The following is a 132,041-nucleotide window of genomic DNA, read 5'->3' as shown; positions in this document are numbered from 1 at the left end:
GGAACTTTTCTATTTTTTGATAAAATGCTTTGAAACTCATAATGCAAGGATACATTAGTAGTATAGACAAGATGGCATGGTCAAAATAGCAAGATCTCACGCGCATGCACGTGCGCTTCGCTCTGATTGGCTGAAACTAAAGTCTCAATATCTTTCTTGTTTCTTGTCATAATCTTTTGAAATTTTGAACATGGTCCTACATTATGAAGATCTACAGCATGATATATTAAAATTTTAATAAAAGCATGCGCATGCGCACGTGCTGTAATCTGATTGGCTAAAACTTTAAATGGCTATATTTCCTTTGTTTTTTGACGAAATGCTTTGAAATTTAAAACATCGTCATGCATTACAATATCTTAAAATATGATATAGAAAATATTCATGAAATCACGCGCATGCACGTGTGCTGCAATCTGATTGGCTGAAACTTCAAATGGCTATAACTCTCTTGTTTTTCAACCAAACAGGATGAGATTTAGAACTTGGATAAATATAAGGGACTCCTACAAGAAGGTGTAGTCATTATGCACGTGCGTGCACGTGAAATGAGTAAAATAAAAAATACACTCGAATGAGTGCATTTTTTAATACTTTTGGATTAAATGCTTTGATATTATTAAAATTTAAGATAGTGTAGACAAGATAATATCGTTACGCACATGAACACGCGTGCAATGCCTATTTTTTAAATATATTTTGTATTTTTCTTGGAAGACCGTGATTAAGTCTAAATTCCATAAAGTATTTCTTATTTAATAGAGATAACAGGGAATATGGCACCAAAAGGGAGTTGGGGAGCGTTTGGGGAACATCTGTAACGGTCCCCGTTACAATTAGCACTAGTTATATCAGGAGTAGAGCAAAATGGGTCGAAGAAGGCGAAAAACCAACACACTATTTTTGTGCATTAGAATCCAGAAATTTTACTAGTAAGATTATACCTAGATTGGAGGATAATAGTGGTAATATTATTTATGATCAATCAGAAATTTTAAAAGAAGCAAAATTATTTTATGAACAACTATATAGAACTAGTACAGTAAACCCAAATACTGATCTATTCAATGAATTAAATAATGAAGAAATACCAAAGCTTTCTAGTAAGGAAACAGAATCTATAGAAGGTGAAATTACTTTGGAAGAAGCCTCAGAAACACTCTACAAAATGAAATCTAATAAATCTCCAGGTTCTGATGGTTTTTCTGCTGAATTTTTAAAGATGTTTTGGAAATATATTGGTCCCTTTGTAGTTAGATCTATAAATTACAGTTATAGAAGTGGAAGTCTCTCTATTACACAAAGACATGGCATTATTACACTTTTACCAAAAGGTGATAAGCCAAGACAATACTTAAAGAATTGGAGACCAATCACTTTGTTAAATACTATCTATAAAATTGCATCGGGTACTATAGCAAATAGAGTAAAAAGATACCTTGACAAAATTATTAACAAAGATCAAACAGGTTTCATCTCTAATAGATATATAGGTGAAAATACAAGGTTAATATATGATATAATGCATTATACGGAAGAAGAAAATATACCTGGGTTATTATTACTTATTGATTTTGAAAAAGCCTTTGATACTTTGTCCTGGAATTTTATTCAAGGAGCACTTAAATTTTTTAACTTTGGTCCCTCAATTAGGAATTGGGTGTCACTTTTTAATACGGACATTACATCTGCAATAAATCAAGGTGGTAATCTTTCTGAAAGAATTAACATCCAGCGGGGTTGCAGACAAGGGGACCCATTATCCCCTTATATATTCATTATATGTGCAGAAATACTAGCAATTCAAATTAGATTAAACAAAAATATTAAAGGAATAACTGTGAACAATACTGAAAAAAAGATTTCTCAATTAGCTGATGACACTTCTCTTATTCTTGATGGTAGTAAAGAATCCCTTGCGGAAACATTAAAAACATTAAAGAGTTTTTCAGAAATGTCTGGCTTACATATTAATTATGCCAAAACTCATATAGTATGGATAGGCTCCAAAAAGTATAGCAATGAAATATTACTGCCAAATTACAATCTTAACTGGGGAACTACTAGATTTACCCTTCTAGGAATACATTTTGATGTGGAATTGGATAAGTTACTATATTTAAATTATGATCCCAAGCTAGTACAGATTAAATCAATACTTAGACAATGGGAGAAAAGGTACCTAACTCCAATTGGGAAAATAACAGTCATTAAGACATTAGTTTTACCTCTATTAAATCACATTTTAATGTCAATACCAAATCCCACTGAATCATACTGCAAAGAATTAGACAAAATATTCTTCTCATTTCTATGGAATAATTCAATTCATAGGGTTAAAAAAGAAGTTATTATTAAAAATTATGAAGATGGGGGATTGAAAATGTTAAACCTAAAGTCTTTTATATCATCTATGAAATTATTTTGGATAAGACAGCTCATTTTTACAAATAGGGGTATGGAACATCTCATTCCAAATTTCAACTTAGACAAATTTATAAATTGTGGAATTGACTATGTCACAATCTATCTGAAGACTTTGAAAAATAAATTTTGGATAGATGTTTTCAAATCCTGGATAATACTACAAAATCATGAGATAGTATCTGAGGTTGCTGGTGACTCACCTCTGTTTTACAACCCAATGATTCGTATTGGGGGGAAACCCTTTTATAATAAACAAATGTTTAACAACAACATTAGAAGAGTTAATGATATTATCAATGAAGATGGTTCTTTTCTAAGTTTTGAATCTTTTTGTAATACCTATCCCATGATTAAGATGAATTTTTTAGAATATAGTAGTATTATTCATGCTATAAAATCTTGGATAAAAAATTCTGGCCTTGACATACCTATTAAAAAGCTAGAAAACCCATTAATTATGAGAATTATCTACAAGGTGATGAAATGTCACAAATCCAAATGTTTTTATGAAATTCTTAACCATAACTCCTCTATGTCAACAGGTAAAACAAAGTGGAGTGAGATGTTACAGATTGACAATAAAGAATGGAAAAAATTCCACAAAATACCCTTCAGAGTGACAAAAGACTGTAAACTCCAATGGTTTCAATATAGAATTATAAACAGAATTCTAGCAACAAATTCATTTTTATTCAAAATTAACAAAAATGACTCTAAATACTGCAACTTTTGCTTCTCAGAAGAAGAAACAATAGAACACCTTTTATGGGAATGTGATTATACACAATCTTTTCTAGAAGAATTTGTAATTTTTCTTGAAGATAAGACTGGTCTAGTCATTAATATTACAAAAAAATCTTTTATTTTAGGTTACATTGAGAATAATACTGATATTCAAAATACTATTGCCCTTTGGCTGAAATATTATGTTTACACATCAAGATGTCAGTGTTTTCAATAAGATTTTCAATAGAAGGAAAAATTGATGGAATAGCAGGAAACTGGTTTCGGCGAGGGGTCTGGGGGCCGCCTTAGGCCCCCAGCGGGTCCAGGGCAGAGCCCTGGTAGGGGGCCCAGGGGGGCGAAGCCCCCCGGCCGAAAACGAAATTCAGCATTTTTGACTCACTTTTCTAACCTCTCAGGCCATTTAAAAAGTACTATTTTTTCACATTCATGTCACTATCAATTAGAAAATTTTACCTAGAAAAAGTCAATTAGAAAACATTTTTTGCCTTATCACAGATTTGTTTGACAGATTTTTGACAGACTAATTTTTTTTTAAATTACGTGTCTATAAAAACATGAAATTATAGTATAGACAATTGTATGGGTAAAATATTACACTGAAAATTCTACATATTTAATCTCTTTCACATACATTGGTCAGGACTTTAATTCATATTTTAAAAAAATATTTAGTTAAAAATTTAAGATTTTTTGAACACTTGGTAATGTACAGTAACCCATAAAAAATTGAAATTTCCTGCAATCTTAGATTTTTAATAAAATAATCTTGAAGCTGATTTTTTTTTGGACATTTTGTACAGATTGTCAGAAAAAAAATTACGATAATGGAATTTGATACAAAATTCTAGTACATTAAAACCCCCCCAAATGTGAAAACGATACTGTCTCTGTATTAATTTCAAGAGATCCTACACGAATAAATGAGATTAAAATTTTGCATTTTCAGTTTGAGGAAATTTTCTTTAAGTATTTCTAGGTCTGAGTCACGTCTTAGCTTAACATTTGATATTTTCATTTTGAGGAAATTCTGTAAGAATTCATACATTTATTAGTAAGGTCTTAAAATTATATTGGCCAAGATTATTTGCTGTCGTTTACGAGGAACCCCTCACTTAATATTGAGGCTGTTGCACAATCAATTTTACATCGAAAATTATAAAACACAAATCTTTTCGGAAGGGACCATGCTGTATGTCTCTTAATGCACATGTATATCATCTCAAGCGCATGTGTTACAACAGCAGCACGTTTCTCCACGACTTCGCTCAAAATTCGTTGTCCGCGACGCCATTAGATGACACTATCGATCTAATCAAACTTCCTTGAAAAAAGAGCGCACTCAAGGGAAGCTACTCTAGATCATGGAAATAGTTGCGAAAAAATCTATCGATTTCACGTATCGGCCCCGGCAAAATCCTAATGACGGAAATTTCACAGCCGGCAAAATTTCTCGTACAGGCGGTTAATTTTGCCGGTTGCCGGCTCTTATTGAAAACACTGACATCTGATGTACTAAGAAATCTTTGAATTTATGTGCTGCAATATCACAAATGAAGTTTTATTATGAAATACACAAATTTATATCTTATAGAAATAGTGGAAAAGAAAAATTTGATGCCCAGTGGATCAGATGGAACCAACTTTTCTATTAAACTCTCTCTTTCACTACTATCTCTCTCTCTCTCCTCTCTTTCTTTTGCTCTCCTCTATTCCTCTTTCTACCTATCTCTATTTAAAAAAAAAAAACATCATGTATTAATTCAATGTTTTATATTGTAAAAAGAGATGTGAATAAAAAAAAAAAAAAAAAAAAAAATTGTCATTCGAATATTCGTTTTTAAGTATACAAGCATTATAAAGAGAGAAAACCTGGCAAGTTTTATTAGAAATTGAATCAAATTTGTACAAAATAAAAAAAAAACACTCCTCTTGGATTACCTTAAAGGTGTGAAGAATGTATCTATTAGAGTAATTTATTTATTTGTTCACTTGATTAGTGGTATAATAGTTTCCAGTACTAACAATCAGCCTGTATTGTTGTAAGGACCCAGTTTTACAGTAAACACACGTATTTCTTGTTTATGTAAATATCATTAAAAATCCTTATCAGGATATTATAATTAGCAAGAGATAATTGCTTTTAATATTTCGCTGTTAGATAATTGTTCTGTTTGGTATAAATTTGTAGAAGTTATCAGTGTAGACTTTAGAAAGACGATCAATATAATCTGGAACGTATTTAAGAATCTTTTGAATTTTCAAATATCAATCATTACATTTTGAATGTATACTACTCAATAATTTTAAAAACATACATATAAAATTGTAGTGCATTTTCAAAACTCTACACAAGTTTTTAATCTAAAATAATGGCATAAAACCTATACTGCTTGATAGGAGAGTGAAGATATATATTTAATAATGCAAGATGTATTTATTTTATCGAATATTCGAATATATTCGAATACTCCTATCGAATATTCGAATATTAATTATTGACAATTTTGACATCCCTAATTTTTGGGTAAGGAAATAACCCCCCAACGGAGATTAATTGTAATTTTCCTGATGTCCGTGTAGCCCAAGATGAATTGCATTGTTGAACTATACTGTATTTAATAGTGCTTGAGGGAGGGGGGGGGTTAACTCCCAAAACTCCCGAGTCAAATAGAATATTAATATCATCATCTGATAATGGATCTGCCTTTTATGGCCTGTTTCCCTTCCCTTTTTGTTTGCCTTTCAAACCTGTTTTGTTGCAGCGAAAGTATTTTCAGGCGATTGTACATGTATAATGCTTGTTTTGTGGCGGTGTCGTCGGAGAGCTCTGTCGATGCTAGAAATCAGACTTCTCAATGAAGTTGGCTCAAACTCCTCTTCCCCCCTTTCCGAACGCTGAATAAGAAATTTACCACATAGACATCTAATTCTGTAGGAGGAATTCTGAAGAATTCACGCTTTTCATTTTCGAAAGAAGGAAAGTCTTAAACAGTTTAACAAATTGATATCATAGAGTGTTTTTCTCAGCGTATTTTTGCTTTCTTTATCTTGGATAAATTTTTCAATCACTTCATTGTCTTAGTGAACAAACTTTGTAACGTTTTCGGGAGCATTTGCCAAATTTTCTTTCGAAATTTACTCCTTGTTTTCCATTACCTCCGACTTAAATAACCTGCTTAAAACTTCTAACTGCTCACTTTCTGAAAGTTCCGTAACCGGCACAGTGATTGATTTTGCGTTTTGATCACCTTCAAAATGTTCATTAAAATCTTTTTCTTCATTGCTACCATTTTCAAGGTCATGAACTTCCGTGAAATCTTTGCAATTAACGAAAAAAATCGCCGTATTTCTTTTCTTCCGTCATTTAACCAAATTAGGCACCAAAGACTTTAGAAAGACTTTCATGCAGAAGATTATTACGTCATTATTTTACATCTCAATAATGAACGTGATTTACAAGGGTTGTTTGAAAAGTTCGTCGACGATGTCAATCTTGATTATACTAGTTTCAAAAATTTTAAAATAAGCACAATAAAATATTTAAAAAAATATATGTTTTGTTGATGTGTGAAGATTAACTTCATTCGATTTAACAGAAAACAATTTTATTTCATTTTAAAATTAACATGTTTTGTACCCGCGGAACACACTTAACGACAATGTAACGTCAAAACATAGCGTCAAGAATTTCTAAAAATTACTATCCCTCTACATTTCACACAGTGTAATCCAATATATACCCACTCATTAAAAACCCTTTTCTATCACTTGACATTTATTTTTTACGTCACTGTTCTCTCGGAAAAATATAACTCTATTAAAGTTAATTGTTGGATAATTGAATTCCAGTTTAATTGATATAAAAATGTTCAATATTTTGATACTAGTTAACCCTCACATTTGTTCTCGTTGCATAATTTCCTTTATAAATGTTTTAATTTCTTTCATTACCTAACTCTGCTTTCACAGTATAAGGAACTCAAATACCGTCTGTACCATTTATAAACACATTAACGACTTACTTGTGACACATTTCTTTATTCTTTAACATTTTTAGAGTTTATTTAGGATTTTTCCCCAGTATAACACAAAATTGCATCGACATCTGCTGCTCTCTGACGTTCAAAAACGTCATCATTTTTGTCGCTGTCAATGAGGACTACCTATCTTCTCAAACTAATTTCTTTTCAACGAAGAAAAATTTTAAGCCATAATTTGGAATGTGAATCAATGTAATTGTTCTTAATTTAAAAGTGTAGGATTTATTTTCGTTTTTGTTCCATTTCAAAGAGAAAAGGACTACAGACATACATGTATTATGTTTATTTAGTGTCTTGTTTCTGAATTACTAAATTTTGACCTGCCCCGTGGTCCGATTTCTGCAGTTTTTATTTCTGAATAGTTTTAAAATAAATCACAAATCATTTAAATTTATTGTTAAAATATTTCTACCAAATTTGGATAGCAAATGACGTTAAACAAGAGGCCCATGGGCCACATCGCTCACCTGAGCACATGGGCTAGTTCAAAAACAAAAATCAGCTTAATATTGAAAAGCTTACTTGTTGGGGGTTGGGGGGGGGGGTTGGTGGTGAATTTTCTATTACTTGATAATGTCACTATATCAATAAAGCATACATGTATAATTTTGCCATACTTGTAAAGATTTTTAAAGATTTTTCCAACAATTACATATTACTCGATCGTCCATTGTAACCCCTCGCTAACATCCCCTTGGACTTTATTTGAATAAATTTAAATCTTCACTACTTGTAGAAGCTTACATGTCAATATGACTAAACAAAACTTTCTCTGTTCTAGAGAAGATTTTTCCTAAATATTCTTATGCAAAATTTTGAACCCTTATTGTGGCCATACCCTAACCCCTGGGGTCATGATTTAAACAAATTTAAATCTACATTACCTGTGGATGCTTCCACATGAGTTTCATCTTTTCTGGCCCAATGGTTCTGGAGAAGACGGTTTTTGAATATTTTTCCTATAAATTCCTTTGTAAAACTTTGATCAGCTGTTGCGGCCACGCCCTACCCCCAGGGTTCATGATTTTAATAAACTTGAGTCTACACTATCTGAGGATGCTTCCACATGAGTTTCATCTTTCCTGGCCCAATGGTTCTGGAGAAGAAGGGTTTTAAATATTTTTCCTATAAATTCCTATGTAAAACTTTGATCAGCTGTTGCGGCCACGCCCTACCTCCAGGGTTCATGATTTGAAAAAACTTGAGTCTATACTACCTGAGGATGCTTCCACATGAGTTTCATTTTTCCTAGCCCAATGGTTCTGGAGAGGTTTTTAAAATATTTTTCCTATATATTCCTATGCGAAACTTTGATCAGCTATTGTGGCCCCGCCCTACCCCCGGGGATGTAATTTGAACAAACTTAAATCTATCCTATCTCAGGATGCTTCCACATGAGTTTCATCTTTCCTGGCCCAGTGGTTCTTCAGCAGAAGATTTTTTAAAGATGCCATAAATTTTTCATTAATTCATAATTATCTTCCCTTGAAAGAGGGCTTGACCCTTCATTTGAACAAACCTGAATTCCCTTCACACTTTGTAGCAAGTTCGGTTAAAATTGGCCCAGTGGTCCTTGAGAAGAAAATGGAAATGTGAAAAGTTTATGACAACGACTACAACAAAGACAACGACAGACAACGGACAAATTTTGATCAGAAAGCTCACTTGAGCCTTCTGCTCAGGTGAGCTAATAAAAAAGATATTATGAGAGTCCACGAACTTTTCGAACAACCCTCGTATAATGCATAATTATTATGTTTTCATTTTTTTAACGTGTGTTTTTTTAGTCTGGCCCCCTTCCACAATTCCGTTCGCGCACTCTCTACATTGATGTGGGAAGGGGACCAGACTAGTTGTTTTTTTTTAAATTTACTTATTCCTAATTGAACGCAACAAATAGTGATTTCTTAAAATTAGATTATCGAAATAATCTCATGGGCTATATCATCCACATGTATGAGATAAATACCATTTTATGTTTTAAACACCCCCTAAAAAGGTAAAAAAACAAAACAAAAAAAAAACAACATTATAATGCAGGAATTCAATGTTTTTGGAAATTCCTTCAGTTTGTATGAACATATGTTATGTAATAAATATATATACAATTGGATTCATTGAATAAAATCTTAATCCCACTTTCTCTTTTATTGGTTAAAAAAAAATTAGGAAAGTGAATGTTCTATGGCATATCAAACGTTGTAATATTCGGTCTTTTCCATTTGCATTATATAAATTTTCATTTTTATTGTATAATATTATCTATTTGTATTCTATGATTTTCCATTTGCATTGTAAATTTTTTCATTTGTATTGTATAATGTTTACTTGCATAGTATAATTTCAATTTGTTTATAAGTATGTTTTATTTGCATTGTATAATTTTTATTTTCTAAAATTTGCCATTTCAGTTGTGTAATTTTTCAATTTTAATGTATAATTTTTATTTGTATTCTATTAATTTCTATTTGTATTGAATAATCTTTCATTTGAATTGTATAATTTTTCATTTGCATTCTATATTTTTCCATTTCCTTTGTATAATTTCTTATTTGTATAAAAATTTTCTTATTTTTCATTTGTATTTGTATCCGAAGATTTATTTATTTATTTCGTTACGAAGGATTTCATTGGTCAAGATTTAGCCTGTATCGTTTTGATAAATGAGCGAGATGATCCGAAACGGACAGACGCGCAGACAAACAGGAAGTTGACATCGGATTTGAGCGAAAATGTATCCCACCATATGGCATGCCTCAGAGAAGATTGTGTTTAAATTTCAAGCATCTACGATGAGTAGTTGCTGAGAAAACTGCGACGAAAATTTGTTATGTATGAAACGGACAGACGCAAAGACAAACAGGAAGTTGACATTGGATTTGAGCGAAAAGGTATCCCACCATATGGCATGCCTCAGAGAAGATTGTGTTAAAATTTCAAGCATCTACGTTGAGTAGTTGCTGAGAAAACTGCGACGAAAATTTGTTATGTATGAAACTAACAGACGCACAGACAAACAGGAAGTTGACATCTGATTTGAGCGAAAATGTATCCCACCATATGGCATGCATCAGAGAAAACTGCGACGAAAATTTTTTACGGACGGACACACGGACACCCAGACACACGGACAGACAGACAGACACACAAGGGTAAAACAGTATACCCCCCTCTCCTTCGGAGCGGGGATATAATTAAATTATACATTGCGAATGGAAAATACCGGTAATTCAAAATATAGACTGCAAATGAAAAATAATACAATACAAATGGAAAATTATACAAAACAAATGGAAATTGATAGAAATCAAATAAAAATCATGCAATACAAATGAAAAATTATACAATATAAATGGAAAATTATAGAATACGAATAAAAATCATAAAATACGAATGGAAAATTTTACAATGCAAATGTAATATTATAGAATACAAAAATGCAGATGTAAAATTATAGAATACAAAAAAAATTATGCAATACAAGTGTAAAATTAAACAATTCAAATGGACAAGGTCAAAAAATTGCAACGTTTGATATGCCATAATATTCAAAACAATTCATTTAATTTCATATTTGAAAACGTGAACTTACCTGCAACTTGTTGATTTAAATCTAAAAATAAAAAGTTCGCATAAAAAAATCAAGTCTACAGTGAAAAAAAAAGGCAATAAACATGCATATATTACCCACGGAACTGTTTTGTTCATATGCAAATTGTAGATTAACAGGCTTGTTGAAGTTGTTCTACAATACCTTGATGAATTATGAAATATTTTCTTTAATACATTAAAAGTTTAATTACTGTAAACGTATTGCATTTGGAGGTGTACTCTTTTTAGCGTTTTTGGCGGAAAGAAATTTTCGCTAATTTAAGTACAACGTTAATAAAAACATTAAGAAATGCGCTAAATTAAATCTACGCTAACTTATAAAAAAATTAATTTCGCCAAATATTCATCTTCCGACGATGCCAAATATTGTACACGCTAAATATAATACATTTACAGTATTTAGATTACTTTGGATAGTTGTAGTCTGTAGGTCGATTGTTTCCTTTGCCTCTTCTAAATCATTTTCCGTTTCTGCAAGAAATAACCAAAAAAAAAAAGCTTAATTGATTAATAAGATATATATATTATTGCCATGCAGCATGTTTAAAACGGGGGGAGGGGGTTATCAAAAACATTGTTTGGGTTCTAAAAATAAACGTGAGTGCTACTGCAATGTATAAATAGTACATTTGAAAAAAAAATCATCATGTGTTCCTATGCTGTTTATCGTTTATACATAAATAGAATAACACAAATTAATTCTAGTATTTATTTTACATACATTTCGATCTTTAACTTGTTGAAGTCTCCAGCGATATACAAAGCACTATAAAAATCCCTTTTACCTGCACCAGTTGAACCGACAAAGTTTCCCAATGCTCAATTTTTAACATGACATTTATATAACATTATAAAAGAAGTACCGATTAAATCTTTCTGGATTCGTTCCTTCTCCTCCAGACACTTTTTCAGTTTCTCCTCACAATCCGAGCAATCAGCTGCATTACAATTTCTTCGGAGATTTTGAACTTGGCCAGCTAAAACTGCATTAGAAGCTGAAAGTCCTGAAAGTATTCAGAGGCATTAAAAGTCCTTGTTTTTTGAAACACATGATTTCGTTGGCAGAAAAAAGTATAAACTCTTAAAGATTTGCCCGGACTGGGGAACATGCATTGTGGCAACGCACTTTGAAAAAATTGCGCACTTTGAAAAAATTTTTCAAAGTGTGTTAAAATTGGGACAAAATCATCGCACTTTGAAAAAAAATTTCAAAGTGCGTTAAATTTTGGACACACTCAACGCGCTTTGAAAAAAATTTTTCAAAGTGCGTTAAGAGTGTACATCAACATTTTTTACTAAGGGGAAATTTAACGCACTTTGAAAAAATATGTATAAAACAAAAATTCTAGACTAAGATTTTAGTAATTGAGAGAATTAATTTGTAATAATTATATCTTTCGAAAAACTTTTTAGCTCACCTGAGCCGAAGGCTTTTCCAAGGGGAGATAATTATGAATCAATGAAAAATTAATAGCATTTTTCAAAAATCTTCTTCTCAAGAATCACTGGGCCAGGAAAGATTAAACTCATGTGGAATCATCCTCAGGTAGTGTAGATTCAAGTTTGTTCAAATCATGACCCGTGGGGGTAGGATGGGGCCAATATGGCTGATCAAAGTTTTACATAGGAATATATATAGGAAAAATCTTTAAAAATCTTCTTCTCAAGAACCACTGGGCTAGGAAAGATGAAACTCATATGGAATCATCCTCAGGTAGTGTAGATTCAAGTTTGTTCAAATCACGACCCCCGGGGGTAGGGTGGGACCAAAATGGCTGATCAAAGTTTTACATAGGAATATATTGTAAAAATCTTTAAAAATCTTCTTCTCAAGAACCACTGGGCCAGGAAAGATGAAACTCATGTTGAACCACCTTCAGGTAGTGTAGATTCAAATTTGTTCAAATCATGACCCCTGGGGCTAGGGTGGGGCCAATATGGCCGATCAAAGTTTTACATAGGAATATATAGGGAAAATCTTTAAAAATCTTCTTCTCAAGAACCACTGGGCCAGGAAAGATGAAACTCATGTTGAATCACCTTCAGGTAGTGTAGATTCAAATTTGTTCAAATCATGACCCCTGGGGCTAGGGTTGGGCCAATATGGCCGATAAAAGTTTTACATTGGAATATATAGGGAAAATCTTTAAAAATCTTCTTTTCAAGAACCATTGAGACAGGAAAGATGAAACTCATGTGAAATTATCCTCAGGTAGTGTTGATTCAAGTTTGTCCAAATCATGAACCGGGGCTAGGCTGGGGCCAAAATGGCCGACCAAATTTTTACATAGTAATATATTGGGAAACCTTTTAAAATCTTCTTTTCAAGTACTTCAAAGCCATGATTAGTAATATTTATATGGAATCATCCTCAAGTAGTGTAGATTCCAGTTCATTCAAATCATGATCCCCTGGGGGGTTACAATTCAAGCCCCCCCCCCCCCCCAACCTTAGTAAACTTTCAGTTCTGATCTGATATGTGCTTTTTCCTATCCGATGTGCTCAGGTGAGCGCTGTGGCCCCTGGGCCTCTTGTTAATTTACAAATTGAACATGGACGACCCCCCCCTAAAGGTTAGCCCAAATTTTCAATGTCTACTAAGCCCCCCTCCCGGTACCGATGCCTATGCTTCACCCAAATATATGTAACTCTGACGTTAACTCTCAATAAATAAATGCATGCAAACTGGAAAAAATGAAGTACAATAAAACATTTATGAGAGAAAGAATTTTCAAAGTATGGAAAAATCAAAATCGCTCATTTTCACATCCTGAAGTGACCTTTACACCGAAAAGTTATCTAACAGGTTCAATTATTTATCATACCTAAGATTTGCGAGAATATCGACCATACCATTTTTTTTAAGTGCGTTAAGATGGTCGATATTAATGCACTTTAAAAAGAAATTTTATTTTTTCAAAGTGCGTTGATTTGGTCCCAAATTTAACGCACTTTGAAAAAAAAATTCAAAGTGCGTAATTTTACAAAGTGCGTTGTAACAATGCATGATATTGTTAATTTTTGGAAGGAATTTTCCCTGAAAATATCAGTTACGGTATCGTGGTTCCACAAATCCCTCAAAGTCAGATATAATCATATAACATACACACAGTGTATCCCTTTCTCCTTCACGAAGAATATTTACACTCAAAATATGCTTTTTGGCAAGATTTTAAAAAATTTATCAATAGCTTTTTGGGAAAAATGAATATACAAAAAGAACTTAAAACAGACAGAGTGATGCCTGCAGAACAAGTTTTGATCTTGAATCAGCATACTTGAGCCTTTTAGTTGAAATAAAAAGTTTAAAGAACTTTTTTTTGAGAGGGAAACATGCATAAATATTTTGTCTGAAGACGTACAATGTGAGATAAGTTGGACTTACCTGCAAGAGTAATAAGTCCTAATCCTAAAGATCCAGCTACTAGTCCAGTGCCAGCATCAGACTGTGGGGGCTGGCCGTAACAGACACCTAACAGCAGAACAAGGCACAGGAACACAAATCTTCCTGGTGCCATCATCTAAATAACATTGTGAACCTTGAACTGAACATTTCTCCTTTGTGAACTTTGACCTGAACATTTATCTTTTGTGAACTTTGATCTGAATAATGATCTTTGTTGATTTAAAGCTTTTAAATAATTCTTTTCTCATGTCTTCTAAAAATCGTTTTAGATAATATTCGATAAACCTGATTTAAACAAGTTATTTCTCATTGGCCGCCATATTGGAGGTCGATCTGGGGTTTTTTCCTCTTTATTTTACCAAATTTAAGGGGCAATATCCCTCTGCTCCAAATTTCACGATTTTTTTTAAAATTCCAAACATTGATTTTCGTCAACAACTATAGCATTAAATTCAAATGGAAAATAGTTTGAAGTATGAAGCCTTGCTTACTTTTTCAGAAATGAAGAATATGTCAAATCATGATGTGAAGAAAATTTGATATGGTTAAAAGAAAGATCAGTTATTTTTTATTTCATAATAAAATTAAAAATATGAGGTATATATAGAAATAATATTTACTCTCATACCTATCTAATGCTCATAAGAAAACATACTGAAGCGTTACATTTTAAATCAGAATATCAAATTGTTTTCTGTGCTTGTAAAATAATACGCATCAATCAACAAGAGTTATCTTTCCATTATCGCCCTTGAAAATATGTTTAGTGAAACAAAATATTAATTAAATGTTTATATTTACATCCACTGAGTATTTTCTCCTTTATTTCTTAAGAAAACCCATTGCGTTCATCACTGCATGAACTACATTAGGCATGTCGCTTGTACAGATTTCTTGATCAGTGGCTGATCCATCAATGAAACGTATAAAGACGTTCGCATCATTAATACAATAATTAATCATTTTTATTCTACTTTAAATGATTATTTAAACAGATATAAATATAAACAATAAAATGTCTTTCTTTGTTTGTTATTACTGGAATTAACGGTCGCAGCTATTGCAGAAAAAAATTACATAACACGCTTACGCGGGTTATATATTTTTTCTGCAACAGCTGCTTCCGTTAATTCCAGTAATAACAAACAAAGAAAGCATTTTATTGTTTAAATAAACAATTCTGCATCTGAAATTTCTGTAACAATTAAATGACTTATAAGTTAAGGGATAGAAATTTCTCAAATTACACCATTTAAAGGATCTGAGTGTAAATGATTTAGGTAAACTATTATAAATAATTAATAAAAATATTGGCAACAGAAACTAGAAATTCACATCGGAACGTTATATCTGACTTGATTGAGTTGACTATAAATTGGTCCTTGTGAATAAAAACTATGAAATCTGACATGACTATTATATGAATTTCATGGGAAATTATGGGAAATTGTCTTCAGAAAGTTATCTCTCTTAGCAGAGGGATATTGTCCCTTAAGAGGGCGTAGCATTAATATTAAGGGGGTCTATATAAAATAAAAACTATAAAGTAAGGGAAGCTTAAAAATGTATATCCTCGGATAAAAAACAAACTTTCTACCCTAGAATGGCTAGTATAAAATTTTAAAAGTTAGGTGAATAATGAAGGAATAATGGCATTTAGACCTGCAATTTGGCGGCCAACAGGAAATAATTCTTGCTAAGTTCAGGCCTATCGAAAACTGCCGTTGGACGAATAGAAGAGACAGACAAAGAGACAGATCACGAAAGTCTTTGCGACCAATGCCCGATCTCAGCTGCAAAATAATTATTCAGAAGATTGATTGTATATTATCATTTAACGTTCCTCTCGAGAATTTTTCACTCATATGGAGACGCCACCACTTGCCGGTGGAGAGCTGCTTTTGTCCACAACTCGGAACTCAAAGCCATTGAGCAGGGAGGGATCTTTTTCGTGCCAGCACCTACTCCGACACGGAACTTCGGTTTATACGGTCTCATCCGAAGGACCGGTCTTGCTGAGTAAGCTCCAACCTAAAATCTTGCCCCCGGAAAACTGACTCTAGAGTAGGATTTCCCCTCGGAAAACTGGCTGTAGAGCAAGATTTCACCTACGGAAATCCCACACCAGAGTCAATTTTCCGGGGGAAAATTCTACTCTCTGTAGTAGCTACAGAGTACAACTTCCCCAAAAGCCAATTAACCCCCCCCCCCTTCAATAAAATATAATTGTTTTGAAGGGGAGTGATGCAGTGCATTATTACAAGTATCCCTTCTTTGAAATGGGCAACAGATGTATTGAACATACGTACGCTGCATAGGCGTCGGAAGCGGGGGGGGGGGGGGGGGGGGGCTTAGCCTCCCCCACTTTTTCCCCAAGATGGACTTAGTATAGACATTGAACATTGCTGCGTAGGTTTAGCCCCCCCCCCCCCTTCCCCCACTTTCCACAGACACGTTGCAGTATAGGTTTAAAATTGGGAAAGTGGTGCTGTTTGGAAAAAAATCGGTACTGAAGTTCATCCCCCCCCCCCCAACTAAATAGGACTATCGTGTTTTGACAATGGACATTCTTTTTTTTTTTTTGCTTGTCAGATTTTTTTGGGAGGTCTAAGAAAAAATTCTTACTCTTAGCCCCCCCCCCCCCCCCCTTTAATATGCTTCCGACGCCAGGGTGCTAAGAATGGAAATTAAAATCTCATTTTTCCCAGCAACTGTCGAACCAGTATTTTATCAAATAAATCGATGAAACCAGGGGGACTATAGGTCTACTCTTCGTCCGTTCGTCCGTCTGTCTAGCTGTCCCGCTGTCTGTCCCAAATGGTTTTTCGCACTTTTTTCTGAACGACTGAAGATATTGAGCTGATTTTTGGTATGGGGTGTATCTTGATGAGTTAAGACCTTTTCAATTTTTGAGGATTTTCCGCAATGTTTTTTTTTTTCTAAACGAAGGGAGATATTGAGTTAATTTTTGCTAAAACATCAAATCTGAGGGTATTTATATGTGCATTTCTTAAAAAAACTAATATAACCTCGAATGTATTAAGTAGACGCCATGACACCCACCTTTTTACAAACTTCGAAATAAATGTGGGAAACCACTTATCTCTGGAGTATGGAGTTTAACTTTATTGAATGTAAATATATTACCTAAAATAAACAATAGAAGAACTTTTAAATCCGTCTATCACATATTTATATAAACATGAAACGTATAAATTTTTAACATCCGGTAATGTTAATACGTTTGAGGCAATCGCAACTTCTCGGGCCTTTCCGACTAGCGGAAAAACGACCTCGAATGTATATGGAGGCCGCCATGACAACTCCCCCTTTTCACGATCTTTGAAATAAATGCATGGGGACCTTTTATCTGTGGAATATGGAGTTTAACTTTATTCAATGTAATGATATTACCTAAAATATAATATACAGAGGACTTCTAACTCCGTGTATCCTATATTTGAATAAACAGAAAATGTATAAATTTTTAACATCCTGTGATCTTAATCCATTCGAGGTTGTTTTTCCGACCTCTGACGGAAAGACCCGAGATGATGCGATTGACGTTTGAGGTTGATTTTCCGACCTTCGACGGAAAGACTCGAGATGATGCGATTGCAGTTCACGTTTGAATAATTTTTACACTTAGACGAATTGCGCAACAACGTCAAATACGGATATCTTGACTATACAAAATCAGCCCCAATTCAATTCTGTGCACGAGGTCATATATAAGTAATAAATAAACTTCAATTCCCTTTGAAATGGGTCTGTACATCATCAAATCTTCCGAGACGCATTCGGCCTTCACAAGATTTGACCAACCCACTTCAATTCCCATTTCAACTTTTCATTTATTTCTTAAAGGAAATGCGTTGTAGAGTAGATGAACATATTTTTGTTTCTTTAACGTCATTTGCAAATGAAGAAAAGTAAACGGTACAGAATGATTATTCTTGGTCTTTTTTCTGTTTTGTAATAATTTCGCATGTAATCCTGGTAGCTAAGGAATTCTATGGAACGCCAAATTAACATAAATTCAAATATTAATACCTATCTTTAAAGAAATGTACCTATCTTCAAATGAATTGTACCTATCTTTAAATCAATTGTACCTACATATGTATCTTCAAATGAATTAGAGATAGATACAATTCAATTATACCTATCTTTAATTCAATTGAAGATAGGTACAATTGATTTGAAGATGGGTACAAATACAATGAAATAAAGATAGGTACAATTGAACTGAACCTATCTTTAATTACTAAGATATTGGAAATAATAAATACTTCCTTTATCATACGTCATTTCCGGTACGTCACAGCCGCAGCGTCACTTTTGGGGTATTCAGGTATATCACACGTTTTTCGCTCACTTATTGATATACGTGTGTATTTTAATTCATAAATATATTATGCTTTTTGCACATTTTGAATTTATCTTTATTTCTCCTTTCATCCTCGTTGTCGTCGTTCTGTAGGTTCTGTGCGTTTCCCTCCATTTTCAATATTGTCTCCATTGTAGCGTTCATTATTTTCAACAAAACAAAAAGAACTGAGGTATAATTGAATTGTACCTTTATCTTCAAATCCTTTGTGGATATGTCTTAATTGTACCTATCTTCAAATCAATTGTACCTATCTTTAAATCAATTATACCTATCTTCAAATGAATTAGAGATACAGGTATAATTAATTGGAACTTATCTTTAATTGAATTGAAGATAGGTATAATTCATTCGTACCTATGTCTAATTATTTAGAGATAGGTATAATTATTTACACCTATCTTCAATTTAATTGTACCTATCTTTAATTCAGTTGTACCTATCTTTAATTCAGTTGTACCTATCTTCAATTCATTTGAAGATAGGTACAATTATTTGAAGATAGATGCAATTATTTGAAGATAGGTGTAATTATTTGAAGATAGGTACAAATATTTGAATAAATGTTAATTTGGCGTTCCATAGAATTCTGGGAATGTTGCACAGGAAAATATGCCCGATGTATGTACAGATTTCATTCCTAATTTCCTCTGTTCTTACATGTTAGTCTATAGTGTTCGCTGCGCTCACTAAAATTATGCTGGATTAAAAAGACGACACGCTGCACAATAAGAACTTCTAATTCTGTGTTTTTTTAAAAAAATGATTTTAAGCACTTAGAATGACCATTGAATAAATCACTTAGAATGACCATTGAATAAATCATATAGTAAATTGCAATCTCTCAATCTGTAATCAATAAAGCATTTTTATCGTTTTATGAGGCCAAGATAAATAAATTAAATTCAATTAATTTTGCATGAACATACATGCACATTTTCCAATTTAAGTACTGAGTAAGTAAGGGTGACTTATTTTCTACTATGTGCCTTCGCAAAATACTCTGTTGAAAATAAAATAGTTAATATGTACACATTCATATAGCCCCGTGGGGATCGGGTGTTGCTAAAACGCGGAACGGAAAACGGAACGGAAAGCGGAACGGAACGGAAAACGGAATATATTATTTTGGATTAAATCATTGAATAACACACAATTTATCATAAACGATATATTTTGTACATATTCAATCCCCCACTATTAAATACAAGTTGATTTTGTCATGCTCAGTCTTTTTTTTTTTTTTTTTTACGAAAATCGCATATAGATTTACATATATTGCACATATAGCAGTCACGTAGAATCGAATTTGAAAAGGGGGGGGGGATAAACGAATTTGAAAAGTATTTGACAAGCAAAAACACAAAAAGAAACAATTGTTTGATTCGGGAGGGGGGATAAGTTCCAATTCCAACATCTTTCAGTACTATTTTTTTTACACTAACTTACTACGTTAATTACATTCACAAAAAGTGTGAGGATGTCAACTTGAACAAACATTTCCGTAGTAAAAAGGTTATGACTGGGTTGATCAAATATTTGATATCTAAATGAACCATGAAAGAGAAATAAAATGTAAAAAAAATTATTAAGATAATACGTTTATGGGCAAACCTTTGCGGCAAGCTCGAACACCTCTAATACACACTGGTTGTTTGCTCACCTGAGCTGAAAGCTCAAGTGAGCTTTTCTGATCACATTTTGTCTGTCGTCTGTCTGTCTGTCTGTCTGTCAGTCTGTAAACTTTTCAGATTTTCGCCTTCTTCTCAAGAACCGCTGGGCCAATTTCAACCAAACTTACCACAAAGCATCCTTGGGTGAAGGGGATTCAAGTTTGTTCAAATGAAGGGCCATGCCCTCATTTAAGGGGAGATAATTGGGAATTAATGAAAATTTGGTGGTATGTTTTAAAAATCTTCTTCTCAAGAACCACTGTGCCAGGAAAGATGAAACTTATGTGGAAACATCCTCAGGTAGTATAGATTCAAGTTTGTTCAAATCATGACCCCCGGGGGTAGGGCGGGGCCAAAATGGCCGACCACAGTTTTACATAGAAATATATAGGAAAATTCTTTAAAAAATCTTCTTCTAATAGCAAAGGCATTAATGGTCATATTTATATGAAAGCATCCTCAGGTAGTGTAGATTCAAGTTTGTTCAAATCATGACTCCTGGGGGTAGGGCGAGGCCAAAATGGCCGACCAAAGTTTTACATAGAAATATATAGGAAAATTCTTTAAAAATCTTCTTCTCAAAAATAGCAACGCCATAATTGATCATATTTATATGGAAGCATCCTCAGGTAGTGTAGATTCAAATTTGTTCAAATCATGACCCCCGGGGGTAGGGCAGGGCCACAATGGCATACCACAGCTTTACATAGAAATATATAGGAAAATTCTTGAAAAATCTTCTTCTCAAGAATAGCAAAGCCATGATTGATCATATTTATATGGAAGCATCCTCAGGTAGTGTAGATTCACGTTTGTTCAATCATGACCCCCTGGGGTAGGGCGGGGCCAAAATGGCCGACCACAGTTTCACATAAAAATATACAGGAAAATTCTTTAAAAATCTTCTTCTCAAGAATAGCAAAGCCATAACTGATCATATTTATATGGAAGCATCCTCAGGTAGTGTAGATTCAAGTTTGTTCAAATCATGACCCCCGGGGGTAGGGCGGGGCCACAATGGCAGACCACAATTTTACATAGAAATATGTAGGAAGATTCTTTTAAAAATCATCTTCTCAAGAATAGCAAAGTCATGATTGGTCATGGGACTATTTTTGGATTTAAACTTTTCAATAATAAACCAATTGCTACATTTTCCTAGCCACAGTGCTCAGGTGAGCGAGGTGGCCCATGGGCCTCTTGTTAAAATTTTATTCAAAATAGAGACATTTTCTATATATTTAAATTCTGGAAAGACAAAGTTGGAAAACTTTCATGTGGTAGATATAATGCAGAATCTTTGCATTCAATGAAGTTAAATTTTGTTTTCGGTACATGTGTGTATTTGGGGGGGGGGGGTGTATATGAATGACCCCGTAAAAATGAGTTTGTTTTCCCGCTCATCGGAAAGGTCTGAGAAGTTGTAATAGGTATACCCCCCTTTTTGTGTCAAAAATATACATAAGGTTTAATAAATCAATTTTTAATGTGATTGTGGGCCCCTACACAGACCCGAAACTGCCACTCCCCCTTTCATGATTCGCGAATTCGACACTGTGTGCATAATCTGAATATCATAAATAGTTATTTTTGTCTTTACAGACATTGACATTGGAAACAAATTGAAAGAAAGGGGGGTCAGTAAAAATTTTCCAACATGCAACAAATTTGAGAAGCCAAAAAAAGGAGGGATATGTCCTTTGCCCATACACGAAAATCCTATTTCGTGTGTGTGTGGGGGGGGGGTCGAATTTCTTTCAGTACCATTTTTTTCCACGGAAGTTGTGTATGACTCATGAATATATAATAGTTTACAATAATTTTTATCAGAAATGATTCTTACAACAAGAATATTGCTCTTTTATCTGATTTATATAGAATCTATGTTATTTGTTTGACCCAAATTTTCCGTTTTCCGTTCCGTTCCGCTTTCCGTTCCGTTTTCCGTTCCGCGTTTTAGCAACACCCGTGGGGATCCGGGTTAGAATAGGTCCTCAGTACCCCCTTGCTTGTCGTAAAAGGCGACTAAATGGGGCGGTCCTTCGGATGAGACCGTATAAACCGAGGCCCCGTGTCACAGCAGGTGTGGCACGATAAAGATCCCTCCCTGCTCAAAGGCCCTAAGTGCCGAGCATAGGCCTAAATTTGCAGCCCTTCACCGGCAATGGTGACGTCTCCATATCAGAGAAATATTCTGGAGAGGGACGTTAAACAGTATACAATCAATCAATCAATCACATTCATATAACTTCATTTCAAATGCCCCTCCATTTCCCGTCATTTTTTTTTCATTTGATGATTTTGTGTCATATTTGGACGTGTTGATAGACAAATATAACTATAGGATCAGAGATAATGGGGTAAACTGTCCATCTCTCATATAAACCAGACAGAGCCTTTAAAGTTCTCCATCTTGCCTTGAGTGCTTTTCCAGTTTGCTAAGTTGAGGTAAAGTAATTGCGTACTCTTTATCAACCAGTTTTAATGAATGGAAGTTAAGCTATTATGATTATCAACAAGTGTTTAACCGCGGGATATAACAGTGTATAATACCTATATACATGAGCAGGTTAGTGAAGAAAAACCACGAGCGAAGCATGTCGCCAATTTCTACTGGCCCTGGAAAACATCCTATAACGTACAACTTGGTAATTTATGCAAGCACTTGGATTTTAACCACGATCGGATAAGCCCTAAGGTTAAGATACCTGTACGAAGCCACTGCTGCGCCTACATGCATTGTATGAACATATACATGTAAATTTGGAGATATTCATTAAGAACCATTGGACTAAGAATCGAATAAAATCAGATCATTTTTTTCAGCATGTTTTCCGAAGTGGAGGAATGGAGGAACAACCAAAATAGTTTGGCAAGATAAAAAAAAAAATGTAAAAGGTGAAATCCCCCCCCCCAAAAAAAATCTGATCTGTTAAGTTGATAAAAAGAATAAATATTTTAATCAATAAATAGATAATAATAAATATGCTGACTATCCTATTTCATGGGTTGGGTTGGGCCTTTCTTTTACTTATACATTTCGGTAACATTTATTCTTAAAAGACCTGCAATTTTCCATTTAGCGATCTTACAGCGACAAGACTATATATGTAGTAAGAAAAAAGATGAAGCCCTGTCCTCCAAGCATTTTTAATACGGGTCTGAAAATCGGAAGGCTCTCTTGCAATATACTCAATTTCCTCGAATTTATTCAATAGAAAGTTGGCAAATCAATTACATATGTGTACATGTAGGTAGTCACTTGATGCTGAAGAGCGATATAAAGTAATTCTTATATTCACTAATTATAATTCATTGTTAAAATCTACAGTACCCATATTATAAAGCATCAAGACAAGAAGGATCATATGCGCTTGGGATGATAGGATGACGACATTATATTTCCAGTCCCCCCGATTCCAAATTGATACATTCATCTTTTCCACCCACGGAAAGAAAATGTATAAATAGATAACTTTTGAAATTAAAAAAAAAAAACAACAAAATTATTTTTTTTAAATTTCCATTTCTGCCATTGGGCCTGCACAGTACTGCCAGAAAAATACATATAAATTAAAATAAATAAATGGGGAAAAATTGAAAAAAGAGAACATATAAAGGGATTATATAGATTTTGATTCTTTGGCATTTAAAAAAAAAAATCTTTTTTTGTAGAAGTTTGGACTTTTTTTTCAATGACGTAATCATGAAGCGATATTTAATAAATCGCCCATCCCTCAAAAAACAAATAATCATAGAAGAAAAAAAAAGAAATGATAAAAATAAACTAATCCAGTGATTCAAAATAAATGGTGTACTTACATTTTGTATTGCTTTACGCGAACTGCTTCGCCTGCCTGTTCTATAGAACGAAGATGAAGTCGTAGTTTTTTATACAACAATTTTATTACATCACCGGAAGTTGTAGAACCCTGTTTTTAGTACAAGAAAAACCGAGAGCTATATCTATCAACATAAGCTATATGCTATATACATGTATATGTTGTTCTATTTGATACATTCCGTATATCAAAGATTTCACTCGGGTTGCAGTAAACATTTCTCGAATTCTGGTATTTTCGGATATATTTCATGCTCGTTTTTGAACGATCTTTTAAAGAGGGAAAGGAGATGGGCGAACTTAGCGTGCAGAGAGCCCATAGTTTTAGATGTATAATAGTCATATTCAAACTGTGAATTTAGTTAGTATTTATAGTAAAGTTTTCAATATTGACTTTTCTGCAATCATGAAACAATTCTTTCCAGACGATTTTTTTTCGCTAAACATTTATTCTTTTATTTTAAAAAATGTGGTATTCATTGGGGTCGAACGCTAGCAATAAAAATCCTGAGTAGTATTTTCTTTTGAGACTAGCACTTAAACCAATACGCTACACACATTATGATGAATAGTGGCATGTGAAACGTGTTTGTGATATGACCGTTCACTTAGTGGAAGCATTTCTTGAAAAGATACGAAAGTTATGTCATAAAACTATATTTGTAAGGTATAATGGGTCTTTGTTCCATAATTTGGGTAACCAAAAAATAAATATTTTAATGGTAACTCTGAGGATTTACTTTAAAGAAATGGAGCGAAGACCCACACATATCGAAAAATAGTGTCATAGTGTGAGAAAGTAAGTCTTTTTGCCCTCTTTTGTGTGTGCATAATATTTCATGGCCAAATAACTTCATTCTTCATGAGATTTTTGCAAGGTGTAGAGATTTTACATAAAGTATATTTAATGTAAGATGAAATATATATTATATAAAGGCTTTTCGTTCTTTATGTTCACCCATCTCCAAATTTCATTGCTTTGTAATTGTGCATTCATTATCATAATTATATTCACATTCAAATACAAGGTAAAAAATATTGGATTCAACAGTGCATACATGAACCTTATTAGAAGCTCATACCCTTAACGTGTAAAAAAAAACATACCCAGAATCATCGAGACGACATCTGTTTGTTGTGATAAATTAGTCATCATGATAAGTATATTTATACACGTTCTTGTACATATGCATTTACGCACTAAATACTTTTCTCATTTTCAAAAATGCTTTTAATATCTTTCATTGCGCCTTCCTGTTCTTTAAAAACTTTTTAATGGAAAAAAGAATCAAAAGACAAAAACCAATTAACCATTAGTAATTACTGCATGCTTAATGAATTTTAACTGAAAAAAAATATTTATTTAAAGCTGAACACTACTCGAAAAAGGCATAGTCCGCCATATTTCCTGTTCATTTACACTGTCCCCTACAACCCCTACACAGGAGCAGATTTGTTAAGAGTTAAATGTATTCTTTGTAGAGGTCAGACGAGTGAAGACGTACATCTTACACTGCCATGATACTCGGTCGCAATGAAATCATCAAATTTTTCGCATTTTTCCAAAACAGGACACAAGTATCAAGAAAAATACAGGTCAAGGAATAAATGCAAAAACTCCAAGACCACGAAAGGAATACTACATGTCGGCCACGAGCTTCGAGTGTGCAATCGGATGTAATGAAATCGAAGGGTTTATGTACCCGTCTGACAGTGCCTATTTATGAGAAGTGTTCAGCTTTAACTTTGGAAACAGTTTAAAGCTAAACACGATTCGTAAAAGGAATGTGTCCGCCATTTTTGTTCCGATTCTCGCTATATCTGCAGTCCCCTATAAAGGCCCGGACTTAGTCACTTTTCAGTGTAATCAGTCGATGCCGGTGTAGACGGACGTATATGCTATACAGCGGTAGCGAACAATATAAATAACGTAATACTTCGTCTATTGCAGGAAAGTAAGATACCAAACAAACTTACAATTTTAGTTGTACTGGTCAGTGCAGTATTCAAGCATAGAGATAAACGTCACTGCATTAAAATGTAAACCAAGGTAATGCAAAATAGCCAGCACGAACACGCATCGCCATTCTACACCGATACCCGTGACAATAAAGCAGTCAGGTGTAACGAATCTGAAGAGTATACCCTGTTGTTGAAGTACCGTAAATAATGATATCAAAAATGGCGTATGTCTATTTACGAGTCGTGTTCAGCTTTAAGGAGCAATGGATAACGATGGTGTCAAGACTACACCCGCAACACCCCGGGCCTTTCACAGAAAAAAAGGCCCGAGATGTTCCGGATGGTCACGACTATGCATAACATTTCAAACCCTTCGTCCGTTGGTAAGCAGGTATATTACATTTCTTTCGAACAATAGTAACCATATACATGTTTATTTCCTTTTCTACAGTGTATTTGATTTCTCTGTGATAACACTTTGAAAGTTAGTGGAGTTGATTTCTTGATAATTCCAATTTATGCATCACGGGCTTTTCCCAGTTTTACATAGATTATCCCAAGTTTCAAACTATCGTTGATGCCCTGACATACGCTACTAACTCGACAATGATTCCTTAAATAATCTTTTCAGTTCCTTATTGCTCAGAAGTATGCAAAACTCATAATGTAACACGACAAATTTTATCAGACCAAATATTAAAAGCCAGAGGATCAAATGATAGTTACATGTAGATATGAACCGGGTCACTTTTGTCTGGCAAAAATGGCATATCAGAAATTTATCAGTAAAACAGGCGTATTCGCGCACTAATACAAAAACAGAACATCGATGCAACGATTCCGCTGAACTTTGTTACTGTAAACAGTTTAATTTATATTCAATAAAATGTGTGCAAAACATGTATTCTAGTACGATTTTCAGTTTACCTTGGACTTTCAGTAGGCCGTGACTTTCTCGACACTACGTAATTAACGTCTCTCAAATGGCGAATAGATTCTCATTGGTTAAGAAATTAATAACATCAGCAACTTTAAATTGTTGGTGACAGCGATGAAACGACATAAGCCCCACCTCTCTGCCGTACGAAACGTTATCATTGGATTATTCATACAATTGTTGACATTCGTCGAAATGTATATTTCAACTGTGAACAAGTAGAATATTGATGAAAAGCATCAAATCGGCCGCAAACAAAATTTAGCATTTCAAAAAGTACTTTCACAATTTTAAAAAGTATTCATGCGAGGAAATAAAAAGATATTCAAAGCTGAAATAGTGATCAATTTTATTTCAGGCTGTGGGGCTTCAAAGCAAACTAAGTAAATAATTTTCAAAATTAAATATAATTTAAATTTTAATGCCCATAAAATGGATTCATCGATGTAATAAATTTAAAGTCAGTGATAAATGTTATTATAGGGATCATTGACATAGGCTTCTCAAAAAGAACCACGTGCTGATACCCTGGATCTTTGTCATGTGATAATGCCCATTGTTTATGCAGAGTAGCTATGCAGTGCAAAACGTAGATAAGATATTATTGTATCATTCGCAGATGTAGCATATTCAAAACAAGTTTTACTAGTTGAACATCTTTTTAATGTTTATATTCACCATGCACTTTTACCACGTCATTTATTATCCGGAAAATAATGACGATTTCCTTTCGTATCTTACACAGTCCCAGGCTGGGGAGTACCTATTGTAAACTCTTATTTAACTACAAGTAACAGCTTTTCAAAAAGCTTGCCTGACTAATGTCATCAATATCCATAGAACCTATAAGCTTGATAAGTTATAAACGTTTACATTGGGGGGGGGGGGGAGGGGGGTAAATTAGTTCACTAGAGTAAATTATGAAGCTGTTGCACAAAACATCATATATTAATTTTAAGGTGTATGCTATTCATCAGAGCAATAGAAAAAGAACAAAATTTATATAAATATGTATATTGCTTGTATCTCAGATAAAAAATGGAATGTACATATGTCCCCGCTGTGTATTCGAACCCCGACGTAAAGATGAACACCTCACTCCGCGAGTCTAAAATGGTTTTAGAGGATGAAGTAAATAAGGGAAACAAACTAATGTAATTGATTTATGCTGGAAAGTCGTGGCTATGTAAAGATTACGTAAATTAGATTCAACTGCATATAGCATAGGCTTTGAGGAAGACATCTGAAATTATGATTACTACAAGAAATTGGGAATCATAACGGTTATGACTGACATGCAGAATATGTTTAATAGGTTCTTGGGTATGCCAGAGCATCAAAGATTGTTAGAAACGAGAGATATATAAAGCCCGTTATGCATAAATGACCCAACAAACTTGACGGTGATATATGAATGGCGATAGGCGCGGATACAGGAAGTTTTTCCCAGGGATTAGGGGTCTCACTTCACAATATCACCGATATGGTTTTTTTTTCCAAAGCTCGATCAAGATTCCGACAAAAAAGAACAGACTTAATATAATACATACAGTTTTCATTTCCATTCAATAGAATAGTCCAGGAAAAGGGCGCAAAAACTTACACGTGACATTTTGGCGCAAAATGATTGCATCACCCCTCATCGAGAAAACAAATGGACTAATCCAGTAGTATAAAAATGCAGAAAAAAGGTCAAACGGACATGTCCGTATAGGAACTCGTTTGGAATAAATAGCTGCATGCACAAAACTAAAGGAAGTAAATACATCAATATATTGTATCAGTAATATTGGTTATTTTTCTGCTAACTGTTGTTGTTGAAACGCAGGTAACAAAATCCGATGATAATCAGCATGCACAAAATTTTGCTGGCTAACTGTGACCTCTTAGCTTCGCACCTAGGAAATATTGATCCTTAGTAGTGCCTGACGCCGTGACGTCAGGCAATAAATACCACAAATAAGGGGTGTTAAGAAAGTTCGTTCCGGAATAAAATATTTTCAAAAAATTCAAAGTAGTTCGTAACTAAAGAGATGAATTTTCAAGTCTGACAAAATCACAAGAGTGTGCTTCAGATTTATAGCAAATCATTTCTAGCTGGAAATTATAGGATTTTTCTTCCATGTGAAAAAAATATATAACATCTTTAAAGCACCCGAATGATAAAATGCCGGTCATTTTGAGTGAGAATAAAGGATTATTTACTTTTGTTACTTCATAGCTTATCTTACATTAGACAAGCTGATGAGTGTAGGTATAAGTACAATATATCACTTTTGAAAAGAATAGGTTTGTCATTTTGAAATATTTTACAGATTTTATAATTTTTGCATAGTATTTGAAAGGATTTTTGACATGTGTGCTCAATAGTATATGTCACAAATATGCATCATCCGTATTTTTTCTGAACAGACATCATCTGTTTTAATACCTGCCCTCCCCTTATTGATTCAATAAAAGACCGTTAAAACCTTATCAGGAGCAAGAATGGACTCTGTAAACATGAAATATCACAAACTGTAAATATCTTCTCATCGTATTTCTTTTTGAAAATATAAGAAAAATGTGGAACGAACTTTCTTAACACCCTTTAGATCGGCCGCTGCATGAAAGTATCGTCGATATACCACGCCTTACTGATAGACCAAGGTTAACTGAGAATTGTACTAAGTTTTCACATTCTACTTAAACTATTGACCTTCGCAAGAAACTAGTATAACACTCTATTCATATACAAATTACTTTTTGTAAACGTTTTTGTTCAATTACACACATTGTCTTGGTCTTCATAAAGGTATCGAGAAAAGAGATACATGTAGAGGTTGCCTTATATGTACATCAATTTGAGTGCGTGTGGCTGGGCCGGGGTAGGAGTAGGGGTTTTATTTTACCTTTTTGTTCATTCTTGTGTAATCCTTTAATTTGCCAGTGCTAGACAATACCACTACAGAAAAGAGGTGACAACCAACAATAAAAAAAAAAATTCTCAAGCACCCCTCCCCCCCCCCAAAAGCCCTTAACTCATTTCCTAAAGGTGAAATACCTATCTCAAGGGGGGTGGTGGTAATGTTGACTTTAAAAAAAACTCCCTAATTTTCGTAACAATTTCACATAGATCCGCGTTTCCGATGAGGGGTCTACATTTTCTAGAAAGGTCCAAGGTCACTTTTACTTGATTTAGTATATTCATGTACTGTAATTTAATAATATTTGTCTGTGTTGAAAGGAGAGGGGGGTGCTCTTTACTTTTTTAGGACAAATTTATTGACGAAGATCAACATGACATAATTTATGCGTTTTTTAAATTCATTAATAAAAACGTAGTTTTAATGTGATCATTTAACCTCGTTTACATGTTTGCAGATAATTTTAATGATTCGTTATCTTTATCTGCAAGGAATTTTTTTCTTTTAATATTGTACTTTTCCAATCAACTTTCAATTATTCAAATGAATATTTTTACGTTTAAGGAAGCTCTAAACACCAACAGAAATTGTTTTTTCGACTCTGAGAAAAATATATCATAGTTTGCACAGGAAAAATGTTCAAAGACAATGGACTATTTCTGAGCAGAAATCACTGATGTTTACTTACATTGGGAAAATTAATGAAAATAATTAATTAAATTTCTTACTCTTGGTCTTATATAATGCTAAAAATATTATAATCTATTATAAATTATGTAATTAACGGTAAATAACAATTTCTTTAATCTTACATCTAAGGGCAGATCACTCTAATTGTATAAAACTACCCAATTAATAGAGCTCTTTAGTGTGCAGTGTTTAGAGCGTCCTTAATGTTAATATACCCTGATATCATGATTCAGTACTTGCAGTGCTTTGATTAATTTAAATCGACCGAATTTAAATTTAAACCACTCTACCTGAATAGCTATTTATAATATTATGTTGACATCCTCATGTCTGGGTCTTACCACGTTTTAGTGTCCGTTTGTGAATCTCATTTTGTTGTCGTTCTGTGGAAAACTTTCAGTTTGGACTTGTAAATAACTATGAAGAGTGATGGATAATTTTCATTGATACAGGAAAAAAGTCATGGCGGATTGCAAATCAATAACCGGATATTCTCGGTGTTTTCGTTGTTGTAATGCCACAGCCATGATATACTTAACGGCGACCTTGTCAACACTTGTCTTGTTAAATATAATCACTGCTTCCTCTCATCTCAATAAAATATGGACATTGAGCAAAGCCTTGAATGACGCTGTTTCAAAACTCAATATGAACTCGAGTGTAATGGTGAACAAGAGCTCTGAAGAAAATTCGAATATTAAAAGTTCGATTTCTTTAACAAGAGAAGCATTTACACCTGATCGACCTCTTACAACCAAAAGAGTTAAAATTACAGAAAAGAAAGAAAACACAGCCAAAGTAAAACCGACATCTAACGAAAGGCCTCTAAACTGTACTTCTTGTTTTCCACATAATTATTCCTATATACTGGACAATGAAAACATTTGTAAACCTACGGAGAGAAGCCAGGTAGTGGATATAATTGTGTTAATATGTACAATACACTCAAATACCGAAAGAAGAAAAGCTTTGAGAGAAACCTGGCTTTCCCAGACCAAGCAAAATGAAGGCAACATACGATACGTCTTTCTTTTAGGGATGACCTCCAATAAAAAGCTTCAGGTGGACCTTGAAACGGAGAGTGCAACCCACAGAGATATTATCCAGGAAGATTTCATCGACCATTATAATAACTTAACGTTAAAAACTATTATGGGCTTTAAATGGGCTAGCATCAAATGCAAAAACGCTAAATTTGTCATGAAAACAGACGACGATATGTTTGTGAGTTTACCAGCGTTAAAAACGGCTGTCAAGAAGTATGGCAGTGTTCTCCAGACGTCCATTGGGGGTCAATGTCGACTGAATGAAGGTCCCATTCGCCATAAAGGATTTAAGTGGTACGTTCCGAAGGAAATGTACCCTCAGTCCAAATATCCGGGATTCTGTTCCGGTACTGGATATATCACTAGTATGAATGTTGTGCAGAAGGTTTACGAGGTTTCTCGAAATGTACCCTTTTTTTACTTAGAAGATGTTTATGTAGGTCTTTGTATACACCGACTTGGTATGAAGACTACGCGAATCCCAGGTTTTAACGCTGTGCGTATTCCATTTGGATGCAATTACAAAAATTCCATTGTAATCACCTCTCATCAACTTGATCCTAATGCTCTTCGAGGAGTGTGGAATTTAAAGTGCAATGATACTATTTTTTAATCATGTTGTATATTAATCATATATATATTTTTAATTTTATATATATATATATATATATATATATATATATATATATATATATATATATATATATATATATATATATATTTTATAAACTGAATTTTGTGAACATTCAATCATATTTATAAACATGTTTTTGATATCTATACATGTTAACAAATTGTCTCGATACTCAAAGTACATGTATACTGCATAATTGGACCTCAGGAATTCTCTCGAAAATCATTTTCAAGGACGAGAAAAAGGTTTAATTTAGTTAATTAAAAAAAGGACAAAAATTCGAATACTCTTGCTCAAGTTTGTTTATACAACAAAAATGCCTATACACTCTTTATTTGAAAATTTCCCTGTATCGATTGTATGGCAACACTTTTCAATAAAACGATTGATGTTTTCATTTGTATCATGGCCTCCATCATAGAAATCGCACAAAGCCTGAAGAGACAGTAAACTGATACATTAAATATACATCCTCGATTCCACTGCTTAGCGAGGCGGAAACTCGGGATGACAAAGTTCCATGCCTGATCAATGACTTGATATTCATAGAGAAATAAGAAACTCCCCACCTGTCCCTCGCCTTAAAGCGGTTTTACAGATTCAAATATTAATATTTTTAAAATAATACAAATACTAGAAAAAAACATTCCATAAACATAATACTCAGTATAAAAATAGAGTATATTCACAATTTAGTATCAGTATTCAATAATACATGGATTTATTAACTCGGATATTGTGTTGGTGACAGTATATATATACTTGTAGTCGTGGAGGTTCGTACTTGTGACAGTATACAGTATGGGACACGGATACTTCCTGTCTGAAGAGAGATCTATTACATGGTCACCATGGGACATCTAATCAAGTTTAAGGTTTCCTCTGTCTTGGCTCAGTCCTACAAACCCACAGAAATTAATCTTGTGTTAACATGCCCTTTACGAAAAGTTGAATACACTCCGAAAGAAAAGACAGCTTTGTTTGTTCCCCCTCATGAATATTGTATTCCGTTTAATTTTTAATTTAAGCCTTTTATTTGGTAATTGTGTATGTTTGTAACTGAAACTTGTAATCAGATTTAATTAAGATATCTTGGTTGAGGTATATGTTGTAAATGGATATGTATACATACGGATACAAAGGGAAAGACGCATTTACAGAGAGCCGTAGCAATTAATTTAAATTGATTTTTAATTTTAAAATGTGATTGCTATCTTTTCAACATTATAAGGGGAAAACTTATATGCAATGTTACTTTAAAATAAATATACATGTAGAAGGGATTTCCTATAATTTCTATCAAAAAAAAATTCTACATTTCATTTTTTCCAAATAATGAAATAGCAGGAAAAATGAAACATAATGTTTACACCCCTTTAAACGAAAAAAATAAATAATATCAAGTTCAACTAAACCAGGAATATGTACATATTACAATTCAACAGATTCGGGACAATTTAATAAGCCTTTTTGTTCCCATTCCTCTATTTTCTAGCTACATATATTTACATCGCAGAAAGCATAGATATATTTCATTATTTAGAAGAGAAATCGAGCTCTTTCATCTCATAAACAAATCCCTGTCATAATTCAGTACACTACTTGTATCTCCAGAGAACAGAGCATTTCCAAAGATAAGCGGCGAGGTCAATGTTACGTGTACCTGTACTCCTTTAAAAATACAATGTACATGTATATCAAAATTAACTTACACATGCATTGTTACAAAGCGCTTTGAAAAATTACGCAAGTTTCTTTTTTTTTCAAAGCGCGCGCGTTGATTTTGTCCCAATTTAAACCATTTATGGGGAAAAAAAAACGAAATATGTATTTTTACAGTGCATTTCCACAATGGAATTTCGTTAACACTTTGTCATTTTACTATAGACGTTTTCCACGGGGTCATATTTCCGCGGAAATCATATTTCTGCTTTATCCGTGGTTAAACAATTACACGAATTTCCTAGACTCTCATTTTATCCCAAGAAGTACATGTATATGAATTAATGGGATAAAGTCCGCGAAAATATGACCACGTACATAGCATAAATTAGTACCACGCGGAAAATGTACTTCTACGATATTTTATCTTGTTTTTTCTTCAACGGGAGACAGATTCTCTGAATTAGTTTTTTTAAATGCTAGTAAAGCATGCGCATTATCTCTTCTCAATGGAGGACCTTGAGAGAGACCGATTGAATTGAGATAATTCTGATTCAGCATTGTAAGCACCTCTCCTATAAAACAGCTTCGTAATTGTTGGTGTGGCTAAGACTTGATGTATACACTGGCCTTTTTTATATTTTAACTCACTCTTTCAGAGACATATATTTGCCTGACTTTGACGAGACTTATATAAGTTATATTGTAAAGTTTACTTCACACATGTACATTCAATTTTGATGAAGATAGTCGTAAAGTCAGTTGTCTATAATGGCATCAGTTTTGTTTTTCTTCAAGATTTTATTCTAATTCTGATAATTACACGATTCTACTTGAATATAAACAATCTTGTAAATGTATACCAAAATTTATTACAAACAACTTGTTGACTATAATAATAATAATAATAATAATAATAATGCATGAATAGTTCTTTCAACAATGCAATACATACTACATATACATATATAAGTAAACATATTTTCTTAAAAATATTTTCATCACATTATTCAAACATCATTAAACGGATTTATGCTTCGCTTTTTAAATATTTGTAAGATTTAACAGTTGTAAACGACCGTATATATATTACTGAATTTAGATTCTTGCCTTAAAATGGCAAAATAACTGGAGGCATATCATTAGTATGTAATGTTGACCTGTTCAACCATTTACACAAGCTCTGTATCGGGTAACATAAAAAAAAACATGTCAAAAATTACAAACGTGTACATATATGTAGTTTTCACGCCTGTATTGAACAATATAATTTCTGAGTTATAATGATAAATCAAAAAACCCAAAATACTATGAAAAGGCAAAAATAACAAACAAAATGCCGAATTCGGAATTGACTAAAAGGTACATCATCATGGAAATCAATACATGAGAGAGAGAGAGAGAGATAGAGAGAGAGAGTTTTCTAGCTCAGGCACAGTTTACATTGTATGTCATAATATAAATGTAATTACATTTTGAGGGAAAATCATAAATATACAGACCTACTATGATAGAGAAAGCAAACTAAATAAAAGGAAAGTTGAATAATATTGTCACGATTCAGACCTCCCAGAAATACGTCTAAATAAGTGACAGTTGTCTTTCCTTATGTCAACAAAATCTACCCACGGGGCAGGACAGTCGACTGCATTTACAGCTTAGAACAAAAGAATTTCTTTCGCTCAACTGACACCGTAAAATTTTCCTTCCCCACTGACGAAAAGAATTTATATTGGGTTGGAAAATCTTTTCCATTTATGGTCCTTATGACTTCAACAAGCATTTTGTTCCGTGGTATTTAAGCTGCAGTTGGAACTTTTTAAGATCTCTTTGCTGAAGTCAGTCAGATGCTTGTGGATTCGGCAAAACGAATGTCTCTCTTTTGGGTCTGTTTTCCAGCAGCTCAGCATTATGTGATAGACTGTGTCGGGACATTCCTCAGATCGCTGTAACAGTATACCCTCGTCCAAGAAGCGAACAACCTTGTCAAAATGAAAATTATCGAATTAAATTAAACATTTATGATATTTACATGTATATAGGGGTATTTAGTTTGCACCATGGAAGTTTGGGTCGATGATGGTACAATGACGCTATGACCAGATTATGATGGTACATGTACATGTACAATGACGCAATGACCGGATGATATGCTGGCGATGACGATGGTCGACATTATCATCAACACAATGCCACCGAGCCATCCTGTAATCGAGCAAACGATCGCATCACATTGCCCCGACATGATGGTGACATCGCATTATAACACGTAACTATCGTACCACCGTGTTATCGTACAATCATATCATCCGCTAATAAACAGTATAATATCCGATACACTGATGTTTGTAAATTTTCCTTCGAGTGTCGAGATCACTAAGCCTTATTAGTGGGATGTCTAAAATTAAGACTTTCCTCAAGTGTTTTTCCTTTCTCTGCAAACTAGATTTCTTTTCCACTTAAGATTTGGATCTACATGTAATTACATTTTTAATATGTGAGCAAATTAGCCCAACCCTTAAGCGAAAGCATAAGACATGGATTTTAAATCAATGTTTATAGAAATGAGAGATTAGCAGTTGTGATGGATGACAGAGAGACATGTAATTATGAAAGAAAATACTTTAAAAATCGTCAACGATGTTTTCTTCAAGAAGCGAAAAATGGGGTACAATTACACTCATTGCATAATGATACGGTCGTAAATAAAATTTCGATTCCTTTGTGAAAGTGTTATTAAATATAGCTTAAAAAACATTAAAGTCTTGACAGTCTAGTTAGTATTCCCCGAGAACAATGTACCGCCCACCTGCGTTCTATCTGCACCATACAGTATGAAAATTTTTAATATCAATGTTAGACTTAAACAAGTAAAATTTTTCCATGGACAATCTCGCAATCTTGCAGTTTAAAAACCCCAAATATCTGTACTCACAACTTTTCTTTAATTTTGACAATGGTGTCATTTTGTCCTTACCTTGGTTCTATTTGGTACATGTAAGGTATGTAATATCATTCCAATAACAGCGTGTCACTTTGTTTAACCCCTTACATGGCATATACGCATTTCTACGCATCTGACTTGAAAAACGAGAGTAGTGTGAAAAAACATTCATAACTTCGTTAATACTGCAAATATCAGAATAAATCTTACATTGTTGAAAAGAGAAGATAATTGCAATGAAATAATATACAAAAAAATTTTTTTATTAGTTGTACCAGTTTTTTGCTAGCTTGAGTTCAACTTTCCCCCAATTTGATCGATTTGCCATTATCGAAAATCAATGCAGGGGTAACACGTTCTATGTAAAAATGCTAAATTCTGTTGATTACCTTCCAACCCCACTCCATCCCCCCAAAATATTTACAATTGGTTTGTAAAAAATGTACAACATGCTCATAATTTTCAACACAGCAATAAAATATTTTTTAATATATTTAACTAAGCAAAAAAAAAAAATTGAATGAAACTCATTCTTGAATAAATGGAAATTCCAGCATGATTATGGTGTATTTCGTTGCAATTGCAACTGAAATGATATTTTTATAATCATTTTCAGAAACTACAGAATACCTGCTTTCAGAATATATATACATTGGTATATACAAAAATTACATGAAATACTCAAAAAATGCATTGAAATCTTAATATCAATTTGTCTAGAAATGCTTAAAATCTTTGCCATGGAAGGGGTTAATGGAGCTGTCTCAGTTTTACAAATTGATCACAATATTTCTAATGACTGGATGTTTGATTTCAATGACAAGAATACTACTTTGCAATATGAACATTGAACAGAGAAACTAACAATAGCTTAGATTGACCACGTGTTGTTTCCTTATTACAAATGTCGCACCTACCCACCCACCCCCACCCCTCCCCAATAAAGTTGTTTTAACTTTGTTTCATTCCCTACCAACTTGTTTCTCGGTTGTTAGAGGGAAACTTTAATAAGATATCTTAAAGACTTCAGAGTGAGCAAAGAGAGATAACTTGTTTATGAAAAAGGAGAAGATGGCGAAAAGTCAATTCTTTTAAGAAATTGACAGGTATTACCTCTTTATTCGTTCGTACCTACCTCTTCATTTGAGTGCCCATAGTACGGTTGTCGACCATAGCTGTAAATCTCCCACAGAACCACGCCGTAAGCCCAGATATCCGACTCGTTCGTAAAGCAGCCGTATTTAACACTCTCCGGCGACATCCAACGCACGGGAAGCATTCTGGAACCCCCAATCTTATAAAAAATAAAATGAAAGTTAGTCCAGCTTTCCCTTAGATATTTTATTACAAATACAGAGTTACAACGCAATTTGTAATATTTGCAGTTGAAATTTACCAAGTCTGACTTTTTGAGATTCGAATGCATTAATTTTACTAAAGAAAATGTCAAAAAAAAAACCCAGAAAATGTAGCTTCAATTTTTTAAAGTACGCCAGTGTGTGATAATGGAAACAAAAAATATTTCAAATTAGAATCCGTCCTAAAGAAGTCAAATTTATGATCTAAATAAAAGCCATTGAGCACCTTGTAGTAGTCGTGAGTGTACACATCCCTCGCCATTCCGAAGTCCGATATCTTGACTGTAAGATCGTCTCCTACCAGACAATTCCTTGTTGCCAAATCTCTGTGCACAAAATGCTGTGACGTCAGATACTTCATCCCATTGGCTATTTGCAACGCCACATCAATGAGGTCAGCCTAAAAGTAAAGGAAAAAACTGATTCATCTAGGATACAGACATGGAAACCATATACATGTACATATACAATGTATTAAAATAATACTTTTACATAAGCTTTAAAATTCATACAATTTTGTATTGCGGTTTTGTTAACTTGCAGTTTTTGGTAACCTGAAATAAGAGTTTTTTATACGTAGGTCAAACTCCAAGGTTAAGGGCTTCCATGGATCTTGTCTTGTCAAGATAAATATGCAAAATATAAAAGTCCTAGCACGAACTATTCAAAAGTTATGGTTGAAATTGTGTAATTTTATTTGCAAATGCGGATTTACCTTCAAGGTAAAATTTTGTACCAAAGGAAAGTCTTGTAACATGGAATACACATGTGAAAAATAAAAGCCATAGTTCCAACCGATCAAAAGTTATGGACAGGTTTTTGAGGACAAAAAGATAGACAGATAGACAGACGGACGAACAGGGCAAGAACTTTAGTACAATTCTCATTTAAGCTTGGACTTTCAGTAAGGCGTGACATTCTCGGCGCTGTACGTAATTAGCTTCTGTCAAATGCCGAATAGATTCTCACTGGTTAAGAAATTGATAACATTAGGAACTTTAAATTGTTGTTGACAACGATGAGACGACTCTGTGCCGTGCGAGAACTTGTAATTGGCTATTTGCTACACTCGACCGAATTTCTATCCTATGTATATTTCAACAGTGAAGGAAAGCTGTGTAAATTTCAGAAGCTAATTATGTAACGTCGAGAATGCCACGCCTTACTGAAAGTCCAAGCTTAACTGAGAATTGTACTAAAACCCGAATCTTCGATTACGGGGTCATAAAAATGCAACTAATCTACAATGCCTTTAGTGACAAATTGCACAACTGAGGTCGCTCCATCAAGCCAAAACTATAGCATGTTACCTTAGTGCAAGACAAATTGATTGAACTAGATTTTTTTTATGAAAATGCAACACACATTGTTTGTTTCACTTCCCTACGAAATTTTTTAACTCATATTAATATGCTACCACTTGGTGGTGGAGGGCTGTAAATTTAGACATATGCACAGCACTTCCGCCGTAGGATGAAAAACAACCCCTGTAGAATATTGACCGGGGATCATTTTTCTACCGTACGGTCCGCAAATACATAAAGGTTAAATCACACAACCTTATGCTATGAAATGTTGATTTCTAAAAGCTTTAACGCTTTAATAACAAAATTAAAAGGTCTCACTAAAATTTACATGAATAAAACAACCTGGCGCAGTGGTTATAGCGTCTGTTCTAGAGTCGCGAAATAAGGAGCTGATTCTTACATACGTCGCGGGTTCGAATCCACTGCAGACGTGGAGACCCCGGTTTTGGGGATGAGACCGTATAAATCGAGGTCCCATGTCGCGGTAGGTTTTGGCACGACAAAGATCTCTGATTGCTCAATATCCCTCAATGCCAACTATAGGTATAAATTAGCACCCCCCTCCCAACAGACAAGTTTAGGCGTCTTGATGTGTGTGAAAAATGCTCAAGAGGGAGTTAAACAATTAACAACAAATCAAAATATGTATAGCTTCAATATCTGCAATCCTCTTTGATTTTAACCTAGATTAATAATAAAAAAATATCAAAATGAAGTTTTTTTCTTCAAAATTATTAAATAATTGTTAATAAAACCCTCGTATAAATACGAATAAAAATATCTAGCTATCGGGATTAGTCTTTTGTCGTCCGACGTCTTTCGTGGATCGGTCACAAATATTTCAGCTTCTGTTGAACCTAGAAATGATTAACCATTTTCAGACTAGAGCATCAATGAATGTTAATTGCATGGCCCCTGTTCCCCCGGTACATAAGCCATTAAAGTAGTGCAATTTCAAATAAAACCCTTTTTCCCCTCTGCAGTTATACTCTCCTAATATATCTATTCCCCATACATCCTCCTTTCTGTCTGATCTACTTCAAACCTCTCTCGCACCTCTTACACCCAAACTACATCCCCCGTCTGCTCTCACCCTCTTACTCTCCCACGTCTACTTCCACTCTCTTTCTCCCCCACGTCTACTCCTACCCTATTAATCTCTGCTCCCAGCCTCTTCTTCCCCCAACTCTACTCCCAACCTCTTATTCTCCCACTATACTCTCCTTCTTCCGTTCTCATGGCCACTCTCCCCTTTTATCACCCACTCCAATCTCCAGCTTTCCTCCTCTCCTCTCTCTTTTTCTCTCTCTCTCTCTTTTTTTTTTTTGTTTGCTTAACTTATTTACTTAATGTCCTTATGAAAAAAAAAATATATAAATGCCTAAAACGTTAAGGTTTCATAGTGTTTACAATAAAAAAAATAATGTGAAAATACTCATTCTAAAACAAAGAGAAAATTCTTATTTATTTTAAAAGAAATTATAAAATATTCATTCTTGATCTCTTTACTTTAAACCGGGTTTAGCAAAATCTTTTAATAAGAAGAAAAATGAATTTAATTAAAAATTTTAAGGGCGATAACTTCACACAACTTCATTTAAATGAAGATATTTTTTAATTATTGAAAAGGGGTTTGTCATTCCCTAACTCTTTTCCTTGTATGCAGTGAGTTTACTTAAATTCTATATACATTTTTGAAAATTTGTTCAGACACTAAATCTTACATTGTTATACGCATTTTTACGCATTATCCGATGTGTCATATTTTCTCATCGCATATTAATGTTCGTTTGGGGCTTTATTCAAATGCGTATTGTTAATATTAATAAACCAACATTACTTTTATTTGTCTACTGCATGTAACCATAGACTTAACGCTTTTTAATTAATTGTATTAAATGATTTACCGCTGGGCCATCAGTGTAATTGAGTAAATGTTCACCTTATTATAGGTCCTATCAAATGTCCATATCGAGTAAGCATATTCCTTATCATCTTTTTCCTTTTTTTTCAAGTACACATGAATCTTAACCAAAAACATTTTAATGACTTACCCTTCTTCTAAAAGAATAACATCTAATTTTGGGGAAGAAAATATTAACATTGTTTTGAAATATTGGTTTGTCGTTGGCCAAGGCTAAAGCAAGACATAAAAAATGAATTTTCTGCTAGATCACTGTCTGTTAGAAGTGGTATTTTAATTAATGCTTTTGAACACATCAGATCATGGAAAGGATGGGCATTGAATGGGTATCTCAAAAACGACGACAAGACCAGGATTTATGACTGAGATCAGACAACTGCGTGTAACGGCATCTGTAAATACCAAACCTTGGGGCAATAACATCTACTTCTTTACAAAACATCCTGTTTTAAAAGTCAAAACACCCAGTCCTACAAAATAGACAAGTAGGTAAAGTCCTTTTATGGGCATAACGTGAAGAAATATGTGATTATTAACTTTCAGAGTATTAACTTATGTGTTAATTGAAAAGCAGATAGATCTATATTGCTGAAGGGATTGTCACCATTCATAAAGGTTTTTAATAGAAGAATAGGGACATCACGCCTACAATATTTGATATTTTTCATATGTTAACGTTCAATTCCGATTAAGGCTTTCTCTCTACACTGACGCAAGGAATCGAACAAACTGCAGGACGTGGAGACCGGTGAAAGTCTCATTAAATTTCATTCAGTGGAATATGGAGTTGCGGATAAGAACTGGTTACCCCGAAGAATAACAGACGGACGGACGGACATCCCCTTTTCAAGTGGGGGGGTATAATGATTTTGACTACTGTACCTGTGAAATCAGGCCATTCCAATTTTATCTTAATGTAGCATGCACATATCTTTCAAAAACCTACTTACCTATATATTCACAAACCAACCAAGCCAAGTATTAAATCACGGAACACCCTTTTTGTTTCGAAAAATGTCGTTATTCAAAGGATGTAGTTTCACAATTCTATTTTTCTTTTAGTGAAGTCTATTTCTAGGAAAAATTATGATACTTCAAAAAACTTAATATATGCTATAAGTGGCCTATTTTAGACAAATAAAAAATAAAAAGATATTAACAAAATTCAAACGTTCAAAACTCCCGATTTTGGTTGATTTTTTGTTTCAGAAACCATGGCACGCACGGATGCTTAACATAAAAAACCTTGGAATACAGTAAAACTTCATACAAGTATTTTCATGGAATGAAATTTTCGAGGCTTCGAAAATTTAACACCCATGAAAGTAAGTGATTTCACAATAACTTCATCGACTACGTGTATAAAACTTTTCCAAAGCGATTTCGTCAGCCCTCTCTCATTTGACCCACTGTTAGATTGGTAACATACCCACTGTAAGAATTTGTAACATACCTTCTTGAGTTTGAAATCATTCTCACTCTTTCGCATCACTGGATCATTTCTGCGGAGGAGTTCAGCCAAATCTCCGTGAACCATGTACTCAAATATCATATAGGGCGTATCACCAATATCTACAAAATGAAAAAAAAATTACATAGATCTAAAATTCTTACCAAGGGAAAAAAGCTGATTTCATACTTAGAATTTTTCAATAACTTTTAAAATTTTTAATTTGACAATCTAGACAGGTTTTCAAATGCATGCATATATAAGTAACAATGTTGCATTTCTGTGCACCATGCACCACTATTAAAATCGATCGCGAGTTCTTGTTCTTTTGAACTCCACTTTTCTTTAGCGGCACAATTCTGATGAAGTATTTTTGTTGCTGCTAGAATTGTGACGTGTTAAACGAAGATAGCTTTTATTCTCAGTCTTACGGGTTACACGTTTGTCTAAAAGCTTAAGACATGCATTTGATGGTGTTGATATAAATTTCTTAGAAATTTAGACAGGCTGATTAGAGGTAGCCAATTTTATCAACCTTTTTCTCTTTAAGAACAAATTTTATAGTTTCTTTCTTACCTTTGGTAATAACACCTAGCAGACTCAAAATATTGTCGTGGTTAAAGTTGCTCATTATTTCAACTTCTCTTTCAAAATCTTCCTTGACTTCGTTTGACACGCCTTCCTTCAAAATTTTTACTGCAACGTCCTTTGCGCTTGGACAGTCTTGGGTGTAATATAGGCCTGGGAAGTAAATAAGAATTACATATTCGTTTTAATGTAATATTGTTGTACAATTTTTTCAACTTTCTTACTTATAAACTGTGTTTTTAAAATAATACATTTAATTTTTGCAAGTTCTATTCAATAACTGGCAAGTATATGGGCCAAGGAACACGTGATCTAATGGCCGTACATGTATGAAGCTATTTATTATTAGTTTTCTTTATTGGTTATTTCATTGATAAGGCTTTTGACTGTTCAGTTCGTTGCATGCCAAGAGGTAGGCAACACATTTGGTATCTGAATATTACACAGCAATTTGAATGTACAAATAATGTTGTTTCTTTTTTTTTTATATTAAATAACTCTACCCGAAAAATCTCACCCTTATAAACATGTCCAAAAGCTCCCTCTCCCACTGTTTCTATTATCTTCACCCTTTCAAATGGAATCTCTTTTATTGAAACCTTCTTTTCGTCTGACTTCTCTTGTGACGTCATAAAATATGTCGGATTCTTATTCACAAAGTTCATTCTATCTAACAACTGAATGTCCTCGTTATTGCGAATAATAACATCTTTTCTCTTTTTCCTCTTTTGACAAAACTGTCTCTTTCTCGCAAAAATGAAAGCAAGAACCATTAACAGGGTGATTATGAATGATACGGGAATGAATATTTGAAGAAGAGTTTGTGTTTCCGGGACTTCCGGTTTCGCTGATAAAACAGGATTCAGAGTCTGAAAAAACCAAAACGAAAGATTCAAACTAAATTTCTATTCTCATAAAAATTATGAAAATAAACACTAGTCTTTATTCAACCATATAAACAATAATAAGAGATGTGTATTCAAACATTTTGAGGGTTTCATAGACATGAAACATAGTGCGATTAAAAAGGCAATATTTATCCATAAAAAATAAATTAAAAATGAAGTTCTGTTCTTTTTGCTTTAGTTATCACATTAACTTATCTCCCATCCTAAATCAACACCTAGTAGAAAACAAGACAGGAATTTCCTTTTAAACTTATGATTAAGAATTAAGCACTCAAACGCAAAAATAAAATTATACAGAGGCTAATTTTTCCCAAAGGATATCTAAGGTAAAGGAAATCCATTCTATAGCGCCGAACTGGGAAAACATTCAAGTGAACTTCTTTTATGCTAGCCTATCATTGTGTTTTGCCATCTTAATTTGACAAAAAATGGATTAAAACTATATACCAACTTTGTTATAATTGCTTGTGGCATTGTTGTCAATGGATATCAGAAATGTCTCCTTGGCATCTTCATGAGAACTGTATGCTGCACAGAAAAGAATGGAATGATAGTTACATGTTAACTTAAAAGCTATTCTCCAGGAATAATTCAAATTGCAAAAGTAGGGAGTCACAATTATTCAGCCTAATTTTCACATGATTCGTTATGAGTGAATGCTCTTGCTTTTTCTGTTTTATAAGATTAAATAATTTGATTGTTGTACTGGAGCCTAAGAATGTTTTATTCAATACGTGAAAAAAAATTGTTCATATTGAAAGAAGAAAAGTATTCATTTATAAACCATATTGGGGTAAGTATTTCGTTTTCAAAGTATTTACAGAACTGTTAATTTTTTATTCCCGATTTTCCATTCAGGCTATACATAAAGTCATATACTTATTGAATTAACTTTTATAAAATCACCATATTATGACAAATATTGCAATTTAATACATTCTGCGAGTCCAGGAGAAAAAAAGCACCCATTTTAAATAAAAATAACACTTTTTAGTAATATCTAAAAATTTACATCACAGACCCCCCATTTTGATTAAAAATTTCTTTTCTGAATATATAAGATAACTTTAAATTTTAAATTCATTAACTTCAACATTTTTATCTATATTTATAAATCAATGGAACCAAAGAGACCTGAATTTATTTTGAAAAGACATATAAAAAATATGACAAAAAGTTTAAAATTAGTTTGTATATTCAATTATTTGACTTTTCCGCACTCAGAAAATATCATTTTTCTGTTGAACAAGTTAGAGAATTATTTTGAAATTTCATACTTTTAGGAAAACTTCGAAGAATTGATTTGAGCTGAAGATTAAGACACAATCTTAGTGCAGAAAGATTACATACATTACATGTGCATGTTCTCTAGTGCCAAATAGAAGCATTTTTTTTTGTGTTGATTTTTAATTGAGCAATATGTCTAAATACTAGAAATATACTTGGCAAAAAATTCTTAAGAATTTTAGAAGCAGGATCAAACCTCCTTAAAAAGTTAAAATATCAAATTAAAAAGAAATACACGTACATAGGCTTTTACATCTTCCGTCTCGATCAGTCTCCTCCAAATTATGTATGCAGTAACAAGTCGTAAATCCCCGGCTCCCATTGTCTATACATTCTATCTCGCTCTGCGTGTTGTTCAAACAGTCTTCTTTCGTATCACATTTCCTAAAGTTACCTGAAACAGATTTCATAGATGAATAAATGCTTGTGATTTTAAGAAATTTTAAGGAAATTACACAAGTTTTCTAAGGCTTACTGTTCGTTTTCTTATTCATCATATTCTCCCAAGTTTGGTTGTTGCAAGTTGCGCATTTTATATTATGATTTAACGTTAATATAAGCGTTATATCTATGTCAAAACACGTGCGTAAGAGTGGGAGAGGAGTGATTTGCATTGGACTGAATTTTTCATGAAATTAACACATTCAAATCAAATAATAAACAACGGAAATCTATTTAAGAAGATCTACATGTACAGTCTACAGCGCCACCTTATTGATAGGTAATGATATATCACTAAAGAACGATGCCTTACCGTTCATATAGACCCATAGCGCCAAATAGTAGGATTTTAAAAACTTGAAATGACCAAAATGATTCCTTATTTTATTGTCACATTGGTCTAACCGCTGGATGAAAGAATGTTTACTAGAACGGTAGGATTTCATTTGTCATACCGGCGTACGCCGAATGCGCCGCTTGACCTTTCGTAACCCGGCTTGTTACTTCATTTGACTGGGGTAGGTTCGCCGGCGTACGCCGAATGCGCCGGTCTGAAATGACCGACGAGGAAATCGCCGGTCTTAGAAATATGGCGGGAAGAAAAAACAACTGTGAAAATGCAGATACTTTTTACCAAATCGACATGTTCTTTATTTGTTTGCATATTTTGAGCAAATCTCTATTCAAAAATTTAAAATATGTTTTTATTCTCTAGAAAATAAAATTTTTCATGAGGTCCATGTTTTGTTTTGTTTTAAATTTGAATTTCGAATTATTCTACTAAGACATAATGTAAAAAGTGATAAAACTTAATTGAAAATTTGCACAGGCAAAAAAGAGAATAATGATAATGAATAATTGATTATCATTTATATTATAATCAGCGTAATTATTCATTTTTTAAAAATGTTTTCGCCGGTTTACTTCATTTGCCACTTAGCCGTTTTACGCCGGCCATATGACCGGCGCAATACGGCGTATGCCGATCAGTGACAAATGAAATTGGCCCATTGTCAAATTTTTTACTTCAAACTGAATTTTGGCACTAAAGAAGTTTAAAGAAAGACTTTTATACTATTTAAGTTTTCAGAAATATTCCTGTTTTCTTTGATTTCGAAAGTCATTAAAACACATCGGATGCTGTGTGCAGATTAGCGTCAGCAAGAATCAAAACATCGATATCAATCATCGTTCAAAGCTTCTTGAATGTAGAATTCAGAGTAAAGTTCTTATAATTGAAAGTTATGAAACTTTAAATAGCAAATTTTTTCTGTGGAGAATTCTTTTGCAAAAATAACATAACAATTTAATATGCCACCCATGGGCCACATCATTCACCTGAGCACTGTGGCTGGGGAAAAAATAAAACATCAGTTTAATACTAAAAGAGTTTAAATTCATGCAAAAGTGGTCCCGAACTACTCCTAAAAGGAGGTAGAATGGTAGATGGGTTACGATTAGAACTTTTTTCCTTACAAGTTTGAACTTTCATTGCGGCCCCCTCCTAACCAAAGGAGTCATGATTTAAACAAATCTGACACAGCGCTATATGAGGATGCTTCCATATAGGTATGACCGATCATAGCTTTGCTGTTCTTAAAAAATCCTAATTAATGAATTCCCATGTACATGTATAACTTTGATCATTAATTGTGCCCAACCCTATCCCTAGGGTGTCATTATTTGAACTAATTTAAATCTACAATACCCCATGATACTTCCGAACAATTAATAGCCAATCATGGCTTTGTTGTTCTTGAGAATTTAAATTTTTTTTACCTATATATATTTATGTAAAACTGATCTTCCATTGTGGACCCACCCTTCATCTGGGGGTCATGATAATTTGGAAAAATAAGTCAATCTGTACACTAACAAGCAAGAATGTTTCCGTATAAATATGACCAATCATGGCTTTGCTGTTCTTGAGAAGGGTTTTAAAAATTTTCCCTACATATTCCTAAGTAAAACTGTGATCGTTCAAGGGGCATGATTTGAATAAATTTGAATCTAAACTTCCCGAGGATGCTTCGAGATAAATATGACAGATCATGGCTTTGCTGTTCTTGAGAAGATTTTTGAACTTTAAAATATATCTTTCCTATGTAAAACTTTGAAAACTTTTAAAATTGTGGCCCCATCCAATCCCAGGGGGTCATGATTTAAAAAAAAATGCAAAAAATCTAGTATCTACACTACATCTCCCCAAGGATGCTTCCATATAAATATGATCAATCATGAATTTGCTGTTATTCAGAAGATTTCCCCCATACACTCCTGTATAGAACTTTGATCGTCCATTATGGCCCTACCTTATTCGCGGGGGTTATGATTTGAACAAATCTAAATCTACACTACATCTGTGCCCGAGGATGCTTCTACATAATTATCATCAATCATGGCTTTGTCGTTCTTAGAAGATTTTACTTGTATATTCCTAGTATGTAAAACTTTGATCGTCCATTGTGGTCCCCCGCTACTCCTGGGGTAATTATGATTTGAAAAATAAAATAGAATCTACACTACCTAGGGATATTTCTTAATGAGTTTCATCTTTATTGGCCCAGTGGTTCTTGAGAAGAAGAGTTTTTAAAAGGTGCCATTAATTTTTTCACTTATTCGTAATTATCTCCTTTTGGAAGAGGGCGTGGTCCTTCAATTGAAGAAACTTAAATCCCCTTTTCCTAAGGATACTCTGTGCCAGGTGGTTCTGAAGAAGTCGAAAATGTCAAAAGTTTACAGACAGAAAAGCTCACACTTAGGGTGAGCTAAAAAGCGTGATATTCCTGAGGTTCTAATGCAAGCAATAACAATCCTGAGTATCAATTTTCCATGTTAACCACTACTTATGGCTCATAAAAAAATAATGACGTAGAATCATTTTTGTGAAACGATCCTGGTTAAATGGAAAGATACAAGTGAAGTGTCATAAAAATGTCATAAAAATCAAGGTATGATCTTTGTTCCATGTCTTTGTTAGTCGAGATGTAATTTGAGAGCGATCTTTCAAAGAAAATAATTAATAGAAATCCCTCTATTATCGAAAAACTGTGTTTTGTATGAAAAATTGACAATTTTTGCCCTCTGTACATGTACAATGTAAGCTATTCCACAGATGAACTATATTTCCGTATTTGGGAAACTCTTACGATTTTGTGGAGATTTTACAATAAGTTTTCGTTATCGTTAAATGAAATATCAAAAAATTTTGTTTTTTCATTTTCTCAACTGTTGCATAACAGACATTTTGCTCTTTTATTCATCCATCTTTGACAAAATTTTGAAAAAAAAATGACTTCATTGTTCTGGCTGAAGTGAGCCAGTGAAAAGGATGGTAAAAAACGAATACACGATCTGTTATTAAATACGTATATGAAAAACAAAGATGTTTGTGCTCTAATATAATATCTTCCTGTTTATGAAATAAATGTTGACTAATATTAAATAACAAATGACCACAACGCTCACCTGAGCGGACCCTCTCTTCCTGACAAATTAATGTAATTGACCTTGATTGTTTACATCTTGTAAGCTAAATAATATCTCTGTTGATTATCACTATAAGAATCTGGGATGAATTGTTTGTTCACATAATGTATTTAATTAAAATTTCCTGTGTTCTTCAATAACAGGAAAAGGACTTTCAAAGAACTAGAATGAAGTTCCTTTGTACCTTTACCTACTATGCAGTTGCATTTGTTAAAAATAATAGCTTCTAAAGGAAATGAAAACATTTTTTTTTAATTTTCATTGAAAAAAGATAATCACACATTTACCTCTTGATCGTAGTAAACTGAACATATTTATTATGTTTACCGTTATATTTATAGATAAATTAGATATTTTAATTTTCAAAGTATTTTAAAACAATCTGAATTATTATCAACATCTTTTAAATATTAAAACAATTGCATTTCAAAATTGTAGCTCTAAGATTATTAGACCTCAGATTTCTAAATATAATGTCATTTTTCATCTAAGAGTTTTAAACAATTTAGGTAACAGTGTCAGAAGTAAAAACTAAAGATCTGAGATTCTCACTATGGCAACGAAATAAAATATCGATATTTTCATAAGATTTTCTAGGATTTTTTTTAACCAAGAGAGTAAACTTATCCTGACCTATGTTGGAATTTCATAATTATATCGCCTTTTACTCATTCAAAAAAAAGTTAATTGAGAGGCTTTCTTGGTTGTGAAGAAATACAGTAACTGTTTTGAATAATAATGTATTAAACACCCATTCACCAACAATCCAAACTGGTCATTACTATATAAAGAGATCAAAAAGAGGGAGGTACGGTTATGATAAAATCTTATTTCATGGACATGTATTTTTTTTTAAGATTCAAGTCATAATTCGAGGTAAAAAGTGAACAAAGTTGTCATGTTTAATTTAGTACATGTTTGATATCATCGACAAAGTATCACTTATTTGATATCACCAACAATGTTTTGCATGTTTGATATCACCAACAATGTTTGATATCACCAATAATGTTGTGCATGTTTGATGCATAAAAAATGTAGTACTTATTTGATATTACCAACAATGTAGTACATGTTTGATATCACCAACAATGTAGTACATGTTTGATATCACCAACAATGTAGTACAGGTTTGATATCAGTACATGTTTGATATCGAACAATGTAATACAGGTTTAATATCTGTACAAATTGATATCATGCCACCCACTTCATACGAATAACTGCGGAAAGGATTAAAAAATTGTTAAACTCTTCAAATTAACAAATTTCTTCAAAATATAAGAACCAGGCTGTGGGTACATTTTCAAGCTACCGTTGCTGAAAATTAAATTAACTTTTAGAGGATAAAAATTTTAATCTAGCTTTCCACTATATGTAAATATTACAATGTATTTTATACATGTATCATTTTTGGTATAATATCGTTAATATGCATTCAGTTCGTTAAAAAAATTAGTAATTCAAAATCTGTACAAGATAGATTAGTTTGGAAGTATTAGCTGCCACATCTCTCTTAAGAGCCATCCTTTAAAATTCATGCTTTACGGTTTAATTACCGGTAAAACTGACAGATGTGATTGATTTCTCTGCCGTGCTTTTTTTCTGTCGAGAACATGCAAGCATTATGGGTAATCAGCTGTGAGTTTTGATGATCATTAAGTAATGAACGTACAAATGTACGGCTATAAGCAATCATACCCAAAGAATGATTTTATTTTGATTAGGACAATTTGGCGGAATTTATTTCAGTGTATCTGTGTTCTATCTGATTTTACGTTACATGCATCATACATTACATTGATATATAATCCGTACACAGCAATCTGCATCCTGTAGGGAATTTCATTAGATGCATTTTAAAGGGATCATAAAATTTTGACGTTTTTAATTTCCCACACAAAAAACAAAAACACCCACATTTTACTGTTACACTAAATAAATGGACAATGGAGACTTGAGTTCATACCTATAACCTACGTTTTCTATTAAAACATGCAAATTTCAGTGATATAACCTTTAGCCAAATACATTTATAGAGCATTGATCTAAGATACAATTTTAATTCAAAGTATTGTCTAAAAGAATTGACATTTTATCAACATTTTTTAAATATTAAAACAATTTTGCTCTTTTCATACAGACCTTGTATTAAGTATTTTTGCTGTTGCTTACATCAAACAAGAATGATCCAAACACTTGCAGTATTGTAGTAAAAATATAGTAAGCAAGTCTGCATTGTGTATCTCAAGACGGCGTAAAAGTACAGTGTATACACTAGCATGTGTCCTGACGTCAACTTAATTCTTAATATCCCAAGAGAAAAACAAACTTTAACTTATTATTTCTCATTTTTTTCTTTCCATGATATATCAACTAACTTTTGAATCTTTTTTACATTGACAGAATGCCATGGACAATTCAAAAAAGTTATGCTGAGTAGTTACTGCGAAAATGATATTTGTTTTAACAAGAGGCCCATGGGCCACATCGCTCACCTGAGCACCTTTGGTCTATGTTGTGGCCCCGCCCTACCCCCCCAGTTCATAACAAACTTAATTTACACTTTTAGGATGCTTCAAAAAAATTAATCATGAGCTTGGCTATTCTTGGAAGAAGATTTTTAAAGAATTTTCCTATATATTTCTATGTAAAACTTTGTTTTGAATAATAATGTTGATTAAAACACCCAAAATGCTTCCAATAAATATGATCAATTATGGCTTGGCTGTTCATTACTATATAAAGAGAATTTAATTTCCTATATATTTCTAGGTAAACCTTTGGTAGGGTTATGATAAAATCTTATTTCATGGACAAACTTAATTTTTTACCTAAGGATGCTTCACATTAATATGATCAATTATGGCTTTTACTATCCTTGAGAAGAAAATTTTTAAAGAATTTTCCTATAATTTTCTATGTAAAACTTTGTCATGTTTAATGATTAGTACATGTTTGATATCACTACCTGAGGATGCTTCCATATAAATATGATCAATTATGGCTGATATCATTCATGAGAAGAAGATTTTTAAAGAATTTTGATATATATTTCTATGTAACACTTTGGTCGGCCATTGTCTGATATCACCAATAATGTTGTGCATGTTTGAACAGACTAAATCTAAACCTAGGATGCTTCCATATAAATATCATCAATTATTGTTAGGCTTTTCTTGACATTTTTAAAGAATTTTCCTATATATTTCACCAAAACTTGTATTTTGGCCCCGCCCTACCCCCGGGGGTCAGGTTTGAATCTACACTATACATGCTTCCATGTGATATCAATCATGGCTAGGCTTTTCTTGAGAAGATTTTTATAGAATTTTCCTATATATTTCTATGTAACATTGATATTGCATGCCCTACCCCCTTCATGATTTGAACAAACTTGAATCTACACAACCTGAGGATGCTATATAAATATGATCAATTATGGCTTAGCTATTCTTGAGAAGAAGATTTTTAAAGAATTTTCCTATATATTTCTATGTAACACTTTGGTCGGCCATTGTGGCCCCGCCCTAACCCCGGGGGTCATGATTGCATCAAACTTGAATCTACACTACCTGAAAATTTTCCCCAATTTCACTTTCCTGGCACAGTGGTAAAAATTTTTAATCTAGCTTACCACCAAATTTAAATAATTCCAATTATTTTATACATGTAGGGCATTTTTTGTACAAACTTGATCCCCTTCAAAGGATGCGTTGTGGCAAGTTTGGTTAAAAAAATTAGTAAAATGTCAAAATTTACAACAGACAGGACAGACAGATGGACAGACAGACAGACGGACGCCGGACAAAATGTGATCAGAAAATGCAATATCGTATATTTCTATGGAAATGGTTGGCCTTTTAAAATTTACAATGTAGAGCTAGTGATGATAATTTCTCTTCATTTTCATTAAGAATTTCCCAACCATTCTCGAGAAATTCGCGAATTTTTTTTAAGACTAGCAATAACAAAATGCCCGCGCTCCTTTCAAACCATGCATTCTTGTGCGCAGTCACGGTCTACTTATTTAAAGAATAATTCCTTTGCAATCATTAAAAGCTCAAATATTGTTCAGAAGAATCATGGTTCCATATTGAAATAGATTAATACATTTCAGATCGTTGTTTTAGGGAATGGATATACTAGTGTTCAAAAGTTACCATGGAAACAATGTTTATACTTCATGAAAATGTGAATAAATGTTAAAATGGTAAATAAAGTATGTACTTCTATTTTAGGTATACATGTAGTAGTACATTTATAAACTATTTTAATTTATAAGTTCCCTGTTTTCTTTAGACTGACCAGCGGTATAATATCTTCATCATTCCCATACGATTCTTGTTAGACGAAGTAACAAAACCATATTGATTGAGGTATAGGCAACATTCAGGGTATTGTTTTTCGTTTTCCTCCTTATTCCGTTCTATCCATATCCGTTCATATAAAAACGTATATAATTTGAGCTTGAACGTAAGAAAAGAAAACTGAGGGTTTTGCAAACTTCATGTCAAAAAAACTTTGTGTTGCTTTCTCAACCTTGTATTTTGAAATTTAAAAAAAAAGAAGAAAAAAAACTATGCATCAATAATTTATCATTATAAATAGAATATCCTATATATTCTAAAAATCCTTTAAAATCATTTAATATGCAAATTTATAATTAATTGTAATATTTAAAAATACAAAACAAGAGGCCCACGGGCCTTATAGGTCACCAGAGTATCATGTAACAACTTTCCAGCGATTGTATTTGGTTCGTGTTTTAATCCAAAAGCCATGAAATTCACAAATTTTGAAAGAGGCACCACTGCTTATCAAAGGGCAGATTTCAAAGCATTAATTTATTTTTAGTCAAAGTACCCCCGTGGTACCCCTGACCCAGCGGCCCTGAAATTATCTATTTTGAAAGAGGCCCCTTTCTTCATTTTAAGGCCAGCCTTTTTTTTTCATGTTTAGGTTTAGTTATGAACATGAGAATAAAAAAAGTCCCGAAGGAGAAGGAAATAAATTTTTTTTTTGATAAATCAATTATTAACATTTGTACATTCTTTTTTATGCTATCCTAATAGGCTCCTTACCACTGGACACATAATGCTTACAAATAGGAAAGTAGCTAGAACATTTAATTGCTTATTTCATCATCTGCCAGTTTGGGCCAGTTATATAACTTTTGTGATGTTGATCAAAATATATTTTTACAAAATCAATTCTTTAAAAGTCTTTCAATATATCTTCATTTTTTTAATATGTGTTTGGTGAATATGTAGACATTGTTCTAAAATTTACTTGATGCCTAAAATTATAATTCCTATCATAAAACACTAAAACAGACAGGGAGTATTGCGGAGACTGGAGTAGGGTGAACATTTTTCAATTAAGTGTAAAATAATTTTTCTGGCTGATACAAAGGATACTACATGCCTGTATATATTTGTATATTCTTGCCTCTTCATAGTTGAAATGAATTTTTTTTTATTTCTTCAGGTTATTCAATGTTTATTTCTTCCTCAAATGGACTTAACTTCTCCCATAGTTTTATTCATTACATCTGATGCATAAGCAACTCTTTTCTGAAGAATGATGCTTAGACTGTAAGCTATAACAGAGACCTAAACAATGTCGCTGGCAATATGCAATAGCTACCACGGGCAGTTTAAAACCTGGGGGGAGGAAAATAATTTACAGACAGTTACTTTGGAACGAATACATAATTATCTCACCAGCTTGTCATTGTGCAACAAAGTCGTCAGCATTTTATTTGTCCTTTGAACGGGTGAAACGTTTTGAATGACACTCTTATCGATGAATGTTACACTAAACCAAGCTATCTTCTCAGATCTAGCTTTATTTACTCGCCGTTTCATCGTAAAACCGGAAGTGCAAGTTCGTAAATTTGAAATCTCGATCCCGACTCAAATTTGACATCGGAAAGAATTTTTTTAAAATTTTTTTTCTGAAAATTCAAAACCTTGAGCGGAGGGTTTGTAAAACTGAAAATAAAATAAATCCTGGCCTTAAATAGGTAATTATATCATTTGCATATTAACCAGGAGCAAAGGATAAGATGTTCAAAGAATTCATGCATTTCACTATATAATCATTAGAGCCCCACCCTAAAACAAGAACCCCTGACCCTGGGGCCATAAAATTCACAATTTTGGTAGAGGCACTCTTGCTCATCATAACTATGTACTTAGTTAGTTTATTTAATAACCAGGAGCAGAGAAGAAGATTTTCAAAGAATTCATGTATTTTCACTATATAATCAATAGAGCCCCGCCCCAACACCAGAACCCCTGACCCTGGGGCCATAAAATTCACAATTTTGGTAGAGGCACTCTTGCTCATCATAACTATGTACTTAGTTAGTTTATTTAATACCCAGAAGCAGAGAAGAAGATTTTCAAAGAAATATTGCATAATCACTACCTACTTATTTAGCCCCGCCCTAGCACTAGAACCCCTGAACCCAGGGCCATGAATTTCACAATTTTGGTAGAGGACTCATTGCTGATTACAATCATGCAAACAGTTTGACTGCTTGATTTCCAGGAGTAAAGAAGAAGATTTTTAAAGATTGCATTAGTTTTAGTAATTTTGGCCCCACCTCTCAGGCCCCAGGGCCTCACAAGTTTTGTTTTTCTTTACCCATAAATGCTTTGTGTCAAATTTGGTCGAAATTGGTTGCAGAGAAGAAGCTGAAAATGTTCAAATGTTTAAACGACGCACAACGCACGATACGCAAATTTATAATTAATTGGTCACCTGAGTTTAAAAAGGTGACCTAAAAAATGGAAAATAACGACCAATATTCAAACTCATAGTCCATTTAAACAATACAAATCGGACGCAAACACGAACCTCCATAAAACATTAGAGATGTTATCAGGTGCCGTGGAGGAGTAAGCATCCTCTGACGACTAGTCACACCCGCCGTGTGTTCATTGCAATGATCGGGTAATCGGAAAATACTGTAGTGAAATTCCTTTGATGGAGATAATATTTATATAATCAGGGTTTAAAATAGTCTTAGCAATCAAAAGTTATCTCCTATGTCCAGTCAATGTTTCAAACATTCAGAAGATCAAGATCTGACTCAGCAGATCTTGGGAAAATACATAAGCGGGCTCATTCAAGTCGCGGTGTTCAGTTGTGGAGAAGCCGTCAAGAGAAGAGGACGTCTCATTGGTAAGGTATTTGTGCTTTTCTCGTTTGCGGTGTCTCAAAGTACTGCAGACGGACCATTTGACGGGTTAATAAAGAGTAAATAAATATTATGAACGGGTCTTGGAAACCCGGTGGTTAAAACTACAGGGTCTGGGAGCTATAGTGCTCAAACAGAAGTGTCAGACCAGGGGCTTAGAGATAACAAACTAAGGAAAATTATAATTATATAGAAGATCAGTTTAAATCATTGTATTGTTGATTATTTTTGATTGTGTTTGTTCTTATATTTAATCAAATCAGCTAAATACGTCAAGTAACGTAAAGGAAAATTCTTTATCTATACTTCATCCGTGGTCGAACCCACAAAACACATTACAATACATAGAATATTCAATGTGTAAATAATAGCCCCACAATGAAAAAGTCAGTCAGCATTTGACCTAATGATAGTTTGGTATTTGCTGATAAAGTCATTGTATCTCGCAGAGAATTAGCCAAAATAAGGAACTTCTAACGAGACTGTTGATATTCATGTTTCATCAACTTGCTGGCAAATAGCTTGCCTTATATTACAACTTTTAACGATGAATCGTTTATTTTATCTATATCAAGAAATCAATTATATTTCAATATTATGAAAGGAAAAATGAAATCATTTAGCTATGGTAATGATTCATAAATATCAGCTTTTTCATAGTTTTGTGACGAATAAAGTATGAGTTATGATCGATCTACTAAAATATATAGTTTATTACGAAGACAATTTTTATTTACCTTTTTTCAAAATAAAAGCTATCATCATTTTGAACATATTATATTTTGTTTCGCTTTCTTTAATTATTACAAGTAGAGTTAATTTTGATAACTGATACACTCGACCCGCTTCCATAGCTATCTATTTTCATAAACCATTTTGGACTCCCCCCCCCCCACCCCCCCGAAATATCGGACCTATATCCATCAAAGTAGACTGTAAATAAAATAGACATCAGAATTTAAAAAAAGAACTATATCAAAACCCAACCTTCATTTAAAACAATTTTTCCCATTTTTATAAATAAAAATACATGTAATATATTTTTTTTAAATATAGTACTATTACCACTCCGTACTACCTTGGATCATCGGTTGGTTGTTGACATTCACATTCCTTTGTCGAAATTCCTCTTAAATTCCCCTTAAAAACATTAGATTTAAGGAAATTTAACTTTGACATTAACTTGTTAATATACTTCTTTAGAACATAAAATTCAAAACTGCCAATAAAATTGAGGTAATTTACAGCAACGAAAGTAAACATGGGGTGTCACTTTCAATCCAGAAAAATCTATGGTAGAAGACACAGCTATGATAAAAAATGGAGAAGGGTTGAAAATAGCTTGGTCGGCACAAGGTTATACCGATGCTTAAATAAAGCCATTAAACTGATTAAAGTGCAGTTTATCTGCATGTTTTCTTCTGTTTTAACTGGCCGCATTTATCTATGCTACGAACACTCTGAACTCAAGGAAAAGGAGAGGAAAGACTATTCCCATTACAAACAATTCTAAAATCACAGAGTATCAGAGAGACAAAGGACTAGATAATAAATAGAACGAGATAGGAAGATTCTTAATATATGTTTTCTGCTTTCTAAATCTACAAAATAGTTTGTTCAAAAAGATTTCGTAACTTGTTTGTAGGAAGGTTACATTACTTAACACTTCTTATTCAGTTCTTTTTCCATAGAATAGATACACCAGTTTGCTCTATGATATAAGTAAAGTCCATACAAGAAATATACACTTGAAAATGCGTTGTCGAAAGGTTTAACAAGATACAAAGTGAAACAAAACAAAAAATATTTTGATTAAAAAAAAAAACAATATCAAAAATATTTTTGGATAATGATATGCAAATACATGAAGTTAAACTGAGACTTTAAATGCTGGGAAATGTTTGTTCATGGACAGTGCTCTTCTACATGCACGTGCACATTCCAGACTGTTATAATTTTTTGTCATAATGCTTGTATTCTGGCTGCCTTTAGTGGAACACAATGTTCCTCGATGTTTTATCATGCTAAAATTGTTAGATACATGATTATTATCAAGCCCTGCACCTGCTTATATGTGCAAGCTTACATACCATTCTCAGATTTCTCCGAGGTCCATAATGGTTCTGAAATAACAAAATAATCAAACACACTAAAATTAAACAGAAAAAATGGTGTAACTAAACATTCCATATCATTAAATGTGCCTCAGTCGTTTGCCTAAAATATGGAGACAACGAACAGTAATGAAGTTCAAAAGTCAATTAAAGCAATACACATCGGAGGCAAAGCAAACACAGACCTCGAAAAACAATAAGGTGTGAGACCAGGTGCCACACAGAGGAGTAAGCCTATATACCGGTCACAACAGAATGTACTCCTTGTCATGATGGAAAATCCGTTAAAAAATCAGTGTGTAAAATATAGTCTAGCAATAAGCGTTAAAAACGTACAAGGTCATTGTATTGACAATAGGTGGAAAGTCTTGATATTCTTTTATCATCAACTTGTTTGTCAATGGCTTGCAAAGGTTTAAAAATTATTCATATGAAGAGCATGTTCTAATGTGTCGGAATTAATTGAGAGACATAAATCCCATGTGCAGATTATTGGGGTATATTGCTACAAAAGTGAAGTTGACGAAGAAAATTTAAGTTGTAGTCGTAACGTTTATCATAAAAGTTTAGCTATTATGTTTACCATTACCATTTTTTCTGGTAAAATATCTAAATATGAACTAGATGTGTAAGACTTCGCCGTATCTTTTATTTCATATTTACTGTGATATATCAAGTCGACGTATGGATGTAACAAGTTTTCTTTGATAATACGTCGTCAATATATCTAAATGTCGCGTTTAAGACCACAGACAGTTTCTTCTTCTTATGTTAAAGTTTTTAATAAATTCTGTTTCATATAAATACAAAAAAGGTATGCTTATAGGTGCTCAATCGGTAGCCATCGGCATTTCGACATAACGTTTGAGTTTAGGTAAAATTTTGTGATTTTAAATATTCAAAAAGTTCTTTCGAGTTTTTGAGTATTCATATCTACTTTAGGCCACTTTTTTTTTTATTAGTTGTTTTTCAAGATCGCCGACTTAAAATTTGAGAAATTGAAAAAAAAATAAAATTTTTGTTAGGCTTTTTTTTCTACATTTGAAATTGCCGCCGAAAAATACGAAGCTAAACTTTGGGGAAAAAAATGTGTCACATGCTGCAAAAATGGTGACGACCATGGAAAGGAGCATGTCATCAATACAGTGTTTCCAAAAACCATTTGTCCTACCGGCAAAACTGATAGAAAATCGAAATTTCTTAGATGAAATTCACTGTACATCTTGTACCACCGGTCCATGTGACCGATAGGGGTGAGGGCTTGTCCTGATTAATTAATTGTTCTCTGATCTAATGTGAAAATTTTTAATACAGTATGCTTCTATTCTTCGTAAATATCCACATTCTTATCTATTTAGAAATTCTACTTGACTTGTTTACTTCCAAAAATGATCGTTTTTTTACTAATCCGAATTTCCTCTATTCTTCTGTTAATGGTAAACACATGCAGTATATAGGTCATGAAGTGCAATGCCCACTGAGAAAACATAAAGATAATTTAAATCTAAATTTATTTTTATTTTGAATTTCTATCATAACTGCTATTTATATATGATTAAATTTTACAAGTGAGAATTAAACTTTTGAAATTAATTTTAATTGCCATAATGATAGTTGCAATCAACTAAATTTTATTCATCAAAAATTAAATTAATTGCATTACGTAAATATTTTTCACATTAACAGTGAACCATTCCAAGTTAAATTAGATCAGGATCATAACGATAAATCACATCAAATCAAAAATTAAAATTACTAATAAACTAAGGAGCGCTAGAACATCCATCTTTTGTTTAAAATATGTAATTATGTTAAACTAAAGTAGAATGACATACAAAAAGCAGTTTAATTGCATGTAGAAGTTTTTTGAAATATTTAATACTAGTGTACTCTAAAGTACTCTATCGCAATCTGTTTAGTACGACCACTTTTTAACTGCCTTTTTTTCTTTTTTCTTTTTTTTTTCGACTGACCGACCTTATTTTTTTTTAAAAAGTCTTGAAAAACAACTAATAAAAAAAAAATGGCCTTATATGACTTTTCAAAAATATTGTTGTTCAGTACTCCCGAAGTTTCTCCTTCACTGTTATATTTATTCAAGTGAGAAATAAAGAAAGAGGCAAAGTAGAACATTTATCAGATAGTTGGACCCACTACTATTATTTTTAGTATTTTTATGATATTTAGAAATCCAATAAAGGTATGGTGATTCAGATTCATTAAGATTATTTGAAATATTAAAATCACTTAAAACTGACAATTAAAATGATTTTCAAGAATGTTCTATTTAGTTTTACTGCAAATAGAAGCCAAGAACCAAATGTCACTTAGTACAAGGCATTTACAAAAAAAAAAATACTGCAGTTCTCTTTCAGATTTCCAATAAAAAGACCATCAATTCAAATGATTTTAACTGTACTACCATCAACAGGGCGAGAGAGACAATAACGGATTACTGGGAATTAAGCCATTCTTACGTAAACCGTTGATTTGGGTGCAACCTAATGTCTGCGCTATTTTCATTCGGACATTTGAGCTAATTTAGGATTAAAAGCTTTTAGGAGCAGAAAGTTTCATTTTGATTTATCATTCTGCATGCGGTTGTCAAATTCTGGAGCAGGTTTTAAAAGTCATAGAGAAAATCTTAAGGGTGGAAAAATTCATAACTTCGTAAACACTGCAAATATCAGAATAAATCTTACAGCGTTGGAAAGAGAAAATAATTACGATAAAATAATATATACAATTTTTTTTTATTGGTTGTACCACTTTTTTTGCTAGCTTGAGTTAAACTTCGCGCACTATTTGAGCGATTTTGCCATTATCGAAATCAATCCAGAGGTAACACGTTATATGTAAAAATGTTAAATTCTGGTGATTACCTCCCAACCCCAACCCATCCCCCCAAAATACTTAAAATTGGTTTGTAAAAAAAAATGTACAACATGCTCATAATTTTCAACACAACAATGAAATATTTTTTAATATATTTAACTAAGCAAAAAAACTACAATGAAACTCATTTTTGAATAAATGTAAATTCCAGCATGATTATGGTGTATTTCATTGCCATGGCAACTGAAATGATAATTTTATAATCATTTTCTGAAACTACACAATACCTGCTTTCAGAATACATATACATCGGTATGTACAAATAGTATAAGAAATACTCAAAACAATACATCGAAATGTCAATATCAATTTGTTTAGAAATTCTTTAAACCTTTGCCATGGAAGGGGTTAAGAACTTTGGGTCTCCGTTGTAGATAATGGGGGTGCACAATAATGAAATATATAGAGACAACGAATAGTATTCAAGCCCAAAAGTTCATTTAAAATACAAATCAAGAGCAAACGCAGTTAAACATCAGAGGTGGGATCAGGTACCATGGAGGAGTGAACATCCCCTGCCGACCGGTCAAACCCGCCGTGTCCTCCTTGTCATGATTTGGAAAAACGCAAAAGAAAAAAAACCGTACACAATTCATTGTGTAGATAATTAGACTAACAATTTGTATGAAAAAGTCAGTCAGCATTTAACTCGATAGGTTGTACTTTCTGAGAAGGTCACTGTATCATTGTATCGACCAAAAGAAAATTGTGAAATGATGATTTCAGACGAGATTGTTGAATTAATAGCATCGGGAAAAACGAAAAAAAAGGTAGACAATTTGTTGTGTAACAATTAGTTTGAAAAAAGTCAGTCAGCGTTTGACCCAATGCTGCGTTGTATTTTCTAACAAAGTCATGGTATCGACCAAAAAACTTGCACATTATTGAATTCAAACGAGACTGTTGATATCCTTGCTTTATTCCCTTTTTAAATGTATCAATAGCTTACAACATTTTAAAATCGTTTTTACGTAGAGAATGCTCTTGCGTGTCGAATCAACTGGGACACATTAACCTCATATGCAGGTGATTGCTGCATAAGTTAGGAAAGTTGGCAATTGAAAAGTTGAATTCATGACGTTTATCATAAAACTTGTTTGTTAGGTTACCATTTAAGTTTTTTCTAACAAAATATCCAAGTTTGATACCTGTCCGACTTTGTGCTATTTATTTCAAGCTAACATACTGGGATATAAAAAATCGACATGTGAATGGGAGAACCTATTATTATCCGATAGTTGATCATAAGTTGTTTATATCTAAACGTCGAGGTGAAGGCCACAGCAAGTGTTATCCTCTTCTTATGTAGAAGTTTTTTTTAAATTAAATTCTGCTTCATTTGAAATCCACAAAATAGACCTGATAACAATTGAGTGCAATCGGTACCCATGGGAATTTCCACAGATTGTTGGAAGATCTAGTCTCCAACAATTAAACTACATAGATATTGTAAATTAGAAACTTGAACATGTTTTAATACTGTATCAACTTCAGTGTACCGGTATTTGAGTGTACAAATATGTTTTTAGCAAAGAAAAATTTACAAAGACTAATGACAAGGTATGTAAATGTTTTCTTTGATTCCTTGATATGTAAATGATTCACTTCTTGATTATTGGACCTCATTACCGATGAAAAAATATGTTAGTAGCAGGCAGACACATTATTAAGTCCCATACCTGACATACAAGTGTATGCATCTTCTAGATCAAGTAAAATACATACCATTATCAGAATTCCCCAGGGTCCATGGTGGCTCTAGAATAAAGAAAATAAACTAAAAATGCGAAAAAATTACTTGTATATGCCTTTACTGTAAAAAAACAAACAAAACCTTTCCATAAAAATTTAGCTTCTGTAACCATCGTTTCCCCTTTCTCTGTCATGTAACCTAAATTATCTACAACCTCTTTAAGTTTCTATGCTAGTTTTGAATATGTTTCGATATAAAGAATATGTAAAAAAAAAAGGGGGGGGGCAGATGCATAATTCTGATGCTAAAAGTTCTTAAATAACTATTACTTTATAAACCCGTTTTGACTGTGAATATCAGGGAAAATCTTTAATATTAGAAGTGCCTGAATGAAGATACGTGAAAAGGAGTCCCTGTCATTACGTAGCAACATTGAATTTTTTTAAAGATTGAATAATTGATGGGTACCTGTAAAGTGCGAAACGAAATAGAAACGAAACGAAACGAAACGAACTGAAACGAAACGAAATCTGCCGAAACGAAACGAAACTTACCGAAACGAAACGAAACCTACCGAAACGAAACGAAACAAAGACGAAACGAAACGAAATCAAAACGAAACCTGCCGAAACGAAACAAAACTATCAAAATGTTTTTTTTCTCCCCCAAATCAAGGTTCATGTATATATGTGTAACTGCATGTGGACTTTTTTGTACTTCAAATAAAATTTATATAGTTCAAGCACTTGTTAATATAAAATTTAATTACCGATAAATTATGTTCCCTTTTCAATCTAATGATTTATTTACATGTTTGCTAGCTGCAAATATGCACGAGCGTACTATGCATGTATAATTTCAATATGTGCAGTATTTTCTAATTTTTATATCTTACTCTTATTTTCAGTCCTTATTTATCTAGATACAATATATCTATCAAAATTGATGTGTTACATGTAAAGGCTCGTTTATGTACAGATCGAAATGAAGTCACTGTACTGTTGTATTGCGAATGTTTTAAAACATAAAATAAACCAGAGACTTAGAGTATTTGGTATTCCATTCCGAGGTGTCTGGTTTTATCGTTCAATTATACATGCAACTCCAATCCTTTCAATGTACATACGGTCCTGTTTTTATCGAGGTAATTTTCGAGGAAGAAATGAGTGGTTTGCAATTAGAAAGGCTGGACCAGAGAGGTCTAAAACGATTTAACTGACCAGAAAAAAGTCTCTCGAAGCGAACGATGTCATTTTAAGTAGGTAAATTATTCAGTATTCAGTAAGATATTAACCAAATATGACATAGGCGTCGGAAGCGGGGGGGGGGGGGGTCCCCCACCAACTTCTTTTGCAAAGATATATATTATTTAGGCATTGAAAATTAGGGCATACCTTTTTTGTTGGTAAAGCCCCCCCCCCTTCAATTTCCTTCTGACGCCTATGTATGAGCTTGAAGCGAAACAATTACCTGTGGTGCTTCAACTATATAAATTTCATATGAAGTAAAAACAGACGATATGCAGTTACACATTATATATAACTATATGTAAATGTATATAGCTTGATTTAAAAAACATTCTGAAAGTTTTGTTTCGTTTCGGCAGGTTTCGTTTTGATTTCGTTTCGTTTCGTCTTGATTTCGTTTCGTTTCGGTAGGTTTCGTTTCGTTTCGGCAGATTTCGTTTCGTTTCAGTTCGTTTCGTTTCGTTTCTATTTCGTTTCGCACTTTACAGGTACCCATAATTGATTACATAAAAAAAATATTCAATTTTTAAAATTCTTTTTCTGAACAACAATTTTAATTTAACGATTGAAAAGCATTCTTCTAAAAGATACATTTTTGGGGGTATAAATTTCAATAAATTAAAGATTTTGCATAAACCTATGTCATCACAGGAGGATGGAAATACCTTAATTGCTCTTCTTTTTTTTTTTATTTAAGAATGTGCACTTGATAGATGTATGCAAATTTAAGAATGTTACATGTACTTATTTGTTTGGGCAGTCGTCGAAGATTTATTTGAACAATTAAATACATTTAAACACGCATGCTGTATATTGTTTTTGAGTGTAAAGTAAATAGGAAACATTAATCACATACACCTGTGAGAACGTGTCCATTTACTTGTATTCCCTTCTTTCTGTGCACGTAAATGATAGTTTAAATCATGATGACTTAATTAGGACAAAACATTTAAGAAAATCCGGAGGCGATTTGACTTTGGAATACACGCGAGATAACCACTGTATCTTTCTTGTAGAAAGCACTGAAGTTTTGCATCATTTCTAGACAAAGATCAACCTCGTTCGAGTGGCTTCCAATCTCACTAGTTATTGCAGTGACTAAAAGAAAGCTGATTTATATGGACTTGTTTAAAAAATACCACAATTTATGATGGTAGCTAAGAGACAGCATGCTTTTATTTTTCTCCTACAGTAAAGCCAAATAAAGGACGGATGTCATTTCTTTTCTCAATGCTGGCCTCTTTCAGAAGATTTATTCAGAAAAGTCCTATAACTCTGATCTTTTTAAGTTCCTGCTCTACAAAGAGCAAAATTTGTCAAGGAATTATTTTCTAAAATACACACACAAACACATTCGAAACTTCAGAGTGAAAATTTAAAACTAGATTATTGTTTGATAGTTTTCTTTATAAATAAAATCAAAGTACTCAGAAGTACAGAGAGCCGGGCTCATTTACAAAGTAGAATTATTATGAATTTCTTACATGAATCATACGTTAATATTGTATTAACAGATTTAAAAAAAGAATATCAGATTTAAAAATCTGATGGAAAAAATCATTTTAAATCTATCAATATAAATGATAAGACACTGACAGTGAGTTTCTATTCTAATACCACATCAGAATTAATCTGGTACCGCAACTGAAAATAAACAAACAGGCCAGTCTGGTTCCCTCTCCTGCTTTTCTTCGTATGTGTAGAGAACTAAGACACATGTAACACTGATTATCAAAACTCCTTACACCAATGAACTATGTTCTTTGACTAAAGACTGAAGTTTTCAAATATACTAAATATGTTTATTTATTTAGATAAAACTTCGTTTTATTTTTGTTGCTTTATTTAGCGTTTGTATTATCTCAAAAGCGGTTGAGAGTAAGAACTATATTTTTACACGTAACTTTAAAATGGCGACTATGGGGTTAACATCCTGTCTTGAACAGGATCACATAAGCCGGCAATTGCTCTTTGAGCAATAAGCCCGGCTAAAAAGGAATAGAAACCTAATTACATGTATGGCCGAAAATAGGTAAAGGTAAAGATTTAGAATGACTTTCGCGATTATGCTTTGAGTTGTTTTATTCAAAAAAATATTGAAACAAATGTTGGAAGTTTTCACGACTGTTTCTTGAATGATTAAGGGTCAGACGCACTACAGAATACCATTATTACAACTTTGTTTTTATGGATATATCTCTTGCACAAACTAAATTAAAAACAAACTGTATATCATTGTCTTATTCAACGTGCACGTTGTCTTATTCAACGTGCAGTTGAGGGATACGGGCCCAGTGGCTACATATTGTCACCATATGTTTGGTGACCCAGAGGTACATAACTCCAAATAGATTTCCTACCAATAATATCTCTAAAATTAACGTTGAAAATACAATGAAAACTGGTGATTACCACAACAGATGAATTTCCATTTGTATGTATAAGCATGTATATGTTCTAAATGAGTATTTCACCACAACCGATGAATTTCCATTTGCATGTATAAGCATGTATACATTTGTATGTTCTAAATGAATATTTTTCAAATGAACTTTATATAGCGAGATGTTTACAGAAGGAAAGGTGGCGGGGAATGGTTGCTAAAATAATTTCTTATTCAAAATCACAAAAAAAAATATTTTAATAGACATTAAATTGTGATAATACTGGAAGAAAATTATCCAGGAAGACTATGGGTTGTTATTTACACAGCCTGTCCTAATTTTAGGTCCATGGTGCCCGCTTTTCACGAATACACATAGGAAGGTCCGCTAAGGTTTATGAATATATGTAGGAGGATAGACCATCTTTCTATCACTATGACCTAAAATGCACCATAATTGGCCTCCCTAAATCAGGTCTATTCATTTTGATAAGACCTTCAGCGTAACGCAGACCGTTTGATTAGTCCTTAAACTAATATAGACTCAACATTTACAGAAAAAAACCTTCAGATGTATAACCCAGGAGGATAATTACTATTTACGTATTGATTACACGCAGGAATAACAAGCGATCAAATCGACCTCTTTATCCTAGGGACAGAATCCAGAACCCGGCATGGAAGAGTTATCATCAAAATAATCCGTCATACCACTCACTGTTTTCAGAGAGTGCTTCTTTTGACATGGAATATGTACGATAAAAAGCCTCTTTTAAAAGAAAATTATAATTAAAGTCAAGTTTTCAGTTTTGTTTATTTGACGTACTCTTGTGTTGTGTATGTACTGCTTGCAAAATAATTCGAACTTATAAAATATCCACATTTGCCACATAAAATGACAAATTTCTGCCAAAATGAAGGAAAATATATTTGATAAATTATCAATATTTAATGCATCCGAGTCTTAATACTAAAAGTCAATTTTTTAAATTATATTTCATGTACATGTATAAAAATTCTAACAAAATAGAATTAAGGACAAAAGGTATTGCTTTAACTTCTAAGCATAAGCAATTATAGTGTAAAATACGAGATATTCTGGGGTGCTATCGCTGACTTAGTTTGGTTAAGTAAAAACTGGCATATTTAAACTGTGAAATACATTTCAATTGTGAGTCGACTTCGATTGACAGTGCCTGTTTCTTTGGATTTGAAAATTTGAGAGCGTATTTCCTTGAAATTAGACTTTTAGTGCGTTATCTCATGAATGCATATCTTTTCTGATTTACTATATTTAGTATACTATCCAAAGAACAGTTCTAAACTTGGTATTAACTAGTGTTAATTGTAACGGGGACCGTTACAGATGTTCCCCAAATGCTCCCCAACTCCCTTTTTGTGCCTTATTTCTGTAAGCCTTTCTAGAATATTATCAGTATCGACGGATTTCATCAAAGAATTAACAAAGCTACAATGATATCAACTATAAGTCATTTAATGCATTGTACGCGCAAGCACGTGCATGCACATGCAAGATGATCATGGCATGTTGTCTAAACCATTAACATATCTATATCTTATAAGAATCAATAAAAAATCTTTAAAATATACATGCTACTTTTTCTTAAGTATATTGGTCATTTTGTGTATTTCGTGAGCGCACGTGCATACATGTTCGTGGATTCAATTTTGATAGTACCATAATGTAGGAATCAATTATACCTAATCATACTCTAAATTTCATCCCGTTTTGTTAAAAACTAAGAAAGTTATAGGCATTTCAAGTTTCTGCCAATCAGATTGCAGCACACATGCATGCGCATGCTTTCATGCTAATTCTTATACATCATGCTGTAGATCTTCATAATGTATAAGAATGTTGAAAAATTCAAGGGATTCTGTCGAAAAACTAGAAAGATATGAAGATTTTAGTTTTAGCCAATCAGAGAGAAGCGCACGTGCATGCGCGTGAGATCTTGCTATTTTGACCATGCCCTCTTGTCTATGCTTCTAATATATCCTTATATTATGAGTTTCAAAGCATTTCATATAAAATTAAAAAGTTACGTCTATATCAATTATATTGGACATTTCTCGTGTTGCACGTGCTCCCTCTTGGAAGCACACGTGCATGCGCATGCTTTCATGATAATTCTTATATATCAGGCTGTAGATCTCCCTAATGTATGACTAAGTTCAAAATTTCAAAGTATTCTGTCAAAAAACAAGAAAGATATGGAGACTTTAGTTTCAGCCAATCAGAGAGAAGCGCACGTGCATGCGCGTGAGATCTTGCAATTTTGACCATGTCATCTTGTCTATACTACTTATATATCCTTATATTATGACTTTCAAAACATTTCATCAAAAAATAGAAAAGTTACGGCTATATCCATTATATTAGTCATTTCACGTGTTGCACTGCGCGCTCTTGCAAGCACGTGCGCGCAAAATGACCTTCGTTCCGCAAATCTACATAACATGCCTAGTGACCCTAAAAAGGTTTCACCTTGATCAAATGTGTAGTTTACAAGATCACTCGTGGAAAAGATTTTCCCAGGAAGAAGAAAAATAATAATAATAATAACTAGTCCTAATTGTAACGGGAACCGTTACAGATGTTCCCCAAACGCTCCCCAACTCCCTTTTGTGCCAAATTCCATGTAAGCCTTATTAAATAAGACAACATCTGTGCATTTTTGCCTTTAACAACGTTTTCGCAGAGGAATACCAATTATATTCAAATTTTAACATTGCAGGCGTGAGCATGTGAATGCACGTGCGCAATGATCATATCATCTTGTCTACAATTTTCTATATATTTAAATATACTATATCTTAAACCATTTAGTCCAAAAGTATTAAAAATCACTCATTCAAGTGTATTTTTAATTTCACTCTTTCCAAATGCACGCACGTGCGTGCACATGCCTGATGACCATACCTTCTTGTAGGAGGCCCTTATATCTATCTATATTCTAAATCCCATCCTGTTTGGTTGAAAACCAAGGGAAATATAGCCATTTAAAGTTTCAGCCAATCAGATTGCAGCACACGTGCATGCGCGTGATTTCATGAATATTTTCTAAATCATATTGTAGGATATCCCAATGCATGAATATGTTTTAAATTTCAAAGTATTTCGTCAAAAAACAAAGGAGATATAGCCATTTAAAGTTTCAGCCAATCAGGTTGCAGCACACGTGCATGCGCGTGATTTCTTGAAATTTTTAGGATATCATATTGCAGGATATCCTAATGCAAGACTATGTTTTAAATTCCAATGCATTTCGTCAAAAAACAAAGGAGATATAGCCATTTAAAGTTTCAGCCAATCAGATTGCAGCGCACGTGCATGCGCGTGATTTCATGAAATTTTTTCCATTCTATATTGTTGGATGTCCTAATTCATGACAACGTTTAAAATTTCAAAGCATTTCGTCAAAAAACAAAAGAGAAATTGAGATTTTTGTTTCAGCCAATCAGAGCAAGGCGCACGTGCATGCGCGTGAGTTTGTGCTAATTTGACAGTGTCATATTATTAACACTGTTAATATATCCTTATGTAATGAGTTTCAAAGCATTTCATCAAAAAATGTAAAAGTTATGGCCATATTAAGTATATCTGTCATTTCACTCACTTCACGCGCACGCACGTGCATGCGAATGCGCGCAAAATGACCTTCGTTCCGCACACCTACACTACACACCTATTAACCCTAAAAAGGTTTTAGCTCAGTTGGGTGAACAGTTTCTGAGAACACTCGCGGACAAAAAAGTACCGGAGAACAAAGAAGAAAAAAAAGAATAATAATAATAATAACTAGAATCTTGTTGCCATGGCAACAAATAAGTCTTCCGTTCTTCTAAATCTGTAAGAATTTGCTTTTTTCTCTGCAAAAAACAAAGATATCATATGTACTCTGAAAGAAAAAAAAACTGCAAAAAGGTCTTTCAGTACTTAAGGTACTTTGATTTTCACGACCAATCTTGTTCTTATGCATTTTGGCACTCATAAGAGCTACACGTGTATCATAGACAAACCAACGGACGAACGAACACCGTACTCTCATATACTTCACTGTGTTTATGTTCTGGCACAATTGTGATGGTGTTATAAAAATGTCATGAACTAAGTTAGTACCACATTAAACGTAAAGTCGTTGATTTTTACACTAATACTACCGAGATTTGTCAGCAGAAAGATTATTCGAATTCAACTACAGGAATTATTCAGCGATAAATTGATTATATGTTGTTTAATGTCCCTCTCGAGAATTTTTCACATGGAGAAGCCTCCACTCGCCGGTGGAGACTGCAAAATGTTGTCCTATAATTTGGCTCTAATCGCCATTGAGCTTTGAGGAATCTTTTTGAGTCAGTACCATCTGACACACGGGACCTCGATTTAAACGATCTCATCTGACGGACCGGTCTCCACGTCCCACACTGAAGTCCATAATACAGATATAATATGATGCTCTAGCCATGTTTTTATTTTATTTTTCATTTCTCAAATTTGTTGCATCAGATTTTCTTAAAGATCATACTTAATAAAAATCATTTCGAACAGCTTTATTGCAATGCATACAGCGTCCGGTGATTTTGATTGACAGGTCAATACATGCGCAATTAGTGTAATACTTCTTAAGCAGAAAAAATATACAGAGAGTGACTATGACGAACTATGAAATCAGAAAATATTTAATTAAGAATGGGTACAACTGATATAGAACTGATTTTTTGTCTATGTAAATGGATAGGATAATCAGGATTAAAAGGGAATCTCTCTCTCTCTCTCTCTCTCTCTCTCTCTCTCTCTCTCTCTCTCTCAGACATGTAAATTTCAGTATCTTGTGTAATGAAAAATCTACTATTATAGAATATGAATTCTGTATGTACATGTTAATGGTAATTATAACCAAAGTTCCAGATTTAATTGTATAACGAATTTATAATTCAAAGGCCTTAGTTGCAATAATGTCTCCGAATAAAATCAAGGGGGGGGGGGGGGCTTCAAAAGAATTACATACTCGGTAATTTTATGTTTTATGAATTAAAAGGAAAATACTTAAGGTTGCATACGTACATACATATAATTATATAGCATTGCATAAAATTGTGTTCATTCGCATACTTTATCTAACATATCAACAGACCTGCAGATGTTTTTGTATCATGTTTTTAGCGTAGCATTATTTCACACAGAAACGCGTAACTTTCACAGAATGTTAACCCTTTGAGTACTAGTATTTCACAAAAATCCAAGAATCGCTTTTTCTCATCTTTAATAACTTCTCGGGTATATAAGAGTATAGATCATGTATAATAAATAACACTATAAGACTTTTAATCAAGAAATATACGTGTTAAAACCAAATCCAATCTATAGATTTATTTTCTTTCTTTTAAGTTGCAGATATCAATTTATTTCTAAAGGCTTTACAAGGGTATTACATTACTCTTATATCTCTCAGTTCCCTTTTGAGTACACATAATATTTTAGAATCGAAAATAAAACTCGTATTCCGGGATAATTTCGCATTCAAATTAGAGAATGAATTAGGAATATTTTTTTGAAATATAATCATAACAGACATTACAGATTTACACTACGCTGACAACTTTAAACTATGCATATGCTGAAAGCAGTAACCAACGTAATCTTTCATGCAGAAGTGGATATGGAAACTCAAAGTCTAAATATTTTTTTTATGTGAAAAGTGTGGATATAAACGTCTGCGACGTCATGGATACTACCTCCGCCTTTATCTCGAAAGTTCTATTCCCACTTACAAGTCAGAGTTATCTATCTTTGCTCATTTTCACTACGTAAATAGAGAAAATGAATTTATTGACGGAACCATAAATCTCCAAAATGCAGAATCCGATTGAATAAATAATATGTTTAGTATTTTTGTAGAATAATTTGTATATACATCGCTGTAATGTATACTGCGTACACTATTATTTTCTTCAGTGCTTAGTTGACACAGAACGGATATTTTTTTTAAGATATAAATTTGTAAATCAAAAACTTTCTATATACAGACTAACACTACAAAGCCAAATTTAAACTAATATGCATATAGTGAATTATAGTGAATTAAGTAACATGCAAACGAGAGAATATTGAATGTGTAAATATGTTGATCTGGAGAGCGTATACTAGTATATGTCTCTAACGTCATCAATACTATTTCCGCCTTTATCTCGAAAGTTCTATTCTCATTCACAGGTCAGAGTTATCTTTCTTTGCCCACCTTATACATACTACGTAAATAGAGAAAATTTCAGTACCAAAAATATACAAAATGCGGAATCTGATTTAAAAACAAATTATATATTTAGTATTTGTAGAAAAATGTCCGTTTTACATAAGAATATCTTTAAAAAATATCTAAAAACAAAAAAATCAAAAATTGACCAAAAACAAATTCACTTCCGGTTCGGACAGGAAGTACTGGAAACACACGAAAACAACTTCAAAACAAATAGAATATCATGATCTAATAATCCTGTAAATTTCATATCTTAACTTCAACCCGTTTCCGAGAAAACTGCCGGACAAAAGTCCATTTTAAAATTCGAAAATCGGCCATAACTTCGGACCGGAAGTGAATTTTTCAAAAAACGGAATTTTATATAAACTTCATATATCAACCTACTTACATGGGAAAAATTGTGAAAATCTATCCAGCCATCTCTGAGTAATCGCGCTCACAAAATTTGGGAGGAATAATAATAATAATAATAATAATAATAATAAAAAGAAACAATACAAACACTATAAGTCTTCCGTTGTGAACGGAAGACTTAACTAGAAAGTCTGCTATTGCAAGCAATAGCATATGTCGCCCCGTATTAGACAAGACTTTCATTTTTATCATCACTAAAACAAAAGTCCATAAGCTAAGTTTGAACAACCATTGAGTTATATCAGTCCTTTCTATTGGAAACGGAAGACCTTAATTCGGTACATCCCACTCATTATTTTTAGAATCGGTAGGAGAAGAAAGTAGTGCAGGAAAATTACAAGTTCCTCAATTTGCAGACTTGCATAAAAGAAATCTGGCAGATGTACTGAACTGAGCCTCATACTTGTTAATTGGCAGTATCTTTCCTATGATAAAAGCTTGGGAAATGTAATTTATGAAGAAGATCAGCCGAATTATTTTGTGTATTGTAACGCCAGTGAGAACTCTGAAATTTCCCTCTTTCACTTTCATTTTAGAGGTTCTACCGAAAAACGAATCTGACATGCCACCATCAATTCGAGCATTTCTGCATTGCAGAGAGCTGATGTGTGTTATGAGATAATAAATCATGTGTGAACTTTCTCAGTTTAGCGGAATCATGAACATTTTCGTCGAGATGAATGTTTTGTATACAGTGGTGATCAAGGCTTTGCGAACCATCAGGAGCGGATCAAAGAATTTATGAATGAATAAAAACTATGGAAATGACGTACCAATTTTTTAATTTATACTTGCACTATCTAATGAAATGAATAATATACAAGTGATAGATATACAAGAAAACGCGAAATGATAATAAATGCAGCTGACAATCGTTATTTTTTTTTTATATAGATAAAATAAAAGATTTATAAATTCAAGAGACAAAACAGAAGGAGAATGAATGATGGCAAAATATCACATGACGGGAACTGAATTTTATGAATGAAGATTTTAAAAAGTTACTTGTAAGTTGTATATGTTATATCTGTGTATTCTACTTGGCTGTGTGCTTCATAAAAAGAGGGGGGGGGGGCGTCTTGAACATAGTAAATAGCCATAACGTTTGAACGGTAAGTACTAGGGCTTTCGTATTTCAAATATGTAATCCTTGTGAAAAGAACTTTTATTGGATACGACGAACTTTGACCCTTTGACCTAGACCTTGGAGAACACATGTGTACATCTGAATCTTTTTTTCTGTTTCGTTTCTATGGCAACCGTGAGCGACTCATTACAATTATTTTGAAAGTAGAAATCACTTTGACACATTGCAAGGAATAAACATTGAAAGTTTCAAAACGATTGCCTGAGTAGTTATTGAGAAAATCGAAATTAAAGAATTTTAACTTTCACCTGGTTTCCATGGCAATAATCGATTATATGAAAATTTTAAATACGAGTTGCAGAACTACAGATACTAATCATTAAAATAAGAAAAGTTTCATGACGAACGTTTAAGGGACCAGAGAGAACACTCTCGGACAAAATTTGTCGCTTTTTACAGGTTTCCATGGCAACGGTAGACATATTGGAACTGAACGACCTCACTGCACAACTACAACCAGTGATCGTCCTTGAAGGAAAATTTCAGGAAGATTGTCCCAGCCATCTCCGAGAAACAGCCTGGATAAAAAAAACATGCGTACAATATCAATATGTCGTCCCCGACTTCGTTCGGGGCGACATAATAATAATAATAAGAAGAAACCGAGTAAAAACAATATGTTCCCAAACTCCGTTTGGGGAACATAATAAGAAACAGAGTAAAAACAATATGTTCCCCAACTTCGTTTGGGGAACATAATAAGCATATTAATCTCATTTGAATATCTTAATTAAGGATTCTGTCAGACAGGTCTAGTGCCTCTCTCTCCAAGTTTTTGTTTTTAATGTGACCTTCACTTCTTTAAAGCCCAAGTGAAGCAACTTTTATTTCACCTCTTACGCAAGGACCTTATTTTTATAGTGATCTACATGACTGTACCTTTTTGCACGATCTATGGTTTTATTTTGTTTTAAAACCCCTTAAAGTGTTAAATTTTGAAAGTTCAAAATTTTAATTTATAAGTAGCCCAAATGTTTTTTATGTGCTATAGTTTATAGGAGTATGTTGAGTAAATGACGACAAAGAATTTTAAATTTCTTTTTATCTGAGAATGTCAAAATAAAAAGATTAGTGATATTAACTTTTTTCTCTGATTTGGATTAAGGTATCTCCAAATTAAAGTATATAAAATGAAATATAACTGTCCTAATTCACCGTATATCAGGAAATTTTGGCAACCAACTACATTTGGCATTATTTGAAATAGTCATGGCACCTCTAGTATAAATTACAAAAATTGTTTAAAAATAAATTTAGGAATCCAAAGAGGTAAAAAAAAAACGATAATGCTAAAAAGCAATTAGGCTTAACATGTAATAAATGACCACTTCAAAGACAAAATCACAGAATTTGCCTGTCGCTAAAATTACCCGTTATACGGAATTCAAATATTTTATCTTGACATTAAGGATGTGATTGTGTAATCAAAATTTCATAACAACATGCGAAAAATAACATTGTTAATTATTGGAAATCTCAAAGTCATAATTAAAAGTCTTTCATTTCCAGCTGTGAGCATCTACAGTTGTCAAACTGATGCGAGTTTTATCGTATTGGTTTGCCATTGGTAAGAAAAAAAATCAACATGATAACCAAATTTCTATGTACTAACAAGTCCCCACCTAAAAACCCCAATACAGCAATTCAAAACACATGGAAAAAGTTTAACTATGGGATATTCTTAATATTCAACAATCATATCTTGACGTGCTTGAATGAATTTTCATAAACAAGAGTAGTGTAAAACTTCATAAAAATCGACAAAATTTTATAAATTAGACATTTTTCTATTTGAAAAATTAAAACATTTTCTTAAATTGTTGTCTCACCTGATTCGAGGGGAAAATTCTGTTGAATAAAGTCATTCCGACTTTCTGGAAATATACCTATGTCACTGAAGTTGAATGTCATGGGTAAAGTTTGGCGGTAAAAATTAATCAGCACATTAAACCCAAGATGACTCGAAGAAAATCACCATAGAGGTCAATTGAAACTAAAAGAATATCGGAAAAATCCAGTTCTAGTACAATGCTACAGCACAGGTGGGGATGCAGAGACTGTGAAGATTTCTCAAAATGTCACAAATGACGTTTCTTTCACACACAGATATATTTTAACGAGAGAAAATAGCATTTTTTAATCAGAATCATTAGAACGATTTTTGATTCGTACAAAGTGAATCCAGTAAGATTGTAATTCGAAGATAACATAGAGAAGCGATGAATGCCTATCAGTGCTGCCAAACTGAAAAAAAGTGGTCTTCGGCTTTCTTAAATATCTGATCAGAAATGCCGCTGTTTGACTTCACGGAAGACTTAAAATTACCATAATTTTTCTTAATATATCAAGCATCTCCGTATCCAACAAGACGAAATGAAAGGAAACATGCACGAAGGATAGCGCCGTGTGCTTCCATTAATGGTCTGCCCGTCGCTAGTATATATCAAACTGGTTCCGAGATTGCTTCGTGTTTGCGATGGTTAAGCGGCAAAATGAAGCCCACAAAGTCAACGAGAATTCTCAGAGAACGGAAAGAGAGTCCATGACTAAATCCCTTAATCATTTAATGCATGATGATGTCAACTGCTATATTTTCTTTTTTATTATTACGATGAGCGACACGAGATGTATTGTTAAATGGGAAAGTGTCCATTAAATTAAATATAGATGCAACGAAAAAGAAAGTCTTAAAGCTTTTAACGGTGATATATGGAATCCCTGTAACGAAGACAACATTATCTACTTGACAGATGGCGGAAGGCTGCGTACGTACTCTAGTTGGTACTGTTCTCATAGAATGACATATTTGAAATATTGGTGTTGCAAACCCGCCAAACATATGTCTATTTCAAGAAATTAATACAACTTCAGAAATAACCTTGTAAAATGCTGAAAAAGGTTCCATCTTATCTGAATTGAAAGCGAGTCAATTAATTAACCACAACTTTTCTGTTACTGTATTCATTTGGATGCACATTCGGTCGAATAGTAAATACAGTACATGTACATGCACAGTGAAATGAGCAAGACTTGAGTTACATATCACTTTAAAAAAGGCTTAATATTGCATAAATCCGAATCTTTCAATAACAAGTGATACGCATGATTCATATTCGTTAGCAAAATCGGCCATAGAATCTATTTTTTTGGAAAGTTTATATATAATGTAATTGTGATAAGCTTCTATCAGATCTTCTTGATGTACTTTGTCTCACAAAGTCATAAACAATTTTACATAGACTGTAATGTAGGAACTGTTTTTGAAATGTCGGAATTGGTATAATGTAACATTTACTTAGTAGTTTGGTCTTTGCTGCTGACCAGTCAGAGTCAAGTGCCACAAATCAATAACAAAACCTTTTCTCTCAATGAGATTTTGTCCTCAAGGTAAATTGTAGCTTAATCAAAATCTGGCTAGAAATGACTAAAATGCATGATATGAATACATGTATGAACTCATTTTAATAGGATGGTGAACTTATACAGTCATGTACACAATATAAAACAGGCAGAGTGAATAAAAAATCGAAGGACTAAGATCAACGTTTGACAACTTTTTTTTTTCATTTATAATATGATTACATTCTAAAGGATTATATTATAATATGACTACATTCTTAAGGATTATTACCAAATATATGTATGTCTTTTAAAAATAGAAATAGATTTTTATGTCTTACACAATTGCTTACTTTCTGGAAAATCTGAAATATTTGTCATAGTCGTATGATATTTTTTGTGAAAAGGTCCACTGTATTGCATCGAACACAGTTGTTTCTTTTTTTCTCTCAGATGTCAAACATTTTGAAGAAAAAAATATCCCACACAGTTCGGAAAAGTGAAGGTTATGAGCTAAAATTGTTTGATTTCTTATGTTTTTATGAGATCAGGTAGTTTGATTTTCCTCTTTTAGGCAATCTTGCAAATTCTACAGTCTTTTGGTTCTAGAAGCTCATATGCTATTTCTTTTTTTATAGTTTACAAAGTTCACAATTTGTGTAGCACACAGGTCTACAATTGTACAATAAAACCACCCTACAGCTATCTTTGCATATCATTTCCCAATTATATCAGTTACAATTTTATCTTATTACATAAAAACAGTAGATGTCTGTTCTCTGTTTTTTTTTTCTAAAATTTTGACTACCTGATGTAAAAATAAGTTTTTGTAGCCCACCGATAACCCTCTCATTCATTCCACCTGACTGTAAATGTGAGGTGTTTTAGAAGACGCCAAAGATTATCTGTAATATGCAAGATGTGAAATGTTAAACTTACAGATGCCACAATGTGTTGGGTGTTTTACCGTTAGATTGCAGACTGAGTGATGAAGCATGTCATTTACCAAAGCTATTTGTTTCATCAAAAGTTCTTTTTTAAACTACAAACACATTTTACGTCATGACCTTCACCTCAGAAAACATTTTTATAAAAAATATGAAACAAGTTAAACATAGATGCTTTTTTAAAAAAAATTCCTGCATTGCTGTTACCACATATCTAATGTATCAGATATATTACTCTATATAAATTACTAGTGTGTACTTTAATTCTGAGAAAAAGCTGTTGAAGGAAATCAATACTGAGAATTTTGGTTATCAGGAGGCCCATGGGCCACATTGCTCTCCCGATCATAGGAAAGGAAAACGCAGAACTTCAGTTCCGTTCAGAAAAGATAAATAAATATACATATGTGGTCCAAACCTATAAACCGGGAGAGGGAAGGGGTGATTCAAACAATCTTAAATCTTTACAGAGGGTGCCATCTTTGCTAGCCAAAGGTTTCTGATACGATACTCTCCCCATAAACCCTTGGGATACAGTGTTAAAAAAAATGGGATTTTTTTTCCTCAAGTTGTAATTGGAGTCGATTGCTCCACCAATCGGCAATTGTTTTTTGTAAATGACGATATCTGGTTCTTGACTCTTCAATCCGCAAGTAAACTACGATCACATGCTATTCTATGAATAGATATGGTGTCATCCAAAACCTTAAGATCTGTGCAAAATATGAATTAGAATCTATATTGAATATGTATATTTGCACTTTAAATATCAAATGAAAAATCAATACCTTCTTATTAATAATTCTTTAAAATCTTTCATGATTTATGACGCAATTCGTGCGTACCTGTTCAAAATTCGAGACCTAGCGACAGTAACAATCCCGTCTTTTCACAGCACCGTATTCCATGGGCTTATGAGGAGAGAAGCGTATCAGAAACCCTTGACTAACGAAGATGCTGAGGTAGCCTCTTTATTGAAAACAACTCATTTATTCCTCAAAAATTACGTCGATATAAATTATAACTTTTGATCGGATACAACTTCCGGTAGGGGGGTAGGGGGTAGGATAAAATCAAAGACTTCCGAGTATTCCATTCCGAGGTCTCTAGTTTTATCCCTTATTTATAACCCCAAGTGGAAGTTTGTATCTCATTTAAAATCTTAATGTGTGTCGAGGTAATTTTCGAGGAAACAAAAAGTAGTTTACAAAAAGAGGCTCGACCAAAGACGTCTGAAACGATTTGTTTGACAAGAAAAAAGTCTCTCAAAGCGAACAATGTAATTTTAAAGTACTAGATTAGTTATTGATATATTAACAAAATACGAGTCTGAGGCGGGGGTGCCTGAAATGGAGTTAGATACCAAGTGGTAAAAATAAGAAGGGCTGCCCTGTACACGAACAAAGTTTTTGCCTGTGTCAGTAGAGCTAAAAAATTAAGTCATTTCATCCAAAGTTCTTGTAACAGAGTGGGCTATTTTCTCGTTGACAAACCGCTTAAGAAAAAGTAACTATTCACTTTTGTAAGGGAAGTATAATAATGGACCGCAATTCTTTTCATATTGGCATCGAAAATTGTTGAAGAAAAACGTATTTTGTTTGTTGACGTCTCTCTCGAAAAATTTTCACTCATATGGAGACGCCACCATTTCTCGAAGGATAGCTCCAAATTTTGTCCTATACTCGGCACTTACGGCCATTGAGAAGTGAGAGCTCTTTTTTCGTGCCATCACCTGCTGCGACACAAGACCTCGGATTATAAGGTGTCATCCGAAGGGCCGGTCTGTATGTCCCACAGTGGGATTTGAACACGCGAAGAAAGGATCCCAGATTCTAGACTCGAGAGCAGAACCATTACCAAAATCTCGAACCCGAGCTGAAATGCGTAACGTAAAAACACGTGAACGTGATCGAGAGGGTGACATAACAGCTTCCGTCGGGGGGACATAACTGTTTCCGACGTGTGACATAACCGTTTCCGGTGTGATTCAGCAATTTTTAGGGTTTATAGCGAAACTTGTTACATTTGTGACAATAACAGGAAAACTTATCTAAAAATGTTATATCAGCTTTTATTATATTTACAAGCGTAATGTTGGGAGAAATTTCCAACACGGGCTTTAGAACTACTTAAGTATCTCAGAGATATCAGAATTGCTGCCACTAGGTAGGTCAAACAATTGGTTTAAATATGACGAGCAATTTCGTTTAAAAAATGGCCAACCAGCCCCAGTTTTCATGGATCAAATTGTAACAAATGTGTTTTTGTGCTCAAAGTGTCAATAATAAAGTTATGAAACTTAATACAGGTGTATCATTCCAAGTGTTTATATGATAGTATAGGTCTGGATCTGAGTTGTCTGTTTGTCTGCTATCTTAGTAGAGGGTCGACTTTAAGCAAAGCGCTTGCGCCGCAAGTGCATTTTAGTAGGATAGTACAACTAAGCGGACAGTTGTGTAAAGGGATCATACTCCCTGTATCTATAATTAATTTCATTTTTATCCCTCACCTATTCACAATATACTCAATAAATATTTTGCTGGTGATTCATGTTTGGAATTTAACTAACCAGGGTAAGTTTTAGATAAACGCTTCAGATTTGTAACGATCACAGGTCTTTCGAATAAAACCTTTAAAAACTGGTTTCCTGTGTCAAGTGTTGATACAAAGTCGAATTTTGTAAAACTTCAACTGAGTAGTTGAAGCCTCATGAAAAATTTCTCAAATGGGATGTAACAATGTTATTAACCAATCACCCTCTGTTCGAAATAAGAAAAATTGAAAGGAAGAAAAGGTATACCCCAAAGATAAAAACGTTGACAACGGGGCGTCCGAACAAACTATTGCAATAATCTAGATTTGTAACACGCTCAGTCGCCATCATAATCTAATGGACCTTACCTTTACATCTGCCTTCTGGTGTAGTTGGTTCTAGTGTGTTGATGCAGATACATTTTCCACCGAAACAACTGGCTTCCCCTGGGTACGGACATTCATCACCAATGTCGGGATTACAAGGGCGGTAAGACAAAGCTGAAACAGTACATAAAATCAATTTGTTATTGTATATAAAACACTACATGTCTGTTAGTATAATAAAGATATAAGCCTCGATTTTTTTTCCAAATTAAAAAAATATTCTATCAAATTGGTGAAATACATGTATAAGCCTGTTAGGGCTAAAGGGAGAGGGGAGATATTCTCCTGCCCTTTGACAATTAAAAACCGTTAAATATAAATGCACACCATTGAATGCCAAACCATTTGGCTGAAACAGGAATTTACAATGATATAGTTTTTAGTCTCCTTGGTACTGTCTCCCGTTATGAAGTTAAGGACAGACAGGAATTTACATTTTTCTAAGATTTTGTCAATATAATTTTTACAAAAAATTGTCTTACCAGGCATTTCTGTAAGTACCAGGGGTAGTTTTTCTTATATAATCCTTTGGGGAAGAAAAATTAATTTCCAATTTCAAATGTTTAAGTGTTTGGATTTCTTAAAAAACGTTAACAGAAATCAGACACATTTCCAAGTTATACAAAACAGATTTTGAGGAACGTCTCGTCTGACCTTAACAACGACACATGCTTCAAACATGCTATTCGATTGGTCAATAAAAACGCTGCTAGCTATCATGGTTGATGAAGAGGGAGATTCCGAATAAACATATCGGAACTTGATTTGGAGAGGAAGTCTAAGGTACAATGTAGTTACCTGCGTGTCGCAGTGGCTTAGAGCGTTTTCTCCAGAGTCGCGGTCGAAGTAAGGAGTTGATCCTGACGTGGCGAGTTCAAATCCCACCAATTGAGGGACCTGAAGGTCGGTACTTCGGATGCGGCCGTGTGAAATGCATGAGGTTGCGTATCGCAGGAGGTGCTGGCACGAAAAAGACCCACCTCTTATCAAAGATTTTAAAGTGCCGAGTACATTTCTTACTTTGCAGTCCCCACCGGCAAGTGTTGGGCGTCTCTATATAAGTGCATTATTCTAAAAGAGACCTTTGTTTGTTTCTTTGATTGTTGTTTAACGGGACTCGTGAATTTTTCACTGTAAATGAGGCGTAATGCAAACAAATAAACAAACTTCCTGAGGTACACTTCAAGAAAAGAGAGTTTGGACCATGTAATACAATGTATTATGAAACAAATACGTTCTTCATTATTTCATAAAGGGAAATTTAACTTTGCCTATTCTGGTACAATCTATGTATTTAGCGACATCTATTGAAATCTAACCAAAAAATTCTGTATGTTTTACGTCCCATTCGAGAATTATCACTCATAGAGAGACGCCACCATATACCAATGAAATACTTTACTCGGCGCTAAAAAATGAGGTAAATTTATCTTGCCAACACCTGTCATAACATGGGGCCTCGGTTTTTATGGTGAATGGCGAAGGAACAGAGCAGTTGCTACTTATTTTTATCGACTTAGGTAAGTCACGTGAAACATATAGAGATAACGAACAGTATTCAAGATCAAAAAAGTCTATAAAACAATACAAAAAAGGAGCAGAGCAAAGACGGACCTCCAAAACACCGAAGGTGGGATCAGGTGCCATGGAGGAGTGAGTATCCCCTCCTGACCGGTCACACCCGCCGTGTGCTCCTTGTCATGATCGAGAAATAACAAAAAAATCCGTCGTCAATTCAGTGTATTAATAATGGACTAACAATTAGTATGAAAAACGTCAGTCAGCATTTGACTCAATGATAAATTGTTTTTGCTGAGAAGGTCAGTCACGTCTGAGGGTTCGAACCCACGGCCTTCCGATCAAGGAGCGAGTGTTTAACCGTCTGATCATCTACCGTGAGGGTCTAAAACATGTTGGAAGAGTAACTTTATAAAATTTGCACAATTATTTCAACATCGTGACCACAAAGTCTTCATTTGAGTGAACATTATTGACAGAAATAACGACATACACCGAATCAGGATCAAATTATGTATTTCTCAAAGTATAAAGGTGATGATTCCGGTCGAAGAGAGTTCTGCATTAGTCACTTGTTACATCATATGGTATGCGTTGCGTATAAATACTGATACTCCGCTGTCATTTGTTGTTATTGCTGCTGATGTAGCGTAGGAGGGAAGATGATTGTAAATGTTCTAAATTATTAAGTTTTTGGGGTTAACCATTCCTCGTCTGTTCTTACAGTTCAGAAAGAGAATTTTGAAGATTTGTCAAAACAGTTAAGGTCTGCCACAAATAGTTTGACCCTCGGTAAAATTTGTTGGTATGATGTTGTGTTCGAGAATTTTTTCACTCATATGGAGACAACACCAGTTGCCGGCGAAAATCTGCAAATTAATACCTATACTCTGCACTCAGGGTCATTGAACTTCCGTGTCATCACCTACTGCGACATCTCGGTTTACACGGTCTCATCTGAAGGACCGGTCTCCACGTCCCCACAGGATAAGTATCGGATCGGGTCCCTTCTCCTCGACTCTAGATCTAAAGCAGACGCTCTAACCACTGCGCCATGCGGGCAACAACATTCCATCCTCGCAAGCCAGGGGTCCTGAGTCAACACGTTGTCATTAGTCTAACGGCAACGTGTTGACTCAGGACCCCTGATTTGCGAGGATGCAACATCTAGGAAAGACGTTAGCCATGAGTTGCCTATATCGTCTGGCTAACAAGTCCGTCGTCCAGACTGCAATACTCATTGGACGTTTTTTTTCTGAATAAGGCAAACATTTATTGTATGAATGAAGTCCTGAAAATGGCAACCTACTGTATATGCAGTGCAATCCGAGTGCTACAAGGCTCATGTGTTACTGTTAGGATATGGCTACCAGTTAAATAATTGTTGCTTGTTTCGGGTTATAATAATGATTTACTATTTGATTTGATTTTACTAAGATAAGGCTAGGACGTACTTTAGACATTTCATCAGTCGCCTTGATGTTACTAGTTTGTTTTAATAAGTCTTGATAAAACACCTCAAACCTTGAATTGACCAGGTTTTATGTAAATACGTTACTTTGATACACATCGTATGATAAATTTTTACTACGCAATCAATATTGATAGGGCCCACGGCGGGTGTGACTGGTAAATTGGGGGATGTTTACTCCTCCCAGTCATCTGTCTAAGGTCCGTGTTTTTTGTCCTCTTACAAAATTTGTATTGTTTATTAATATTTTTTAATTTGTTTTCTTATTAATCACTGTTATGTTCATTTTTTTCATATAAACACTTGAGGAATACCAGATTACGTACAACATACAACTTTATTACTTTCCAACTGCTTTCCTAGATTTTAGATATAAGGGCCTATCTGACAGATAGAGAACTATTTCATTAATGATTTCTGTCAATTGATGCCCTCAGAACTTCACAGCCAGAGCCCTATTAATCTGTATATAAAGATACATCCAGTATGCTGAGTCAAACCAAACTACGTTTTATTCACACAATCTTGACAACGTGATCTGGAAATGGGCGTTGGAAATGACACCTCTCAGACTTTTTATAAATCACTGGCAGTCAGACACTCTTCATACATAATGGCAGCCAAACGAATTGCAAGAAACAGAAGAAAAATCGGTCACTAAGGTTACTATTTTCTTTATTACTCTTTATTAAAGCAAGAACGCAAGAAGTTCTTTTCAGGTGCTCTACGATCGGTCACTATAATAATAATAATAATAAAAGTCATATCTCTTATATCAGTTGCAGACATCACTCTGAGATTTATTCCATTGCACTAAGCCATCAAATCCGAAGCAGAAGAAATCAACGGTTCTGTGATTATTTCTTGGCGTTACAAAAATTATGGCTGATGGCGGTCTTTTAATCGATCATTTAATTCTCCTTAATCTATACATGGGATAATAATCTGAAATCATGTTGAAAATTCGTCAACTAATGGGTTGTGTCCTGTAGAACATGTACCGGATATGGACAAAACACGAAAGAAGCCAATTTCAAGCACATTGAGTTATGTTCGAATTTCAGTAATTAATTTCTCGTTTCCTTTCCGCCTCAGACCCTTGATGAGGCACGTAGACAAAATCCAGATAGATTTCGAAAGGACGGACATGGTGAAAAATAATGTGAAGCAAGGAAGATTTATCATTTTTGTCAAAGTAAAAAATGGTCTCACCTTCAAGATGTTTGTCAAACCACGCCCTTTATTGTACACAACACATTCTTATGGTGCCCCTTTCAGTCTGAGTTGGACTTTAGGACAACTTCGGTTTATGTTTTAGGAAAACAAGTAACTTAGAATTAGTTTCAGCGTCAATTGTGTACCTTGCAAATATAAAAGACATGCTGCATATGCATCACACTTTCATTGTTTCCTTGTGAAAGGTTTAAAAAGATACAATGTAATGCTACCGAAAAAAATGAAGATAACAAAGAGTGGTCGCTCTTATAAATTCTAAATAACACATTTCTGTGACCAGGGCATAAACACGGACCCGACAATCAAGAAATGGAAAAGGTGCCCCAGAGAAGTACCGCGGGTGTTTGTTGTTATGCGTCCCCTTGACAGGACACTTCCGTCGTTAGCCCTATGCTTTAATCAAGTACATAGGACATTCTGTAGTCATATTCGGTAAAAAATAAACCGCAATCGCCTAACAATTTGTAAGATTCAAGCAGCCAAAATACCACCCGATAAATCATAATAGGTTAAATTTGCTAACGTCATTTTTACTACCATAAAATTTACGAAATGCTGGCTTTAAACGAGGATTCTGAAATCCCTGTAACTTCAACTTATCTGTGAGAATCCCGTTTCAGTTTAAATATACTCGGATTAAACACCATACCACAGGTAATGGCGAAATATTCACTAAACACCTATTACGTAGATAATAGCATTTATGGCGATACTTTTCCTGTAAAAATAGTTGCCCCCTTTTGAAACCCCCGTTGATTTAACCCTGTGTTGAGCCCCAGGAAATATGAGCCAAGTAGATGGCGCAATATCCAATGAGAATTAAATAAAGAGTCACGTGGTTTTGTTATTATTGCCAAACATTGATTCGAGGACACACGTTTTTAGCCCTTTGGATTTTAATTGCCCACCACCTTCCCATTCTCATTTCCATCTATTATTTTTTTTTATTATTTTTTTGCTTAGACATGAAGTTAGAAGTATATACAGTGTACTTGTATAGTGAAGTCTGTCTATGATGTAAAAACCATTTTTTATTTAAAATTGCTGTTTGACAAGTTTTTGTTCTTGATGTCACACTTTTTAAAGATCGGCCGTATTTGTCGCCATCTTTTGCTTTTTGTAAGCCGTATGTAATTTTTTATAAAGTTATGTTGTATCTAGTCAGAACTAAAGTTTTCTTTGTGACCTATTTTCTATGGGGGAAATCAGAACGTATGTGTTCATATCTTGTAAAATGTATATATTTATATGTGCGTGCAAAATGTTTGTTTTCTTTTTTGCTGATTTCCCCCCTTGTTTGTAAAACTTAATTTTTCGTCATTTACTATTGAATAAATGACATTTTCATTCTCACAGATATTTGTCCTGTCGTATTTGAAATAGAATTCTGAGCAAAACAAAGCTGCGGTGAGCTGTTTGTATCTAGGAAATAGTGAGAGACATAAAAAAATTAAGAAGTTGATGATCGAAAAGCTGAAATCTCATTTGCAATACAATTTGTTGCCCAACACTAACTGGCCCTTTTCGTCTTAAGTAATAAAACATCTAAAATGAAGCAGATATTTGGCAAACTCTGTTGTGTCTACTGTGACATATTAATTCGACATATGAATGGGAATAACTTGTAAATTATATAACGTCGTCGATATATCTGAATGTGGAAATGAAGGCAACGGCAATTTACATGTACATGTATAATCCTCTTTGAGTAAATTCCAGTTCAAAGGAATATGAAAGCAGTTCGCTTCATAAAGGAGCACAATCAGTGCCCTATCGCTTAACGACTTTCTCTAAACATAAAATCTTATAACTAGGAACTTTAGCATTCAAGAGGTTAAAATTTCTGAGTTTTGTATGTAAAAAGTAGTTGTATATCAATAATCTTATAGTTTGTAATTTATCGTAAAGAATGGCGTTATAAGATTATAGAAAAAAAGTTGTTGAAAAAATAAGACAAACAAGATGTGTTTGTGAAACACTGTGCGCCCGGCGGCAACAAAGTTCGAAAATGCTATTTTTTAACATATAGGTCACAGTAAAGGTAACAAGGTCATTGAGTTTGCATACGAAATGAGCAGTCTCTATCTCTTATGGTTCGAAAGTTATGGTGTCGTTTCAAAAAGGCTATTTTTAGCATATAGGTCGCCGTCATTGACCTTGGTGCCATTTGAAAGAGAAATTATGCATACCAAATATGCAGTCTCTATCTCCTATGGTTCAAAAGTTATGGCGAAGGTACGGAAAAGCTATTTTTAGTATATAGGTCACAGTCAAGAAGACAAGGTCATTGACCTTGGTGTCATTTGAAAGAGTTTAATTAGTGGAGTATGCATACCAAATATGAAGTCTCTATCTCTCATGGTTCAAAAGTTATGACGAAGGTTCAGAAGTTATTTTTAGCATAGAGGTCAGAGTCAAGGACATTGACCTTGGTGTCATCTGAAAGAACTTAATTAGTTGAGTATGCATACCAAAAATAAAAGTCTTTATCTTTAATGGTTCAAAATTTATGGCGAAAGACAAACAGACAGACAGGACAACATGCTCCCCACCAATCTATCGATCCGAGCGCATAAAAAAGAAATTACTACATGTATTTCTGTGTTATAGGTTAATCAAAACGTATAAATAAAAAAAAAAACAAACAAGTATTTAATTTGCTCCGTTTACTAGACCCCAAATCCTTGATAATAAGGTAAGGGGATCATAGAAATAATTCATTATTTGAATCTTTAAATTGTAGCAAAAGAAACTGAAAGACAGCTCATATATTGGAGAGTATATGAAATGATCGTGTTATTCAACTGACTGTCAAGACCAATGTGCATCAGTTTTCATCTATGTCACATTCCGTTTCTGAAATTGCATTTTGAAGAGGCTTTAACAATAAGTCGTTTATTGTTCATTAAAATAAATTAAAAAAAAAAAGGAAAAGAGCCTCTGACAGTAGTTAATATCTCTTTTGACCTCTGAAAATATTTAATATGCCATTTGGTTGATTTTGACAAAAGAAAACTCCATTGTTCCATCAAAGGAGAGATAACTTATTCAGATGTTGAGAGGGTTATAGTTGGTTGTCTATCGTTGTTGAAATAGATTTTAATTTCTTTTATTAATTCCCCCAAAGAAGATATTTTAAAGTAAACTTTGCCCTGGTCGGTACATGTATCCTCTAAAACAGCAAATCAGTTCTTCACCTGACTTGATTTTATCGATATTGAAAGGTATTACTTCGATTACATGCCAGCTTCAGAGGGATGCCGTTAAGAAATAATTACAGCTGAACAACGAAGGCCAGAAATAATGAATACTTATAATTACAAAGATCGTTTTTGGGAGGGAGGCACAAAAAGGATGTTAAATGTGAAAGAAACTAAAGGTCTATAAATTAAGATAAGTAGGTTATTAGATTATTTTCATTCCTAACATTTTACATTATATATATATATCGAGAGAGAGAGAGAGAGAGACTTCCTCCAGCATTGAGAACTTCAATCAATATTTTACATGTTGGTCGTTTAGATTCAATGTCAGCTCGGCAGTGCATCTACATGTATTTATCCTTTTTATAAAGTTAAGAGGATTGTGTATAAAGAAGAATTCTGAGCGGAAATTAAAGCCATGGCGCTAAATATCAAAGATTGAATTGCCAATGCGAGAAAATGCCTCTAAAAACTCGGCTATAACGTCTTGTTTTCATAAGTGCCTATTTTCCTCAGCTGACCTTGCACATGTTAAAGTTCGAATTACTTTTAAAAACCGTTAACTTTGGAATTATAGACCCATATGCATGTTTCCTCTGCTCTAATTTTTTATGCGCCCGAATTGATAGACCCGGGGCGTATATTGTTTTTGTCCTGTCTGTCTGTTTGTTTGTCTGCAAACTTTAACCTTCGGCATAACTTTTGAACCATGAAAGATAGAAACTTCGTATTTCGTAAGCATGCTCCACTAATGAAGCTCTTTCAAATGACACCAAGATCAATGGCCTTGTGACTTTGACTGTGACCTATATGCTAAAAATAGCTTTTTATCTGCAAACTTGAACCTTCACCATAACTTTTGAACCATGAAAGATAAAGACTTCTTATTTAGTATGCATACTCCACTAATTATCAAATGACACCAAGCTCAATGAACTTGTGACCTTGACTGTGACCTTTATGCTAAAAATATTTTTTTCGTACCTTTGCCATAACTTTTGAACCACAAGAGATAGAGACTTCATATTTGGTATCAATACTTTACTAATCAATTTCTTTCAAATGACACCAAGGTCAATGACCTTGACTGTGACATATATGCTAAAAATAGCCCTTTTTTTTGAATTTGTTGCCGCTGTTGTGTTCTACTGAATAGGCTCAACTCCAATATAAGGATAAAGTAGTACTTTGACTGAAACAATATTAACATATTCATACATCACTGTATATTAAAGTAATGTTACGGAGTTTATTATATCTACATTCCACACATGAATTTACTGTCGACCGGGGACAGGTCGACGGTTGACAGTTGACACTTTCCTTGTGTTCTAGTGTCGACCGGGGACAGGTCGACGGTTGACAGTTGACACTTTCCTTGTGTTCTAGTGTCGACCGGGGACAGGTCGACGGTTGACAGTTGACACTTCCCTTGTGTTCTAGTGTCGACCGGGGACAGGTCGACGGTTGACAGTTGACACTTTCTTTGTGTTCTAGTGTCGACTGGGGACAGGTAGACGGTTGACAGTTGACACTTCCCTTGTGTACTAGTGTCGACCGGTGACAGGTCGACGGTTGACACATTCGTTGTGTTCTACTGTCGACCGAGAACAGGACGACGGTTGACAGTTGACACTTCCCTTGTATTCTAGTGTTGACTGGAGACAGGTCGACGGTTGACAGTTGACACTTTCCATATGATCTACTATGGACTTGGAACACTGACCCTAATCACAGCTATAAATGTGAAACTAACCCTAATCACAGCTATAAATGTGAAACTAACCCTAATCACAGTTATTTACACAAGACTAACCCTAATCACAGCTTTTAATACGAGACTAACCCTAATTACAACTATAAATGTGAGACTAACCCTAATCACAGCTGTTAATGCGAAACTAAACTTAATCACAGCTTTTAATAGGAGACTTACACTAATCAGACTTAAGAATGCGAGACTTACCCTAATCACAGTTATGTATGCGATATTACCAACTGTCAACTGTCCCCAGTCGACAGTAGAAATGGTCAAATGTCAACTGTCAACTGTCCCCGGTTGACAGTAGAAATGGTTAAATGTCAACTGTCCCCGGTTGACAGTAGAAATGGTCAAATGTCAACTGTCAACTGTCCCCGGTTGACAGTAGAAATGGTCAAATGTCAACTGTCAACTGTTCCCGGTCGACAGTAGAAATGGTTAAATGTCACCTGTTCCCGGTCGACATCTTGTTTTTTTTTGTTTTTTTTAATGGATTTTTGGAAAAATTCTTGTTAACTTAAAATTTTTCATGCACATACTTAAGAGGGTAAACAACATTTTATATACTTCAACACAATGTCCAGTGAGACATGTACATTTTCGTCTAAAACTATGGAGAAAGGGTCCACAATAAATTAGAAATAAAAACTTAATATGCTGCAGAGCAGTTGATATATGCAAAGAAAGCAAGTCTGGTCAAACAAAAATGACATGATTAAAGTTTAGGTATGTCGTTTTTTTCTTTTGGGTATATCTCCGAAGATTTTCTTTAACGTAAAAGTTTTTTGCCGAGATAATTTGAACTATATTCGGTTTGTCAATCTAAAAATAAATACAAATGTACTAATTTTAAGTAATAAGCCTCTATGATTTTAAATTTTTACACTCAACATCTTCAACCAGATACTTAGCACCTGATAACCTACTGTAGCATAGAAACAACAGCCTGTAAAAACAATGATGGAAGGTAAGTGAACAAAAAACGTATTTCCCGGAGATGCATGCACTTGATGCACCCATGCTGGCAAGTTCAGGGTGACAAAAATTACTACTCAAGCAAATTGATAACTGTGTTTCCAATTACCTGGCAGTAGAACAACTAGGTGTCTGTAATTAATCATGAATTGTTTCACTCAAAAGCAACCAGAGGAAACTGTAGAGGTATAGTCGTACAAAAGGTCACAAGAAAAGAATATAAACAGTGTCCTATTTTCTGCTGAAGGTATTACATCAACACGTGAAAGGTCTGACAGGTGCAAAGCCAACATGGATTTGATAGAGACGACTTGACATTGATAGTTGGTAAAAATAACTCATTTCAATAATTTATGTGGCTTCAACAGCCACAATACGATGAAAGGTCAATATGTTGTTTAAATAATTTGCATCATGTCATTCACCTTTCCATTCTTATAAACAATCATTTTAATATGTTTTCCGTCCAATGCTAGAGTAGAAAAATTGTTTAATTCAGCTGCTCAATGCATATGCAATATATTAGGAGACATGATATTTGAAAATACAATTTATACCTTGTTTTAGACGTTTCTGCACTTAAGTTGAACTTTGCGGGTACTTGTTTTATTTAATATTAAACGATCTTTACTCCTCTTTTTTTTTTCATAATGTGTCATTCGTAACAATTATTATGTTGTTGAATGTATTTCAAATTTAAGTGAAGATAAAAAAAAAAAAACATTCATCGTCATTTGAAAAAAGAATATACTGTAGTACTATAATGTCAAGATTTAAAACGTCTGCCAGTTGAATCTGTATTACTTTAATTTTTTTTTACCTACAAAGTTATTACTTATTGAATTTCTAGTGTAATGCTTGATAGGTTAAACAAAGTTATTTCATAGTGTATGCAATATAAATATTTTAGGATTAATCCCTGTCAAAAAAATAATAATGACAGGTACTTTTCTTCCTCCTGTGTGACGTACTCGGTTTTGTATCAGGAAACCGACGGACAAGTTTAGAATTTATGTGAATGTCTTAGGCGAGATTTATGAGGAGTCAGGTCCTTAGAAAACCATTCGATGAAACTTAAATATTGACGAGACAGTTTTCCTGTTTTGGCGAAATGGACGCATAACTGTTTTTTTTTTCTTTTTTACGCAAATATGACATGCAAGATACCTAATCGTTTCCCCTAAAAATTTTCTCAAACAGAACAAATTTCGTTGTATTGTCACATGGAAAGTGGAATATTTTTATCCAAGATAATATTTGAATTAAATCAATTAACAATTTGTTTAGAATATTGGGGAATTTATTGATTTAGGAGGTAAAGTAGTTTTCAATTTCTTCTTATTCTTTTTTTCTTTCCTTTTTGTTTTTGATGAACCAAGTGGATGTAATTTAAATTGTTTTCGAATTAAAAATACTTATTTAAAATGACAAACAATGCTGAACTTTAAAAGAATTCCCTTCCTTGCCAAAAGAAAAATTAATATGATTATAGAATAAAATTATTAATAAATGAAATATATATATAATTTGTTCAAAACATTTTCTTCCGATTTAAAAAGAACGTAAATTTAGTTTGAAAGTTTACATTTGTTGATTTCTTAAAAATTTAATACAAGTTTCACTTGAAAAAATTTATTTAAAAAATTGATTTTTTCTCAAGAATACGGGAACAAACACTCCTTATAAGAACTTCATTTATCTTCTCTCCTGACTTTATTTCAATTCCAAAAGCAGATTTGTGTTAAATCAAATTATTTTTCAGTCTGAAATTTTACTTAACAAAGAATGTTGTTAAATTTTTTTGCACTGATCATAAATGTAAGAAGTAAGAATAAAAGTTATTTACTATTACAACAATGTCAAGTCGAGTTTGATAAGTTTGTCTAAATTGTATTGCTAAGATCTTGTTTACATGGATAGAGTTCAACTGAAATAACACAAGAGTCACATTAAAAAGAACTTTAACAAATTAAAAACACACTTTAAATGGTAAGTTTTACAGCGAAATGTAAGAATAAGAGGGCGGGAGAATTACAATATTGTGATATTTTTAACTTTTGCTTGCCAATTTGAGAATGAAAACATGAAAAAAAGTCATGTTAATAGCACTTGTAACAATTTTTATTTCTAGAGATTTGCTTTCAATATATTACATTCATGAGAGATTCCTTTTCTAGCATTTGTTATATTATCCTTAAACATTTAATTTAAGCCGAATAACGGTCTAAAATTTGAAGAATTGTACGTCTCTGATAAAATTGTAATAATATCGAAAATGATGCTTAACAAAATGTTAATGTTGTATTTTAAATAAATCTTACGTTTATTGTATTAACGATCAATATACCAGTAATATATATTTTTATTAAAATTAAAGCAAAAATTAAACCAGGTCTATCTTACATTTATTAGGGAAAGGAATGCAAAAAAGCTGATAAAACAAAATGACTTTCAGGGACAGTTAAATGCAGGGATATAATCGAGAGAGAAAGGGAGAGAGAGAGAGAGAGAGAGAGAGCAGCAGCAGCAAATAAAACAAGTTTTCTTAAAAATAAACTGGGTGGGTTTGTAATCGATGTCAAGAAAACGTAAACCATTCTATCCCTCTCTCTAAAAAAAATCACCCCGGCGTCAATGTCCGAACAAAAATTACTACACATGAAGACAATATGTCCAGGTAATTAAACTATACTAATGACCTTTCGTTGACCCAAACCCGAGACAACCAATTAAGTTTGATGATGATAGATGCCCATCTTCTCGTAGTCAGTCGGTAGATGCATCCGTTCACACTTGTAAACAATATCAGAATCACTTCCTAGCATATTTCTAAACGTACCAATAGCTTTTGTAAGAGGCACCACCCTCTCTATTGGTTTCTTTTCTTTTTATCTCGATTGGTAATAAAATTTACTTTATCACAATGCCTTAGGTAGAACTTATAAAAGTCATTTTTATTGTTATATTTTTATTTTAAAAACCTTAATTGTTTACCATTTCAAAACTGACTCTGTTTAACGATTTTTAAACGGATTCTCTTAATTTTCTACCTTTCAATATTTTATATATTTTGTACATGATTCAATGCTATTTTCCGTGAAAACCGATAGAGTACATAACAGTTATATATTTTACAAAATTAAGAAAAGACAGATCAAACACGAAATATTTTTGGTAATCATCTCGCCGCAAGTCAATTCTGGCTAAGCTTGCATTATAGAGAAATATTTTCTTATATAAAATAATAATTTACCGATTCAGAAATACAATTTAAAAGCATTAAGTTCTTCCGACAATCCACATATATTTTACATTCGTACGTAGTTTGACATTATTATTATTCAAATCAATAAGCAAAAGATTGAAACTTTTGAAAGATAATTGAGAAACAACTTATTAATCTTATTACCAGGCAGCTGGTTAAAAAAAGATCAAAATAAACTAGAAAATCTGGTAAACAAGAAGTATCGGTTAATTACTGAGTGATTACGTTAAAAATAAATTATGGGTGATGTAGTTATTTCTGCCTCAAATCTTGTTTAACACGAAAAACAGGTTTTTCTAGATCTAAATAATTATATTAATGTAACAGATATAAGGAGTATTCAATTTTATTTTACTTTTTAAAACATTTTTATTTTTTTTATTAAAGGCATCTCCACCAGATTTAACTTATTTTTTTAGTTCATTCCTGAAAAAATTCATACATTTTAGTTTTAAAATTTGATCATTTTCTATATCTAATTTTTCTTTATTAATGTAACAGATATAAAAAGTATTCAATTTAATTCTATTTTACAAAACTATTAAATTAAACATCTTATTCGTTCATATTATTATCTACCATTAATTAAGGCGAATGTTGACCGATATTTTCCATACAAAATGTTAGGTCATTATTTGCATGTTGAATTTTCTACAGATTTTCCCGCGTAAAATGACAAAGAGCGCACGGCGGGTGTATCCGGTCAACAGGAGAATGCTTCCTCCTCCATGGCACCTGATTCCACCTCTGATAATATTAGGTCTGGGTTTACTCTGGCCCTGATTTTTATTTTTTTCCAGTGGACTTCTGAGCATGATTAGTGTTCGTTATTTTCATGTTATATAAAAAAAATACTGCATCGATTTTAATTAATTTACAGTACATAGTCTTTATGCCATCATTTTCATTTTTTGGGGCAATATTCTAATTAAAAACCGTTAAGTATTTGTTTTTTTTTTATTGATATATAATAATTCAATGCAGAGTGTTTTGAATATTTTTTTTTTTTTACTTTATTTCGACATGATTTTATCCGTTGATTTGGAAGTTATATTACATTTCAAATGCGAAACCAAATCTGTTGAAAAATTGTTGTATTTTGATATCTGAAATTATGACTTGGATTTATGATGTATTCTCAATCATATATGTTTCATAATTTGCCTAGCATCGTATACATGGAAGGGGAATGAATAACTCTATTTAATAAGTGAAAATTATGGAAATTGGGTCTGCTTAACTTGCAATATTTTTTTTAAAATAAAAATTATTTTTCATTGAAATAAAAGCGCCATGTACTATATGAAATATTGGAGATAACAAACAGTATTCAAGGTCAAAGGTTCTATCAACAATGTAAAATTGGAACAGAACAATCACGGACCCCAAAACATCTGATATTGGATCAGGTGCCTTGGAGGAATGAGCATCCGCTGCCGAACGGTCACACGTGTCATGAACAGGAAATAAGGGAAAAACAGTCGACTATTTTGAGTGTAAAAAATAGCTAACAATAAGTATGAAAAACGTTAGTCAGCATTTGACTTAATGATAAATTTGTATTTGTTGAGATGGTCATTGTATCGACAATAGAACTTTCGAAAAGAAGACTAAACGAGACTGCTGATATTATTGTTTCATTTACTTGTTTTTCACTAACGTACCTCGTTTTTAGAAATAGTTCATACCGTAGAGCATGCTCTTGTGTATTGAATCAACTGAGAGATATAACCCCGTACGTACGCAGGTGTTGAAGTATATTGCTGCATAGGTAAGGGAAGTTAACGATTGAAAAAGTTAAAGTCATCATCATCGTTCATCATAGAGTCTGGTTGTTAGATTACCATTAAAGTCTTTTTAACGCAAGATATCCAAATATGAAACATATGTGTCAGACTCTGTTGTATCTTTTATTTCAAGCTCACTGGGATTTATCATGTCGACATAAGATTGTTCATTGCATGACAATACGTCCTCGATACATCTAAATGTTGAGTTGATGGCCACAGCAAATACTTTCCTCTTTTCATGAATAAGAGATTTTGGACAAATTCTGCTTTATATAAATGTACAAAAATAGGTCTGCTTATAATGTATCTGTATAGTTGAATAAGCTGAAAAATCAAGTAGGTGCGGGAATATTGGTTATTTCTTTTTATGAAGATACTTTCTTAATAATAAAGTAGACAACCTGTACATGTAATATTAAGGTGAAAAACTGAGCTCTGAGTAAAAACTGTTTGGCAACAAAGATTGCTAGGAATAGCTCAATTTCTAAATTTTATAACCACTAATAAAAATAAATAAAAATAGTAAAATAATCCTTCTGGCTAAAATGTGATCATTAAAATCCATCACACACTATAGAAAGTTAATGTTTTTTAATGTATCAAAATTGATTTCTATAAATAGTCATGTACGTACAAGTAAATGACGTTAATTTAAAAAAAAAAAATTCCTTCTGAAATTGAAGAGGAAGTCTATTTTTTTTAAATGTGTATTCAATATTTGTTTTTTCATACTTCTAAAGTTCTGAAATACCAATTTAAGTCTGATAACAGACTTAAATAAAGCCACGAACAAATATCCCTCTAATTTGTTAATTACGCAGTACCTTGTAATTGTGTCTGGTGATGCATAAGTGTTTCGGGTATAATTCAAAAACACCGAGATCAGATGTTTAAAATTAAATTTACTGGGTATTTTGGTATTTTATGGACACGTACATGTAACAAGGAGACCTTCAGTTATGGGGATGGGGTGTTTTAGTAATGCTACTGCGGAGAAATATTTCTTCAAAACCAAATTAATCTGCAGTTCCACAAATGGAGTTCAGCAAAATAAAGTCATCGTCCTGAAGGTTAGAATTGCATGTTGTAAATGGTTTAAAATTATTATTCTATTCAATTTTTTGACAAATAGTATGATCACTTTTAAAAATTAAATGAAACAAAAAACTTACTTCAGCATGGAATTGTCCTTTCTTGAAAGAAGCCATACACTGTTACATGTACAAGTTTATCAGTGTCAATGTTATTTCTAATAGAAAAAGCTAATGGTCTAACTTAACAATTATTGCAATAAAAGTCCACTGAGATTTAAAACATACACTTCATAGATAATTGTAAGGATATATTGGGCTTTAGCAACGGTTGCAGCAACTTTTCCATTACTAAGATAAAACGAAAGCTAGCTTGAGCAATGATCAACATGGCCAATGACACATTCGAACATACATCAGGTTAACGGTATTATTCAAATAAGGAATTAATAGTGTTTCCACAACTAAATATTTTTTTTTATCTAAATTTCATTAAGATTCATTTTTAAAATTTTTACTTTTACGGAAATAAATTAATTCATTGAAAAAAAATTATATAGGGGTAAAAAAAAAGATGTAATCAATTCTGGAACAAAACCATGCATAATCCTTGATTCTTTTTCTTATTTAATTTCTTTAAATTAATTAAACAATTATGAAGGCATTTTTCGAAATCTTCTTTATCATTTTACTTGTGAATAAAAATGGGGAAGATAATAAACAGCATCGATCTTTTTGTTAAAAAATCTTGTAACATTACAAATCTGTGAACAGGGGAAAACACGGATCATTGGAAATTTCAGAAGTGGGATCAGGTGCCGGAGACGAGTAATTATCTCCTGTCCAACAGTCTCGCCTGCCGTGAGCTCTACATATATTGACCAGGTACACGGATTAATCCGTTACCAAATTTAAAAGATTCTTAACAGTTGATTTATCAGTCAAAATACATCAAATAGCATATTAATAAAATAGCGAAATATTCTGAAAGAAAAAAAATAAATACACTGGAACATAAATAAACAATAGTAGTAATACGGATTTAGAAATCCTTAAGATTTATTTTCAGATCTGATTTATAATTACATTTTTTTCAAATGGAGTATGTAGCTTTAATTAATGAAATACTTTTGAACGTTTGTGCAAGAGGCCCAAGTGAATTTTACAAACATTGAAAATCTGTCTGTTTAAACCAAATGTTCGTTAAATGCATTGGTTCTTATAACCTAGTAGAAGTCTTATTGGCTGTATTAGTAAATACTGAATGCCTATAAGGGGTTAAATGTCTGTAGCCTTGACAGTCGGGACCCATAACTAATCTAAATGTATAACTTTATAAAATGGGTCAAGAATTTTGTTTTATCCTATCAGGGTGACATTTCCATTCATATTATTTTGAGATAATAAAGAAAATTTATTCTTAAGCACTTATTTAACTTTGTTAATTTACGACAGTTTATTATTATTTTGTTAATGTTAGATTTAGGAATAACTTTTCAAAAATTTTCTTGGCACATGCCTCTCCATGTTTTCTTAGCTCGTAAAAATAAAAACTCGGCTACTATAATGAATAAAATACATCACGCTGCGTTCACAGTTGTCTAGCTCTTTAGAATGTAATACCATACTCAAATTACTTTCCCCCTGCAAAATTATTATTTCCTTTGAGTCTGTGACAACTAAACCCCTCTAAACCTGTAACTGCACATTTATATCAAAAGATATAAAACATCAATGAACGTGTCTTTTTTTCATTAAATCGCTTTGATTTGTCGTTAATGCTGAGTATGAAATAACTGTTGTCGAATTGTACAAAAATTATTTTTGTGAGAAATCTTATATTAATTTGCAATAGGGTACAGGTTTATTGTAACATTGTAATTAACCTAGCAGAGAAAAAAAATTTCAAGAATTCCTGAAAGAACACAAAAATTCAACGGATGTAAAATGATGGCACATATATTGTTATGCAAAAAACTTACTGTTTTGGGTGGTCATCTTTTCTGAACTGGTCTTCATATCCAGCGGAAGCAACAATATCACAGAAATTCCACAAACGTGAAAAGGTCAAACATTCATCTAGTTTATATTAGAACAAACAGAATTGTTTATAGCACGATTAAAAACAGAATTAGTCGATGTAGCAACATCAGAAGCTGCTAATCGGTTTCGGACATAGTCACAGTGGGATAGTTATAAGCAAAAGAGACCTAGCAATGAATGACGGGGTTACCCATCAAGTACTATCATCTGTGGCCATGGGCCCTAATGAAGTTTTGTACGAGTTGTAACTAATTCACATCTAACTCTAGTGCTCTCTTCCGTAAAGTCCAATCGTTTATCAGTGTCCGGAGTTTTACCTCGTTATTTATAAGCAATGACCACTGTTGCCCCCTAGAAACTGCTCCAGAGTGCAGCAACGTTAATAATAGATTTTTGTTTTCTCGTGTAATGATTTAATATCAGAAGGTGAACATTCTCGCGCAAAAAATAATTGAACGAAATTTGCCCGATTGTCTTAGGAAAACGCCATTGGTCAAAAAGATCCATAAATAGTTCTTTCTTCTAAAACGTAGCATGTTTGACAGGATTCGGAAGCCCTTTACACGCCTTAATTATGTATGGGCGCGGTATAGCCTGATAATTAACGGATGACTTTAAAGAACCAAAATAATTTCATTGACTGTATGCCAGGTATGTCAATTGAAAAAATTACAATCACATTCGGTTTTGATTTACGTCAAATTTTCTTTTAACTATGTAAGGTATGTTAGATTAACGTGAGTTCAAGGCTTCTGTGTAAAACTTATTAAAAGATATATTAATTCTTTAATGACTTGACAAATTAAATTGAGTAAACAAAAACAAAATATGTATGCCTAGTAATATGCAGTTAAATTGTCGAGTATTCGTGTTAATTTGCTGATGCTGTATTAATGTGTCTTTGATATTGTCTTTGGGTACCAACTAACGCCCGTTATAAGTAGACCCATTTTTGAATTTATATGAAGCAGAATTCATATAAAAATTTTTACACGAGCAGGAGAAAACACTTGTTGCGGCATTCAACTCGACATTTCTATATATCGGCGACGTATCGATATATCGACGAAGTATAGTAGTTACTTCCTTTCATATGTTAACTTGATAAATCCCAGCTGGCTTGAAATAAAAAAAAATTATCACCGAGTTCTGGAACATCTTTTTACATATCTGGATAACTTACTAGAAAAAAAAAACGTTGATAGTTACCTAACTACAAAGCTTTAAGATAAGCATGGTGACTTCAACTTTTTAATCGTCAGCTTCCCTTACTTATATAGCGATATACCCTTATCATCTACATAGGGGGTTTATACCTCTAAGTTGATTCGATTCGTAAGAGCATGTTCTACGTATGAACAAGTTATAGACAAACAAGTTGATAAACCAAGAATATTACCATTCTCGTTTCGAAGTCATTATTATGCAAGATATATGATCAGTACAATTACCAGAATATTGTCAGAAAATACAACTTTTCATCAGGGCAAATGATCACGGACGTTTTTCATTCTTATTGTTAGGCTATTACATGTTTATACACAATATATTGTCTACGGATTTTTCTGTTTTCGAGAGAGGAGCACACGGCGGGTGTGACCGGTAGGCAGAGGATGCTCACTCCTCCACTGCACCTGATTCCATCTTTCAATACTCTTTTTTCCGGAACAAGACAAGAAACACAAGGCGGGTGTGACCGGTAGACAGGGGATGCTCACTCCTCCATTGCACCTGATCCTCACCTTATCTCCATGTTGATTAGTAAACTATGTAATCCTAGGGAGGACAGAACCTGTTACGAAAAATCATTTTTGTTTTTGGCAAGTATATTTATAGTATATGCACACATAGCTTACCAGAGGTAATTAAAAATATATTATGAACACAAAAATCCCTTGTTTTTCTGATATTAAGCAAAATGAAAAACCTAAAAAAAAAAATCTGCTTCAAAATAGATTCCCTCATTTATTGTTTTTGTTCAGATTTTAACGGTATGTTTATAGTTGAATATATACGAAGTCTAACTGGTAGACAATATAACTTATGAAATACTGGTTTAAAATCTCTGTTAACATCAATTTATCTTAAAGTAGCCTGTCTTTTTTTTCTTGAGTGAAATATAAAGTCAAGTATCAAATATCGCTTGAATTAATGGTTAATTTATCCTCCCGGATAAAGACTGGGGTCCAATAATAAGTTTTTGAAATCTTGTACAGAATACTAAACATTTTCAAATTGAAATGTACTCAAAACATATATGAGTATTTTAGAAACACTATAATGATGAGATGAATGTCACTGTAAAATATGATTAATACTTCAATAGATTTTGGCAGAAAAAAAGTGCCTTTTGATAGCTTTGATGCAAAATTTTCTTGTATGTCTCATACGTTTCCAATAATATTCAAGACCTCTTGTTTCGAACCAAATGCTTTAATCCATTAAAGATTTAGTCATTTTCTTTGGCAAATTAATAAAGCCTTCTGGGTCACCATAAAACAAATACATCAGCCTATAATCTTTGGTGTCTTTGATAGCAACGCCGACCAACCATTACTTCTTAATCAGTTGGTAATAATTTCTAGTAATGTCAGTGTGTATCTGCTGGAGCACCTATCGCAAATATTTATTTCCTGTATCTTAGAAGTATTGATCGAATTTTCGCAGGATCAGACTTTGATAAGGAGCGTTCTGTTGTACTGTTTGGGCGAAATCATCTTAACACCAATGACCCAATTACCTGTTTGGTACATTTCATGCTAATTGTTCGATATTACATAAAGTGTTATCTTGGTTATGTACGAAGACAACTCGACACAATACCGATTACAGATTTATTCCGTCTCCGGATATTAAGAACTCTGATTACAGAGGTTTTCTTTTGCGCGATGAATATGGAAAAAAAATTAATTGCAATAGTTCAAATTCTTGTAAACGATAAAAAAAAACTCAACTGTTCAACAAAACAATTTCAATAGTAATGATTATTCCTGTGCATATAGTATTTTGTATCATCCCCATCCACACATAAAAATAATTTGATCATTTGGTGACACACTCGATTTGAAGGTTAAATGGAAATTCGATTAATAATGAAAATATTAATTAAATTGACTTAAAGAGCTCGGTTCACTTCATGCATAAAATGGCCCTGTAGATATACCAATGAAATGATTAACTTTTGATGTTCCATTTGAAACATTAAAATAAAATACAGACTTGGTGCTTTCATTTCCTATTAAAAAAAATTTTCCTTAACGTCCAGATCTTGGAGAACTGGCTGTATGAAATTACAATGTTCTTGATTTCCAAGGTAAACATGTATATTTGAGTACTTTCAGTGAAGAAAAATAATATTAGCGTACTCTTTGATCTAAAAAATAAAACATGTCTTTTAATCCTTAGAAAAAGTTCTTCCCTTTACTAGTTGCATAAAATATCTAAAAATAGCTTTAAAAATTGGCTGTTTTTGTCGACTTTTTCAGAATATGAGAAAATTGACGCATTTCGTAACGTCATAATGCATTGACTAGCCAGAAAATTACGTCATTTTTGATAGATACGCAATCACCGAAGATCTAAATATTTTTAATGCATTGTTAAAGCCGCATTAGCTGCCAAATAAACAAGCGCGGATACCATTTTTAGCTCTACTGGTCAGAGACCAGAAGAGCTTATGCGATAGTAATGCGTCCGGCGTCCGTCCGTCTGTCTGTCTGTCCGTCTGTCTGTAAACAATTTTTCAAAATGCTACTCCTCCTACAGTTTTGGTCTAATTTCAATATAACTTGGCACACAAGTAGACTACACTAAGATACATAATTCTGTGTATCGGTTTTTGATTTCGATGAACGGTGTTGCCGTGGTTACTAAAAATAGAAATTTCTGTGAAATTCTTTCAAAATGCTACTCCTCCTACAGTTTTAGTCTGATTTCAGTATAACTTGGCACACAAGTAGACTACACTAAGATACATAATTCTATGTATCGGTTTTAGATTTCGATGAACGGTGTTGCCGTGGTTACTAAAAAAGAAATTTCTGTGAAATTCTTTCAAAATGCTACTCCTCCTACAGTTTTGGTCTGATTTCAGTATAACTTGGCACACAAGTAGAATACACTAAGATACATAATTCTGTGTATCAGTTTTTGATTTCGATGAACGGTGTTGCCGTGGTTACTAAAAATAGAAATTTCTGTGAAATTCTTTCAAAATGCTACTCCTCCTGCAGTTTTGGTCTGATTTCAGTATAACTTGGCACACAAGTAGAATCCACTAAGATACATAATTCTGTGTATCGGTTTTTGATTTCGATGAACGGTGTTGCCGTTGTTACTAAAAATAGAAATTTCTGTGAAATTCTTTCAAAATGCTACTCCTCCTACAGTTTTGGTCTGATTTCAGTATAATTTGGCACACAAGTAGAATACACTAAGATACATAAATCTATGTATCGGTTTTTGATTTAGATGAACGGTGTTGCCGTGGTTACTAAAAATAGAAATATCTGTAAAATTGTTTCAAAATGCTACTCCTCCTACAGTTTTGGACTGATTTCAATATAACTTGGCACACAAGTAGACTACACTAAGAACATACAGAGACTTTATCAAGGATCATTATTCTATTTATTGCTGTTGTCATGTTTCAATTCCCAACTGCTTATTATAAGTCTACTTTTCTCTTCCTTTGCTATAAGTACAAACCAGTAGAGCTTCAGTCTCGACAGAGACTTCTGGTTTAATTCCTATACTTACACAGCATCATTTATAAACGCGTTTCAGAATAACACTAGTTTTAATTTTAAAATTCAAAGCTCTCTAGATTCCTTCTTAAACCTCGCTGATTCTTTTAGTTTCGTGCTGAACGTCATAGCTAATTAGTTTTCGATTGATACTCCGAAGATTATCGAAACGCACCACGTGACAAGTGACCTCATCATCATTCGATCAAACATGGATTCCGAGGAAAGCACATGGAAGCCGACATATAATTTATTTTCTTTAGATATTTCAGTTTATTTCCATAAAGTTCTAAGCAGTTTCAGTTTTCAGAAATTCACAGGACCAAATAAGGCCATAAGTGAACCTTGTTCTATGTAGCGAAATAAATGTTTTAAAATATATGACTTTTCTCAAGACATGTAGTAATCATTAAATACAGTTAGGCCTATAATTGATCCAACTTGTTGCAAGGAATGTAGTTAATTCATTTATTAAATAAAGTGCACTGGTCTTTGTATACCAAGAGTACATTTAACTTCATACAAAATACGTAGGATGAATTTGGTTAAAAAGATATGAGATATTAATTAAAAGATATGTATATGTCAAAAATTTCGTGTTTACAATTTTTACTGTACTCAGAGTGCGTCCAATTGCAAAAGCTTGATACGAAATGCTATCAAGAACATCAAGGAATTCTTCAACATTGTTCCGTCAAATAAGACCACGCGTCTTGTCACGAAAACTAAGGTATTCCATAATGCGTAACCTAACAGTTCACAGGTATCAAAGTGTAGGATAAACAAGAGGCCCATTTGAACAAATTTGGATCTACACTCCCTGAGGATGTTTCCATATAAATAGGACCAATCATGGCATTGCTGTTCTTGAGAAGAAAGTTTTTCAAGAATTTTCCTTCAGATTTCTATGTAAAACTATGATCGTCCATTGAGGCCGCACCCTACCCCCGGGGTCATGATTTGCACAAACTTGAATTTGCACTACCTGATGATAATTCCTTGAGTTGCTTCTTTCATGGCCCATTGCATCTTGGTTTTTAAAAGATGCCATTATTTTTCACTAATTTGTAATTATCTCCCCTTAGGAAATAGCGTGGCCCTTCATTTAAACAAAGTTGAATTCCCTTTGTGACAAGATTAGTTAAAATTGTTCCGGTTGTTCTTGAGAAGGAAATGTAAAAAGTTTACAGAGAGACGAACATACAGACGGTAGCTGGACCAAATGTGATCAGAAAAGCTCATTTAGTACTTCAGCTTTCGGCTAAAATTCCAATGTATATACATATAACTACATCGTACATGTATGTCAAACGCACATAACGGCTATGATTCTTAAAGCTTGTTAATCAATGTAAGAAATTATAGCCAGGAAATATTTTGGTGAGTTTGCCTCAGCCTAAATGTTTTCAATTAACTGGTGTAAAGTTAGCAAAGAGCGAAAAATATCACAGATATTTCATGTATACGTCATTCTTTTCCTAATCAAAAAATTTCTTTGTCAATTATTCAGATTTTCAGTTTATACCAACCCTTATACACAGAGAAATCAAAGTAAAATGTTTTAAATGTTTAAATATGTGTTTATTTGTTTCGTAATTCTTGTCTGAAAATTATGAAAAACGCTTACTTTCTACATTAATTATCAAATTTTTTATTAGCTCTACTGGTCAGAGACCAGAAGAGCTTATGCGATAGTAATGCGTCCGTCGTCCGTCCGTCTGTCTGTCTGTCTGTAAACAATTTTTCAAAATGCTACTCCTCCTACAGTTTTGGTCTGATTTCAATATAACTTGGCACACAAGTAGACTACACTAAGCTACATAATTTTTTATATTGGTTTTTGATTTCGATGAACGGTGTTGCCGTTGTTACTAAAAATAGAAATTTCTGTGAAATTCTTTCAAAATGCTACTCCTCCTACAGTTATGCTCTGATTTCAATATAACTTGGCACACAAGTGCACTACACTAAGATACATAATTCTGTGCATCGGTTTTTGATTTTGATGAACGGCGTTGCCGCCGTTGTTACTAAAAATAGAAATTTCTGTGAAATTCTTTCAAAATGCTACTCCTCCTACAGTTTTGGTCTGATTTCAATATAACTTGGCACACAAGTAGACTACACTAAGATAAATATCGGTTTTTGATTTCAATGAACGGCGTTGCCGCCGTTGTTATTAAAAATAGAAATTTCTGTGAAATTCTTTCAAAATGTTACTCCTCCTACAGTTTTGGTCTGATTTCAATATAACTTGGCACACAAGTAGACTACACTAAGATACATAATTCTGTGTATCGGTTTTTGGTTTTGATGAACAGTGTTGCCGTTGTTACTAAAAATAGAAATTTCTGTGAAATTCTTTCAAAATGCTACTCCTCCTACAGCTTTGGTCTGATTTCAATATAACTTGGCACACAAGTACACTACACTTAGATACATTATTCTGTTTAAAATGAACGGTGTTGCCGTTTTATAAAAATAGAAATTTCTGTGAAATTCTTTCAAAATGCTACTCCTCCTACAGTTTTGGTCTGATTTCAATATAACTTGGCACACAAGTAGACTACACTTACATAATCCTGTGCATCAGTTTTTGATTTCAATTAACGGTGTTGCCGTTGTTAAAAAATAGAAATTTCTGTGAAATTCTTTCAAAATGCTACTACTCCTACAGTTTTGGTATTTCAATATAACTTGGCACACAAGTAGACTACACTAAGATACATAATTCTGTGTATCGGTTTTTGAAAAACGGTGTTGCCGTTGTTACTAAAAATAGAAATTTCTGTTAAAAACTCTCAAAATTCTACACCAAATACAGTTTAAATCTGATTATAATATAATGTGGCATGCAAGTAGACTACACTAAGAACATAAAGAGACTTAATCAAGGATCATTATTCTTTTTATTGCTGTGGTAAAGTTTCAATTTCCAACTGTTTAAGAACTTTTCTCTTCCTTTTGCTATAAGTACAAACCAGTAGAGCTTCAGTCTCCACAGAGACTTCTGGTGTAAGAAAACGATTTGTTCTGAGCGATTTGAATTTAATAAAAAAAACTAACGAAAGTATTTTGAATCTCACAATAAGACTTGAATAAAATCTCAATGAATTTAAAATATTTCCATTCTCTTTATTGCTTCTAAATTAGTTTTTCCGTCCTCAATTAAATTTATTTTAGTGCATCTCATAATTTGTTTGCCTTCAAAATCTTAAAGAAACTGTGGTTACGTCAAAAAATACATTAAATAAAACTGTCATTTTGAGGAAAACTTTTGTCAGAATTTGAAAGATTTAATAATTAATCTCACATTTGTTGTTGAAATTGATTATTTTTGACTTTTAAAGCAAACACTAAAGTGAATGACCTTGCCTTAATAATCTAAAATTAATTAATAACCAAAATCAGTAGACAGTATGACCATAAAGACGTAAACTAGATTAGAAAACAACAAATCTTGATTTGTAATTTTCCATTCCATTGCAAATGACAAATAAATTTATTTCCATTAAAACGCGTTTTCTTTTTCAAGCTGGCTTTATGAAGATTTAGTCTAAATATAGACATGAAGGATTTTTAATGCCACAAACGTGTTTCTTCCCACACAAATGTCACAATGATCCAGATCAATGAAAGAAAATTTACACAGTTGCATTTTCGTACCAGATGGTCCAGTATCATTAGGAGTTTTGTAGTTAAATTGTTAATTGCTTTAAATATACATACAGTGGTAAAAACTAAATCAATGTTGTTATTAAATCTTCATTATGTCCTATTCTAGTAATTCAGTCTGACATTTACAATTTTAATTTCGACATTATCTAAGTAGATAAGAATATTACACAGTTCTTTGCTTGTTCCATCGGAAGAAGACAATTGCTTTGGCGATTTAACCTCCATGTTCAAAATCTAATTGATAAAATTCAAATAATAATGCGATTGCTCATTGCTCCAGGAACTTGACAGAGGATTAAGAATCAAATTTTTAAATATAAACAATGCAAGTTAGATGCAGAGCCAACACAGACCTCTATAACATCAGATTGGGATCAAATGCCATGGAGGGGTGAACCTCTCCTTCCGACCAACCCCGCCCGCTATGTGCTACTTGTCATGATCACAAGGTCATTTTATTGAACATAACACTTCAAACCAGTCTGTTGATATATTTGTTTAATCAACTTATTTGTCAATATCTTACCTCGTTTTAGAAATTGATCGACGTTCGATGAGCATGCTGTTACGTTTCGAATCGTCTAAAACACCATATGCTGTTTAATTTATTATTGCAACATAAGTTAAGGGAAGATGACTATTGAAAAGTTAAATTCATCACTTCTTTCATTAAGGCTTGATAATGGATTACGTAATATGCACGAGAGGAAGCCTCAGAGAGGTGAGGTGATCTACCCATGTTCTGGTAACTAGTTTAGGACAATTCTAGGTTAAATTATTTGTGAAAATGTTATAATACCGTAAGACATCATTTGGAGAAAAATGTTCAATAAGTAACTTAATTCACATAGGACTCACGGAGGATTTGACCCGTCAACAGGGGATACTTACTTCTCATAAGCATCTGATCCCAAAGTCTGGAATTTCCATGGATTGACATTTATATTGATTGTAGATTTTATGAGATCGATCTCTGTTTTTCTTCAAGTTTTTGATTTTATGAAGAATAATTATAAAGTCTTAATTTATCATATGTGCTTAAGGATTCAAAATATTTATTTTTTGATACGGAAATTAGTTTCTACCACACGTAAAAAAGACTTTTCTTCCATGTACTAGCATTCCTATGTAAAACTTTGATTATAAGATTTTCCCCACGTATTTACGTAACACTTCAATTACCAAGAGTGGCCTCAAACTGTCCCAGAGTCCATAATCTGCATGAAGCTGAAATACACCAACTATGGATGCTTATATATAATTAAAAGTGACCATAGATTTGCTGTTCTTCATCAGAAGATTTTTCAATTGAAAGATTTCTTTTTTTTGTATTGCAATTGAAAACTTTAATCCCTATTCTAGCTCCACCCTACTATCAGGGGTCATGAAAAAAAGTGGACTTTTACGAGGAGAGTGAAAAATCTACAGATAACGAACAGTATTCAATATCAAAGTTCATAAAACAATACAAAATAGGAGCAGTGCAAACACGGACCTCTAAAACATCAGAGGTGGGATCAGGTGCCATGGAGGAGTGAGCATCCCTTGCTGACCGGTCACAACCGCCGTGTGCTCCTTGTCATGATCGGGAAATAACGGAAAAGTCCGTCCTCAATTCAGTGTATAAAAAATAGACTAACAATTAGGCGAGAGAAATTCTATTTTTCGTTTTACAGATCCGCCGACTCTATTTTTTTCCGATTTATAAAAAAAAATGAAAAAACCAGAAGTCTCTGTCGAGACTGTAGCTCTACTGGTTTGTACTTATCAAAACCATTGCACTATTTTAAGTATCTTTGTGTAGTCTACTTGTGTGTCAACTTATTTTGAAATCAAACTAAAACTGTAGAAGGAGTAGCGTTTTAAAGGAATTTCACAGAAAATTCTATTTTTAGTAACCATGGTAACACCGTTCATCGAAATCAAAAACTGATGCACTCTTCTTTGTATCTTAGTGTAGTCTACTTGTGTGCCAAGATATATTGAAATCGGACCAAAACTGTAGAAGGAGTAGCGTTTTAAAGGAATTTCACAGAAAATTATATTTTTAGTAACCTTGGCAACACCGTTCATCGATATTAAAAACCGATGCACTATTCTATGTATCTTAGTGTAGTCTACTTGTGTGCCAAGTTATATTTAAATCAGACCAAAACTGTAGAAGGAGTAGCGTTTTAAAGGAATATCACAGAGAATTCTATTTTTAGTAACCATAGCAACACCGTTCACTGAAATAAAAAATCGATGCACTATTCTATGTATCTTAGTGTAGTCTACTTTTGTGCCAAGTTATATTGAAATCAGACCAAAACTGTAGAAGGAGTAGCGTTTTTGAGGAATTTCACAGAAAATTCTATTTTTAGTAACCATGGCAACACCGTTCATCGAAATTAAAAACTGATGCACTATTCTATGTATCTTAGTGTAGCCTACTTGTGTGCCAAGTAATATTGAAATCAGACTGAAATTGTAGGAGGAGTAGCGTTTTGAAAAATTGTTTACAGACAGACGGACAGACAGACAGACGGACGGACGCCGGACGCATTACTATCGCATAAGCTCTTCTGGTCTCTGACCAGTAGAGCTAATAAAAGAAAGATTTTTAAATTCCGAAAAATTCGGGTTCAACCGAAGTTGGTTTTAAAATTACCCTTTACAATTTGAAATCGGATAAACGTTTGAAAACATGAGCACTTTGTTTTGAAATTCAAGCGTCTTTAAACAAAAATTTAGCAAGATGGATAGCCATGCGTGGTTTGGGCTGAAAGTATTCAGTGGAGATTTTTCTGGAAATGTCATTTTAAACAAGTTTATTAAGTTGAAGTGGAAAGACAATCTCGGCTTAGGTATCAATGATGAGCTTGAAAAAGCTAGGTTAGGAGATGAAGATTGTTGATAAAGTAAACGGGAGTGAAAGAAGTCTGTTGTCAGTATTGGACATAACAAAATCAGTGACTTTGGATATTTCTATGCCATCTGAAATTTTAAAAGACATGGGAATTAAATTCTTGTATGTATCACTCAAAGATGAAGATACCCAACCTAAAGCTACGTGCTCCAACAAGTATGCCTTTGATGTATCAATGCAAATGGCCAAGAAATATGAATATTTGCCAAAGAAGATGTATGGAATTTTCTTTTCCACTAGCCATATTTAAAATAAGAATTACTGATCTAGATTTTTTGATAATATATCTTTTTCAAGTAAATTTCAGAAATAAAAATACCTCAAAGGATCGTCTAATGACTTAGTTGATTTTCTGAAAGAAATGCAAGTCGGTTTCCTGTCAAGCCAAATGTTCATGGCCAGTAGTTTTTTGGTCCAGTTTGTGTGAAATCTTGTGGCATCTAGACCTTTTTCACTACAAGTTTGCTGAAAGGGCATTGTCTTTTGTATTTTTGTACTCGCATTTTAACTCAAAGGTTATATTAAATGAAATAAAATTGATCAAAATAAAAGTAGAGAAATTTTGTTGCATCAAATAGTTTGACTATAATTCATTTTATAAAAAAATGAAAGGAATTCTTTTATATCTATTGAAAAATATTAAAAATTATTTTATTCAATTTTTGAGATAACCTCAGAGGAGTTGAAGCTACCAGCAGAGTCAATGGGTTCTCTAAATAATGCTGCCATGGAGAGCAATGTTTAAGGATCGAGTTCCAAGAACAGTATGCCAAGTCATGCAAAGAGAAGCCTGCCATTTTACGGTCTTTGTATCAATACCTAACAGGATACACTCTTACACCATCAAATAAAGCAGAAGATGCTACTGATGTATGAGTTTCAAAATTTCTTTTGAATTCTGATGATCCGAAACTACTTGTAGACTTAAGAGCATTGAATGGATGTTTAAGGATCCTAAATATGACCCATTTTGAGAGGAAATGCAAAAATGTTCAGATGAAAAAAGTTAGTCCACGAACGGCGTCAGAATGAAATTGCATACATGCCTTTTGTTATTTCTGTGCATGACTTAAGGGAACAGGTATTAAGCAAAATGGCACCCAATTCAGTTGCCCCAACATCTTGGATCAGGTTGAATTTTTTTCCTGCAAATGGATTTATCAATTCTGCGGCACAATACACTGAAAATTTAAGTTGAAGCATGCAGTACAACAGAGGTTATTAAGGGTGCATCACGAAGATGCAGATTTTGCCTATTACCAATATCTGCTATTGAAGACTTTCGCAGTTAGTGGAGGGATTTCTGTCTTATGCAATGCTGGAATGATAAAGCGATAGTACCTGTTGGGGAACCTAACAAGCCAATTCCAGGCGTTAGCAGGGCCCATCACAGAGGGCCTGTGAACACTGACAGGTCCAATTTAACCAAAGACCATGACTACCACATATGTGGCATTGTGCCGTCGGTGTGTTTATGTGTTGAAATCCCAGACAATAGCAGGGGATCTTTCTACATGTATCATGGTGATGTTCATATTACTCTCAAGGACAAAAATCTTTTAACCACCCAGCGCCCTTTTCGCCATGCAGCAGAGACTGTCAAAATTTTCAGATCTTACTTCAGTCATGATGATGTCAGTGTCAGCAATCCAATCATTCTAAGATACACAGATGGTGGACCAGACCACAGAGCAACATTTGCTTCAGTTCATTGGCATCTATTTTGGAATTCATAGCGCTAGATCTTGTCTTATTCATTGCCTGTAGATGTGCTCCACACCAAATCTATAATAACCCAGATGAAAGGATGATGTCTCTTTTAAATCTTGGCCTGCAAAATGTTTCACTGACACGCAAGGAAATGGGGTGTGGATTCGAGATGAAAATGAAATCATTGTGTAGTATGAGTGCAGTGCGAAACACAAAAAATGAGGCTCTGAAATCAGCACTGAAAGAATCTGTGAAAGCTCCAATTCAAATTGTCAAGGATGTATTTTCCAGACTCAAAAGAACCCATGAGGATGTCTATGCACATGATGCTTGTAGTGATACCGAAATCACCCAGATGTTGGACATGGCACAAATTTTGTACCACGATTTACAAGGTAAACAAGTTGAGAAACTTAAGACTTGTCTAAGTATCCTGATTTGCATTAATCTCAGCGAGATGTTGTTGGGACTAAAATATTTGGTCGGACGTCCACTACGACATCTCAGTCCAGTTCCACACAACGTGATTAGGGATTTTTTGCTCAGACTTCGACCGCTTGTTTCAATCAATACGACCTGAAATGAATTAGCTGCACGCTTCAACTTTTTCCTTTGGACATCCCTTTAAGTCTCTATCACGATAAAACTTTCTTTTCTTACCTTTAAAAGGTTTAAATCCAACAAAATATTAAGAACCCTCTCTACACTGCACACTAGAGAGTTCTGATTCTATGGCATTTTTCTGCAATTAGAGGGATCTGCCCTTAGATCTATATTCTAAAAATTAGAAATTTACAGTATATTACTTAATTTGTAATTATTTCAAGTATTCTTAACATTTTAAAAGGTCAGGATAAATTAACTGAACATGTTATTTACATGTACTTTCCGTATGGAAGTACACAACAGTGATTTCTATTCACTGATATCATGTTGTCTTTGGATATTTTTTCCGGGGGTAAATGCCACGCATCATACAGTGAAAATTAGATAGATAGGCTCAATATTGACTTCTTTATACAATATATTTTTTTCTGTGTCCAAAAAACATTTTGCACTTGTGTAGAGAGGGTCCTTAAGTTGTTGATTTTTCATCTGTAATGTCCCATTCATTTAAACCTCCGGTGCTGAAGAGTTCCACAATAGTCTGCTTTGAATAATTCGTGCTATAGTTCATTCCTATAGGAAATAGTAGTAGAACGAACAAGAAAAAAAATTATTTTATGATAATATTGAAATAAAATACAGCTTACCTTTTTTTCTCCTCCTACCCAAAATTTTCAACAAAAAAATCCGTAAAACTAAAAATTAAATTTCTCTTGCCTTAGTATGAAAAACGTCAGTCAGCATTTGAATCAATGATAAATTTTATTTGCTGACAAGGTCATTGTATCGACAAAAGAACTATACGTGGAGCATGCTCTTGCGTATCGAATCAACTGAGATATATATGTGTAGACGCCGTATGCAGGTGATGCAGGTTTATTGCTGCATAATTAAGGGAAGTTGACGATAGAAAAGTTAAAGTCATCACAAAGTCATCAAAAGTTAAGTTCATCACGTTTATCATAGAGCTTGGTTGTTAGATTTTCATTAGCGTCTTTTTCAAGTAAAATACTAGTGTCCTAATGTGAAACAGATGTGTCAGACTGTGGTATCTTTTATCTCAAGCTCACCAGGATATATCTTATCGACATAGGAATGAAAATTACCATTGTTAATTGACAATACGTCGTCGATATATCTAAATGTCGAGTTGAAGGCCATAGCAAGTGTTTTCTTCTTTTCACGCATAAAATTTTGCACAAATTCTGCTTCATATGAATACAAAAATAGGCCTGCTAATAACGGAGCGCAATTGCTATACATGGGAACTCCAATAGATTGTTGGAAGACCTGGTCTCAAAAAACCATAGATATTGTCAATCAGAAACTCAAGCATCTTTTTGATGTCAATTTCAGAGTACTTGTGTGTGCAATCAGAATGTGTTTTAACAAAATACTTTTGCAAATGACCAATGACCAAGTAATTTAATTTACGAGTTCCATTTTTATTGAAAAAGAGCTGACTTTTACAACTGATGGCTTTCTTTTTACACTAGGACAATGTACGAAAACTCTTTCGCGATAAATATTTACCTCAACATTTAATTGAGCGAAAATAAAGGATTATTTCAAAGCACAAATAAGTTGTCCTTGAAGAAAACAACCATCCTACTCTGATCTCCCGGCCTTCTTATGTTAGTGCCCGAAACACCATATGATATGGTGTACAAATTTATCAAAAGAATATCTAGGTCAATTTTTGTTTTGGGTATGATCAAGCCATTATGAATAGAGTATTGCCCCAGTGGGGTCTTGTTATTACAAGTTTCATTGTGTCACAATTATTTATTCACAATAACATGGTATACCATATAAACTGGGTGTTGCTAAAACGCGGAACGGAAAACGGAACGGAAAGCGGAACGGAACGGAAAACGGAAAATAAATGTCAAATAAAAAACTCGATGAAAATCAGACATAAAAACATTATTCATGATATAAAAGTCATATATAATTAAGAATTATCGTAAAATATGATATATTCATGAATCATGCGCCCCTCAGAACTTGCACATGTACATACGATGATCAATGAAATGCATATTGTGATAGATGTACTAACTAGACTCAAGTCCTGAGTATCAATCTGTCAAACGTTTCGTTCAATTTATTTTTTAGAATGCTCATTCATAAACAAAAAATCTTGTACTGAAATAGGTTGAAGGAAAAAAGACTACCAGTAAGTATACATACGTGTATCAGTAAAGAAAAAAAGAACTAGTTTTGACATTCAGATTATGCATGCATTGGCGAATCCAGGAATCTTGAAAAGGAGGGCAGCTAAGGTCGGAGTAGGTGCCCTCAGTCACACAAGCAATTGATTTTAATTATATTTTGGTCAGAAAAAGGAGAGGCGTCCTGGACCCTATAAACCCATGAGTGGCATGATATGCAAAGTGAGAAATTTAAATATGAATTTACAGCTGAAATATAAGAAAACATTTCTTGCAAAGGAAGAACTACGAACTCTGACTCTTGATTCCCGCCTACATTTTGCACCCATTAAATTCAATTTTAATGGCAATTTGGCCATTAAATCTTTGTTTAATACAAAGAACAGTTCTATGGTAATTGATTAATCATTTTATTTCCAGTGCTAGATAGTAAATTATCATTAATTCCAGCTGTTGAAAAAAGGGGGGTAGGCGATATTTTCTGGTGAAATCGAACTTTCAAGAATCACCATAAATATCATAAAATGTATCTCAAATCTTTTCTTATGTTTTACGCAAATAAATAAAACATATATAAATAAATAAAATACAATTATTTAGTTGTAAATAGCTTAAAAATTGGTGAAAAATCAGCATTTTTTTTCGTTTTTTGTCTATAAAGATATGTCCCCCCCCCCATGAAACACAAAAAGCCTGGGCATAAATTTGTTAAATGACAGTCCATATTACCTGTATAAAGGAATTTTTGTTTCACGGGGGGGGGGGAGATGTTTTAAAAATATTTTCCGTTTTCCGTTGATTTCTATAGTGAAAAACACAAGTTTAACCAAAATTATAGAGTTATCTCTCTTTGGTATCCCAAATAGGTAACGTTTTATGAAAATTCATATAAAAATCTATAAAATTTTCGAAAATCGTTCGAATATGTTAACTTTTGAGAATTGACTTAGAGGTAGGCGGGAGAACAATACTATCGTTCGTGGTTCTTTAATAGGATGTTTATTTTTCCCCTTTAATTGCAACTTTTCAGACCTGAGCGGAAAAACAAACTCTAAATGTTTTACGGTCGGGGTCATTACCCCACCCCCCTTCCAAAAAAAATCACACTTTAACTTCATTGAATGTAAAGATGATACATTTAATAATTTTACTACAGTTAAGATTTACAACTCCATCTCTCCAAGAATATAATTGACAGGAAGCGATTCTATTTTGTATAAAACTTAACAACCAGTTTTACAATCGAAGTGTTTATCCGGGCTTGTCGGAAAGGGGTGCTCTAATAGTAATCTTAAGATTTTTTTTTACTTTTCATTTTTCTTATCAATTACAATTATTCATTTACATACCAAATATTGCCCCCCCCCCCCTTCAACTGTTTACAAAATATAACCTTTTCACTATAGAAATGTTCATTGAAACACCCAACACTTTCTGTTTGTTAAATTAATGTAGTAAGTTGGTGTAAAAAATACTACTGAAAGAAATTGGAGTTGAAATTTATCCTCAATTGTCTTTTTTTCGCTTGTCAAGTTCGACTTTTTTTCTCTCCCCCCCCCTTTCAAAAGCGACGCTACGTCACTACTATGTCAGCGGTTTTCGTAAGATACTTAACATTACTAGATCAACTTGTATTTATTAAGGATTGATTAAATATGCATAACATACATTGTTACTCAGAAAATTTATGTATTTTAAATGATTGAATCGAAAATAATATTTTCCGTTTCCGTTCCGTTCCGCTTTCTGTTCCGCGTTTTAGCAACACCCATATAAAATGTATAATATTATGTTATTACAAGATTCATTTTGTCACACTTAGATACCCTATTACTGAGGGCAACATATAATAGTTTTGATACCAAAAAAATTAAATCAATTTTTAAAATATTCTAGGCCAGAATCATCATCCCTCTCAAGAGCAGATGAATCCCAGGAGGAAGAGATGTGTTCTTCATCAATGCCAGACATCGATCTTCTAGATTCAAATGCAGAGCCAAGCACCCCTTTAGAGTCTAGGTCAGAGTCAAGTGCCCTTCCTAACCTTCAAGATTTCATGACCCATTCTACATTCTACATCTAGTCCAGTGACTGAGCGTACCAGGAACAACTCGGGGCACAAGATGAACTTTGACCCTAATTAGCAGATCAACCGGCCCTGGCTCATCAATGAAGTGGAATACAGCAGCGATGGTTTTTCCTTCGATGCGATGTACTGTATTCTCTGTCGCAAGTGGGACACCAAAGGCCGTAACAACAGCAAGATCTGGAATACTGCAGGTTGTTTCCACCCGCCTGGATGTTGTCATCAAGCATGAGTCGTCTGAGATGCACAAAGATGCAATGTTCAAAGAGATGGCAATGGACAAAGGTATTGAGGCAGCATTTGAGACCATGATCAAGAAAGAAATCCAGGCCTTAAAGGATGCCCAGAAAGCCTTGTACTTCCTGATCCAGCATAACCTGCCATACCTGACCCTGCACGAGCCATTGATGGATCTTTTCATTGCACTAGGAGCCACAAATCTCCAACATCTGCCCAACAAAAAGAATGCAACATACAGAAGCGCAGCCAAAGCCACAGAGTTCCTCGACTGCCAGGCAGAAGTTGAGACCCAAGTGACTTAAAAAGTATCAAGACAAGCGAGTCCTATGGTGTGATGGTGGATGAGTACACGGACATCAGTGCCAGGAAACATTTGGCCATGGTGTGCAGATTCGTCGACAGTGGAGCAGCAAAGCTGGCATTTCTCCAGGATGTGAAACTTTTAAACGGGGAAGCTGAGACCATTTACGCAGCCATGAAGGGTTATCTCAACTCCAAGGAAATACCCCTGCAAAAGATGACATCCTTTGCCGGTGATGGGCCTGCAGTAATGGTGGGGAAGAGGAATGGGGTGGTTGCCAAACTTCAACATGACAACCCAGATGTTCTGCATCTTCATTGCATCGTCTGCAGCTTGCTGTATCAAAGGCCTTCAAGTCCATCCCCATGATCAGCAACACAGATGAGCTGCTCACGGCAGTTTTCAAGTACAACCATTACAGCACAGTCCGTTCAGAGAGCTTGCAGGCCATTCACAATTTGATGAGAGTAACTGGAGAGTTAGAAAACCAGAACAACATAACTGTGAAGAGGGCTGTACATAAAAGATGGTTAAGTCATGAGGCTGCTGTTCAGACTGTAAGGAAGCTGTATTTACCCATTTGACCGATCTGGAAAACGCAGTTGCATCAGGATGGGATAAAGTTATCAGAGAGGGAAAAAGGAACCCCAGCAAGCAGCCTCCTTAAGATGTTAAAGAACTATGACAAGCTCTACTTCATCCATCTTCTCTGCGACATATGTACATCCTTGGCTTCCCTTACCAGGACATTTGAAAGGGAAGATGTGGATCTATCCATCATTGAACCAAGAGTAACAGCAACACTATCAACCCTTAGGAAGATGAAAGAGAGAGACCCTCCCTTTAGGAGCAGAGTTTCATCTGTTGCACAGAGTTTGGGAATTTCAGCCAAGGAGGACACTCTCCAGACAATTCAGACTGCCAAGAACCAGTTCATTGACAACCTGACAAGCAACATTGAGGACAGAATGAAGAATTCCACCCTGATTGACAGCCTTTCTGCTCTCAATCTTAGCTCTGTGGACAGAAACAACCTTGCGTTCTATGGTGATACAGCTATTTCCTCCCTAGCAATCCACTTTAACCTGGACGAGGAACTCACACTGCATGAATAGAGTGACATGAAAGAGTTTTTTTAGGAGCAGTCTGGAAGTGTGCACCCCAAAATACCTGCTGGATACCCTGACCAAGGCAAAACCAACAATTGGAGAAATGTTTCCCAACATCAGGAGGTTGCTGGCCATTGCAGCATCCTTAATCATCTCCACTTCTGCAGTAGAGAGGGTTTTCAGCAGAGTGAAGCTGACAGTAACAACACACAGGAACCGTTTGTCAGTAGACACTGTCAGTAAGCTGTTGACTGTGGGCCTCAACACCAACTCAATTGAGGACCTGGACCTGGAAAAGGTTGTGAAACTCTATCTGAGTAAGAAGAATAGAAAAATTCTCAGAGTCCAGCCTTCAAGTTCCAAGTGAATCTGTGTGCCTGAATAAGATGTGACAGTTATTTCTTATTAACAATGATAAAAGAAACTCTTGTGATATTTTTTTTTTGAAGTTGACAGTTTTTAAAAAAGATTTTATTGATATTTATGACATGTGAACTCTTTATTTTGTTTTCCAAAAATATTTAAAACAACTAGTCTAATTGATTTTAGATTTTAGTGCAAATACTCTATGTCTTGCAAAGTTAAACAAATGCATAATATGTATTTATTTATTATCTACCTCATTTAAAATGTAATTGTTTTACAAACTGTGTGATATTAACTACTCTGATTTGCCCTTAAAGTATTTTCTTATCTAGGTAATGTTAATCACTATTATTGCCTGAATTAATAATCACACTGTTACCACAGATCACTGACTTTATTTCTACTCAGTCACATGGATCACACTAACTAAAGCAACCAAAGCAACCTCCAAACACATGAGTTCGTTACTGAGAGTAATCTTTCTTGATACATAATTCAACATAAAATAGATTAACATTAATTACAGTTTCTTTTTTCTTGGGCGAAAATTTGATAAAGAAGACGATAAAGAAATTTTACCTATCACTTGAAATGGTTAGTTCATATTTACATGTATTTACAAAGACAGTGTTGACCTTCATTGGATTAGACCATCCTCAGGTCAACCGCGGTTTATTCTGCCCCTTAACATATAAAGATGCATTCAAAAACAATGTCTATCACAATATTTCACACAAATTCTTCTGGGTAACTTCCCCGTCTGTAGAATTCATAGGGTTTGGATTTTGATTTAAATACTGGTGGGTTAATTTTAGTCGCCATATTGGATTCTGATCTTCACCGTTTCCCTTCTTTTTTTTTTGTTGCAAAGACTCACCCTGTTTATACTTCTAACACACTTCACTTCCTTTCACTTGATCCTCTGGTTGAAACTATATACGCTCTGCTACCACTGTTAATCACTATTATTGCTTGAATTAATAATCACACTGTTACCACAGATCACTGACTTTATTTCTACTCAGTCACATGGATCACACTAACTAAAGCAACCTCCAAACACATGAGTTCGTTACTGAGAGTTATCTTTCTTGATAAATAATTCAACATAAAATAGATTAACAGGTAATAGTAGCTAAGTGAATGAAGACATTTTATCCTTTTTTTTTTAAATCATGTGATAGTAGCTAGTATGAATTGAGGTGACTTTCTTTATAATGTTATGATGCATTTTATCATTTTTAAAATAATGTAATAGTAGCTAGTATGAATTGAAGTGTCTTTCTTTATTATGTCATGATGAATAGTTTATTTAATTTGTCATGAAATTAGTCATATTCATCATGTTCATATGTGCCATTTTTCATGTTAAATTAATATATTGTCTCTGTTGAAATATGTTCTGTTAAAAAAACTTTTAACAGCAAAATATAGATTTTAATAAAATTATAACATAAAATACACACATTTGTTCTTCATGATCATTTCACAAGGCTGAAAAGTTAAAAAAGGAGTTAAAAAAGGAGCAACGTGTTTTAACTTGCTAATAGGCTAACGGATTTTACTACGATACAATAAAAGTGCCCTGAGATTGCCTTGCCGCTGCCGAAAAGTGCTCTTTTTAGCATATCAAATGTGTGCCCTTCTCAGATCCTGGATTTAACACTAATATCTATGACCACTAAAAAGGTTTTCTGATCTTTTATCAATTCTGTACATCCGTACATGATACAGGTTAAAATGTCAAAGAAAACCGTCAACTGTAAAAGTCGGTGCCTCTCGGGTAGGTGTAAGCAGTCCTTCCTTCCAACGATATTGATTGAAATATCCTTTGGATGAGGTGTCTATGTGCAAACAAAGGCATTTGGCGATTCCTGTCCGTTGAAGTTATTTTTAGGACAAGTCTGCAAAACTTTACATACGGTCCTTTACATGTTTAGGATCTGCTTATATTAAGCAACTTACGTTTTTATACAACTAGTACCGTGTCCTTCTTTGATCATAAGTAAAGCTGACATATAAAACAGATGTGATTATTTAGCTTTAAAATGTGAAAAAACATACACCTGCAGTTAGTGCATCATATGCACTGTAACCTAGAAAGAAAAGTAGAAATGTATTGCTTAATCTACTTATTAAACTTGGCAATTGTTTCAACCAATTTTACTTACAATCATTGTTGTCTTTTATACTTAAAAATTTCGCCAAACATATCCACGAAACCCGATCGGTAAAGTGTTATTTTACAGATTTATTGTGTGTAATAAGTTGACATATACAGATGGTATATGGCATATGGGAATATCCTGAACGATTTTAAGTTCAATAGTTGTAAACATTGGAATAGTAATAAAATAGACACTTTATTTCAAGACTTGCTATTTCCTTACACTTGTAATATAATAACATGGAAGCAGATACCATTGCAACGGAAAAGTCGTTTCCAGATTTGGAGTACCAGCTACGATACATTTTGATCAGGGTCCGCAGTATAAAAGCAACCTTATTCAGGTAATGTTCAGACTGTTGGACATACAGAAAACGCACACCATTCCGTACCACCCACAGTCGGATGGAATAGTAGAGCGGTTCAACAAAACATTAACAACAATGCTTAGTGCACGTGGTTTCGTCGTCAATGAGCACCGCACTGATTGGGATGTCCAACTTCCTTCAGTAATGATGGCATATCGAACCTCGATTCATGAAACTACAGGAATGACACAAAATTTGTTTGGGCGAGAGGTATCAACACCCCTGGATTTGATGTACCGGATGCCTTCATCAAATAAAGAGGTGCCAAACAATAAATAGACATGGAATTTATAAAATCGCCTAGTACAATGAAGCGCATTGAAGTGGTAAAATTTTCCGTTTTAATGGAGTGTTTTCAGCTATCTTTAGAACGTTCATTGTTATACAATGACAAGCCCATCTCTTTAGAAAAGAAAAAATCGGTCAAGTGGTTCATTCGAATACCTGTAGTACAGGTATTCTATATCTATAATAGCCAATCAAATACACAGTCTACATGAACACAGAATAAGCACGTGTTCGACAAATACATGTGTTATTGTAACTCCAATATACATGATAAATTCATAATTATGTACGAATTCGATGCAATACGTGTTTTACAAAAGATGGAACTCTCTAAATCTCTCTTATAACTTTAAGAATCCCCATTTCGGTGTAACTCGTGTTGCTTGTCGCAAAGAGTGGGTGTCTCAAAACATTAAGACAATAATTTCTTGTTCGTTTCTAAAGAAATGGGCGTGTCAATTTGTTATAATTGACGTTCAAAATACATGTATGACTCAGAACGTTTCATCCAAACGGAAAATTTTACCACTTCAATGCGCTTCATTGTAAATGGTCATAAATTTTTGAGAACAAGAATGAATCAGGCGATGATCAGGCAAAAACATTACCAAGATCGAAAATTGATATGACATTTTGAAGCGGGTGAAGAGGTTTATATTTTCTTCCCAAGAAAGCCAGGTACATCACAAAAATTTACTAGTTGTTGGCGAGGTTCATATCAGGTGGTCAAAAGAATGTCTGACTTGACATATCTTGTCAATTGTGGTTCGAGGAGATTAGATCAGGTTATCCATGTTGAAGGAATGCGCAAAAAGCATGCACAAACTTTGTCAGGGGACAACGACGAGCCGCAACAACACATGAAACAGCTTCAGGAGGGCTCTGGTCCTATAAGTGATGATGTTGGTGTCTCAACGCGTTAGTAGATATCGTAAACCTACTGGTTGGTAATTATCTTTGTAGTATGTGTTCGGAACCCGCAAGAACAGAAGAAGAATTCAAAAAAACACATGATGATGTGCGCCATGAGACTATTTGAGTGTCCAACCTGTGATTTTACCAACACTAGAGAATTCAAACTCAAGAAGCACATTAAAAGATGTCATCCTAGCTAAGGGGCTAATGATGATCTTACCAAACTAAGCGCAAAAGTGCGAAGTAAGGAGAAGGCAGGGAAGAAAGAAAAAAATTCATAATATAACACTTTTGGCTTTGTTTATCATTGTTTATATAGCTCTGTTAATGGTTATAGTTTAGTTTAAACTTCGCACCGGTCTCTCAAATAACATACTTAAAACTTATTTGGTTTTGATAAAACTTGCTTTATTTCTGAAACTGTCAAGAATGTTAGAGAAGCTAAGATGGATAAATTTTTTCCTCAATATATGGGCTTCCGACCATATATATCACACGAGATGAAGTGATTCATAATCGCACTACCATATTTGCGGGGGAACTCCTTGCAGTCCTTCTCCTCGATGAAACATATATTTATATAGAGAAAAGTTCAAATATGCTTTTGAAAGAAATTGTTAAAGCGTATACAAAGGCCGACCTCTTGTAAAACCAATGAGTTCGTCACTTCCGACGGGTATATTTTTGACATCCTTGTTCCGTACCTTGCAGTTGGAAAAAATAATGATGCCGCTATTCTAGCTGATCTTATCAAGCACTTATCCAAAAAATAAAATTGTATTTCAAAATGGTCTGAAAAAATGACATTTTAGTTTTAGATAAGGGTTTTAGGGATTCTCTTGATATTATTGAGTCGGTGGGGTTACGACCAGAGTCGCCATATTTTCTGGAAAAGGGACGAAAACAACATTCTGTATATGAAGCTAATATATCTAAGTTGGTGACCAAAATTAGATGGGTAGGTGAATCTGCAAATGGCAGATTAAATAGATGGTATTTCTTAGCAAATATAGTTTCAAATACACAAATCATGCCTATCGGAGATTATGTGCGTATTGTGGGATCATTGATCTAATAGATGCATTTAGACCACTCCTATCGTCTGATTCTGCGAGCGATTTAGAAACCAATAATCAAAATTAAAAGTTAATCCTTTACAAAATATGTTTATTAAAGACTCTGGCAAATACAAGTAAATACTATCGAAGAAACTAACAAATAGACACGACAGACGCAGTACCAGATTACCTTCAATCACTCACATTTGGAGTATACCAAATAAAACAGGCATTTTCTTACACACGTGAACATTTAGATGAGGACTGGGGATATGATATTTTTGTACGGAAAACATTGCCAAATGTTATACAGAGGAAAATACACTCTAAGACATGTATCCTCAAAGTCTTCTTATCTGTGGGTACAGTTCGATTCAGAGGACAAATTAGATCCTTTTAAATTCCAGTACTATCAATTAATGTAAGTCGAGGGCTCGTCTTGTTGGAAGTTGTGTCCATGTTGCTTCTCTTCTTTGGTATATTGGTATCCAACGGCACAACGAAATGTCATAAAAAAAACTCAGATAAATGCTAGAAAATGTGTTGGATTGTAATCCTAGTTGTGATGAATCGTCATCTTGTGATGTAACAGAATCCTCATCTGACACATCTTCGGATTAAACAATTTTACAACTGTAGAAGGAGTAGCGTTTTGAAAAATGTTCACAGACGACGGACACCTTACTATCCATAAAGACCTTCTGGTCTTTGACCAACAGAGATAATAAAAAATATAATGAACAAATTGTCCTTTTCAAAATGTACCATTCATAAAAAATGGTTCATGTTTAGAACTAAAATTCAAGTCCCCCCTTCCCCATGTAAACTTCTCAATACTGAAGTGATTTTTGCTTTTTTCCCTAGCTTAATCTGCCAATGTTTTCAGGTGAACGATGTGGCCCATGGGACTCTTGTTTTACAATGTGAATATAAATTTTTATTACAAATCTTTTCCTCCTGTATACATTCAACAAGAATCATTGAAACACCACAATCATCCAGAAACATTGTCACTCTTACTTATGTTTCTGGAGAAATTGATTTAAAATTCTGGGGAGAGAAAACCTCTCTAGGTCCTTCTCAAGATGGAACCAGTATTGTAACCAGAGCAGTCAAAGTTGATCACTATGGTGGCCGCTGTTCATTTAATTCAACACCAACAGCAGTTCAGGTATTAAATTTATAAAAATTAACACTAAACTTGCACTGATAGATTAATTAGTTTTCTTGATTAATCATTCTGTATTCATTTATCATACCCTTTTCCTAAATTATTGGTACTTAATTAAAACATTTAATAACAGAAATTTGTAAAAGGTATTTTTTATTTTTATTTTTTTAACAAAACATAGTTCAGGCCAGAAAAGAAAAATATGTGCAACTATCTTATTACATGGAATTTTAAAATAAGATAGGCAACTAATTATTTTCCGATATTGGAGCAAAGAGAATGGAGATTCAGTATCTATTCAACATGATCAACTTTAACATGATGAATGTTAAATAAATGTTGGTTTAATAGGGGTCTAACATTTGCCTTAAATTCGAGAGTGTCCATCCCTCCCTCAAAGCAAATTAGGGAGAAGTTTTAAGGAGAAAGGGTGGTTTGATAACCTATTATTAACTACTTTAACTTCTCCCCGTTTTAAAACATTTAAAAACATTAATTATTAATCAATATGAATTTCAATTTTATAATTAAATTTTTATTCAAACTACTTAAAGAAAATTGATATGCAGCAAACCGTAATTATGTTTCAACGTTTACACCCATACGAGTCAAGTTATTGTTAGAATGAAAAGTTGACATTTTTTGTTTGTTTACCGATATTAGTCCGACTCATATAAATTTACGTCCATGATACTTGCAGCATAAACAGTAAGCTTTTAGACAATGCTGTGATGTCAAGTAATTGTTTACAGTATGGTATTTATGTGTCTTAAATGGCATGAAAATACAACTTAATATTTAATTTCAACACATCGATGGTCAGATGTCTGTTGCATTACTAATTTGATACACAATCCTTTGTTGATTCTTACTGACATTTCAGGCTTGCTACTGTGAAAACGACTTTACAGGAGACAATTTGTTACATTTAATTTCCCCTATAAATAATCTGAAGACGATAATTTTATGATTATATTAATGACACAGCAACAAACACAGACTTCCTGTAGTCAACAAGTGTGCTCCCACTACGATTTCGTTAGATAAAGAGACGCTCTCGGCAAATTGTAATTTACCGGGAAAAAATTGTGGGGTCGGAAATTTGGCAGAAAAAAAATGGTAGGTCGGGTAACTGGAAACACATAATTTTTTGGCCTCATGTTCAATTGTATTTCTCATATCTCATAAAAAAAATTTAAACAGTTGAAGGAAGACTTCGATAGTTTACAAGGGGAGATAGAGGATGCATGTTTTGATGAGTATGTCTATATCCATACTTTCATTTCTTTTAGTTGTGTCAATTCAGTTTAAGATGGTATTAATTTTACATTTTAACTCGGACCATGCAATTAAGTATCGAATGAACAGGTTTAACTGTTTTCATATTTTTAAATTTGATGTACGTCGGATGGGACGTTAAACGGTGCCCCGTGTCACGATTTTACATGTACAACCCACTTGGCACGAAAAAGATCGGTTCTGTGGTTTTTGATAAAGAGCAGGCTCATTGGGGCCGCCAGAGAAACCCGAAACTTCAAACTCCGAATTTGAACTTCAACCGCCGAAATATGGCTGAAATATTGACGACTCGGCGTTAAACAATGAAAATCAATCAATCGAATGGAATGCAAGATGAAAATATTGAATCACAAATAAGGAAAACTGACCTCGGGATTAGATCACTCCAAAATAAAATCAACTTATGAGAAAGAAATCTTAGATAACCAAAATATGGCAACATAGGTTCGGCATACGCAGCTTTTCACACTTGCAACTGCATTAGGTAGACCTTTATACTCAATATATCCTGAAGCAGGGAATCTGAAATTAAGGAAAAATCTAAACTAAGTTATTCTTCAAGAACAGAGAGACACATTACTAACATCATGTGTATAAGTATCCAATCATTTTTTTTACCAGCTTTAGAAGTCGAATTAGAAAAGAAACCACTTGACGTAACAGGAAAACTAGAAATACTAAACCTACAAATACAAAGATGGCGTTTAGTGAGGAAGAGAAAACCAGATTTAGACTTGTAATCTGAAACAGATGGTATGTTGTTTCACGTCCCATTTGAGAATATATCACTTATATAGAGTTATCACCACACACACAATGTGTGTGGTGATAACTCTACATAAGTATTCAAATTTTATCCTTTAATTGGCACTCACGGCCATTGAACTATAAGGATCTTTATGGTGCCAACGACTGCCGTGACGCAGGACCTCGGTTTTCAAGGTCTCATCGGAAGAACCCGCAACTCTCGGGGGGAGGGGGGGGGGGCTGAAAAAACAAATACAATATGAAATGATGAGAAGTGGCAATAACATCATTGAAAATTAGCAAAATAGGGGGACACCATTCGGATGCGAAATTTAAAACCGAGGACCCGTGTCGCAGTAGGTACATGGCACAATAAAGATCCCTCACTGCTCAGTGACCCTGAGTACCAAGTAAAGGTCAAAATTTAAATACCCTTCACCAGTATATAGTGACGTCTCTATATAAATAAAAAATTCTCAAATGGGACGTGAAACATCACAATATGTAAAGCACTACAAGAAATTAATGCATAAATTTTACATCTGGGAACTCGCAGTCAACCTGCTGTGCCCAATCAACCATGATCAACAGTCAAGCCAGTTACTAGCAGTTTCGGAGCTCTCGCCTTAACACCAGCTAGACATTAGTGGTATTACGTATCAAGACTTAAATGTTAACACCGAATGTTCGTCTTTTTATCCAGACACAGAAAATGCACACGAACAATTGCAAGGGATTAAATTTAGTTTAATTTTACCAAGGTCATAGACAGTCATGCGACTATAAAAATATTGTCTTTAAATTCACTGACTACAGAATCCTTACAGCAGGTCAGTAAGTTTACGTCGGGTCGCTGGTCCCTTTTTCTGTTCTCCATTTCTCAACCTTATACAGTTTCCTATGGGTATGATACCTAAAATAAATGGTACTTATACACTGTAGTGATCCTCAGTATGGTTCAGTTAAATACACATCATTTGATAAAGCTTTAAGAATGTTGAAAAGGTTAGGACCAGGAAGGGGAAGTCAGTACGCAAAACCCCTAAGATTTTAGTATTGCATTGTGAGGGAAACAATATCCCTGATGCTAGTGGCGACAAGTCAATAAAGTTAAGATTGAAAGTTGTTGCCAGAAACCGCTTTAGTGTGGCCGTCAACTCAATACTGGCCTTCAATAGTGTGGCCTTTAATTACAGCATTGGCGTGGATTATCCAAAAAGCCTTGAAAGGTTAGAACGCGCCGCAAAATTTTCATTGCTGTTACATTACTAAGGTCCGTAGGAAGTATATTCGTTATCATGAAATCCATTTGAAAAGCTACAATTATTTGCTTCAGATGAAATGCACTTATCTGAGCTCGGCAACCGTGTGTTTTTGTAATACCTCCAATTCCTTCTCAGAAACTCGCCAAAACCAGAGGAGTTTAGGACTTGGATGTGCTATGACTAGTTAGTGGGAATAGTTTGCCACAAATCGATGGTCATGTTAAAACGAGTGCTACTCATTTGCATACCCAGTAAGTCATTTTGAATTTTGCAGCGATACTTTTGTCAAACCAGAAGTCTCTGTCGAGACTGAAGCTCTACTGGTTTGAACTTATAGCAAAGGAAGAGAAAGTACTTAAGCAGCTGGGATTTGAAACTTTATAAACAGCATTAAATAGAATAATGATCGTTGATAAAGTCTCTTTATGTTCTTAGTGTAGTCTACTTGTGTGCCAAGTTATACTGAAATCAGACCAAAACTGTAGGAGGAGTAGCATTTTGAAACAATTTTACAGACATTTCTATTTTTAGTAACCACGGCAACACCGTTCATCAAAATTAAAATTCGATACACAGAATTATGTATCTTAGTGTAGTCTACTTGTGTGCCAAGTTATATTGAAATCAGACCAAAACTATAGGAGGAGTAGCATTTTGAAACAATTTTACAGATATTTCTATTTTTAGTAACCACGACAACATCATTCATCATATCAAAAACCGATATACAGAATTATGTATCTTGGTGTATTCTACTTGTTTTCCAAGTTATACTGAAATCAGACCAAAACTGTAGGAGGAGTAGCATTTTGAAACAATTTCACAGAAATTTCTATTTTTAGTAACCACTGCAACACCGTTCATCGAAATCAAAAACCGATGCACAAAGTTATGTATCTTAGTGTAGTCTACTTGTGTGCCAAGTTATGCTGAAATCAGACCAAAACTGTAGGAGGAGTAGCATTTTGAAACAATTTTACAGAAATTTCTATTTTTAGTAACCACGGCAACATCGTTCATCGAAATCAAAAACCGATACACAGAATTATGTATCTTAGTGTATTCTACTTGTTTGCCAACTTATACTGAAATCAGATCAAAACTGTAGGAGGAGAAGCATTTTGAAAGAATTTCACAGAAATTTCTATTTTTAGTAACCTGGGCAACACCGTTCATCGAAATCAAAAACCGATACACGGAATTATGTATCTTAGTGTAGTCTACTTATGTGCCAAGTTATACTGAAATCAAACCAAAATTGTAGGAGGAGTAGCATTTTGAAAGAATTTCACAGAAATTTCTATTTATAGTAACCACGGCAACACAGAGTTCCCGAAACCTGTCAAAAATCTGTCGGACAATTGTCCGGTAAATATTCAAAATTTACCGGACATTTGTAAAATTTACCGGAAATTAAAACTTATGCAAAAAATATGCAATTAAATTAAAAGGGTTGTTTAAAAATGTTTAATTTATTCAATTTTTATTCAAATCATTCAAACTCCCTTTCAATTTCAAGAACAGTTTCCTCTATTAAGTAGTTATTTAAATCTTCTGTCTGCTCAATGTCACTTTCACTCTCAGTCTCTAAAGTTTCTGACTCATAGTCATTGTCATCAGTTACTTCCTGAACTCTGACATCTGTTTCTTCCTGAACTCTGGCATCTGTTTCTTCCTGAACTCTGACATCTGTTTCTTCCTGAACTCTGACATCTGTTTCTTCCTGTACACGTACAGTTGACTTGTCTGTGTCTTGCTGTTTCTTTGATGATCTAGCATAATTTAACTTTCTTGCCTGCTTACTAGATGTCTACAAAATATGTACATTATCATATACTTGTATAGGTTTGAGCCTCAAACCTAATGTGACATTAAAAATAGGTATTATACAACAATACTGGGAATATTTACCATCCATTTATTAACTGCAGGTGTAGGATCAAAATCTAAAATGTCAGCTGACTCCAGCTGAATAACCATACAGTCATTCAGGTGCATGTTACTCAGACGCTGCCTCCTGTTTGTTTTGGTAAGCTTCATCTGGTTAAAAGATGCCTCATTAGCAACAGAAGTTGCTGGAAGAGTGCGCAGCAAGTCCATTGCTGTCAAAATGTCTTGGATTCCCATATCAGAAAAACTACTCCACAGCTGTGTCCACTTAACAGTGGTCAGCTTATTCCCGTACCTTAAAACCAAACAAAATCATTTTTACAGAATCACTGGACATTGTTGATACAATGTAATAGTAATTTTTTTTTTGGTTACACAATTGAGAGTTTAATACA

General features: G+C 33.6%; 3 protein-coding genes across 7 annotated transcripts; 1 reads left to right on the top strand and 2 right to left on the bottom strand.

Annotated features, from left to right (window-relative positions):
• Positions 1 to 10,806: 10,806 nt before the first annotated feature.
• LOC134229644 (uncharacterized) lies at positions 10,807 to 24,146 on the bottom strand (the record flags this gene model as incomplete). Its single annotated transcript, XM_062711413.1, has 5 exons — positions 24,118 to 24,146; positions 14,212 to 14,347; positions 11,690 to 11,830; positions 11,235 to 11,297; positions 10,807 to 10,827 (listed from the first exon to the last, which is right to left on the bottom strand). Coding segments are annotated over exons 2-5 (361 nt in total), but the record flags the coding sequence as incomplete, so codon positions are not given.
• A 6,763-nt stretch (positions 24,147 to 30,909) lies between these two features.
• On the top strand, positions 30,910 to 32,329 carry LOC134229599 (beta-1,3-galactosyltransferase 1-like). The gene has a single exon (XM_062711351.1). The coding sequence runs from the start codon at positions 31,094 to 31,096 to the stop codon at positions 32,288 to 32,290; it is 1,197 nt and encodes a 398-aa protein (XP_062567335.1). The 5' UTR covers positions 30,910 to 31,093; the 3' UTR covers positions 32,291 to 32,329.
• A 3,398-nt stretch (positions 32,330 to 35,727) lies between these two features.
• Positions 35,728 to 100,557, bottom strand: LOC134229621 (tyrosine-protein kinase transmembrane receptor Ror-like). Of its 5 annotated transcripts, XM_062711375.1 has the most exons (11): positions 76,886 to 77,716; positions 63,614 to 63,646; positions 58,970 to 59,002; positions 45,981 to 46,133; positions 44,904 to 44,980; positions 44,062 to 44,413; positions 43,533 to 43,697; positions 42,960 to 43,078; positions 38,502 to 38,675; positions 38,053 to 38,211; positions 35,728 to 35,955 (listed from the first exon to the last, which is right to left on the bottom strand). In XM_062711375.1, exons 1-11 carry the CDS (start codon positions 76,965 to 76,967, stop codon positions 35,746 to 35,748), a joined length of 1,557 nt encoding a protein of 518 aa, XP_062567359.1. In that variant the 5' UTR covers positions 76,968 to 77,716; the 3' UTR covers positions 35,728 to 35,745. The 5 variants fall into 5 exon arrangements, with proteins under 5 accessions (XP_062567359.1, XP_062567353.1, XP_062567366.1 ...); XM_062711369.1 differs by lacking the exons at positions 58,970 to 59,002; positions 63,614 to 63,646; positions 76,886 to 77,716 and adding exons at positions 82,244 to 82,375; positions 100,495 to 100,557; XM_062711382.1 differs by lacking the exon at positions 58,970 to 59,002 and having other exon boundaries at positions 45,981 to 46,162; positions 63,610 to 63,646.
• Positions 100,558 to 132,041: the final 31,484 nt, after the last annotated feature.

Source organism: Saccostrea cucullata, unplaced genomic scaffold, assembly GCF_032062105.1.
Source record: "Saccostrea cucullata isolate Sc308-1 unplaced genomic scaffold, CSIRO_AGI_Scuc_v1 ctg2204, whole genome shotgun sequence".
In the NCBI taxonomy this organism is placed as follows: Eukaryota; Metazoa; Mollusca; class Bivalvia; order Ostreida; family Ostreidae; genus Saccostrea; species Saccostrea cuccullata.
The sequence above is the reverse complement of the archived record's forward strand: the minus strand, read 5'-3'. Positions and strand labels throughout refer to the sequence as shown.

Coding starts and splice junctions, on each gene's coding strand:
- LOC134229621 (XM_062711369.1), bottom strand. CDS start 100,531: ATGAAGACCAGTTCAGAAAAGATGACCACCCAAAACA. Junction 44,414..44,903: donor CCACAAGCAATTATAACAAA/GTTGGTATATAG, acceptor TGGTTTTTTCAG/ACTCTGAATCCTGTTTTATC. Junction 38,676..42,959: donor ATGATTTCAAACTCAAGAAG/GTATGTTACAAA, acceptor CTTTACTTTTAG/GCTGACCTCATTGATGTGGC.
- LOC134229599 (XM_062711351.1), top strand. CDS start 31,094: ATGGCGGATTGCAAATCAATAACCGGATATTCTCGGTGTTTTCGTTGT.